We start from the raw sequence: 142,767 nt of genomic DNA, 5'->3' as shown, positions 1-142,767 counted from the left end.
AAGCCCCGCCCCCAGGCTGGCTCCACCCTTCTTCTCTGACCCCTCACCCTTGGATTCTGTTAGTACATTTCTGCGTCAGGTTTGCTAGCCAGCCTCTGATGGGTCCTAGCAGAGGCCTGGGCACAGAATCAGGGCTTAACCAGTTTTCACTGAATAGATCTGACCTGACCCCCCAAGGGAGAAGGTGGTACCCATCAGGAGGGTTTGGATGGCAGCCGTAAGGCCACCGCTACAAGGAGCAGGTCAGACTTCATGCTGCAATGAGATGGGAGGAACAGCTTGGCTTGGCTTCTCTCTGAATTGAGGATTATTTAGGGCTCTCTATGTGCGTGGTGGGGGGTGGCTGCGGGGAGGGGTGTGGTCAGGGGTCTGTGTTCTTGGCTGCTCCAGGATCAGGCAAAGCTCTGTCCCCTCTGCCTGAACCCTCCTCCTCCAGGGCGATGGCTCCCTCACTTCTTTCAAGACATTTTTTTTGTTTTGGCTACACTGGCTCTTCACTGCTGTGACAGCTTTCTCTAGTTGAGGCAGGCAGGGCTCTTCTCTAGTTGAGGTGCACAGAGTTCTCACTTAGGTGGCTTCTCTTGTTGCAAAGCACAGGCTCTAGAGCCTGGGCTCAGTAGTTGTGGCACACGGGCTTAGCTGTGCCACAGCATGTGGAACCTTCCCAGACTAGGGATTGAACCTGCGCCCCCTGCATTGGCAGATGGATTCTTCACCACTGCACCACCAGGGAAGTTTCAGGATTTTCTTTACACTTCACCTTTGGAGAAAACTTCTCTGAAAACCTCTCCTCCAAACTCCAGAACTTTTCTCCCCTTTCCCCATCTTACTTTCTCCAAAGGACTTGTCACTCTGAACATGCCATAGATTTACATACTGACATTGTTTCTTGCCTGTCTCCCCAGCACTAGAATGCAAGCTTCATGGATGCAAAGATACTTGCTTTTTGGTTAATTGCTATGCCAAGCTCAATAAATATTTGTTGCATGAAAGAAACCAACAAATGAATGAACATTACCAGAGGCAGATGACTTGAGGCAGAACAAACATCACCTGTAGGGCACCATTTAAGAAGTGGCAGCCCTGGAATAAGACAGTTTGCATTTCAATAAACTTATTCAATATTTGCCAATTAGCACATCTAGGAGAAAGCTATTTCAACATGTACATTTTGTGTTTCAATGCTTCAGTAGTATTTTTATTTTGAAGTAATAGTGGTGATCTGGGGAACACCATAAACTTTTCAATGCTTAAAGCCTTCAAACCCAGCCTTAAACACTGCAGCTCTCCATCCTGCCAAACTTTATCTATCAAATGGAGCCACCTAGTTAAAACTCAACTCCCATTGACTTGTATATGTGTGCATGCTCAGTCACTCCAGTCATGTCTGACTCTTTGTGACCCCATGGACTGTAGCCCACCAGACTCCTCTGTCCATGGGATGCTACAGGCAAGAATACTGGAGTGCATTGCCATGCCCTCTTCCAAGGAATTTTCCTGACTCAGGGATTGAACCTGTGTCTCCTGCATTGCAGGAAGATTCTTTAACCACCGAGCCACCTGGGAAGCCCCCCATTGACTTTTAACTTTCCTCTAAAATTTAGAGCCTCTATCAGTGCAATCTCAAACTTTCCTTTGAGTAAGTTTTACCTGGCTTGGGTATGGTTTAGTAAAATGCAGATTTCTGGGCCCAGTGGCTCTAGGGTAGAGCCTGGCCACAGACTCTGCTGTGAGAACTATGTCTCATTGCTGTGAAGGATGGATTTAATGTTGGTACCCATCAGGACATGGAGTCAAAAGAAGAAGACTCAAGTACCACACTAGTTAGTAAAAAATCTATAACCTCCAGATATTTCAAGATAAAAAAATCCTGAAGTGATAAAGAGTTCAGGAGGAGATGATGGGAAATTGCCCAAGACAGAGCAGCAAGCAGACCTCTCCTTTGTCTCCTGACAGCACACCATCCTGACCCTGCATCCTACCTGGTTACAAAGTGTTGCTATGTCCAGTGCTGCAGGGGAGACCTACATGCTGAGAAAGACCGTTTATTATTGCCCTGGGAGAAGGTTTTTCCTGTGGCCTATAAGTCTTGGGGCAAAATCATCCCCTTGGAGATAAGCTTGGAGCAAGTAACTGAAGTGAAGTGAAGTGAAGTCACTCAGTCGTGTCCGACTCTTTGCGACCCCATCGACTGTAGCCTACCAGGTTCCTCCATCCATGGGATTTTCCAGGCAAGAATACTGGAGTGGGTTGCCATTTCCTTCTCCAGGAGATCTTCCCGACCCAGGGTCTCCTGCATTGTAGGCAGACGCTTTACCATCTGAACCACTAGGGAAGGTCTAGATATCTGAAAATGTTTAAACATCAAAAATACCTAGTCAGGTCTGGAAATCAAAACAGCTCTTGTGGATAAAAGAATGGGCACCAGAGTCAATTTCTGGCTGTTCCATTCATGACTGTTTGACCTTGGAAAAGTTATTTAGCATTGTGTGCCTCAGTTTACTTCTCTGAAAAATGGAGATGATATCTACCTCATTAAGCTGTTAAAGAGAATCAAAGTTCTGAAGACAGTGCCAGCCTCTGTTCTCTTCATTTGAGATTCTGGAACCACTCTTCTTGGGTCATTCTCTCATGCCATGGTTTTCAGCTCTCACCCTGAATTTCCTCATCTGCCAAAAAGAGATGAGAACAGCCACCTTTGTTGCCTGAGATTTGACCCAGGCATTGCTGAGTAGGTTGGATTCTAGATGCAACATCACACACAATGTGTGTGTGTGTGTGTGTGTGTGTGGCTTTGTTAAATTTTATTCATGTGCATAGACCTGTGTGACCACCACCACAGTCAAGACCCATTACCACAAGCCTCCCTCCCCTACTGTCAAATCCATGGCAACCTGGCTTCTCCATTTCTAGAATTTTGTCATTTCAAGAACGTTACTTAAATGGAATCATACAGTATGTTCTCTTTGGAGACTGACTTTTTTTCCCCACTCAGCCTAATTCCCTTGAGATCCATCCGAGTTGTTACACGTATCAAGAGCTTGCTCTTTTTTATTACTGACCAGTAATTCATAGCATGGATGCTCCACAGTTTGTTTAACCACCCATCCATTGTTGCACATTCGGATTACTTCCAATCATTGCTTATTATGAATAAAGCTTCTATGTACATTCATGTATAGGCTTTTCTGTGAACACTAAGTCTTCATTTCTCTGGGAAAAATGCCCAAGAGTGCAATTGTTGGGTTATATGGGAAACACATACTTAATGTCATAAGAAATGCCGTATTCTTTTTTGAGAGAGTTTGTGTCACTTTATATCCCCATCAGCAATGACCGAATGATCCCAGTCCTCTCATTCTCACCAGCGTTTGGTTTTATCACTATTTTGTTTTTAACTTTTAACCATCCCGATAGATACATAGTGATATCTCATTGTGGTTTTAATTTGCATTTCCCTAACAGCTAATCATGTGAACATCTTTTCACACGACCCTCACTGACTTTTACAGGATCCATCTTCAGAAATTCTTCTCCCTTGGTAAATGAAGATAATAATGACATTAGCACTTAACACACAGATGCTGTGAAAGTTTTCACGAAGCACTTGAAGAGTGATTGGCAGCACATAAGGATTCAAGAAATGTTAGCTGTACTGTTCTTGCAAGAGAGGGGTTAACAGTCTAAGCTAGGATTTCCCTGGTCACTTGCTGCAACTAGAGAAACCCCTCATGCAGCCACAAAGACCTAACACAGCCATAAATAAATAAATAATAATATAAGCTGCAAAGTCAAACAGAACCTTGCCCTACTGTAGCTGAGAATCTCCTCCCTAGTTCTCACTGTATTTCTCTTTAAAATGGGAAGAATAACATTCCTTTCCCTACTGAGTCGCCAAGAAACTCAGATAAAACATGTAAAGCACTTACTACAGTGCCTAGAAAGTACTTAACTGTTTTTCCCTCAAGTATGCAGTCTATCAGGTGGCATAAATGATAAAGAACATGCCTGGCAATGCAGGAGACGTAAGAGATGAGTGTTTGATCCCTGGGTTGGGAAGATCACCTGGAGGAGAGCACAGAAACTCACTCCAGTATTCCTGCCTGAAGAATCCCATGGACATAGGAGCGTGGAGACCTACAGTCCATAGTGTTGCAAAGAGTCAGATATGACAGAAGGGTCTTCGCCCAGCACACACATGCAGTTTATCAGAGGCCTCTATTAAGCCTTGTCTCCCTAACTGACTCTTCATGCTTCTCCCTTCATTGCTTTCCATCCACCAGGGTCACTCTACTGGGACTGGGATGGGGCAATACTGGATACAAACTCTCCCTCTGAGGACTACTGTTCCAGTGGGGGCCCCCACTGCTCCAGAAGAAACAATAGATTTGGCTGGGGAGCTGGGTGAGATCACATTTATCTAAGAAGCTTCCAAATGAAAACTAGCATTTGTACTTATTGCATTTCACCTCCAAATTTGATTACATTCTCTCCTGCTGTAAATCTGCCTTCCCCTCTGCCAACTTATTATTAAAGCCAGGATGGAATTGGTAGAGTGATACGTAAAATTTCCATCTTGGCTTTGACATTCCAGGAAGTTACAAAGCAATTACAGCTGCTGAGCCTCAGGCCCTGATGAATCACAGAGCACAGCAAGGGATGGAAGGGGCCAGAGTGGGGACGCGAGGGAGATAGTGAGCTGGGAATCAAAGGTCAATTAAAATGAAACAGTCAATTTTAATTTGAACGTCTTGCTTATATTCACATCCTCTTCCCATAAATGAGAAAGTAAATGAAGCCTGCTCATTTGTGTGGATGTGCTTTTTTTTTTTTTTTTCGAGAACAATGAAGGTTTTTGAAATGGTTTCAGAGTCTTGAAGATTTGAAATTTGACATGTCCCAGGGAGAAAACATGCAATCTGGTGACCTGCCCAAATGTCAGCAACTGCCTAACAAAGAGCCATCAGCACTAGCCTTAGGACCATGAGGGTCTAACGCCATCAGTTCCAGCTTTGGGAATAAGCACCTCTGTGCTTGGGTCCTGGCTCCACAACTTAATAGCTGTATGAGTTTAGCCAAAGTGTGAGCAACTTCTCTGTGCCCACAGTTCCTCGTCAGTAAAATGAAGACAACAAGGCCTACCCCCACTGTTTATTTTAAAGATTAAGATAAATAGTGTACCCAAGGTGTCAAGCACATTGCCTGTCCAGGTGTTCAATGTTATTTCTTTTCTCTTGATCAGTGGACCAGAAGCCCAACCAAATGACCTTAAATAACAACAGTTTAACTAGATTTTTTTCTTTCTTTCTTTCTATTTTTTGGCCAGGCAACCTGAGGGATCTTAGCTTCCCACCCAGGGATTGAACCCATGCCCCTGGCAGTGGAAGCAAGATGTCTTAAGCACTGGACTGCCAGGTAAGTCCTTAGATCTTAATTTAGTGGTATTAACCTTCCTGATGGGGGCTTAGGTTTCAGGACAATTTTAATTTCCTTCATGTGGGTTTCTTGAACCTGTTTCTCTCCCAAAGGCAAATAGACGGATTCAGCACCACGGACAGCAGAGGTGCTTTTTGCCTGGTTATCACGGAGTTCATTGGCTGGCTGGCACCTTGGCCCCTTCCTGTCAGCTCAGGGCTCAAAGACTTACTGTGAGCTGTTCTGTTGACTTAGTGTTGGCCTGGAGTCTTGTGGTTCTGGCTCTTATCAGTGGGAAATATTTGCTTCCCAGTTCGTATTTCTCTCCTCTAGTTCAAGTCAGGGATTCCTCTAGAAGAAACTCTCAGTCTTTGAAAGGAATTGCTCTGCCTGCAGGTGTGGGTTTCTGGAATGGGAAAGGTGAGACAAAGCTTACTTGGGAGAACTAGGAATGGGAATTACCCTTGATAATCCAGGACAGTGTAGCTTGGGTGGAGAAGTAAGAACTTTTCTCTTTTTTTAGAAAAGCCAAATTGGTATGAATCTGAAAGAAGAGGAAGAGAAACAAATGGGAGCATATACAGCAAATTCAATACCCAGAAGACTCAAGTTCACAACAAATCAAGGTGCAATGCATGGATCAAAGTGGTTCAAGAATAAGAATATGAATAGCTAGTGGGCACCAGAATGCTTTTTCAAAGTGATGCATAGAATATGCAGAATATCCATTTCAAAGGAGCTGGGTCAACAGAAGACAGAGCACCCACTGGGGAGACAAAAACTAGAAATGGAGCACTGCCAACTGGGGGTGAGGAGCAAAGCAGTAGCAGTGATTTATTGTCCTTTTCTATCCCTCCATTGACCTTTCCTAGGATGTAGGGCCTTCCCCAGGGGTGGTTCCTAGAAAAGGTGGTGGTGATGGGAATTGTGAGGGGTTTTCAAGAGGGAGGCAAGAAGGGGGTGTTTCCCCACTCCATTCTCATATTCATCATCATGTCACAAACCATTGCCATGGATAAAGAAGAGCAAAGCTGTGTACCTACGGGAAAATCCCAAATTGTCACAGTACGTACATGGGGAGAGTTCAAGAGCGGCTCCAGCTGAAGAGGGTGAGGTCATGGTGTTAGCCTGAGATTGAAGGGAGAAGAAGGCAGGCAACAATATCCACACATAACACACCTCTGCCTGGCAGCAATCAACACCTGTTAATTCATTTGCAAGGTTTGGTTCCTGAGAACACCTGCTCCTCTGTTCCCCCAGCATCTGATGTTGTCCTTGAAATCAGAATGCCAGCTTCCCAGGGAGGAGAAGAAACACCAACAAACACAGCTGGCAGAAGTCACCCAGCTGGCCTCCTCCCTCGTCCCAGCCCTGTAACTTTGCTGGTGAGGCCAACCCACACACTGCTCCCTCCCTCTGCCCACAGCTAAGACCCACTCTGTAGGAAGTCCTGGCATTCATATGTGCCAAGGAATCCAGCTGCCTTTTACCTGGCCCATGCTCTGAGTGATCAGATGGGGGCTTCAGGCCAGTGGAGGGGAAATCAGAGGGGACCCCTCACCCGGCTCCTGGATCCCTGCCCAGGCCTCTCTGTCTCTGTGCTGCTCCCTGATCTGGATTAGGTCATACTTGAAGAAGGTTTTCTCATTTCTCTCTGTATCAGTGGTTCTTAAAGTGTGACCACACTTTGGCACCTGCAGCATCACCTGGGAGCTATTTGAAATGCAAATCCTACAGCTCCACCCCAGACCACAAACACTGTGGAGACAAGGTCCAGCAATCTGCTTGAGCAAGCCCTCCAGAGGATTCTGCTGCACACTGGCACTTGAGAACCCTTGTCGACAGGCATCAAAAAAAAAACTGCCTCAAATTCAAATGATGTGTGATTGCTCTATTGTTCGCCCCAGTTGGTGGACTCCTGGATTAATTCCAATTTTTTCTGACAACAACAAAAAGTCTGTATCAGACATCCTCTCATATATACATCTTCATGGATTCATGCTAGTATTTCTGTAGGGCACACTCTTAAAAATGGATTTACTAGCATGAAGGATGTATACACATTCAAACACTGTTAGATATGCCAAATGGACTTCTCTATGCACCAATTTGCATTCCCACCACAGAAAATGAAAGGGCACGTGTCCTCCACAGTCTTTCCAGCATCAACTAAGTGTTCTCACTGTTTTCATTTTCTTTTCCAATCTGAGAGGTGAAAATGATATCTTGTTTTGATTTGCATTCCTTTAAGAGTGAAATTGAGCATCTTTTCTTATGTTTATTAGCCATTTTAGCATAGTACTTTTTTGGTTGTCTCTATTTTCAGCAATCATCATGCATGACTTATATAATTAAAGAAAGAAAGAAAAGAAAAATGCTGGCCCCTTCCTTTCTGCAAAGTGCTTTACAGTCCATAAAGGAGCCAGATGGATATTTTAGGGCTGAATGTAGGGTGACCAACTAACTGCAACATTTTGCAGAGGTGGGGATGGAGGTTTCCAGGATATAGGATTTCTAATGCTAAAAATGGGGAAGTCCCAAGCAAACCAGAGTGAGTCAGTCACCTAGTTGGGTGATTTGCTCAGGGCATCATACAGCAAATCAGCAGCCAGCCTTAGGGGAGGCTCCCAGACTCCTGATCCCCAGTCCAGGGCCCCTTCTTGTCTATTTCTGGAGAAGCAGAAATGGACATGGGAGTGCTGGGTGACAGGATTTCTCAGTCTTACCCAACTAGACAGGAACCTGCTTTTGCTCATTTACTTCTTTAAACCCAATGTATATCCCAGAGTCTGACAAAGAGTTAGTAGCTAGTGCTGACTGAAGTCATCATCACAGGGTTGAGAAGGGAGAGACCCAACACCGCAGTACAGTCCAACTCTTGAGTTTCGATGTCGGTTGATTGAATCCATGGGCTTGGAGGGCCTATTGTCTTCATTGAACTAAACCATTTCATATAAGGGACTTGAGTGTCTGCAGATTTTGGTTCCATGGGGGCTCCTAGAATCACTCTTATATGGGTACTGAAGGATGGTTGCATTCTGATCATACTTTAGTATCCATCCAATGATTTTACAAGGAAATGTAGTTGAAAGACCATGGGTGTTGGACAGATTTGAGTTCTAGTCAACCAAGACCAATTACTTACACACTGTATAGCCTTGGAAAACTGTTTTGATCCTCAGTTTTCTCATCTCTACAGTTGAGCCAATTATTCCTGAACCATAGCAGAATGTTAAGGTATAATGAGGACATGGGGAAGAAAAGATGGTAGATTATTTTTGCCTTCAAGGTGAGAAGAACCAGCACCGGAAGCAGCTGGTCCAGTGGCCACAAGAGAAGCAGCAGCATCTTTTCAAGGCTGTGTGCTAAAGGGCCTGGTCAAGAAGTCTATCGGGCCTGAAATATGGTTGTCACTCTCCTCTCCATGGCAAGCTTCCTGGCACAGGGCTGAGGGTGCCCAGAGAAAGTCACGTTTCTTCCTAGAAGGAGTCCTCCCCTTCAAACCATATGGCTGTGGGACTGTGTCTCCCCAGAGAAGACGCACTTTGCAAATGCACACAAAGGCATTGTGTAGGCTGACAGCAGCCCTGATCTGCAGCATGCCTGCTTATTGCGGCCCCTCCTCTTCTCCCACCCTGAACCTGGAGAATAGCTTCCTCTCCTGTGGACCCCAGTGCTGGGTCAGCTAACCCTGATGGGTCATCTGAAGAGCAGTCTTTTGCTCATTATGAATCATAAATCATTTGCAAAAGAGGACACTGCCTAAACACTGACACGAGGTCTCTGTGAATTACTATGTGAGGCAGATGGCTGCCAATTAAGAAGGGACTGGCCATCATAAATTCAGTAGGGCCTCAAATGGGGCTTTGTTTAGTGAGGTTCTGGCTCTAAATCCTGACGCATCTTCACCCTCGCCTGGCCTTGTGTGTTTACAGACACAACAGGATCCCAGCTGTAGATGCTGGGGGACGTCTTTGGGCAACATACCCATCTGCCCAGCAGCCAGCCCCTGCTCAATTAAGAGACGAAGAAAAGATGACTGCTAAATGTTCAGTTTACTTCCATCCCTACAAAGATCCAGCCCAAGGGAGAGGGTAATCTAATATATTCTAAGTGATTTAAACTCATTTAAATTTAAAAAAAGAATTCCGCAGCAATGATGAGCTGCAGAGGAAACAGGGGTTTGATGACTCCACAGAACAAGCCAAAAATGTGGCTCAGAAAAGAGAGGAAACCCACAGCGGTGATCTAAAGTCTGACTGCTCAGCCAGCTAGCTAACCAGTTAAACAGACAGGCAAACCAGGAGATAAGCCTATAACATCCTGTGAAACCAGGATGGATAGACCTTAGTTCTGCTTTTAATGATAAACTTGAATGAATTATCCTGGAGGAGGGAGAGCTACTATCAATTAAACTGAAATAGTAATGCTGATAAAAGAGCTGTGTGATGATAAAAATTAAGCACATTCATTCAGATGCAGCACACACATCTCACACCCTCTGTTCAAGGCACAGGCTCCTCATCCATCACGTCCATGCAGACACGGTGCCTGCATTCACCCTGATGCCAATCAGATGCAAAATTCCTCTCCCTGCCTACACCCCACTCACCCAGAGACCACCCAGGGACAGTGCCTCCACACACAGCAGCCCCGGTGCACACACATTCATTCCTCACCCACCCCAGAGCTGCACCAGGTTCCAGTGGCCAACTCTCCATGCCTAACAAGATGATGGAGATTCTGCATTTCCAGTGGTGTCCCTATCTTTCAGGAAGGTGCCGCCCCTCTGTGGTCCTGTGTGGCCCCTGGTTCAGGTCATAGTTCTGCAAGCACAGCTCTGCTGTTCCTAATGCAATAAGGACCCTGACCACCTGGGGTTCCAGGTCGGGAGTCAGGGAAATTTAGCCCTTGGCTGGGAACCTGTGCCTTCAGACCCTCTCCAGGAGCTCTGAAGTTTGAAATATGCTTGCGGTTATCAGCCTCCCTTGCTACCCTCATGGTGTTTCGGACGTTTGTGAGTGATGAGTCCTTCCACATCTCGCAAGGTTTGATGGCTGTTATCTACTCAAAGTGAAAGTGTTAGTTGCTCAGTCATGTCCAGTTGTTTGCAACTCCATGGACTGTAGCCTGCCAGGCTCCTCTGTCCATGGATTTCTCCTGGCAAGAATCCCAGAGTGAGTAGCCATTACCTTCTCCAGGGGACCAGGGATCCAAACCAGGTCTCCTTCATTGAAGGCAAATTCTTTACCATCTGAGCCACCAGAGAAGCTCCCATCCATCCAAATGACCTTCCCAAATATCTGCAATGTGGACAATCCAAAGATGAGCTGGACAAGGCAGGGGAGTGTCTACAGGAGGCAGACTTCCTATGTTCCACAGAGCCTTACGAGGCGGCACTGCCTTTCAAAGGGTCACAGTCCAGTTCTCAGTTTATTAGGCTGAAATGTTGTCCAGGCTCTGACAGTGAACTGATTTCTCTGAGGTGGATTCATGTGAAACTGAGACTGGAACATGTGCTTTAATTCCAAAGTATTCACTTACAAAGCATTCATTTACTTGGAGAAGGAAATGGCAATCCACTCCAGTATTCTTGTCTGGAAAATCCCATGGATGGAGGAGCCTGGCAGGCTACATACCATCGGGTCGCAAAAAGTCAGACGCAACTAACACACACACGTTCACTTACAATAAGAAAAACAATTATTCACTCAAGCTTAGTGACCTGCATGTTCTTTACTATAGAGGAGGCTGCACGGGAAGCCAAATTGTATTCAAAAGTTTGGGAGACCAGCCTGGTGCTCTGTGATGACCTGGAGGGGTGGGATGGGGAGGGGGAGAGAGGCTCAAGACCGCAGGGATATATGTATAATCATCACATTGTTGTATGGCAGAAACCAACACAACATTGGAAAAATAAAATATAAATAAAGAAACCAAATAAATAAATAAATAAAACTGAACAAAACAGGTTTGACTGACCTCAGATGTGGTGGCCGTGACAAGTTCAGCCAGGACCCAGGGCCTCTGACTTCTCATTTGGCGGCTGGATGCCACCATGGGTTCTCAAGAGAAGGTATGCTCCAGGCCAAAGCACACTTTGCACAGAAAGGCTTTTGGCCCAAATCTAAAGCTTTTGGCCCATTCTGGAAGCAGACAAAAGTCCTCCTCCAATGCAAGCCAGTCTCCTCCCAGACCCCTCCCCCTGTGTTTAATGCTTGATCTTGGGGCTCGTTGAAGACCCAGAGATGGGGCACTCAAGGCCCCCTTCAAGAGATGCACACTGCCCAGCAGAAAGGAGTGTTCCTAACTGACAGACTCCTTCAGGGGCCTTCACCACTCCTCCTGGGTTAGCCCCTGGCCAATGACTGAGCAAGGCAGTGTACTCTGGCCTGCCATTCCTGCCCAACGCAAAACCCTGCTAATGGGCAACTTGTGCTCTGGAGCATCCCATGGGCTGGCAGAAGCCTTACAGGGTCTGCAGTGTGGTCTCACCGCTCCTCTGGCCCATCCTGCCTTCTCCCATTTTCTTTACACAGGAGTTACTCCCAGGAAAAGGTTTTGCTTTTTAGTCCATTTCATCATCATGAGGATCCCAGCCTGCAGCCATGCTCTAGATGAGAGGTCAGCAAACTGTGGCCCGTGGCCCAGCCCTGGCCTGTGGCCTGTTTTGTAAATAAAGTTTTATTGGTACACAGACAAGTCTGCATGTTTACTTACTGTCTCTGGCTGTTTTCACACCACAATGGCTGAGTTGAACGGTTGTAACAGAGACTACAAAGCCTAAAATAGTTCATATTTTGAAATGAAAAAACAACCTCTGCTCTAGATATGACAGTTCTGAGGGCAACCACAGACTAATGCAATGAAAAATGAGGGTCTCTTCCCAAAGCCTAGGCCCATGAGCCTGAGACACCCTCTCTGTACCCATTTTATGTGTGTTTCTCCCTGACTCATAACTGGTCTCAAACAAGACCCTGAAGTAGATAAGGAACTACAAGTACAGAATTCAGAGCCTGAAAGATATTGGAAGATCAAGGAGGATCTGTGTCATCTGACCATGTTCAGACTGGCTCTGTCCACTGGCCACTGCCTTCCTGATGAAGCTACAAAGCCATCCTGCCATGCTATGTGTGTGGGGGGGCTTAAAGGGGCCTACAAGCTTTTGACCATGACTATGAAAATCAGGAGGCAAGGATGTGGTGTAACCTATTACTGTTACCCATCACACCTCTACCACTTTGGGGAACAGTACTCTGATTCTCCTTGGGGAAACCACCTCCCTCCCATTCAAAATCATGTGGCTTCTAGAGATGTCACCTCTGGATCCAAGGATGAACATGGGACCTTAGCCTTGTCAATCTGAATGTTCCATTCCTCTGGACATTGTAACTGAATTGCAGAGCGGGGACAGCCTGGGTTGGGAAGATCCCCTGGAGGAGGGCATGGCAACCCACTCCAGTATTCTTGCCTAGAGAATTCCATGGACAGAGGAGCCTGGTGAGCTATAGTCCACAGGGTCACAAAGAGTTGGACATGACTAAGTAATTACATTGCATTGCACATAGGTCATGCTGGTCTTTGACTAGAATTATTAGGAGAAGAGGTTTCCCTGTTATCATTTCTGAAAGCCTAATACATAACCCTGGCACTTCCAGGAGCCATCTTGTCACTGCTTAAGGAGAGCTTGTCTGAGAGTGATGCCAACATCTAAGAAAGCAGATTCAAGGGTGAGGGGGATGGATTCCTATGGATGTCATTTCAGCACCTGGATTTAGTCATGCAGGAGTCATGCCTGGAGCCAGCCCTGGAGTTCTTGGTTACATAAGCCAACAGGTTCTGCACTTTGCTTAAACTAGTTTGAGTGGGATTTTCTGTCACTTGCAATCCCAAAGACCTGACTTGTGGACTTCCCTGGTGGCAGAGTGGATAGGAATCCATCTGCCAATGCAGGGGACACAGGTTTGATCCTTGATCCACGCAGAATCCACATGCCACAGAGCAACTGAGCCTGTGCCACACAGCTACAGAAGCCCACACGCCCTGGAACCTGTGCTCTGCAAAAAGAGAAGCAGCCGCAATGAGAAGCCTGTGCACCACAGCGAAGAGTAGCCCCCACTTGCTGCAACTACAGAAAGCCTGTGAGAAGCAACGAAGACCCAGTGCAACCAAAGTTAAAGACATAAATATTTTTTAAAAAGACCTGACTTGATTTGTAGTAGGACTACGTCCAGACCATATCCTCCTGATATACTGGGTATTCCAGAAAGGAGACTGGGACTCCTAGAAAAGAGGCTGGAGATGTTCAAAGGATGCAAGGAAGGGGTGACCTGGGTTTGCACCTCTACATCCCCAGAGGCAAGGGCAGGAGTCTTAGTGCAGAGACTCGGATCTCAGAGATGGATAGTATCTTTATCGCAAAGCCCTCTGCTGTGATGGCGGTGCCCTTTGCAGGCATTTTTTCCTGTTATGACAAAGCAGTTCCTTCATGAAACAGTCTGAAGTTATTTCCAAATCCTCCAAGCTGTGTAGCCAGGGGGACTTTATTAGACGTATTTATTCTGTAACCCAGCTTCTCACAAGACATCCAGGGATTTCCTTTAAGCTGCCTCTCTTCCCTTCCAGGAAGAATCCTCATGCTGCTTCTCAGACATTAAAAATAAGACGAGAAAGCCTCTGTCATTCAGATCCAAACCAGCTTAGCTGACTGGCTCCTGCCGGCCCCCCAGCCAGCTGGTGGACACACCCACCTTCCTGTTTGTGTTAAATCCCCTTGCGGCTGAGGGACTTCACCCACCATGGCCAAACCCACTCTTGGATCTTCAAGGCTGAGGAGACAGTTGAAATGCAACAGAAAACGACACTATTTATATTTTCATTTCTATTAGACCTTTATAATGATTTCTTATTGAACTGAAGCTTAAATGGCTCAAGACTGATCGTAATAGAACATTTAATTGTTTGCTTGTCTAACTCTCTCAGTCCTAATTAAATATTGTTTTTCACTGAGCAGCTTACACAGTAGTGTTTTTCTCCCCATCACTGAAGGGAGCACGGGCTCGAGGCAGAATTCAGATGAGCCGGGCTCCCTCCCTGCTCACATCCTATTCATTTTTCCGTCCAACAACAGGAAGCAGAGCCCTCTGGAGGGAAAATCACTGAGTTCTTAGGAAGAGCTTTCGGAGATAATCTCACGCCAGTCCTTGGAGATGACCTGGTTCACATTGCCTTGTAGGGTTTCCTATAGAAAGAGCTGGCTCAGGGTTTTAAAAGCTGGTGTTGGAGCCATTGCTGGCACCTTTCTCCCACAACCCTTCTCAGCAGCGTTACCTTTAGCATCACCAAAACCCAGCCACATCTCATCACCTCTAGGCCATCATCCAGATCTAAGCCACATTCACCTCTTGCCCAGATTACTGCAGAAACCTCTTTCTTGGCCTCTTCTGTTTATCCTAGCCCTGCCACCATCTGTTCCCCCAGAGCAGCTGGAGTCCCTCCATTCCCCCCTCCCCATCCCAGGACCCTGCTGTGGCCCCCAGCTCACACAGAAGAAAGCCAGGGTTCAGACAATGGCCTCCACCCTGCAGCTCCTATTGACTTTGTCTCTAATTCCCCTCTGCTCATTCAGCTCCAGCCTCGCTGACCTCCTAGCTACCTCCTTGGATACTCTTCACGTGCTTCCTCCTCCAGGCTTTTCATTTACCATTCACTCTTCCTGGAATTTGTCTCTCCCTGAAATCTGCAGGCTCACTCCATTATTCCTTCATGTCTTCATCCAAATGTCACCTCTAGTTGGGTGGGGTGGGGGGCTGTGATCATCCCATTTAAAATTCCCACTACCCCACACTCCCTATCCTTCCACTTAGTTTTATTTTTCTCCACAGATTTTACTGCTGACATACCTTTTTAGTTCACTCATTTATTCTGTTTATTGTCTGTCTGCCCTCCTAGAATGTTAACTCCAGGAGGACAAGGATTATTCTCTGCTGTTTTTACTGTTGAATCCCCAGTGCTTACAAAAATGCCCAGCCCTAAGTAGGTGTGAAATATTTTTTGAGTGAATGGAATAAATATATATGAATGAATGAATAATACAATGGCAAGGGTCTACTCTAGGGAGAAATATCAATAACCTCAGATATGCAGATGATACCACTATAATGGCAGAAAGTGAAGAGGAACCAAAGAGCTTCTTGATGAGGGTGAAAGAGGAGAGTGAAAAGGCTAGCTTAAAACTCAACATTCGAAAAACTAAGATTATGGCATTGGTCCCATCACTTCATGGCAAATAGATGGGGAAACAATGGAAACAGTGACAGATTTTCTTTTCTTGGACTCCAAAATCACTGCAGACAGTGACTGCAACCATGAAATTAAAAGATGCTTGCTCCTTGGAAGAAAAGCTATAATAAATCTAGACAGTGTATTAAAAAGCAGAGACATCACTTTTCTGACAAAAGTCCATATAGTCAAAGTGATAGTTTTTCTATGTAGTCATGCTGAGATGTGAGAGTTAGAGCAGAAAGAAGGCTGAGCACCGAAGAATTGATACTTTTGAATTGTGGTGTTGGAGAAGACTCAAGAGTTCCCTGGACTGCAAGGAGATCAAACTAGTCAATCCTAAAGGAAATCAACCCTGAATATTTTTTGGAAGAACTGATGCTGAAGCGGAAACTCCAATATTTTGGCCATCTGATGCAAAGAGCCAACTCATTGGAAAAGACCCTGATGCTGGGAAAGATTGAAGGCAGGAGGAGAAGGAGATGACAGAGGATGAGATGGTTGGATGGCATCAGTGACTCAATGGACATGAGTTTGAGCAAACTCTGGGAGATAGTGAAGCCTGGTGTGATGCAGTCCATGAGTCACAAAAAGTTGGACATGACTTAATGACTGAATAGCAACAACTCTAGGCCAGGAGCCTGGACACATTTGCACTTTGCATCCCAGCATGCTGGGTATCAAAGAAATCTTCCCATGGGAGATGGAGGCGCTAGGGGCATCATCCATTGAACATCTTCAGAGAGAGCTCCAGAGCTTAGAATAAGCCGTAACCTTCCAGCTGTGTTTATTTAATTGGGGGTGCAAAATGGTGAAAGGAGAGGGAGCTTGAACCTGAGTTTAAAGGAGGCTCTGGTTCACAGCATGAGAAGGGACAAGTTGACTTGAGAAGTTACCCAGAGGTATCAGAGGTGAGGATAGCTCAGAGAAAAATGAGGCATTGCTGTGAATACCCATAAAGTCTGTGGGTGCTCTGGGAGCCTGGGGATGACCTTATCTGTTTGAGAACCAGGTCAATCAAGGAAAATTTTCTTGAGGGGAAAAGGGAACGTAGGTGGTATAGCCAGGACCACATTGTTTGTACAGACACATGAGGATCATGGGGTCAGCCCCCAGGTGGCCCATCTCCAGGACCAGAATCTTTGAGACATGTTCTTCAAAGTCTGCTGGAGAGGGCATTCCACTTTATCCCCTATTCACCAGGTATAGGGTTACAAACTTCTTATAAAAGAGTATTTTTTCATGAGACTTCACATTCGAGAACCTCATCCAGTTCAGTCTAATGTTTATTTATTCATCAAATTTTCAAGGTTTGCAAATTTTACATTTTCAACAGTTATGTCAAATGTCCCACTGGAAATGTATCAATTTATACTGTCCTTTTCTCATACCTTACACTGAGTATCTATCACATTTTCATCTGCTTTGAAGGGAGTCAAACTTCCCAGAGATTTGTCTATTTGATTTATCTTTTCGAAGTTCTGGTTCTTGATTTGACTAATCAATTCCTTGACTTTTTGCTTTGTGATTAATGTAGGTTCTTATCTTTATTAATTTCTTCCTCTCACTGATACTTTGCTATTTGCTTTCCAGCTTCTGATTTTGAAATCTTAAGCCAATTATTCTCAATCTTTCAACATTTAAGCATATTTATTTTAGTAATAACATCTTTAGATTATGGATTTTACTGAGAGTAACTTTAGTCAGATTCCCATATGTACTTTTATACAGTCCTCTCACCATCTTAAATGTCTAAATAGTCTGTCTTTTCAGTATTGATTTCCATTTTGACAGAAGTTATTTTTTATTTTGTTTAATTTCTGAATATCATTTATCTTAATCTAGGCATACTCTTGCTATTAATGTGACCAGGAAATATAGTTTGTAAAGTTTTAATTTGGAGATTTGTTGTGGATTTCTTCACCAGATATTTGTATTGTATATCAGTCAGGATAAGTTAGATTAAGCTGCAGTCCAAACACCCCACCTAAGACATCAGTGGTTTAAATATCTTAGGTAAACTGAGAGTTCTCAGCACAGTCATTCAGGGGCCCAGTATGATGGAATCACCATTTTGACATGTACTTCCATGATCACAGAGGCAGAGAAAAGAGCCTGGCTCTTTATTTTTTTAAATTAACTTGAATTTGAGGATAATTACTTTACAACAGTGTGATGGTTTTTGCCATACATCAACATGAACTGGCCACAGGTAGACATGTGTCCCCCCATCCTGCACCCCACTCGCACCTCCCTCCCCACTCTAGCCCTCTGAGTTGCTCCAGACCACCAGCATTGGGTGCCCTCTCCATGCATTGAACTTGCAGTGATCATCTATTTTACACATTCAACACTATTCTCTCAAATCACCCCACTCTTGCCTTCTCCCCCTGAGTCCAGAAGCCTGTTCTTTACATCTGTGTCTCCTTTGCTGCCCCGCATGTAGGATCATCATTACTGTCTTTCTAAATTCCTTATGTATGTGTTAAAATACAATATTTGTCTTTCTCTTTCTGACTTAGTTCACTTATATAATAAAGCCTGGCTCTTTAAACCACTTCTGTGCCCATTTCATCAGCTAAAGAAAACTCAGATTCCTGAGTTCAGCAGAGCATGGATGTCTTTTCTTTTTAAATTTATTTTTTTTTATTGAAGGATAATTGCTTTACAGAATTTTGTTGTTTTCTGTCAAACTTCAACATGAATCAGCCACAGGTATACATATATCCCCTCCCTTATGAACCTCCTTCCCATCTCCCACCCCATCCCACCCCTCTAGGTTGATACAGAGCCCCTGCTTGAGTTTCCTGAGCCATACAGCATATTCCCGTTGGCTATCTATTTTACATATGGAGCATGGATGTCTTATGTTCTAAAGAGAGGAGTAGTGAGTGTTTACGAATAAGCATTCTACCACGTGCATTCAACAGATAGTTATAAAGGACTACGGGGATAACACCTTCTATACATCCTAGATTGTCATAGACATTGGGATCCGGACTGACAACTTTTAGCTCGAGTCCTGCTTCCTTTTCCCATCCATTCTCCGGCCAGAGGTGGCCATGTGACCCAGATATAAGTGGAAGTTGGTGGGGTTCCTGGGGAAGAGTTTGCTTTTCTGATAGTGGTGCTTCCCTGTCTTCTTCCTCCCTCTCTCTGTCTTGACTGCTAATGTGGGAAAGGCCAAAAGAATCCCAGATGCTTGACATGACTGAGCATCTGAACCAAAACCAGCAGCAGCCTACCTTCAGATCTCTCATATGAAGAAAAACTAGATTCAGGTTTGGACAAGCCACTGTGGTTGTTTCTTGTTATCTGCATCTGAGGACATTTTTTGTTTCTTTTTTTTAAATCTTTATTGATTTACTTATTATATTGAAGTATAGCTGTTTTACAATGTTGCATAAGTTTCTGCTGTACAATCAAGTGAATTGGTCATATGCATTCACATGTCCTGCATCTTGGACCTCCCTCCCGCCCCAACCCCAACCCACCCCTCTAGGTCATCACAGAGTACCAAGCTGGCTTCCTTTTGAAAGCATTTCTGATCCACATAATAATTCAGCATATAAACAAAATAGACAATTTCCATCTTCAGTGACTGATAATCCTTTGGAAGTATTCTGTTGTGAGATAATAGAATATGGAAATATATATATATATATATGTATATATGGCTTCCCTGGTAGCTCAGATGGTAAAGAATCTGCCTGCAGTGCAGGAGACCTGGGTTCTATCCCTGGGTCGGAAAGATCCCCTGGAGAAGGAAATAGCAACCCACTCCAGTATTTTTTTTTTTTAATTGGAGGCTAATTACTTTCCAATATTGTGGTGGGTTTTACCATACATTGACATGAATCAGCCACGAGTGTACATGTGTCCTCCGTCCTGAACCCCCCTCCCACCTCCCTCCTCATCCCATCCCTCCAAGTTGTCCCAGTGCACCAGGTTGAATCCCTTAATTTATGCATTGAACTTGGACTGGTCGTCTGTTTCATTCTTGCCTGGGAAATCCCATGGACAGAGGAGCCTGGCAGGCTAAGGTCCATGGGATTGTAAAGAGTTGGACACAACTAAGCAACTAACACACACACACACACACACACTCACACACACACGCACACACACACACACACACATATGTTCTGACCCTGGTTCCTGAACAGAGCTCCTAAAACTCTTGTAGTTTTCAGAATGGTAAGAGCATTTGGAGCATCTTTTGTTCTAATATTTGGTATTTGATCTCAGTTCCTGACCAGAGTTCCTAAATCCCACGAATTCCCTCAGTGATAGCAGTGTCTTTTGTTCTCATGAGGGGACTCTTGGTGTACTCCTGGATGAGGGAGGGGCAAGTCACCAGAAAGACCAAGACCTAATTAGAAGCTTGCAATTTTCAGCCCTACTCCCAATTCTCCAGAGAGGGGAGAGGGGCTGCCAATGAAGTTAATAATTGATCACACCTATGTGAGGAAGCCTCCATTTAAAAAATCCAATAGTATAGGGTTTAGAGAACATCCAGGTTGAACACATCCATGTATTAGGAAGGTGACTCACCCCAACTCCAGTGGGACAGAAGTTTCTGTGCCAGAGTGTTGAAAGCGCAGTAGCAGTAGTAGTATGAGAGTTAAGGATGAAAGACACAAGAGGGGCGACCTTTTCCTGTTTATCTATAGACAGCCAAACACAATGCTGAGTGCTTTCTAAATATGCAAAAGAGTTTATGTGATTCCAAATGTCACAAAATCTTTATCCTTAAAAATATGCTGTGAGGACTTGCCTGGAGGTCCAGTGGTTAAAAATATGCCTGCCAATGCAGGGCACATGGGTTCAATCCCTGCTCTGGAAAGATTCCACATGCCATGGAGCAACTAAGCCTGTGCACCCTAGAGTCTGTGCTCTGCAACAAGAGAAGCCACTGCAGTGAGAAGCCCACAGACCACAACCTGCTCCCTGCAACTAGAGAAAGCCCATGAGCAGCAATGAAGCCAGTGCAGGCAAAAACAAAAATAATAAAAATAGGTAATAAACAAATAAAAATAGGCTGTGAAATAAGATTTGCAAAATGTTGCTGATTGTAGCACAAAGAAACTATTTTTCCTCTCTCTCTCATTTTTTATCAGTTAAAATAGGCTTGGGCTTCCCAAGTGGCTCAGATGGTAAAGAGCCTGCCCAAAGTGCCAGTGACCCACGTTCAATCCCTGAGTCGGGAAGAGCCCCTGAAGAAGGGAATGGCAACCCACTCCAGTGTTCTTGCCTGGAGAGTTCCATGGACAAAGGAACCTGGCGGGCTAAAGTCTATAGGGTTGAAAAGAGTCAACACAACCGACACACACACACATAATAGGCTTAACAACCACACTGACAATTACTTAGACAACTTTAGATTTCACTGTTCTTATTTGCAGTAACAGCTTTGTTGAGATACAATGCATAATTCACCTGTTTAAAGTGTAAGTCAATGGATTTTAGTATGATCACAGAGTTGTGCAGCCATCACCACAATCTATTTTAGGATATTTTCATCACCCAATGAGAAACTCTGTACCCACCAGAAGTGCCTCCTATTTCACCCCAACCTGCCTCCTTCACTCCAGTCCCACCCACAGCCCTAGACAAATACTAATCTGTTTTCTGTCTCTATGGATTTGCTTGTTCTGCACATTTCATATAAATGGAGTGATACATTATGTGGTCTTTTAGACTAGCTTCTTCCACTTAGAGTTCATTCATGTATCAGTACTTCATTTCTTTTTATTCTTAAATATTATTCTATTGTATGAATATACTACATTTTCATTTATTTGTTGGTAGAAGGACATTTGACTTGTTTCCATTTTCTTTGCTGTTATGAATAATGTTGCAATGAATATTCCTATACTTTAAAGACCTGCTTTCAGTTATTCTGGATATATATCTGGGAGTGGAATTGCTGAGTTGTATGTTAACTCAATGTTAACTTTTTGAGAAACTTCCAAGCTGCCCCCTAAAATGGCTGCACTGTTTTACACTCCTAACAAGAGTTATGAGGATTTCAGTTTCTCCATATCATCTCCAACCCTTGTTATTACCTTCTTTTGTATTTTAGCTCTTGGAGGGAGTGTAAGACCTCACTGTGGGTTTGATTTGCATTTCTTTGGCAGCTAATGATACTGACATCTCATATGTTTATTGGTCATATGTGTATCTTCTTTGGGGAACTGTCTATTTAAATTCTTTTCCTACTTTTAAGTTAGGTTGTCTTTGTATTGTTGAGCTTTAAGAGTCTTTTAAATGTATTAGTACAAATTTCTTATAGGGAATATGATTTGCAAAAATTATTTCCCATTCTATAGGTTGTCTTTTCACTTTCTGATAGTGACTTTCAAAGCACAACAATTTTTAAATCTGATGATGCCAATTATCTATTTTTTTCCTTCTGCTTGTGCTTTTGCTGTCAACTTTACAAAGATTTTACATCAACATTTTCTTCAAGAATATAATAGTTTTATCACTTCACTTAATTATTTGGCTGTGCTGGGTCTTAACTGCGGCACACAGGGTCCTCAGTCTTCAGTGCAACATGCAGGGTCTCCTGGTTGCAGTGTGCAGACTTCTTAGTTGCAGCATGCATGTGGGATCTAGTTCCCCGACCAGGGATTGAACCCAGGCTCCCTACATTGGGATTGTGGACTCTTACCCCCTGGACCACCATGGGAAGTCCCTATCACTTAATTTTAGTCTTTGACTCATTTTGAATTAATTTTTGCTTATGGTGTGAGATGGGCTTCCCAGATGACTCCGCAGGAAAGAATCCTCCCTTAATGCGGAAGACACAGGAGACACCACGAGTTCGACCCCTCAGTTGGAAAGATCCCCTGGAGTAGGCCATGGCAACCCACTCCAGTATTCTTGCTTTGGAGACTCCCATGGACAGAGGAGCCTAGTTGGCCACAGTCCATAGGGTTGCACAGAGTCAGACGCTACTGAAGCGACTGAGTATGGGTTGGTTGCTTCTCATACCAACACATATGGTGTGAGATAGAGATTTAACCTCATTCTTTTGCATGTGATATCCAGTTGCCTTTACAGTATTTGTTCTTTGTCTCGCTGGGTTGTCTTCACACTCTTGTTGAAAGTCAGTTGACTTTTATAATATGAGGGTCTATTTCTGGATTTTCAGTTCTATTCTGTTGACCTGGATGTCTGTCCTTATTCAAGTACTATACTGCCTTGACTACCATAGCTTTCTAGTAAGTTTTGAAGTTAGGACATAAAAGTACTCCAACTTCTTTTTTAAGATTTCTTTTGGGTTATTCCACATCCCTTAAATTTCCATATGAATTTTTGTATCAGCTTGTCAACTTCTGCAAAGAAGACAGTTGTGGTTTTGATAGGGATTTCACTGACTCTGTAAATCAATTTGAGAAATATTGCCATCTTAACAATATTGTCTTCCAACCCATGAGTATGGGAGGTCTTTTGATTTATTTAAATCTTCTTTAATTTCTTTCAATAATGTTTTGTAGTTTCAACATACAAACCTTGCATTTCTTAAGTTTATTCCTGAGTATTTTATTTTTTGATGGTGTTGTAAATGGAATTGTTTTCTAACTTCATTTCCAGGTTGTTTATCACTAGTGCACAGAAATACAATTAGTTTTTGTATATTGATCTTATATCTTGCAACCTTAATTTAGTTATTAGTTCTAATTGCTTTTTTAGTGAGCTCCTTCAGAATTTTCTATATATAAGACCATGTTATCTGCAAGTAGAGGTAATCTGACTTGATTGTTTCCAATCTGTGTCTTTTATTTCATTTTCTAGCCTAATTTCCCTGACTAGAACCTCCGGTACAATGTTTAGTAAAAGTGGTGAGAACATATGAGATCAATGATTGTAATAGTATAACTCCAGATATGAGAAGAAGCAACAAGAGGGAATACTTTCCTGGACCATAAGAGGCAAGTCGTCTGGAGGTGGTCTGTAGCCTTTTGGCCCTGTGGATGAGGCCTACCCCAGTAGCAGCACACTGAGTGGTCTATCAGTGAAAGCTTCGCCAGACCTGGGAATAAGCATTCCTAGCACCATGGGATAAAATGCTCATGAAATGCCCCACAAACCATGGTCAGATTTCCTGCTGACTGGAAACTGGACCTTGTCATCTACCTCCACAAGGATTAAATCCTGGCCACTGAAGCTGCCAACCTTCAACATCCCCTGAGAGAAGTTCAGGGTGGAGATCAGGAATGAGGCAGTCTGTGCTCTGGGAAAAACTGGCAGAACAGGTCTTCAAAACGTTAGATATTTTCAGGAGAAAATTTTATGAGCCTCAGTTCTTGCATCTTCTTCTACCTAAAGAAACACTAACATCAATAACGGTGACATCTGCTTTGGCTATTAAGGAGAATATTACAATTAAAAGTCAAAATAAAATTTTTTTAAAAAATGAGAACAGATATCCTTCTTGTTCCCAACCTTAGGAAGAGACAGTCAGTCTTTTTCCACTTAGTATGATGTTAGCTGTGGGTTTTCAATAGATGTTCTTTATCAGGTTAGGACGTTTGCTTCCATTCCTAGCTTGTTAAGTATTTTTATAATGAAGGAGTATTGAATAGTGTCAAATCCCTTTCCTCAGCTACTGAGATAATCATGTGACTTTGTCCTTTATCCTATTCATGTGGTCTTTTAAAATAATTGAGTTTGGGGCCTCCCATTGCAGGGACAGATCCCAGTTAGTCACAGGGTGTAATCATTTTTATATATTGCTAGACTCAGCCTGCTAGGTTTTGTTGCAGATTTTTGCATTCATATTCAGTTTCCTTTTCTTGTGAAAGCCTTACCTTATTGGGGTATCAGCGTAATACTCGTCTCAAAGAATGAGTTGCAAAGTGTTCCCTTCTCTTCAGTTTTTTGGAAGAATTTAGTATCAGTCCTTTAAATGTTTGGTAGAATTCACCAATGAAACCCTCTGGCTCTAAGCTTTTCTTTGTGGGTAATTTTGTTTTGTTTTACTAACTCAATCTCTTTACTTGTTAAAAGTCTATTCAGATATTCTACTATTTCCTGAGTCAGTTCTGGTACTTTATATCTTCCTAAGAATTTGTCCATTTTGTCTAAGTTATCTAATTTGTTGGCTACAGTGTTCAGAGTATTCTATTATAATCTTTTTTATTTCTGTAAGGTCAATAGTTATGCTGCAAAAAGAAGAAGAAGAAAAAAAGAGCTTCTTCTCTCAAATCTCTACTCTATGCCTTTTCTCAATATTTAACGTTTGACATCCAAATGTGGGAGGGTTTTTCTAACACCAAGCAATTCTCCAGTTTTCTGTAGAAACCCACTGGATGCCCTACAGTGCAATAGCCCTGACACTGTCTATTGGGGTTAGCAAATATCCCACAAAGGACTCAGCACCACAGGACTGCACACACGCCCCCACTGTAGACGCCAATTGCAAGTACAGGTTGTTACCTGTGCTTCTGGCCAACTGGCTATAAATCACAGATTCCCATTACACCCTCTCCTTCTGACAATTTGCTAGAATGGCTCACAGAACTCAGCAAACAATTTACTAGATTACCAGTTTATTATAAAAGAACACAACTCAGGACGGCCACATGGAAGAAATGCACAGGGCAAGCTATGTGGGAAGGGGCAAGGGACCTCCATGCCCTCTCCAGCAAGCCACGCTCCCAGAACCTCTGTGTTCACCAACAGGGAAGCTCTCCAAACTCTGTACTTTAAAGATGTTTATGTAGGCATGATTGATTACATCGTTGGCCACTGGTGATTAACACAACTTCCAGCCTGCCCCAAATCCTCTCAGAAAGTTGTGGGGTGGGATTGAAATTTTAAACCCTCTAAACAAGTAGCTGGTTCCCCTGGCAACCAGTTCTTCCCTTCCCCAACCCTTAGGAGGTTTCCCAAAGTTATCACATCATCATAAACTTGGGTGTGATTGAAAGGGGAGTGTTAGGACTAAAAAGACATGACACTCCTTTCATTGTTCTTTCTAATCACTTAGGAAATTCCGAAGGTTTTAAAAGTTCTGTTGTCAGCAACCTGATGAAGACCAAGTACATATTTCTTATTATAAATCACAAAGTCCTCTTTTTCATTCTTGATTTTAATAATTTGAGTCTTGTTTTTTCTTGATCAGTCTAACTAAAGATTTGCCACTTCTGTTGACCTATTCAAAGTACCAACTTTTTGTTTTTTCCTCTATTGTTTTTCTAAGCTTTTTTCTTAATTTCTGCTCTACACATTGTTTCCTTCTGCTTTCTTTGGGTTTAGTGTGTTCTTTTTCCCCATTTCTTTTTTTTTTAATTTTTATTTACTTATTTTTGGTTGCACTGGGTCTTCCTTGCTGCCCATGGGCTTTTTCTCAGGTTTCTCTTGCTGTTGAGTATGAACTCTAGGGCATGTGGGCTTCCGTAGTTGCAGCCCAGCTCTAGAGTACAGACTCAATAGTTAGGGTGCAAGGGTTTAGTTGCCTAGGCACTTGTGGGATTTTTCCCAGACCAGGGATTGAACTTGCCTACCCTGCACTGGCAGGCAGATTCTTAACCACTGGACCACCAGGGAAGTCCCTTTCCCCCACTTCTTAATGTAGAAAGTTATGTTGTTGATTTGAGATATTTCTCTCTTTTTTAAATGTAGGTATTTACAACTATACATTTTTCACTGTTTTAGCTGCTTCCCATAAGTTTTGGCATGTTGTATCTTCTTTTCCTTTCATTTCAAAGTATTTTCTAATTCCCTGTGATTTTTTTCTTTTACACATTGGCTATTGAGGAGCGTGTTTCTAATTTCCACATATTTGTGAATTTGCGAAAAACAGAAATTTTTCCTGTTGCTTTTACTCCATTATATAAAGAGAATAGTCTTTGTATGATTTCGATCCTAGTAAGTTTATTGTGACTTGTTTCATGGTGTATTATATGACCCACTTTGGAGAATGTCGCACTTGTGAACTTGAGACAAATACATATTCTGCTAGTGTTGGATGGAGTGTTTTATAGGTATTTGTTAAGTCTAATTCATTTGTGTTGAAGTCTTCTATTTCCTTGTTGATCTTCTGTTTAGTTCTATCCATCCCCATCCCTGAAAATGGGCTAATGAAGTCTCCAACTATTACTGTTGAATTATTTATTTTTCTCCCAGTTTTGTCCATTTCTGTTTTATGTATTTGGCGGCACCGTTGTTAGGTGAGTATATATACTTGCCATATCTTCCTGATGTATCAATCCTTTCATCATTATCAAATGCCCTACTTTAGTATCTTTTGTTTGTTTAAAAGTCTATTTTTTTCTGGTATTAATATAACCATTCAGCTTTTTTATGGTTGTTATTTGCATTTCTCTTACATCATTTTATTTCCAACCCACTTCTACCTTTGAGTCTAAAGTGTATCTTCTATGAATAGCAGATAGTTATCTCGTTTTTAAATCCAGTCTGACGATTTCTGCCTTTTGTTTAGATTGTTTAACTCATTCACACTTAATGTTATTATGTATATAAGTTGGAACCACTGTTTTCTGAATACCAAATCTTCCTTTTGTTCAGTTCCTCACTTTGAATTTTTTTTCATTTGCTGGAGAGCTGCTTCCAGTAAATTTCTTATGGCTATATGTGGATAATACCTTTTCTGAGTTTTTGAAAAACTGAAAAATTTGTCTTTTATTCTTATGCACAAACAATAGTTTGAAAGGGTATAGAATCCTAGAGTTGCAATCATTTTTCCTCAGAACTCTGTAAACTTTTTGCCATTGCCTTCTAACACTCGCTATTGAAGGGTAACAATCTAATGCATCTTTCTTTCCTCTTTAATCACATTTTAACCTATCGAACTGCTCTTACTACGTTAACACTGAGGATTTATAAAAATCCACAAAATACATCCATGTACAGACTTTTTTCCAATTAATTCTGAGGATAAATCAGGAAACCCTCTTGGCATAAAGATTTAAATATTCAGGTCAAAAAAATAAATAATTTTTAGGTCAAGTAAATTTTCATTTTTTCTTTGATTATTTTTTCTCCTCTGTCTTTCACTATATATTTTTCAAATTCCTTTTACATAAATATCGAATCATTCTATCTAGTTTGATATCTTATTTTGTCTTTCAGGATTGTTGTTTCTTTGTCCTTTTTAACCAAGTGCTAGAGGAGCTTCTTAAATAGAGCTTTTTAATTAATTTAATTGTGCTACTCTATTTTTTCAATCATGTTTTATAGCTCCAAAAATTCCTTTTGCTTCTCTGATACTACCTTTCCCTAGTAGCCTGCTTTTACTTACATCACTGCCGTATCCTCCCCAGTCTCACTGCTGCAATACGGCTTCACGACATGGCACTTGTTTTGAATCCTCAGAGACTCACTCTGATGAACTTTTTCTCGTGTCTAGAGAGCTTTCTCAGAAATAAGGTGAAGACAGTTTAATGCCAGTAGCTGAGGGAGTTTCATTAATAATTCCTCACACTGATGAATTGTGAGACCAAAGGAAAAGGAAATTCTACATTAGACTGTTTGTTTATCTAATTGACCTCAGTTACAGAAACTTGAGATAAATATACCTCTCGTTTATGACATATGACCACCTTCAGGCCATGAAAATCCTTCTTATTTTATTTACGCATATATATAGGTAAATAGAGTGCCTGAAGAACTATGGACAGAGGTTCGTAACATTCTACAGGAGGCAATGACCAAAATCATCCCCAGGAAAAGAAATGCAAGAAGGCAAAGTGGTTGTCTAACAAATAGCTGAGGAAAGAAGACAAGTAAAAAGCAAGAGAGAAAGATATATCCAACCAAATGCAGAGTTCCAGAGAACAGCAAGGAGAAATAAGAAAGCTTTCTTCAATGAACAATGCAAAGAAATAGAGGAAGACAATAGAATGGGAAAGACTAGAGATCTCTCAAGAAAATTGGAGGTATCAAAGGAACATTTCATGCAAGGATGGGCACAATAAAGGACAGTAAAGACCTAACAGAAGCAGAAGACATTAAGAAGAGATGGCAAGATTACACAGAACTATATGAAAAAGGTCTTAATGACCCGGATAACCATGATGGTGTGGTCACTCACCTAGGGCCAGACATCCTGGAGTGTGAAGTCAAGTGGGCCTTAGGAAGCATCACTACAAACAAAGCCAGTGGAGGTGATAGAATTCCAGCTGAGCTATTTCAAATCCTAAAAGATGATGCCTGTAAAGTGCTGTACTCAGTATGTCAGCAAATTTAGAAAACTCAGCAGTGGCCACAGGACTGGAAAATGTCAGTTTTCATCCCAATCCAAAGAAGGGCAGTGCCAAAGAATGTTCAAACTACCAGACAATTGTTCTAATTTCACATGCTAGTGAGGTTATCTTTAAAATCCTTCAAAGTAGGCTTCAGCAGTATCTGAACCAAGAACTTCCAGATGTATAAGTTGAGTTTAGAAAAGGCAGAGGAACCAGAGATCAAATTGTCAACATTCATTGGATCACCATGAAAGCAAGGAATTCCAGAAAAACATCTACTTCTGCTTCATTGACTATGCAAATGCCTTTGACTCTGTGGATTACAACAAACTGTGGAAAATTCTTAAAGAGATGGGACTACTAGACCACCTTATGTGTCTCCTGAGAAACCTGTATATGGGTCAAGAAGCAACAGTTAGAAACTTACAGGGAACAATAGGCTGGATGAAAACTGGGAAAGGAGTATGTCAAGGCTGTATATTGTCACTCTGCTTATTTAACTTATATGCAGAGTACATCATGTGAAACACTGGGCTGGATGAATCATAAGCTGGAATCGAGATTGCCAGTAGAAATATCAATAACCTCAGACATGCAGATGACACCATCTTATGGCAGAAAGTGAAAAGGAACTAACACCTCTTAATGAAGGTGAAAGAGGAGAATGAAAAGCTGGCTTAAAACTCAACATTCAGAAAACTAAGATCATGGCATCTGGTCCCATCACTTCGTGGCAAATAGAAGGGGGAAAAGTGGAAGCAGTGACAGATTTTATTTTCTTGGGCTCCACAATCACTATGGACAATGACTGCAGCCATGAAAATAAAAGATGCTTGTTTTTTGGAAGAAGAGTTATGACAAACATAGACACCATATAAAAAATGAAAGACATCACTTTTCCAACAAAAGTCCATATAATCAAAGGTATGATTTTTCCAGTAGTCATGTATAAATGTGAGAGGTGGACAATAAAGAAGGCTGAGCACTGAAGAATTGATACTTTTGAATTGTGGTGCTGGAGAAATCCCTTGGACTGCAAGGAAATCAAACCAGTTAATGCTAGAGGAAACCAACGCTGAATATCCATTGAAAGGACTGATGCTGAAGCTGAAACTCTAATACTTTGGCCACCTGATGCAAACAGCCAACTTGGTGGAAAAGACCCTGATGCTGGGAAAGATTGAAGGTTAAAGTAGAAGGGGGCGACAGAAGATGAGGTTGTTAGTTACTACCACCAACTCAATGGCCATGAATTTAAGCAAACTCTGGGAGATAGTGGAAGACAAAGAAGCCTGTCATCCTACAGTCTACAAGGTGGCAAAGAGTCAGACACAACTTAGCAACTGGACAGCAACAACAGCAGAGTCTAGCGTACTGCGGCTGACATGTAGAAGGCATTTCATAAACATTTGTTGAAAGAATGATCAAATCTTCAGCAAACACTGGGCAACCACGTGGAATCTATAATGAAAATGGAGGGCTGCAGCGGATCCCGCAGTTCCATCTTTTGACCCCGAGAGCGGGCACAGAGCCTGGCTGTAGATCATCGCTTCCTAACGCTAGTGGGACCAGGGGTCAAGGACTAATGTGCTCCTGCCCTGGCAGGCTTTGGACAACAGACCTAGAATCTGAGTCGGTTGAGAGCAAACACGAAGATGAAACAGGAGCTGAAGGAGTGTGTGTTGCAGTCGTGATAAATGCTGTGTTGGGGTTACTTGGAACTAGAGAGGCATTTGATAGGGACGTTGGAGGAGGGTAGAAGTCAGGGAAGACTTTTCTGGTACTTGAGAAGAGATTAATATGGATCAACTAGGTGACAAAGAGAGGGGGACATCCTATTCTTTCCTTCTTCATTTCTTTTTCTTCTCCCTCCTCTTTCTACTCTTCCAGTCCTTGTCCTAGAATTCTGAGTGTGCCAAAGTTGTGCCAAAGGAAGCCTATGTCAGTTAGGGAACAAAGACCTAACAATGTGATACCTTAAATAAATTAACAGGCTTTTATTTTCACACAATAGTCCGGAGCTGCAGGATTGCACTGCCCACCCCGACGTGTGGCTTCCATGTCTGCTCCCGGGGCCAGCCAGCAGGAAGAGGGAAAGAGAGGAAGAGGAGGGCAACCTACTTCCTTTTAAAAGATGTGACCTAGGGACTCCCCTGGTGGTCCAGTGGTTAAGAATCTGCCTTCCAGTGCAGGAGATGTGGGTCTGATCTCTGGTTGGGGAATTAAGAGCCCACGGCAAAGCCCTAGTGACACAGCAAAGAGCTGGTGCTGGTGCTTAGTTGCTCAGTCATGTCGACTCTTTGCGACTCCATGGACTGTAGCCCGCCAGGCTCCTCTGTCCACAGGGATTCTCCAGGCAAGAATACTGGAGTGGGTTGCCATGCCCTCCTCCAGAGGATCTTCCCAACCCAGGGATCGAAGCCAGGTCTCCAGCATTGTAGGTGGATTCTTTACCAGCTGAGCCACAAGGGAAGCCCAAGAGTACCGGAGTGTGTAGCCTATCCCTTCTCCAGCGGATATTCCCAACCCAGGAACTGAACGAGGGTCTCCTGCATTGCAGGCAGATTCTTTACCAACTGAGCTATAAGTTTACTGTCTGAGCCATCAGGGAAGCCCCATCAAAGACCTAGTGCGGCCAAAAAAAGAAAAAAGATGTGATCTGGACATTGTATATACCACTTCTTCTTACACTCTTTCAGCCAGAAGTTAGTCATGTGACCATACCTCCTTGTAGGGAGGCTGGGAGATGCAGCCTCTGGTAGCATAGAGAAGGGATAATGCAGAACAGTTGCCTGTATCTGTTTAAGATCTGTATCTGGGTTGAGATCATTAACCCAGAGAAATCAATTCACTTCTTCAATGCCTCTTAGCACTTGATTGGGTGTTGACAGAAGTTTTACGGGCCAGAGCAGGGAACCTGGTTGGGCCCTGGCTTGGATGAGGGTCAGATCAGATCAGATCAGTCACTCAGTCGTGTCCAACTCTTTGCAACCCCATGAATTGCAATTAACCCTAACATTGTGTTCACACTCATCTAAATAGATAAGGGAGGCAAAGGGGATTTCTTTTGATCAATTGGCCAAGCAGACAGAAGAGGATGTGTATCTTCCCAAGGCCATTCAGCAGGCCAACAAGCTCCTAACTCCCTCCCCAAAGCTCCAACTGCACAACCTTCCCCACACAGCTCAAGGCCAGGTCACTGAGCTCCAGGGCCTGTCCTCATCCACTCACCTTGGATGAAGATCAGGGAAATCCAGTTGCTAATCCATTTAACACCAAGCACCGTGTTCTTCTACATACTTTACACACATGACATTGAGGCACTAAAAAAAAAAAAAAAGTTAAACAATTTGCCTAGGGCCACAAATTTGGGCCCTAGGGCTTCCCTTGTGGCTCAGCTGGTAAAGAACCCACCTGCAACGCGGGAGACCTGAGTTCAATCCCTGGGTGGGGAAGATCCCCTGGAGAAGGGAAAGGCTACCTGGTTCCAATATTCTGGCCTGGAGAATTCCGTGGACTGTATAGTCCATGGGGTCACAAAGAATTGGATGCAACTGAGCGACGTTCACTCACAAATTTAGGGCATGGTAAAACTGACATCTGAACCCAGGTGGTCTAGCTCCAGAATCCATGATTTTAATCTGTTACATGAGACCACCCCTGCTGCAGAGAGGAGGTGGCCTCTCCGGTCCCTGTGACCTCAGGTCAGAAAGAAGCCAACCTCAGATTCAGAGTGAACAAATATGTGTTGAATGTCTCAACGTGCAGGGAAACTTTGACTCTGCCACTCGTGGAGGTTCTGAAGCAGCAGACACTTAAGCCTTCCCCACTCCCCTCTCTGCCCCTTGCCCACCTGTTTGCCAGGTTCTCCCACACCAGAGCCTCGCCAGAACATCTCTGCCTCATCCTGCCCTCTGACCGCCCACTGCCCACCTTCCTTCTCTTTCTCTAAGCCCAGGATGCTTCGGCCAAGACTAATCAACTGGTCACCCAGCTCTGACCACAGCCACTTCTGTTCCGCTGGGCTGGGAGGAGGGTGAGCACAGACCAGACACACGGTCTGAGCTACTGTGTGAAGGCAGGCTCTCTGGCCTCAGCCCATGGGGAGGGTCTGGCTGCTGAAACCCCATTAGCCCAGACACGCAGGCTTGGGAGAAGGCGGTCAGGGAACACGAGAGCGGTTGTTAAGTAGAAAGCACCACGCGTGTTGCCCCCATTATTCCCTTTCTGCACTGTCACTCTGACAAGCTCTGACACAGGGGCATTAATTTTTCATGCCACTCTGCCACAGACACACAGATTTGTTTGGAGCGATGACAAACGAAATGCAAATGTGGCTGGGAGCCCAGGGCTGAGACGAGGAGACCACGGGTCACACCCTGCTCTGGCCTCACCCACCTGTCCCGTGACACCCGCAGCCGCCACTTTGCATCTGCCACATCCCAGTGGCACCGAGGAGCCAAAGGTGACTGGCAAGGAGAGGGCACACAACACTCTCAGCGGGTAGCAGGCAAGTTGATTAAGAAAAATTCACTCCCTCAATACGGCTTCTGATCGCGTGTTTATCTTCATTTGAACCATCCTGGGTAGATGTGTTTTAATTGCAAGCCACTTCCATTCTTTTTCCAGAAGCAGGCAGGGCATAAATTATAAAATAAATAAATGATTAAGAAACATCTAATTATTGTTATTAGTTTCTTACTTGAAGGTACTTCTAAGCTGCTTCTTATTAAAGTCATTCATCAAGGAGCCACTGTGCCCTTTCTGGAGGCGCTGCTCCCAGGACCAACTCGAGGCTCGCTGCCTCCCGAAACCCATGCTGCTTAATAAACACGGGAATATTGATGGCTGTGAATTCCTCCCTCAGCCTAAACTCCAGCTTGATGGATTGATGCTTCCTCAACATGGCGACTATTTCTCCGGCCATTCATCAGCCCCACCACAAATACAGGTGTCAGCCCAAACAGACGTCAGCCTCTAACTGCCTCCCCCAGAGCAGACGTGGGGAGAAAGCCTGCATTTTCCCACACAGGGACCTCATCCATTTTTCATGTGCTGCAGTCCCTTGACTTATTAAATATTTATAACAATGTCATTATTTACCAAACAAGCTACCAGGCTGTGTCCGAGGTCCCCAGAGCCTGGCTCCTGCGTGTACAGAGCAGGGCTTCCCCCCGCCCCAGCACCCCTTTTTCCTCTGGAGAACCTTCTCAGTAGAGGCCATTGGGTCTGGCAGACAGGTTTCTCTGCCTTCTTGCATGAATGCCTTTGTAGGTTCTCCCCAGGCTTGCCTGGAGGGGACGGAGGGGCTGGAGGTGCGTGACCCTACTGGAGACGGACGGATGAGGAAGCTAAGGCGCTATGAGGAGGGGACTCCCACCGGGCCCCCCTTGCCATTCCGCCATCCTTGCCATGCTGAACTCACCAATCCCCTGATCCACTCCCCATGTCACTCTCTTCTGTCTGGGACCACCGTCCCAAGCTCTAATGCTTCCAGGTCATGGCAGATTATGTCTCCAGCCAAGAGACAAAGAACTCACAGGCTCCACAAGGATTAACTGAGTGCCTGCGGGTGTGGAGTGCTGCCCTAGGTGCCAGGGACAGTGCAGTGTGGCAGACACTGGGCTCTCTTCCCAGCACTCACCACCTCCCCTAAGCTGCTTCTCTGCTGGAGCCCGCCCTCCCACACCTCCCCCCAACACTGGCTGGAAATGGTAGTTAGTCACTTCCTTCGCTTTCCTTGTAGATTGGCCATGGGCAGGTTACCAAGATCCTAGTCAATGGATCCGAGGGGAGGGTTTCAAAAAATGGTGACGGGTGGGGCGGGGGGCAGGGGGGGGCGGATATGAGAAACATTCCCCTCCCTGCACTCTGGTAGAGAAAGGCCCCATCTTTCTCCGCTGGATGTTGTCACTGAAGGCCAAATCTGAGGACCTGCTGAGAATGGCAGAGAGAACAGCCTTGGTCCAGGCTGAGGCACTGAGCCAGCCCTGCACTTTTCTGCTTCTGACCTTCTTATTAAGTGAGGTTTTTACCATGTCTTTTTTTCACCACTAGAGTACCCCCATGGCCTCCCTGGGGGCTCAGTGGTGAAGAATCCACCTGCCAATGCAGGAGATGCGAGTGCCGTCCCTGGTCTGGGAAGATCCCACGTTCTATGGAGCAACTAAACCTGTGTGCCACAACTACTGAGCCTGTGCTCTAGAGACCAGGAGCCGCAACGACTGAAGCCTGCGTGCCCTACAGGCTTGCTCCACAGCAAGAGAAGCCACCGCAGTAAGAAGCCTGTGCGCCACAACCAGAGAGCAGCCCCTGCTCGCTGCAACTGAAAAAAGCCCACACAGCAAAGATCCAGTACAGCCAAAAAATTAAAAAAAAGAAACCTTCCTTACAAAAAAGAAAAAGAATACCTCTGCAATAAAAAAGTTGTTGCAGGCGAGATCCACTGGAGGATGCTGAAATTAGTGGGCCACAGGAGGAGAGACGGGACAGTTGCCTGACCTAACGTTACCTCCTCAAGACATTTATTAAGTCCATAGGGAAAAACAGCACCTTTAGAGTGGAGAAACCCAGAAGACATCACCTTAACCAAATGGCCAATGTTTTAACACCACCAGTAAAAGGACATTATCAGTCACCTTCTCCCTCTGATACGTTGCTTTTGGAATATTCTTGCCAAACAATGAAAAATCTCAATCTGACCATGACAAAGCATGAAACAAATCCAAACTGAGACACATGCTATATAATAACTGGTTAATACTCTTCAAAATTGTTAAGGTTGTGAAAGAGTGAGTGAAAGTTGCTCAGTTGTGTCCGACTCTTTGCAACCCCATTGACTATATAATCCATGGAATTCTCTAGGCCAGAATACTGGAGTAGGTAGCCTTTCCCTTCTCCAGGGGATCTTCCCAACCCAGGGATCGAACCCAGGTCTTCCCACATTGCTGGCAGATTCTTTACCAGCTGAGCCACAAGGGAAGCCCAAGAATACTGGAGTGGGTAGCCTATCCCTTCTCCAGTGGATCTTCCCAACCCAGGAATCAAACCGGGGTCTCCTGCGTTGCAAGCAGATTCTTTACCAACTGCGCTATCAGGGAAGCTCCTTGTGAAAGAGTCAGGTCTGTTAATTTGGAGGAACTAAGGGGACACGTCACTTCAACGTAACATGGGATCTCGGATTGGTTTCTGGAATAGAAAAAAAAGACATTAGTGGAAAAACTGGTAAGATTCAGATAAAGTCTGTAGTTTAGTTGATAACACTAAACCAATATTAATATTGAGTTTTAATAAGTATTTTGGTTCTGCAGTATGCTGACATTAGGGGAAGCTAGGGAGAAATAGCAGCGGCTGCGCTTTACTGGAGCAGCCGTGAAGAGAGACCCCACGTCCAAGGTAAGAGAAACCCAAGTAAGACGGCAGGGCATCAGAGGGCAGACACACTGAAACCATAATCACAGAAAACTAGCCTGCCGGGAGCCAGCACGGGAGTCCCCACCCATGACAAGGCCATGTGGGAGAGTTCTGGTGGGCAAGGCGAGCCAGAATTCGAGGGGTGCCCCTCTGGGCCTGCCTGAGCGTCTACCCCAAAACCAGAGTCTGTTTTACTATTTTACAACTTTCACCAACTCTTCTGACATTAACGGGGGGCTATCCCCGACCACCTTTCTCTGTAAGAAAATCAACTTAAAACTCTAGTTAATAAGTCTCCTGGACATAATAGGAGTGTTTCAATTCAAACCCCTCTGATGACTTTCTAGCTTGCCTGACAGGTTTGTTCAGATTCACAGCCTCCCAACCATGAGAGGCATGAGAAGCTTAAGATATTCTAACAATGCAGAGTTTCTCAGAGAATAGAACTAGTAGAGGATTTCTTTGTTGAGCTAATGCTTGCTGCCAAGTTTCCATATCCTTTACCTACTGTGTCCCTGGGAGTGTATTGATTAATATAGTTGGTGTATAGAAATTAAGTAGTAGCTTTAATGTTTGTAACCTTGGACCCTTGAGTTAATTCTTTTCTTGTTATAGCCCACCACACTTTTGCCCTATAGGAATGCAACTTTGTCTAATGCTTTCGGAGGGTGGCGCCTGACTTTAGAATAATCACCTTTAGAGAAAAATAAGTTTTCTGAAGAAAGGGTCATAAAATGTTAACAGACCTCCTGGCCAGAAGATGATGTAAATCACCTAAAGCTTTTGCATATGGTAAGTTTGCAGAAAGAAAGCCTGGCTTCGATAAGGAGCAAGGACTGCTGACCTTGCATGACTCCATCCCCCCCACCCCACCCCCCGGCCTATTATCCTCTATGCACAACTTAAGGTATAAAAACTACTTTGGAAAGTAAAGTGCGGGCCTTGCTCACCGAAGCTGGGTCTCCCCATGTCGTTCTTTCTCTTTCCTTTTCCTATTCAGGCTGATTCCATGGAGCGCAGGGGCTCTCTGCGTTCACTTTCCTGCCTGGGCTTCTAAGACCCACTCAAGAAGGTGCCTAAGATGGGGCACCTTCCACGATTCGAGAGGGCGCCTGCGGCCTACGTGAACAGAGCAAGTCCCGTGCTGGGGCTTTATTGGCTTTCTGTGTAAACCAAGGAATATCAACCTCTTTTCTTTCCTCTATTTTCTTAACTGCAAAATTCTTTCCTTATCTCTTTATCTATTCTTTCACCGAAGTCGTCCTCCCGAGGGAATCTCTGGATCCAGCAGGGGCTGGACCCTGGCACTACCCAATCAGATCACACGAACCGCTGCTGCTGCTGCTGCTAAGTCACTTCAGTCGTGTCCGACTCTGTGCGACCCCATAGATGGCAGCCCTCTAACTCAATGAAACTAAGCCATGCCGTGTGCGGCCACCCAAGACGGGCAGGTCATGGTGGAGAGGTCTGACAGAATGTGGTCCACTGGAGAAAGGAATGGCAAACCACTTCAGTATTCTTGCCTTGAGAACCCCATGAACAGTATGAAAAGGCAAAATGATAGGATACTTAAAGAGGAACTCCCCAGGTTGGTCTGGGTAAACTCCAGGAGTTGGTGATGGACAGGGAGGCCTGGCGTGCTGCGATTCATGGGGTCACAAAGAGTCGGACACAACTGAGCGACTGAACTGAAAGTGAACTGAGGGAGGAATATATGGGAATCCTCTGAGCTATTTCTGCAACTTTTCTATGAGTCTAAAATTAATTTTTAAGTTTCAAAAAATTAAACCAATGACACTCTCCTAAACTGTGTTTCCAAAAAGTAGCAATTTCCCCACTTCTGGAATTCGCTGTAGTAAAAATTTACTCAGAGATTCCACACAAAAGAGGATTTTATACAGTGTAGAAGGATCCCTCATCTAGTAACTGCATTACTAAATGCAGTTGTATAGGTTGATTGTAAAATTTCCTTAATAATAGTATAGAGTATTGAAGTAATAATGAAAAAAAAGGCAAGTTTTGAAGTAGTGGGGCTATGTTTGTACCCAAGATGTACCACTTAGACTGGTGTGATTGTTAGGTAAGTTATTTACTCTCTCTGCACCTCAGCATACATGCATATAACACTGAACTGCTGCTGCTGCTGCTGCTGCTAAGTGGCTTCAGTCGTGTCCGACTCTGTGCGACCCCATGGATGGCAACCCACCAGGCTCCCCCGTCCCTGGGATTCTCCAGGCAAGAACACTGGAGTGGGTTGCCATTTCCTTCTTAAATGCATGAAAGTGAAAAGTGAAAGTGAAGTCGCTTAGACGTGTCTGACTCTTAGCCACCCCATGGACTGGAGCCTACCAGGCTCCTCCGTTCATGGGATTTTACAGGCAAGAGTACTGGAGTAGGGTGCCATTGCCTTCTCCGAACTAGCACAGTCTAATTTGGTTGTACACTTTGTTCCTTAGAGCTGAAAACATACAAAATAACATAAGTAACACAGCAAAGACAAAGACTCAGCTTTCACGGTGACTATATTCTGCTCAGGAAGACTCATGATAAATTAGTGCCAGTGAAGAAATAAGTAAGAATATGAGAGACTGGGATGTGCTATGAAAATACAATAGGGTAATGAAATAAAGAATGAAAAGAATTAAAGAAATGAATATAGAGGTATTCATTTTAAAAAATGACTGCAGACTTAGCTGACAATGACTCTGCATGTGGGACTCCATTTGGGATAAGAAAGGACTTGCCATATGGACATGCAAGGGAAGAACATTCCTGGCAGAGGAAACAGCCAGTGCCAAGGCCTTGTGGTCAAGACACTCAGGTGGCTTCTATGCCTGCAGTGAAGGAGAGTGGCATAAGACAGGATTGGAGACGTGGACAGATTTATTTAAGAGGCTGATGCAGAAGCTCAGTCAGGAGACTATAGTGACCTGAAGTCAGATGTCATCAGTGGAAAGAAAGGTGGGCAGATTCAGTACATAATTGGGGTTGATTTTGTAGACAGTGATTGCAGCCATGAAATCAAAAGACACGTGCTCCTTGGAAGAAAAGATATGTCAAACCTAGACAGCATATTAAAAAGCAGAGACATCACTTTGCCAACAAAGATTCGCATAGTCAAAGCTAAGGTTTTTCCAGTAGTCATGTACAGATGTGAGTTGAACCATAAAGAAGGCTGAGCACCAAAGAACTGATGCTATTGAACTGTGGTGCTCGAGAAGACTCTTGAGAGTCCTTCAGACAGCAAGGAGATCAAACCAATCAATCCTAAAGGAAATCAACCCTGAATATTCATTGGAAGGACTGATGTTGAAGCTAAAGTTCCAATATTTTGGCTGCGTGATGCAAAGAGCCAATTCATTGGAGAATACCCTAACGCTAGGAAAGACTGAGGAGAGGAGAAGGGGGTGACAGAGGATGAGATGGTTGGATGGCATCACTGACTCAATGGACATGAGTTTGAGCAAACTTTGGGAGATGGTGAAGGACAGGGAAACCTGGCGTGCTGCAGTCCATGGGGTTGCAAAGAGTCGAACACAACTTAGCAACTGAAAACAACCAGGCTTAGACAGGGCTTGCAGATGGATTAGATGTAAAGATAGGGTCTGAGGGGAAAAGCAGACTCAAGGATGGATCCCTGGTTTCTGGACTGATCACCTGGAGTGGATGGTGATGCCATTTACTGAGCCCTAGAAGCAGATGGAAAAATGGGTCAGAAGCAATATTTAAAGAAATAATGCCTGAAAACTTTCCCAAGTCTGATTCATGAAGTGCAGGATAGAAACAAACCAAAAAATAACCCCACACCAGGCCCAACGTGATGAAACTGAAGAAAAACAAAGAGAGGCATCTTCATTTAGAAAATAAATACCCACCTTCAAAGGAACTGACTTATCTATAAAAGCAAAAGACCATGGAATGAAAATGCAAGAAAATAACTTCCAACATAGAATTCTATCCCCACTGAAAATACCCTTCAAAAGCAAAGGCAAAATAAAGACATTTCCAATCACATAAAACACTAAGAGAATGCATCATTAGCATGGGCTTAAAAAAGAAACACAAAAGGAATTCTTCAGGAAGAAGGAAATTGACCAAAGAAGGAACACTGAAATGCAGGAAGGAAAGAAGAGCGATGGACTGTAAATATCTTGGTAAGTCTAAGTGAATACTGGATTCTCGTATCAATTATGATAATGTCAGTGAGGACTTCCTTGGTGGCACAGTGGATGAGAATCCGCCTGCCAATGCAAGGGGCACAGGTTCAATCCCTGGTCTGGGAAGATCCCACATGCCAAGGAGCAACTGAGCTACAACTACTAAGCCTGTGCTCTAGAGCCCGGGTGCCACAACTACTGAGCCTGCCCACTGCAACTAGAGAGGAGCCCCTGCCCCCTGCTACTACAGAAAAGTCCACCCCAAAGCAACAAAGGCCCAGCGCGGCCAAAAATAAATAAATGCAAAAACAGGATAGAAAAATAAAATAATAGTAATGTTAGTTGTATAAGTTATATATACAGCCATCTCTCAGGATCACGGGAGATTGGTTCCAGGACCCCCACCTCCGCCTCGTGAATACCAAAATCCAAGGATGCTCAAGTCCAAGGATGGCATAGTACTGTCAGTCCTCCATATTCACAGGTCCCCCATCTGTGGATTCAACCAATAACGGTGTAGAACCCACAGAAGGGAGGGTTGACTGCATATATATGCTAAATACACATTGAATCTGAATACACAACAAATAGCAAATGGCAGAGAAGGTACAATGGGGTTAAAGTGTTCTAAAACCCTGAAGGGGTAAAAATTACTAGTTTTTCTTACACTCTGAAAAATCAAGAATGCATATTGAAATCACAAGGATAACCACTGAAAGAAGAGCAAAAGAATGAATAACAGAAGTGAAAACTGGAGTTTAAAAAATGGTTGATTGATCTAAAAGAAAGAAGGGGAAAAGAAATACAAAACAGATGGGGTAAAACTAAATACACTAGTGATCATATTAAAAGTAAATAAACCAAGCACACCAATTAAGCCTCCCAACCATCATATAGATACTGTTGGCGACAGCTTACAGGTAAAGAATTCAAGGCACAGAGAACTAAGCTGCCCAAGATTGTCCAGCTAGGAAGTCATGGTACCAGGGTTCACACCTAGCAGCCTGCCCCCGAGGCCTGAGCACGCCACCTCCTCTCTGTTCACCCAACACTGCTTTAGGTCAGCCCTGCCACAGGACTCTACCCAGATGCCTGTAACAAGTTCCTAACCAGGGCTTGCTGGTGCCACATCGTTGCCATGGTGACCATGCTAAGTCACAAAGTAGATCTCATCTCTCCTCCAAATTAAAATCTCTTCCTGGATTCTCATTTACTTCAGGACAAATGCACATGGTCATAAAAGGTCCTTCCAGATGAAGCCTCTGGCAAACTCCCTCCCCCTTCATCCACTGCTTCCTGCTTTCCTGCCCTACATTCCAGGAAGACCAGACTCCTGGGATTTCCAGAAAGCACAAGCAGTTTCCCCAGCCTGGGATGCTCCGATGCAGTTATGCTTCTATGCCTGCTCCTCTGTAGAGGTCCCCTGAAGGTCGGGGTCAGCCCCTCCTCCCCATCCCGAGCCCTTTCTCTGTGCCACGCCCCGTGCTGAATGCTTAGGGCATCTTTCCCATTTAATTCCATGAAGTACCATCACTTTTCATCTTCTAGACAGAAAGCCAAATGCAGAAAGGCTAAGTGGATTATCCAAGCAAATCCACTCCTCCAGTTGGTAAATATTTACTTAGTAACTACTTAGTAGTTACTTACTTGTGCCTGACACTCTCCTAGGTGGTGGGAAAAGAACAGAACAAACAGCCCTGCCCTCCTGTGAGCACACAAACTATTTTAGGTATACACACTGTATCCCACACACAGCTCTAATGGTAAAGAACCCGCCTGCCAACGCAGGAGACGCAGGTTTGATGCTTGGGTGGGGAAGATCCCCTGGAGGGCACGGCAACCCACTCCAGTACTCTTGCCTGGAGAACCCATGTGGACAGAAGAGCCTGGTGGGCTACTGTCTGTAGGGCCATGGAGTCAGACATGACTAGAGCGAGCTGGCACACACACGACTGTATGTTGCATATATAATGTACAGATAGTGGCTGTTGGTACTAAGGGACATGAAGCAAAGTAGGGAGGAGGGAGAGAATGTGAAGCTGGCTGCACTGTTTTAAAAGGTGGCCAGGGCACACCTAGCTAAGAGGCTGACATCTGATGAAAGACATTAGGAGATAAGGGAGTGAGCCGTGGGGCATCGCAAGAGAAAAGGCTTCTGAGCACAATAGCAGGAAGTGGCTGGAGATGGGGTGGGAATGTGGAGGTGCCTTGAGGGAGGAGAAGCAGAAAGTATATGCTGAAATCTTCATTATCTATCCACCAACCTGACCCCGACTAGACAGCGAGTTCCTCGGAGAACGGTCCTATCTCCAGACAGACAGGAGGCGTTGCTAAACAAAGAAAAGTGAAAGTGAAGTCACTCAGTTGTGCCCTACCCTTTGGGACCCCATGGGCTGTAGACTGCCAGGCTCCTCTGTCCATGGGATTTTCCAGGCACGAATACTGGAGTGGTTTGCTGTTTCCTTCTCCAGGGGATCTTCCCGATCCAGGAATCGAACCTGGGTCTCCCACACTGCAGGCATACTCTTTACCATCTGAGCCACCAGGGAAGCTTGGACTTTAATTTTGAATCAGACAATTAAAGGGGCGCTTTCCCCGACACACCCTTTTATGGATCTGGAATCCTGAGGCTGGCGCTGACCACACAGCATCATCGCCCACCCTGTGCCTTCCCTTCCCTGCTCTCTGGAGATGAGGACTCTGACACAACGCCCCTCTGTCCTGAGAACTGGATCTGTACACTGCGGGCCTCTGTGAAACCTTCCTAAACCAAGGAAAGCTACAGGAGAGCCTGCCGGCAGCAGGGAGGCCCAATTCTGACCGCAACACTGGTTTCACTCATGTTGTCTTCCCACTTTCTTAAAGAAAAACTGAGCTGTTTTAAATCCAAACAGCAAGTCAAACTAATGTCAGCCTCCTGCACATGCTAAGAAACGGGGTACCAAGCTGATGGGTTACGCAGCATCAGACAAAAACCTGTCTGGGAGAGGAGAGCTCTGGTCCTCTGTGCGGAAATGTGGGGAGGGGGTGAGAAACACGGCTGAGGCCAGACCAAGTCAGGACTAAGCTGCAGAGGGTTCTAAATGAGTAAGACCCAAACCACCCAGAGGGCACACCTACCAAATAACCCGTCTCAGACAGAGAACAGAGCCACGAAAAGAAAACCCAAGACGTCCACCTGGGAGAATTCAGGAGGTGCCAGGGAAGAAGAAAGGGCATCCTGGGGGCTGAGGGGTGGAGGGTGGCTTCAAGCCACACCCTGTGGAGTGACAGTGACCTGGAATCAGTCATGGGACCCACAGGAATACGTGGGCCAGGGAGAGGGAATTTATCAGGCCTTTGCTTCTTCCAGGAAGACCGACACAGAAGGGAAACATGTGGGGAAGATACTGATCATTCAAATATTTGAAAATCATCTTCCAAATTCTAAGGAGACAGTGATCTTTCAATACTCGCCTTATTATCAAAATGACTACAGCATCTATGTATTTTACAACACGTGAACATTTTCAGACATAAAGACGCCTCTCAAATGATCAGTGTACTACATGGTTACACTCTCCCCTACAACCTAAAGCGCAATCTTACCAGTTAAAATTAGGTTTATGGTGCTGTACTTTAGGTTTTATGGTTCACTCATCCTTGGTTAGGAACAGCCTAACCCTAACCCTAAACCATAATGCTGTGCCATAGGAAAATAAGATCTGTCCTGTGGTCTGTATCCAACAATTGTTAGGAAAAATAATGGCTGGTGGTACTTATCTAAATTGAAACCCCTGTCCACTTACAATGCTCCTCAACTCATATCGAATAAGCATTCCCACATAGGCTATGAACCTGAAGGACAGACTTGTAAAACACCTTTGATAATGGTGATCTCTAGTGCCCCCAAGTGGTCGTAAGTGATGTGACATCCTCAATAGGGAGTCATCCTGAGAGGTGGCAAAATCTTTGCCATCGGGGCATTTTTATCACAACAGGATGGCTGAAAAAGAAGGTATCAAGGGCAAGAGGGTCCAGAAAATATGGTTCCTTTTATACCGCTGTCGCCTCCTATCATAAAATCTTGGTAGAAGAGAGAAAAAATACAAAAGTTTGAAAGCCCACTGGAATTGAGTTAAAATGTGAGTTTTTATCTACTTCCATGGCCCAGGAAAAACTGCCTCTTGAAGGAAACGGCTGCATTTACTCTTGGTTATGAAGATTAAATAAGCATGGATGTGATTTTTTTTTTTTTTGCTTTAAAATGTTACTTACAAAATGTATGTATCCTTCTGTAACTTGTTTTCACTTAATACTACAACTTTAAAGCATTTTGTATACATCAGCATAGTACAAGTACCTGTTTAATTTCCAAAGTTAGTTAACACCAAAAAAAAAAAAAAAGTTAACACCAAAAATATGGAGGTTGGCAAGGGGAGAAAGAGGAATATGGCTTGAAGAGGGCATCATGTAATAAATTTATTATATTTCATTACATTTTTCCACTTTTCTCTTAAATTCCAACTGTATACTATATAATCAACTGCTGTTCCAGAAATAAAACATTTTAAACATAAAAATATAAATTTTGCTTCTTAAAAGTGCATACACTTTGAATAATAAAACATACAAATAAATAACAGAAGTCAGTGACACATCTCATGCACTTGTTCTAAAATAATTTAAAATGTATGATACACTTTGTTTCCAGCCTCAAGGAAAGACATCCTGCCTTCCATATTACTGTACAACTAAAAAAGAAAATCATACACAAATCACTATGAATGGTGCATGACCACCACCAAAGCATTTTGTTATACAGTGATATGACATGCAGCTTTTAAGACAACTATAGAAATTCCACTGTAAAAACTTAAGAGTTCAATCAAGAAACTGCTTTTGTAATGGGGCTTGAATTCAATTTTAACCAGTGGTGAGAGGCACAGTTGGTGAGCAAAACCAAAGGGAACATAAATGCATATTTGAAAGGCCTACAAAGAGAACTTCAGCTCCAGAAACACAGTAACTGCTTCCCCATTTGGTATAATGACACCTCACCATTTAGAATAGCACCTAGGGGATTTCATATTGCATTTTCACCATTACAACAGGTATCACTGCTCAGGGCAGCCTTTCTAAAGGAGCATTTCCAACTTGGGTTTTTACTTCTAACTTATTCCTTGAAATGTTGAAAACCTCCAGTAAACTGTTTTCTTTTTCTGTAGGCAGCATCATGCTTAACAGGAAGAAACCACCTGAGAAGCACAGCAGCTTATTTTGAATATATTCATAGTGCATTCAGCCCACCACAGATTAAAACTAAATTTCATTCGCCTCCATAGGTAACATGTACTGCCAAATTTTTGGATGCATATTCATTTTTTTAGTTACATGAAAAAAATACTGACGGTTACTCACCCACCCACCCCCCAAAAAAACCCAAATAAAATGCTTCACATTCATTAAAAAAAAAAAAAAAATCCTGAAACTACATTCTGGATAGTGAGAGAGTGAGCTAAATATTCCTTAACAGGAAATTGGGCAGCAGCCTCAGGTTTGCTACTGTAACTATTACAGGTGACCATGGTCTATCAGAATCAGGGACAGGTTTTGCAAAGCCACTGGAGGCTTTACTTTAGCATTTTCTAACTCAGAGTGACCGTCCTGCTCCCTGCCAAGGTCTGGCCCTGCTGTGGCCTCCGGCGGAGAGGCTGTGGGAAGGAGGCAAGCCCCACGGGACACCAACTGCTCCAGTGAACTAAAGACCCCCAGCTCCCACCAGACGGGCAAGGGCTGAGGCACACGATGCTCCGAGCTCCTCACATCAGAAAGGCACCCCCCCTTATCTCAAACAGGAGGTTGATCAGTAACTCTTTTTTTTTTTTTCCCTTGTCTCTCCAAAGCAACAGAGGACTCTGAGTCATTTGTGAGTACTTCACACGGCAGTGATTCTCGCCATAGTTCTCAGCAAAGGGAAGGTGTATCACAGTGCTTCTCAATTCTGCAAATTAGAAACACTTCAGAGCTTTAAATATATTGATGGTAGCTCCTGGGACCTGCCACTACACTAATTAGATCAAAAGCTGAGGAGTGGGACTGAGGCATTTTTAAAAGTTCCCCAGACGATTCTAGTGAGTGCTGGGTATCCGAACCTCAGACAAGTTCTTCACAAGAGGTTTGATGGAATTCGGGAGAGTACGTGAGATCTGAAAAAAGCCTCCCGAGTCTGGATCTCCCTTCTCCCTCAACTGGGAAACACCAGTCTTAGACGACTGTGAGCAGCTCTAGAACCTAACCCACGGTGGACGCTACTGTACACCTCACAGCTCAGTCTCATTGTGACCAGTGGTGGGGAAAGCGCCAAAGCTTTCCAGAACAGCTCTAAGTCTCTACAAAAGTGTCTGAAAATTGTTAGCACTGTTAGGAGTCACATTCTTTCCTTGTGACCACGATAGAACCCTAGAAGATATAAAAAATTAAGATCTATAGAAAATGGCAGGTTATTTTTAGAACAAAATACTTTAGGAAAGTCTTCTGGCTAAATACAGTATATAAACCACTGTGTGTTCAACACACCCATTTCCACTCCTGCTTGCAAAATACTTATTTTACACACAATCTTGCCAATGATTAAAAAAAAAAAAAAAAAATCGGCAAAGAGAAACACATGCAAAGCAAAACAAAAAATCACATTCATGCTTTTCAATACTGATTATAGAATTACAAATCCAAAAATAGAGCTCCATAATCTAAGAGATGTCTTTTTTTTTTCAAACTTACACTGAGTGTAAGTAGTCTGTATTTTTTCTTAGTTGTTTGCATAGGTAGTAAGAGCATGCTTTCTGGGTTAGACGGAGGCCATGCAAAATTATTTCCATTACTTGGGGGAAAAAAAATGATTGGTCATGCTCAAAATGCAGATGCAAAAACACTTTGAGAGTTGATCAAAAGTCAGTATGGACTGTTCATTTGAATAAAACCATGGGATTTCCCCCCGAAAATATGGAGTTAGCAATAACATTACCCTTTAAGAAATTGAAGACAGACAGCCTGCACAGTAACAGCTATTTTTTGTGTTTATGTTTATGATATAGGCACTGGTTTGTCCGCAAATTTGTTCTTCTCAATTCCAAGTAATACAAAGTTCAGTGTGCCTCATAGAATACGTTTTATTGAAACTGTGCTTGTGATTTGCATACTATCTCAAAAATCCAACCCGGAAACACTAATAATCTTTGCATCCAATAATTATTATAACCTACACAGGAAAACAGTATCTCCAGCTGCTCAGTAATTTGTCAGAACGAAATTTAACGTCGGATGTCAATCTACTTTTTAAAACACGTTTATTTGAAATAGATGAGCTTTGTTCACAGCTCTTCTGTTCCTTTTTTTATAAAGGCTGCCACTTCTGTTTCCTTTACATTCTGTCCTGTTTTCTTCACGATAGGTTATTTTAGAGGGATGACCATTTTTCTCCCCACCCACCCACAGAAATCCCCACATCCACCTCACACAAATGCAAATGACCGAATTCTAATGAAGAGTGACTTCAGATCGGATTTCCAACCACTAAGTAGTAGAGACAGCACAGTCTGAAACAGAGGATGTGACAGTAAAGTATCTCCAAAGATGAAGAAGGGCACTTTTGGTTTCCAGAACAGAACAGACTTGTTCAAGAGGCCCACAGGCCTCGGCCGATCACCAGGATCCACCTGATCTTTCTGCTTGGAAGGACTGGCACCCCTGGTTCATCAGCTGTGCTCCCAGGGATCCTCAGCTACAGCAAACTCCTGAAGCTCTCAGCTTGCCTTTACAAGCAAAGCAGGCCCTCAATGAATGTTTGCGGAATGAATGATGAAAGGAGGATTACAGAAGAGGTCGCGGCAGCCTCACAGACAATAACAGTATTTTGCTGCACCACAAACACCCCCACACCCATTTCTATTGGTCCAGTGGAGCACTACTTCCTTTCCGTCAGGCTGCTTTTAGCGTGAGAAAATACACAGCAAAGGTGGGAGATGGTCTTGAGGTGCCACGAGCTTAACAGTCTCTTTGTGCTTCCACATTGCATTAGGGGTTTTACAAAGGCAAGGTGTAGGCAGGGCTGTTGGAAGGAATGACAAGGACTCCGTGCACCCGATGTTCACAGGAAAAGAAATCAAGAATAAAGGTTTTAAAACGCAAACAAACACGACAGATGCAGCACTACTGTCGGTGGTTATTTTGTGCCTATCAGGAAATACGGCTGCTCTAATCGGGCCCACCTGGTTGTCAACCAGGAACCCAGGGCTACCATCGTCAGCAGATGATTTTTAACCCCCAAACACATATAAGCTCACTGTGCCAAACATCACTGAGAAGAGAAAAAACAGAACACCAAGTCCCTAACTCCACCAAAGAATTGAACTGAACCAAGTGTAATTTTTCTATAAGATACTTCACACCACAAAGAGCATCTCCAAACTTTTAGGCAAAACATCCTTTTTCTGTGGCTTAAAGGTTGCAACCTAATAACTAAGGATGAAATTTTCATTGCTTACCAAGATGCCTAGACAGTGCCATACTTCCTGATTATTTTTACCATTAAAATCTGAAACAGGAACTAAATTCCATAGACATACAGTTTATAGATATGCAAAGTTTATTTTTAGATCCCATGGAACTTTAATATACTTCATAGATTTGGTTTTTTTTTAATTATAAAGACACTAAACACAACAGAAAATCCATTCTTGGAGAACTCCGGAATAAAAATATTTACCACTGGGAAAATTAAATTACATTCTGTTAATGCTTAACTGTTTATATTCCCCACCTCTCCCCCCAAAAAAGTGTTATTAAAACACTGAGTAGTCCAACTATGATTCTAAGACTGTTTCAGAGCTTCAGATAAAAGATTTCAAATGAGATTTACCTATTAAATAACGATTAGAAGTTCAAATTAGACAAACACTCAATTCCAGATAATGACAACCCCACATCTGGTGCAATCTTTTTAGGAAATCAAAGTGATACTGGAAAACTCACAGTGGCTGAACACTGATGGAGCTGTCAATGTGCTGCTCGAAGCAACAAGATCAAGATGGAAGGCAGTCACAGCCCGGCAGGGGAGAGTGAGGCTGCTCTGGGGAGCCAGACGCCTGCACGGTGAGATGAGGACTCCTGGCAGAGTGGTGGAGTCAGGATCAAGCACAACAGGCTCAGAGTAAGTGGATTTCACAGAGCACTAGCCTAACTCTCACAAGGCCAGATGTGTTGTCTTAAACATGGCAGGGGTCTACAATTCCAGCTTACCCTCAACACACATGGCCTCCAGACTTGCAGGTTAACCTGCTCGTGCTCAAATTAGCAGCAAAATAAAGCAACCTACTAGAAGCATTTCCCTAGAGGTATTCATAGCAAAGAAAGGGGAAAAAAGAAAAACAGGACAGTGCAGAATCCATAGCTATGCATGTGATGTATGTTCTAGTTACTTCACACACGGCAATACTGAAAAGGGAGATTATATAAATGGATCTGTGTACAAGGTGTTCAGGAAGAACCTGAAGAGTCCATGACTTAAAAAAAAAAAGTTAATATGTAAACGCATATAAACTTAGCATGCTATATTTCACAGCAAAGTGACAAATGCTATTCAAAGAGAATCAGAACCATGACTCTCTTCGACATTTTTAAAAAATGGAAAAAAAAAACAAGGCTAAAAATCCCAGAACACCTCCTAAAAGCTTGAAATAATCTATATACATATCTTGCTTATCTGTGAATTTCTTGAGGTTCCCTTTTTCTCTAAACAAGAAATGGAATTTTCACTGACAATGCCAGATGAAGCAGGCTCCATCCTGCTTGTGAGTTTCACTACATCTTCAGCACAAAGAAGAAATAAATGCATTCCTGAAAAACAATCCCAGCAAAGCCTGACAGGCAGACATTATGCACATAACACTGTCACACATCGCTCGAAAATACCATCACTGGCTGCTGGCATCAGGCAACTTCTTTCCTCTCCAAGTTACAAGACGAGGAAACACAGGTGTGCGCTCTTGGGGCAGCATGGAGCTTTCAATTTCTAACATAGGAAAAAAAGCCACACCAGAGAAGGAAATGGCACAGATTTATGCATCCAGTCTAGAATTCATTTCTTTTTTTCCAGGAATTTTCTCTAGTCCATTTCAAAACCGCAGTGACCTTAGTGAGCAAATTTACAAGGGGAAAAAAAAAAAATTTAACTACTAGTGACTGGCTTTCTGGCTATCCGACTTGCCATCTCTTAGAACACATCCCACAGGTCAAGACAGCTTATGGCAACGCACGTCTTTGCAGATAGGAAGGTGGTGAAAGACTTCATTTCTACCTCTAAAAACTCTCTGTGGCAGTAGGAGAAATGACAGCAACCCACAGGCCACCTTCTTTGATCCTTTCACGGATGCGCAACCGTCCTACACTAGCTGAGTATATACCTGAGAAACATTAGTGTTAAAATATTGCCCTTGACAAAGACTGGTAAGATGGGGCCAAAGTGCAGAAAGCGACAGTTTTTCCCTCGGTTTATTTCTCTGTTAAGTGTCACAGTTTATAAGAGTTCCTGGTGCCATGTGACAATCCACAGTTGACGACAAATTCCGCTCAGATGAAACGAGAGTCAAGTAATTCACCCTTCTACAGAGCAGACTAGTGATAGCTTAACTGGCTTCACAGGTTTCAAATCCCTAGTGTCCAATGAAAGAAATACGTACAGTTACTAAAGGGACCATCCAGGGTATCATCTATAATTATTTCAGTTAGCTTGGTGTCAATGCTTTGCCTATGGCTGTTATTTGGTTCAATGGCAGAATAAGGCGACGCTTTTAACAATTTGCAATTGAATTCTCCACATACACACACGCACGCACACACACCACACAAACACACACACACAAACACACACACACACGGCAGGCACATGACCCCCAAAAAATACAAAACAGAAGCATAAAGGGCTTTGGTGGGAGGGAAGGGGTTCTAAATAAATTAACATCTTTACAGATAAAACACTTGGACTGCAGAAGTATCACTGAGGTTTCTGAGAAGGCCGTGCAGAGGTTTGCATGCTAGAAGGTAACTTTTTGGAGGATTTCTCAGCAGACTGCCTGCACCCAGGAGACGAGGGCGCTGCAGAATCGAGCTGGGAAGTCTTGGACTTGCGAGTGGACAGCAGGGAATGTTTACCAGAAGAGGGGTCCTTGGAGGCAAGCGGCTCTTTCCCAACTGCAATGGCATTTGGCTGCTGGGAGCCTGGCGCCTGGGAGCCTTTCTCTGCCTTGTCATCCACCGCGCTCTTACAGACCGACTTGACGGAGCCCCCGCCCGCCTTCTTGGACAGCAAGCTGGTCTTGCCCAGATCCGTCGACCGCCGGGTCTCCTTCTGTCTCAAGGCCGACTTGAAGAAGGACAGCCCCTTGTCCTCGGACTTGCTGTCCCTCTTCAGGCCGGCCCTCACGCTCGTGCTGGGGGAGCGCAGGCTGGCCATGGAGGAGCTCCGCACGTGCCTGCTGTCCGCCCTGCTGTCCCCGGCCCTGGCCTGGCTCACGCGCGGGGAGTTGGGTTTGGAGCTGGAGGTGACGCTGGCCCTGTCGGAAACCAGGCTGTGTCTGGAGCCCTCTCGGCTTAAGCTCCTGTCTGAAGTCCTGCTCTTCCCAGGAGGGAAGGGGCCCCTCGGGGCGGGGCCTGAGGCTTTCTTGGCAGATGTGGAGGAAGCAGTATAAGCGAGGGAAGAAGCCGACTTCTGCTTCTGGAGCGAAGGGGACGACACAGACTCGTGGGACTTGGGGGAGGACTCCTTCTTTGGGGCAGGGGCAGGGGAGGAATGCCGTCCACTGGCCCTGGAGGAAGAATCGGCTTTGCTTCGGGAGCGGGAGGGCTTTACGGACGCTTTCACGGGAACGGGAGAAGAAGGGGAGGTACTGGAAAGAGAGGACTCCTGGCTGGCCAAGGCCGGTCTCCCCTTCCGCAAGCTTCGCTCCGGCTCAGAAGCGCCTTTGGCGCTGGGGGATCTCTTGGTTGTGCTCTCTGGTTTCTTTGCGAGGGAGCCTGGGTGGCTTGGGGATTTCACCTCTTTGACGGGAGAGCTGTCTACAGAATCGCTCTGATCCACATAAGCAATCTGGTTATTGTTATCAAATGGATCAGAGACGGGGGGCAAGTGATCCCCATGTGCTGAGCTTCTGCTCTGTGTGTCCGCCACGCTGGAGTTCAACTTGCGGGTGTCCGACTCGTCTCTGAACACACCTTCCATGACGGCCAGAGGGGCCCGACCCACAGCCTTGTGCTCCCGCCGACTGTGACTGTCGCTCGAGTCCTGGTGGCTGCTGGACAGGTTCCTCAAGCTACCGAAGCAGGAGATGGAGACCTTGTCATCCACGGCCTCCCCGATCTTCTCCAGGGTGGATGCAGAGGTGTGAATTGGAGAGTCCCCTGAGTAGCGGGAAGGGGAACTGGAGCGCATCTGCAGCTTGGCAGACAGGGACCAGGAAGGCCGCATGCAGTTTTCATTGACGGCCAAGGGGCTGGTGACAGACGGTCTGGATGACAAGCTCTGGCGCTGGACACTTCTCACGAACGGACGAGTTGAGAAGCCTCCTGAATGCAGCAAAGAGATTACCGTTAAGCCAAGCCAACAAGATGTGCTAGTAACATCTACAGAACAAAGAAGGCCAGCATCAGGGGATGACGGGAGTGTGACCTTCAGAGCCAGTGTGTCTGGGGTCAGTGAGTCATCACGCGATTTTAACTTTTCTGAGCCTTCACCTATAAAATAGGGGCATTCTAACTTGGGGACCGGCAAAGCACCTTCTTGCTCAACATCAGGGCTCAGCAGACTTTTCCTCTAACGGCCAAGACAGTAAATATTTTAGGCTTCGTGGGGCAGCTGTTCAACTCTGTCACCTTAGTGCAAAAGCAGCCACAGGCAACAAATAAACAAACAGGCATGGCTGTGTTCCAACAAAACTTTTTTTTGTTAACAAATAAAGACAGGGGCCATATTTTGGCCTGTGGGCCATAATTTCCTGACCCTTGTAACTCACAGAGCTACTAGGAGAATGAAATAAAATCTTCAAAGTCCTGTGCCCAGCAAGGTACCTGACGTTGCACACTGCTCAATAAACGTGAGCTACTTCATTTACGGCTTCTTCATCTTACTAAGGACACTGGGGCCCACAGCAGTGAGGTCCGTGCCCATGACCACACAGGTAATTAGAGGCAGAGCCAGCACCAGAACCACAACCCCTTCCCCCAACTCAACATCACAGGCAGGCGGGCTGTGATCGCTGACTGTGAAAGCCATCAGTGGAAGGAACTAGAGACAACACGCTTCTACCCTGAGTGCCTTAAAACTTTCAAGAAAAATATTCATGATTAGAGCAGTAAGTGACTTTGAACTTCCAAAGAAAATATTCTAAATGAAATTCTCCACACACTTGCTACTGGAGCTGTGGTATTAATACAACTCCGTCTGGATGAGACCCTGAGAGACAGGCCCTGGTCCGTGGGCACCACCCAGCACGACTGTATGATGATGACCCTGAAGAGATATCGATTCCCCCGACTCCACTATTTAAACAGACTGGGCGCAAACCATATCTAGGCTCCCTGTTGAAACAACAGTGAGCTCGAAGTTTAAAGGCTTTGCTGAAAACCACCTCCAAATAATAAACAAGCCAAGGGGCACTGCCAGTTTTTCACAAAATGTCAGGAGTGCCAGCCAGGAGCTTGGTGGTTACAGCCCCAGACTCTTACGCTACAGAAGACGACGCAACAGTTGGAAGAAGGGGCAGAGCTGGAGGTGAGACGGAGCTCTCCACGTCAGGCCTTCCTCCCGACTCCTGTTTTCTTCCTGCAGTTTTCGTTCAGGTTTACCATCACCACTAGCAAGCAGCACTTTACTAGAAGCGATGGAAATGCCGCCCACAGACTGACTGAGCCCTGCCGGGGTGAGTCACCGGGCTCATTGTATCCCACAGAGGCTGAGCTCACCCTCTCCCCCTCCCAACGCTCAGGACTCCAGCTGCCTCATCGCCTCCCCCCAGCTTGGGTCCCGGGTGGAGCGGGGGCCTGTGTTGCCACTAGTCCAGCGGGAGCTGAAGGCAAAAACACCAGAGCTCAATTTTTATCAGCTCTGCCAAGCTTGCATACTGTGACTGTTTCCCAAATTCCCCCAAACAGCTTTATGCAAAGGCAATGGCTTCTGTTCTAGCTGCTCCTGCACTCCCCAAGCACACACCACAAGTCCCTCCAGGGAGGCAGTGTGGTGGGAAGGTGAGAAGCCGAGCAAGTCAGGCGCTCCCACACCAGGCCCCGCATAGCAGCTCATCCCCAGGCAGCCTCCCGCAAAACCCTCAGCAAATTGCAAGCTCGCTGAGTCCCCTCATAGCTACTCTGAAGAGTTTAAAAAGCACTCTGATTAAACTGTACCAGTTACTGTACAGTTAAAGCTCTAGCCTCCACGTTTACACTTTAAAAGTGAAAAACGACAGTGGAAGGAAAAAGTCCTGGATCCCAGACGAGAAGCAAAAGGCCCGGTGATATAAAAGGTTACGTGCGATGGTGACCACAGCCTCGCAGGCCCCTCACTGTCACCCACTTTTATGTCCCCCCACTTCCTTCTTGGGACTTGGCTCCTCAACACGAGGAAGCCTGTGCGCGTGTCCACGAGTCACTGTTTCGGAAATCTGTCACCGAAACCCAGACCCACCGTCGTCTTCACTCCTCTCCCCGGTCATCTCCACAGACTCTGACAGCGAGGCCAGGGAGGTGCGTCTGGAGGAAGCCGCAGAGGTCACGCTGGCTTGCTTGCTCCCCGGGAGTCGGCTCACCCAGTGTTCGCACAAGGAGGAACTCGTGGAGCCTGCAGGAAAGGAAGCGGGCACCGAGGTCAGGCCAGAAGCCCGGGGACCTCATTGCCGGGCCAGCGCTAACTCCCAGACCCCACACCATGTCCACTCGAATGCCCCCTGTGAGGATGAAAAAGAGGGCAGACTCCCACTCACGTCTGCAGCTGTAAAATCCAAGTACAGGAATGGACACTTCATAAAGCAAAGTCTTAAGTGCCGGCAACAGAATGAACAGACACAACTGTTCATACCTTCCATCCACCCTATACACGTTTACTGAGCACGACACCCCAGAGAGCGTTCTAAGCACCTGCAGTAATACTCCAGACAGAGAGACGAAAGCAAGCAGCGGTGTACTGTTACTTTCTTGGCCTTTGGTGAAATTTTTAAATCATTTAAACCACAGTATTAATATACAACAAGCAAGCACACATACACAGGGCCACGTGCCGTTCTGTCTTGTCTGTTCCAGGAAGGCCCTTAAATATGAGTTAGGACAATAGAAGCCACTCCTGAGATGGAGAGCGTGCAGCAGCATGACTATCTCGAGGACACCTCAAGGGGGTGTCAGGTCCGAGCACATCTCAGACTCTGGAAAGCACTGCGGGACGGCACTAGAGCCCTGGAGTTCCCACCTTCCGTGAACGAAGAGAGCAGCTACAGACTGAGTGCTGTACTGCGTGGGGCGTGATGCACCAGGGGTCTCTCTGCCTCAGCGATGCTTCCTTTGAGCGGCTTCCGGCTTATCCCTCACAAGCTTCGAGGGGTGCAGGGATGAATAACTGCTCACACACAGCCACGTCCCACAACTCTGTCCTATTCTCTCAACTGCAACGTGGCGCTAAGACGCCTTCTCCCTGTCTGGATTGTGTGTGGCTGCATCAAGTGTGGAGACTGGTTCTTGTGTTTGTTTAACACAACAGAGTAGATCTCCTCAAACTAAACCCAAGCCCTCTAAGATTATTACAGCCTTCAATCCTTCCCCTAACAGAACAGGCCAACCTTACTGGAAAAAAAGAATAATTTGTAATGGTGCTTTACCCTTTGCAAAGGGCTTTAACCCAAGTTCACCTGATCTGCTGGACACAACGACCTCATGAGACAGGTAGCATTATTACACCCATGTTACGGCTGACAAATACGTGGCTTAGATGGGACATGCTCCACGATAATCCGAGCAAGGGGTGGCAAAGTCAAGTCTGGTTCTGCTTCCAAATCACTCGGTCCCTCTACTCTGCGAGCACCTGGTGGTGCTCTTCAGCTCCCTCGATCACTGACTCCACAAGTAAACACACGATCGTGCTCTGAGCTGGGCTCCACTCTACCTCCATGCCAACTCCTGGTATCACAGTTGCTTGCGCATTCCAGCCCCGTTTCCTTGACTGCAACCATTCTGCCTTCCAGATTAAATGCAAATGTGACAATTAACCTGATCCAACCAGCAGAATCAGAGGACCTTCTGGAGAAGTCCTCTGGATCATCAAGCACCACCTTCTGTTCTCAGAAAAACCGCACCTGGAGTGGAATGGCCTTACCCGCCACCGAGCTGTTGGCCGACCACGATGGTATAGCTGTCCGCCTCTGGTAGAAGAGGATGTACGCCATCTGCGTGCAGACCTCATCTTCCGACAGCTGCTGCACGTCACTGTCGTCGAAGCAGTACCAGAGACCGTCCACGGAGTTCTTGCAGAACGCTGCCAAAGAGAGCCCACCAGCCATCAGCACTGGGGTGGCCACCCTGGCCGCTCCGCTCCACCCTCAGACACTGTTTCCTTGCCTCACATAATTCAATAACTTTTTAAGGTCGCAGGTAGTAATGCAGAGAAAGCGTTAAAAAAAAAAAGCCAAATTCCAAATCATACACAGGCAAGATGTTTCATGAAATTCCAACCTATTCCAAATGGATGAAATTCTACTTAATCTTAGAAAATGAGTATTTAGTTAAACCAATGGCTTTCAGACAGAAATGCTTTTGCCCCAGGGGACACGTGGTAATGAATGGAGACCTTTTTGACTGTCACAACTTGGGGGGCGGCAGGGCAGGTAGGATACTAGTGATGAGTCGGGGGTAGAGACCAGGGCTGCTGCTGAACATGCTACCGTGCACAGGACAGCCCCACAATGAAGAGTCACCAGCAAACATGCTAATGTGCCAGGACTGAGCAGCTCTGTTTTAAGGATGCTGTAACATTTTAGTCTTTCGGGAACTAGAAATAATGATATTAATAATAGCAGCAGCTAATACTTGTTTAACACTTGTTATGTATCTCATTTGATCCTATGAAATTTGTTCTATTATTACTCCCATTTTACAGAGGCTCAAAATGATTAACCCGCCTGCCCAAGGCCACACAGCTGATAAAGCAGGGGGCCAAGTTAGTTTCAGAATTATCTAGTCCTTGAGCTTGTTCTTAGACCCCCACCCTACCCTGCCTCCCTCAGAGGCAGCAGAACGGTGCCTCATGGAAGTCCCCCGGCAAACTGAGAACAGGGGCTCGTGAATGCATGCGGCCTTCTCTCCAGATCAAATTCTAAGCCTGAGATAAGAATCAAGAGCGCTGAAGCACCAGCAAGGACAGACAGACACAGCTTACTGTGCTGGGAATCGATCAGGGAGTGTGATGAGCTGGATCCGGAAAGCTGTGTGCGTACCAGTGCTTTCTGACTTACTGGGGTGGGCATAAATGAGTGCTACAATATTTGGCTGAACGCCAGGACGGACTCAGTAGGGCCCCGGGGGCAGGACACATAAGGTCCCCGAGTGGCACCAGGAGTGACAGCCTTGACAGGCCACAACCACTGGGTAAGTGTGGACTCCGAGGAGATGAAAGGGACCCGGCGAGGCAGGGCTACACCAGACAGGTGCCAACAAAGAAGAGCAGGCGAAGAATCTATGACTGCAGGGTAGGAAGGCGTCTGCAGCTGTGGGCTCACTGGAACCAGAGGGGAAAGGCAGATGGAGCTGGTAAAACAGCAACTGTTTGGTCAGCGGCGCGGTCAGGCTTGATGCGCTATGGCCCAGCTGGAGAGGGGATGCGGTTCGGGAGTGGGAGAAGGGGTGGGAGGAAAACGGTACGGAGGAGCGTGCCTGAGAGAAGGTGGCTGAGCAACCGTGTACCAGCTCCAGTCTGCTTCTCCTCGGGATGCTCTGTCCTCAGCCACAGCATGGAAACTCTCAGGGGCTCACCAATGGGTTAATGATGTATTTATAAAATAATTTTGTGTGCTTTTCTTCCCAGCGCTGTTTTCTAAATTGTTTTCTAGACCAGTGCTATGCAAATTGTGTCTCACAGACTGGTGCCAGTCCAAAAGAGAAGCACCAAAACGGGGTAAGCATTTAAAAACATTCATAGTAGTCTGATGTTTTTATTGCGTTTTTGTGTAAGTTCTGGCTCGTGAAGGATTGGAAATTTTGAAAAAGATTTAAGAAATCTTTTAAAAGGTTCTTCATCGCAGATCGTTTAAGCAGCGCTGTTCTAGAATCACTACAAGTCAGGCATACATATACCATGTAACTATAGGCAGAACCAGTGCAAAATAACACATTAAAATAAACATTCCAAGTGAAAGCTCAGAAGTAAGGTATCTTTAACTTAACAATGCTCAAGTACTTAAATGTTCTTATGAGAAAAGCAGTGGTATGGTCTAAGCATGGGAAGTAAAGTAAGTCAAGTCAAGTCGCTCAGTCGTGTCCGACTCTTTGCGACCCCATGGACTATAGCCCACTAGGCTTCTCCGTCCATGGGATTTTCCAGGCAAGAATACTGGAGTGGGTTGCCATTTCCTTCTCCAGGAGGTCTTCCTGACCCAGGGATTGAACCCGGGTCTCCCGCATTGTAGGCAGACGCTTTACCGTCTAAGCATGGGAAAGGGGAAATAAATGCAGAAAATATCTGAGTCACTCCTAGGTACCAGGCCCCAAGAAGCAGACATGAGCACTTTCAGCTCCCTTGCATGGCCACCAGGTTAGAATGAGGTTCTTCACCTAAGGTCACAGAGCTAGGAGATGTGTCTGGCTTCTAGCCCACACTCCTCTAACTAATTGTACTGCCTCCAAGGTAGCTATGGTTTCCAGGCACTTTCCAGTCTGTTCCATAAACAGAGCAACACTGTCCTATTTCCTCAACATTTTCTAGCTAGAAACCACACAACATGCTTGTCCATATTTTCCTGAGAAACAGTCTTCCACATGGAAGATTCTTTACCAAAGCTGAAGCTACACAAACACCAACCAGGGATGCTGGACAAACTATTACTTCACCAGCTAATGAGTGAAATTAAATTCCCTCTAAGTCCCTTTCAATTCTCAGAGTCCCTGAGTATATAACTCTGTGACTTAGTATCAAAGAATGGAGATATGACCAGGAATGCCCCAAGAGGAAAAATCCAACTAGATACACAAAGTGGTTCCCATAGAATATAAATATAAAATATGTAAGATACAAAATCTAGTATTAAAATCTGGCTTTAATAGATTTTTCAGTAGATCCTCTATCTCCTTCTTCTCCTAGAAAGTGCTTCCTAGGGCAAAGTAGAGGCCATCCAAAGCACTCCACTGAGATACACTCCAAGTTCCATCATTCCTTTCACAAGTGACTGCAGCTTGCGGCATCTAAATATTGAAAGAATTTGAACTTAATGGGTTTCAAGAACAAAAGATTGTGTCCAGTCACATTCAAGCTCTTGCCTCCTGGAGGAAGAGCAAGTTAAGAGAGGAAGTGTGCAAGGCCAAGGAGGGGGTCTAGGACCCGACAGGCTCATTCACCGTGTTATGGGGCTAACTGCCAGGGAGGAGTCTCAGAAAGCCTGAAAGACCAACCGGCAGGGCCAACCCTCTTCTACCTCCCCCCACGTTTACGAACCAACAGCACCCTGTTGGGGCCCATGGTGGAAACCACTGAATTGAGGATGCAAGAAAGTCCCAGAGAAGTGTTTCTGCCAAACAGGCTGAGTCGGAAGGACATAGAAACCCGAGTCCTGGCCACCCACACATCAAGTTCCCCCCATACACAGATGTCCAGGCAAGAAGCCCCCAATATACGTGCCTCCCCAGCATGCATGCATGCCCTGAACCCCATCACTCCATTTCTGAGACTCAATCTCAAAGAGATACAGAATTAACACAGAGAAAAGGGGACGATGCACAAAGATGTTCACCAGTGTCATCTTCAAAGGACATGGTTACATATCAGACTAGAGTTTCATCATCAGAATATCCTGCAGTCATTAAAAATAACGTTTACCAAAAGTTAAGTGTCTGCCCCGTGAGAGTAGGTGGCAGGTTACTAATCGCAGCTTCCTCTGACCCTCAAGGAAGGGGGTGCTCTGGCCACTCTCTTCTCCTGGCCCCTGTTCTACCCACAGTCCACACTTCAATCACAGAACCTAATACACACTTCACTCTTTCATATTACGTGTGCCTACGCTGTCCCAACCACTTGTTTACACTCTTGGAAGACAGAGGCTGAGATTTTTTTCATTTCCAACATGTCTCTGATATGTTATGGCCCATGGCAAGCAAGAAACAGAGGAGGTGCTCCATAGCGGTTCACCTGTACAGAGCACATCAGTACAAACCACAACAGTATAAAGTAACGGCCAAAACGTACAGAAAACATTGGAAGTTAACACCACTTATCGAAATGTTGCCTACTTACAATGGGATATTATTCAGCCTTAAAAAAGAAGGACATTTTGACACACAGTACAACATGGGTGACTCTTGAATTCATTACGCTAAGTGAAGTAAGCCAGACACAAAAGGACAAATACTGTATGATTCACTTACACGAGGTACCCAGAGTAATCAGTTTCATAGAAAGAACAGTGGCTGCCAGGGATGGGGGAGGGTTCAACAGGGAGTTACTGCTTAATGGATGCAGGGTTTCAATTTGGGAAGATGAAAGAAACTCGAGATGGACAGTGGTCACGACTGCACGAAGATATGAATGAACTTAATGACACTGAACTGTATGCTTGCTGCTAAGTCACTTCAGTCATGTCCGACTCTGTGCGACCCCATAGACGGCAGCCCACCAGGCTCCCCCGTCCCTGGGATTCTCCAGGCAAGAACACTGGAGTGGGTTGCCATTTCCTTCTCCAATGCAGGAAAGTGAAAAGTGAAAGTAAAGTCGCTCAGTCGAGTCCGACTCTCCTTCTCCAATGCAGGAAAGTAAAAACTGAAAGTGAAGTCACTCAGTCGCGTCCGACTCTTAGCGACCCCATGGACTGCAGCCTACCAGGCTCTGCCGTCCATGGGATTTTCCAGGCAAGAGTACTGGAGTGGGGTGCCATTGCCTTCTCCGGAACCGTATTCTTAAAAATAGTTAAAAAGGAAAATTCTGTTGTGTGTTATTTATCACAGTTTCTAAAAAATTTTTTTTTCTTTTAAAGTTTTTGGCCACGCCACAGAGATGTGGGCTCTTAGTTCCCCAACCAGGGACTGAACTCTCACCCCCTACAGTGGAAGTGCAAAGTCTTGATCTCTGGACTCCAGGGAACTCCCACCACCGTTTTCTGAGTAATAATCTCACGGATTATTTTGGAGCGGTATCCTCATGGGTTGATGGCACTATTCTTTTTGCCTCTTTCTAGTCTCTAAATTTCATGACGAGCACTACTGCTTTGACAAATCAAAAAAATTAATTTGAACACAAAGCAAAAAAAAAAACCCTTACAAGTCACTTTAAAGACACTATTAAAAAAAAGTGGTCCACAACCACTCCAAATCAGGGAGATGCTAGGCCCTGAAGGAAGCAGAGCAGAACCTTAAATGGGGCTGTGCAGGTGAGGTCAAGAAGGCAAGTCCTGGGTGAGCCAAATGAGGCCACCCCTCTGCACAGGCCACCACTCTCCCTGCTCGGGTCAGAGCCTGACCAGATGAGGCCAGGGAACAGAGAGCTGGAAGGTGAAAGCTGCCCTCGTGGTCGGCACACTTCCCGCTGGAAGAGAAAGCAAGGTTCTAAAGCACAGCCACCCTGTCGCAAGCACAACACGTCGGGGGGATCGTCAGCACAGGCGCCCGGCCTCTCGCGCTGCAGACCTGTGTAGTGCCCCCCTTGCATGGTGCCATGATGATTGCACACGGCATACAGGTCATAGATGTAGTCCTCAGGGTCCCTCCCGAGTCCGTAGGGCCGTCTCCATGGAGACCAGTGGGATGGCAGACTCCAGCTGCTCTGGCTTCGCTTAACCACGTGAGGTGTCATGTCCAGGCCGGTCAAAGGGAACTTGACCATGTTCTGAAGTTTCATACGCTTGTCTCCTTCCTGTTGCAAGAAGAAAAACAAGTCCTGATGGCACATTCATGCGAGCAGAGGGTAGGCCAGTTCAGCGTGAAAGGCAGACTCTATTGGCTAAAGTAGGTTTGAGTTTCCTATCTGATGTTTCCAAAGACATACGACACAGGGAACAGGTTAATACAGTTAACTACTGGGGTTGGCCAAAAAGTTCATTCACATTTTCCCGTAAGATGCTATAGACTAACCTGAACGAACTTTCTGGCCAACCCAATACCTGGAGGGTTTTAATATCACCAAAAATGGAACCCACGATTAACTACATGTAAGAGGATAATGAGCTTTCTGGTCCTTACCTAATAAAAGTTTTTAACGTGCAAAATGACAATTTCCGGTGGTTCATCCAGAGGCATGAAAAGGAATGGAGTAACAACATATGTCAAGGGACAGCATGGTGTTGGCACCGAACTCACGGAACAGGGCCTCTTCCCGGCCCTTCCTCCAGGAAGTACATTCAAAGTTAACAGTGACTCAGCTTGCTACATTCACTGAGCTGACAACCTTAGGCAACCTGGAAATCTTGCCATCAGTTGAAAGATATCTACTGAATGTTTCCTGTGTCTATAGTGAAAGTCACTCAGTCATGTCCATGGAATTCTCCAGGCCAGAATATTGGAGTGGGTAGCCTTTCCCTTCTCCAGGGGATCTTCCCAACCCAGGGATCAAACCCAGGTCTTCCACATTGCAGGCGGATTCTTTACCAATTGAGCCATAAGGGAAGCCCTCCTGTGTCTATGGGGGCTTTAAAAAAATGAATCAGGTATAGATAATGCCAATTCTAAGGGAAAAAAAAAAGTTCCTAAGAGAAAGGCAGGCGGTCCTGCAGGATCAGGCTAAAGAACCTGGATCCTGCTCTGTAGTTAAGGGGGAAGCTTGGGGAGGAAGCTTGGGGGAAGTCAAGGGGACGCTCTGAGGCAGGAGATGATGTCATCAGAGCTGCCATGAAGTAGTGCCCAAAATGTGCTCCAGAGGGAAGAGCAGCGTAGGTTACAAAACCAATAAAAAGACACCGCAACTGCAACCTGCTGGGAAGGAGCAGAAAGTTGGAACTGGCAGGATGACAGCAAGAATGGGGAGAAGAGGACACATACAGAAGGAAGTGGGGAGGACAACCAAGCCTAGGTGTTAGAGACAAGAAAGAATAGTCAAAGATGACGCTACAGTTTTGAGCTGGGGCGCTGGAGGCGTGACTATATGTCTTCAAAAGAAACAGAAAGCAAAGGACATCAGTCTGTGTGTGTGGAAAGAGACAGAGGGCTGGGCAAACCCTCAACAGGCCGTCCACCCGCAGACCCCAATGGAGGCGTGCAGCTGGGACACTCAAGGCAAATGCTCACTCCTCACTAGCACAGGGGCTGGACTCCAAACCTCCATGCACTAAGCCCCGCCCCGGCGACCTTGTGTGCGCCCCCAACATCTTCACTTCATCAGCGAATCTTAGACATCTCCCAATCTATCCGGGTCTCTCCACCTCCGCTGCCGCAACTCCAATGCCAGCCATCAGCCGGGCCTGCCCTGGATAAACAGCCTCCTTCAGACCTCCCTGTCTGCATCCTTGTAGCCTCTCTTCAAATCACGCCTTTGGTCATGTTGCTTCAGTGGTTCAGAACCCCACTCTGCCTACCAGGCTTGGATGGCCAGCCACAGCCGGCCTCTTCTACTTCAACTCTCGCCTTTCTCCCTGACCCCCCGGACCTCCAGCCACACTGGCCTCAGCTCTCAGCCCCCTGCCCTGCTCTGCACCTGCTGTGTCCAGGCACTATGTGCGTGCCCCTCCCTCACCTGTTGTAGGCCTCCTGCTGATCTTTCAGATCCACACCTTCTTGCAGCCAGGCTCAGAGACTCCTCCAGCATCTACCTTTCATTTACCTCCCTTACAAGGGGGCCGCCCAGGACAGCTCTAACCTCAGGAACAGACAGCCTTTTTGGGAAAACTGACTCACAAAGCCATACAATGCAAAGCAGATTTTCTTCGTATACATGTATGACTCATCTCCCCAACTGTACAACAGCTCCTTGGAAGCAGGACAACACCCGTTATTAATTTAGGTAGAAACAGAATTCTTCCCGCCCCCAGAAAGGAGCTCAATTTTTTTTTTAATCCCAAGGCACACTTACATGAGCACAACATTTACAAATCTAAAGCAAATCCTCAGGAACAAAGTAAAATATCTGCCGTATGAACTAAAATGGTTGGGATTCAAAGGTCACAGGACACTTGAACTTTGCTTTGGGAAAGAACAAAACAGGGCCCCAAACACAGGGAAAATGTGGGTCTGTAACAACACAAGATCGTGGGCTCTCACGGGGACACCAGAGAACCATCCCCAACAGCCCGCCAGTAGGGGGCGTAAGACACCTGGTCACAGTGCTCTTCCCTGGGCCAGAGGCTCTCCTTACCTGTCGAAATCTCTTCAGATGGATAATCAGCACATCGGGCAGAGTCCAGAGGCTCAATGTAATGCTGCCTTGCTGCAGCTGCTTACAGTGCGGGCACCGCCAGGCGTCGTCAGGGGCGAGCTGGAAACAAGGAGCACGACGCTGTTAGCGCCACTTAAGCAGGACCCCTAGAGGAGAAAGCCTTGTCTCCTCACTTCTGGGCCAAGGCATGGCACAACTCTGAATCCCTCTACAAACTACGTTTAATGGGAGTCAATGGAAAAACACAATCAAAGGGCTACGGGTGGCACCCAAACACTGGCTGAATAGCTGCTGCTGCTGTTGTTGTTCACTCGCTAAGTTGTGTCCGACTCTGTGGCCCCATGGACTGCAGCACGCCAGGGTTCCCTGTCCTTCACCAGCTCCCGGAGTTTGCTCAAACTCAGGTCCATTGAGTCGGTGATGCTATGTAGCCATCTCATCCTCTGTTGCCCTGTTCTCCTTTTACCTTCAATCTTTCCCAGCACCAGGGTCTTTTCCAATGATTTCTGAATAGACTCTCTCAAAAAGGAACGACCAATGAGGTAAATCCTACAGAAAGATGTTAAATGTCACAGAAGCTCGTCATACTCCCAAACTCGTCACCTTTCTGTCAATACAGTTCCCCTTTCTCCTCCTGTATGTCCTACCCCAGCAAATATCACTACCACCTGTTAAGAGCAGAACACAGGGGTCATCCCAAAGCCTCAAATCCTTCCCTCTTTCTCCACTCGTCCATCCAAGATAACACCCCTCTAACATTCCTCACACCTGTCTCCTTCCTTCTCCATCCCCCTCAACCCAGCTTAATTCAAAGTCCTCATTCACTCTTATCCCTTCTTCCTCTAGTCTCTTAATTGTTCTTCCTCCCCCAAACATCAAACTGCTCCAGACAATCCTCCCCCTCCTGCTTACCACCAAGATCTTTCTCAACACCAGTCTGAGGCCTCAAATCCCTGGGTGTCCCATCTGCAGGGAAGGATTTCAGGAAGGGGACATAGAAGTGCTAAGAGGACATGTCTGGTGAGAGAGGTTTTTTAAATTTCATTCTGGATTTCAGAAGATGCCTCAGATCTGGAACCATTAACATGATGAAGTGAGGGCAGCCATGGGAACAGAACAGATAGCCATGCCCTCTGAGACGTCAGAGAAGCCAAGGACAGAACCTGGGGGGATGCATATTTTTAAGGGAAACAAAGATTGAGAAATCACCGAAAGCGGAGGATACAGTCAGAAACTCAGGCAAGTCAGCAGCATTTCTTTCATGCAGACCAAGTTAAGAGTGGCAAGAACAGGCTGGTTATCAGAACCACATCCCATGGAAAGAACTGAATGCAGACTGAGCAAAGGCCACTGAACTGAGCCCAGGAGGGGCCCAAAGAATCCTGGACAGCTGTCAGAAAGCCAAATCAGAGAGATGACGAGGGATCTGGGAGGGAGGAAGGAGAACGCGCTGAAACCACTAATGATCAAGTTGGGCAGAAAAGAAGAGAAAGACTGGCAGGACAGCCTGAAGGGGAAGCAGAGGTCAGGGGATTTCTTTCACGACAGGAAGACCCAGCTCTGTGTGCAGGAAAGATGCGGAGGGACAGGCGTCTGAGTGGCTGGAGCTGAGTGAGAACGCTAAACAGGAGGGACCTATGCTGTCATCTGGCAAGTCCACATCTTGGCAACATGCAAACTGTCCACCTAAGTACATGGCCACCCAGCCCGGCACTCCTGGTAAAGAAGCAGGCTGTTTGTTTTTTCATTTTCAACACATCGTGAACAGATACTCTTTTATAAGATACAGCAAGAACGTCATGACAATGTCCAATAGTTTTGACAGTTTCTACAGCAACGCTCTGTTCCTGTACTGAGCGCATCATAAACTGCCACAAAGCTGCCAGGTCTATGGAGCACAGCTGGAGCACGGCCGGCCTCACGAACTCCTGGCAGGGAAGGCGCTGGCTCAGGAGGCAGCTGCTCCACTTTCAGTCTGTTATAGAGTTCGTCCTCAGATTAAGATGAAATTACTCTCCCTGCAATTTCCAGTCTCTAATTCTGCTTTTTAGTTAAAAGAAGTCCAAATCCTCATCCACAAGATGAAATGGATGAAAATACCTATCAGATCTTCACTTTAGGTCTCCTTTGTCAAAACACATTCAGCCGTGCCAGGATTTCCAGATGCACCATCCACAATCCACACTCTCTGCCTGTGCCCCTCGATGTCAGTCTCTTAACAGTGAACATCCAAGGTGATGAGGAGAGAAGGGCTGTCACCACCTGAGACCTGGACACTGTTTCCAAAGCATCCTTAGGCAGCCAACAGCACTGACATTCGCAAATGCTGTTGACCATCACTACTGAGCTTGCAGACAGCCTGACCCCAAAATTATCACCACACAGCCTAAGTTTGACCTGCTCCTCTTTCCTATCTGAACTGTTATTTCTGGACCCAATGACTGAGCTTCCCAAGGAACACTCACTCATTCATTGCAGGATATATTTATTGAAAGCCTTCTATGGAAGTGCTGGACCCTGCAGTACTTGCTAGGGTTATTTTACGACCAGGACAAAGTCTCTTACCTGCCATGCCCCACCACATCGGCCTCATTTCTGTTTCTCAACCTTTCTTCTACCCCAGGGCCTTAGCTTCTTTATTTACTTGTTTATCCCCACTACACTGTAACAGCCTGAGGGCAAAACTGCTGTCTGTCTTGGTCCCTGCTATAACCCCAGGCCAAGCACAGGACCTGGCACATAGTATGCACTCAACAAACAGGTACTGAATGAACAAATCCTGATTACAAGATCAGTGAGATGTTTTGTAGAATACCAATGTTGTCATCTGGGCTTCCCTGATAGCTCAGTTGGTAAAGAATCCGCCTGCAATGCAGGAGACTTGGTTCGATTCGTTGTCATCTAGTGAAAGTGAAAGTGAAGTTATGTCCAACTCTTTGCGACCCCATGGACTATAACCCACCAGGCTCCTCTGTCCATGGGATTTTCCAGGCAATAGTACTGGAATGGATTGCCATTTCATTCTCCAGGGGATCTTCCCAACCCAGGGATTGAACCCGGGTCTCCCGCATTGTAGACAGATGCTTTACCGTCTGAGCCACCAGGGAAGTCCCCATCTAGTAGATCTGCCCAACTTTAAGCTTTGCTGCTGCTGCTGCTGCTACGTCACTTCAGTCGAATCCGACTCTGTGTGACCCCATGGATGGCCTCCCACCAGGCTCCTCTGTCCCTGGGATTCTCCAGGCAAGAACACTGGAGTGGGTTGCCATTCCCTTCTCCAATGCATGAAAGTGAAAAGTGAAAGTGAAGTCACTCAGTCGTGTCCGACTCTTAGCGACCTCATGGACTGCAGCCTACCAGGCTCCTCCATCCATGGGATGTTCCAGGCAAGAGTACTGGAGTGGGGTGCCATTGCCTTCTCCGACTTTAAGCTTTGAACATCTCCCCCCCCCCCCCGCCAAAAAAGGTAAATAGGATAAGGGGCTACACAGAGCATGTAATCAGTCAGGTTCAATGTCAATCGTTTTATATACGCCTAAGATTAATATGTCTAATGAAAAAATAGTAAAGGAACTATTAACTGAGTGGAGGAGAAAAGGCTTAGTAAGAAGATGAAAACTATTTTCAAACATCTGAAGGATAAACAAGTAGAAGAAAACGAAGACCCGTTCTCAATTGTTCTTAATGACCTGAGAGTTTGCCTGTGCGTTGTAGCAACTGAGGACGTATTTCAAGGTAACATCAGTCACCATCAGAGATATCCAAAGAAGAAATAGTGTCTCTGACAAACGGCAGCTGGACAATCATCTATTTGAAATTAGCAGAAGAACTCAATCATTAGAAAAAAGCTTTAAAGTCCCCTCCAACTCTGAAATTCCATGATTCCCTACATGCAAGAATGAGTAGTAACAATCAGTAGTTGGAATTATGATCCTAAACATCAACTCAAAATCAGATGAACTCTAAGTGCTCTCATCAAGGTTTCTCAAGGTGTCTAAACCTGAAAAGGCTTAAAAACCACACAGCACTGTTGCACGGTGAGCAGCAAGAGTGCTTCAGTTCCTTGGTTCTGACTCTGCTACTGTAATGTCTGTTCTTTTCCTCTACACTGAAAGGGCTATTTATGTATCCTTTTAAAAGTATTGAGAAAGTCAGCACATTATATTAGCTGCATGAAAGGGTATGAATGATCCAGAATATCCCTCCATAAATTTGCTTTATCATGAACTACAGTCGCACCTAACTAAAGATCTCCAAGTTAGTGGTAGTTTTCTACCTGTGTGTTTAATACAGGGTTTTCATCCCAGAATAATAACAGAAGGATTTTTACAAAACTGCAAAGGAAAAGGCACTTTAGCTTTGTCAACGAATCAAAATACACAAAGAGATGGACAGGGAAACACTTACTGACACAGCCAAAACATCTCTATATACTAAGATTCATGCTAAACTTGCTGATGTTTTAACAGAAGCAGCAGTAGATTCCTCTTGGTCGTTAACAAAAAAGATAAACACAGTGACCCCTTCATGGTTGAGATCATGGAGATGAAACATAAACCCGAAACTATGTAAGCTTAACCAGAGGTCTTGTTTTGGACGATGGGACATGCCATCCTGATGTGGAAAAAGAAAAGTAAAAGATGCATATATCCTTATATGCGATGTGCCATTAGAATACAAAAAATCAGAAGTGAATTCTGGCTTTTTAAAAATAAGAGTGCAGGGGAGAGAGAAATTAGTAAAGGCTGAAAGAAAATTCACTAAAGATGGAGTTTTAAAAGTAATAAAACATTACAAAATAAAGAGTGGCTGTGACTTAAAGGGTGTGCTATTGTTAATCAAAAGGGAACTGACTCCTTTGCCTTAAATGCTCTTGCAAAAGAAGGCCGAGTAGCTTTGCACAGAGCTAAGAGCAAGGTGGAAAAGCTGACTCCGGCCTGTGGTGGGGTAGCTCTAAATTCTTTTGATGACCTGAATCCTGACTGTTTGGGACATGCTGAACTTGTCCATGACTACACACTGGGAGAAGACAAGTTCGCCTTTATTGAGAAATGCAACATCTGTGACATTACTGGTCAAAGGACAACATAAGTTCACACTCATGCAAATCAAAGAGGCAATAAAAGATGGCTGGAGGGCTGTTACAAAGGCTGTCGATGATGGCTGTGTCACCCCCAGTGCTGGTGCAGTGGGCGTGGCAATGGCAGATGACAGCCTTGACTGTGTTCAAGTCCAGTGTGTAAGGGGCAGGGCCCAACTTGGGAGTCCAAGTATTGCTGATGAATTGCTCACTATTCACGAGGTTCCTGCTCAGAACTTGGGTTTTGACCTTCAGGAAACACCAGTTTAAGTTCAACCAGAATATTCAGAATCGGGTCAGCTTGTGGGTGCGGACTTGAACGCAGACGAGCCAATGGAAGGCATACGAGATGACCGCTATGTAAAGAATCAGCTTCATCACTCCTGCACTGTAACTGCCACCAACATTCTCCTGGTTGATGAGTTTGTGAGAGCTGAGATGTCTCTTCTAAAAGGAAAGTAGAACTGAAGCTTTCCTTGTATCATCTGAATCATGAAGACTCTACAGAGTGATCCTAAGAACATAGGTATGGAATTTTGATCCAAGCCTCAAATGAAAGGAATTTTCTTTTTTCATATGAAAAAATAAGACAACACTGGCACCTATTCAAATTCTGAAGTTTTGAAATTACAGTGTATTTTAAACTGCTCTGAATTATACACACATACAGCAGGCTATATTTATCCAATGAACAGGATGTTTTGCTTAACTTAGTTATATAAAAATGTTAGATAAGCATATGTTATCTACCTTGCTATTAAATATTCCTGTTGAAAACACACACACAGTCAAGGGTCCCATCCACTATCTCAATTACCGAATCCCTATAACCTGCAAAGCACCAAGCTAAGTGGTCTAAACCATGCTGTTCTACACTGTACAGATTTACATCTATATCTACACTGTCCAAAGCAAGAGCAACCAGCCACAGTGTCTCCTGAGCCCGTGAAATGAATTTTCAATTTTAACTAATTTTAGTAAGTCCTGGCATCTACGTTCTCACTACCAAAAAGTTGAGAACCACTGATCTAGTTACAAAGGAAAATAATTTAATGTCAAAGTTAAAACCAAAAAAAAACTTAATCATTAACCATTAAAAAGGAGGAAAAAAAAGAACTATACAAAGGTTGGTGTCTAGAGCATAGAGCATTTTTTTCCAGAAATTCCAGAAATTTATACTGCTTTTTGTTAAAGTCGTAAAAGGATTAACACTAAGATGCACATCACATGTGCAGAACCTACATAAACGCAAGCACTTCCTGAGGCCTATTCGGGCGTAACCTGTCCTTCTCCAGGGCCATCCCACCCTGGTGCCTCCCTACTGCCCCCATCACCCAACGGACGCTGCCCACCCTTACCCGCTCCTCTTTGGTGTAGAGTTGGAAACACTGGGATAAAGTGCAGGTCTGAGGCTGGTGGTGACGCTCCTTCTGCAGCCGGACGCTCTCTGCATCAGGGATATACTCATCCTCAGTATTTACAAACAAACTGCAACGAGGGGCGGAAGAGCATGTGCCAGGCGGTCAGGCGAAACTGACACAAGAACAAAATTAGCGGCTGCACAGCACGACTCTAACTCAAAACTGAAAAGATCACTATGTAAGAGAGCAAAGGGGCAATCCAACTCTTCTAGGATCCAAAACGTTCTTGAAAAGTTCTCAATCTAAAACATCATTTTCAAGAAATAATTTGCAGTTGGTTTTTCTGGGCCTGGCCACACACTATGCTGATTAATTCATATATTCTTATCCTTTTGTATTAAAGGGCATGCCTTTGGTGTAACTTGCTAGAGTTAATGGGCCTGTAATAATAATCAAAGTAATTTGAATATATACCTTCTGTCTCATTAGCAGTAAATAAATGTTCTAAGATTTGGGGATCCAGACAACAGAATGTATAGGAGAGAAATAATACATTGCTTAAATAAAGGATTAGCAACACACTTGGATAGTTAGCTAAAGAAAAGAGAGGTTTGTGTTTCAGCTAATTTGAAAGCTCAAACGTATGCTATTAAAATAACCATCAAGACAACTGACTATATAAACACGAAGTCAGAAAATACTTACAAATCTTTTGTCTCCTTGTCCCATTCTACTACTAATTTCACATGAGCAGTACCGCCTGGTCCACAAGATTTTAGTGCCCTATAGGATAGAGAAGAGAGTCACACATTACTTTCTAAATAAATGATTTTAATTAAATATTCAAACCGTCTGAAATCAGTGTGATTGCTGAAAATCTTTGTCATTGGTTCCCATCAGAAAAGGTTTTATAACCTCATATTTAATGATATGACTACAACTGGACTGAAAAATCCTTAAATTAAAATATTCAACATGGAAATAAAGATACGGCAAGAAATTTAGTACCACACTATAAGGTTATCCATGTAACTCTTAGAGGGTATGACCTTTCCAATTTTTGTCTAATTTTTCATCAAACCAGAGACTAGACAACAACCTCTTTGAGAACCAAGTCTGCCTCTCTCCACCTCCCTCCATACACCGTGGCTGTCCCGGGACTGTGCCCACACCGATGTAAACTGTGCCTTCCTGCAAGGGACCCCTCAAGTTTTACCTCATTTATTGCCCCTGAGCTCCTTGGCTCCTCAGTCATCTTCTGAAACACTCAGCATTAACAGTCAATATTACTTCTCAAGTACTTTTTATTTTTTGCAATGTTTTAGATCATTATATAATCTATTAACTCTAATTTCTAAAGCCAAACAGTGAATTCCTTTCGAACAGAACTATGTTGTATACTTTTTTGGAATCCTGAAATGCAGGCACTTCAATATTTATTGGAAAAGGCATTATAATAGAGGCAGTACTGTGTTTTATATGTATCCATATATGTGTAGTGTGTCTATGTACACATATGTCTATTATTTTATTAATACAGTAGAGTGTTGCAAGAGGACAGAAGTGTATAGAAAGCACAGAAGTAGCACGGGGAGAGACTAATTCTGGGGGCAAACAGGGGGAGGGGACAGTGTGAAGAGAGGCCAAAGGGAAGGAATTATCAACAGAGAGGTTGCATGTGGAAAGGCGCATGTAAACCCGTGCTGTTACGTTCAATCAACCCTCAGCACTTTGATGCTGCCGAAGGTCTGAGACAGTGGGGAGAAGGATGAGGCCTGACAGAACAGAAGCAGTCAGGGTTGAAACTGTAGAGAAACTGGGCTTATCATTTAAGGATTTCAAGGAGGAAACTGTTATGATTAGAATTCTACTTTGGAAAACTTCAATCATGGTGAATATGCAAGTGTAATTCATCTATCATCCTGAGACTTAGACCAATTTAGTTTCCTAACTTAAGTATTCTAGGTTTTCCTGATTCTAAAAATGATCATAAGACATATCCCACTCAAATATGAATCAAAAGTAAAGTAAGGGTTTACTTTCTAAATGAGCCTGAAGAACCTACCACTCTTCTACGGAAATTACATCAGACATCACTAGAAATTTACACACAAGCATACCTGAAATCCTAGAAGGTAATTTTTTTTTTTTACCTTTCTACTGTCGGGTGGCACAGAGGTTGCTCCTCCTGGGGCAGCAAGTACGTTATTCCCACAACACTGACCACACGCAAACTGAACGGACACACCTGCATCAAACGGCAAAGGCGAGTCAGGTTGGGTTTCTCCTCCAGGGCATGCGATTCACAGGGGCATTTCCCAACCAGGTTAGCGGGAAAGCAAACTGTTCTACAAAACGCTTCTCTGCGATATTCCGTGAGGTTGCCGAGCCACTCTAACACACTTTATATATGACTGACCCAAATGCAATTTACATATCAAATGTTATGCAAGACAAGTAACATGCTGCTTTAGCTTAACATTAAGTTTTCCACAGATACCTTAACAAAGTAGTCAGAATTTTGAAAATATATAGTTTGTCTACAAAATCTCTCTCTCTACAAAAGCGGATCACGTGCTAAACTTTATTAGACAAACGTAAAGGAACACCCGGCAGTTCACAGAAAACCTTGCAAGAGCCAGCTCCCTTCATAAAATGAGGGATAAATTCTCAGTCTGGAAAACCTGAATGTAGATTCTGCTAAGGAGCTTTTCTCCGGGGCTCCCCAACACTCCAGCACAGTGGCTAGTCTTCCCTAAGGTCAAAGGTCTGAACTCCCCATCTCACTGTGGTGACTGTTTCTGCAGGGGGTACACACACGCTGTTCTGGAGTGTCAAAAGGCTTACACACCTGAATGCAAACTGTGGGCCTCAAGAAGTACTTCATCTTCTCCAAGATTTCCTTCTGCAGAAGGTCCCATGCTATTGTCTTCTCTAAGTGCAGCACAAAAGGAAGTCCAAATCTGACATACATAAACAACTGTCATCACCTTAAAAAGTATGACAATTCTCTCAATACTGTAACTCCTTTTTCACGATCTTTTTAAATAGAATCACAACACAATTAGTTTTAGGGCAGTTTTCAAAAGAAAGCAAATAGGAAATTTAACACTCTTAAGTGGATGAAAAGAGTCAGAAGAGAAACTGAGATTTGTAAATGAAATTTAACAACTTATACACCAAAATGCTTCCAAAAAAGTATGGTACCATGATATTAGGTAGTAAGATGACAGAATTAGTGGAGACAGTGAGGAAGGCAGGTGGGTGTGGACGTGTGTCTGGCAAATAACATGGATCAAACGCGTAAGGGGTTAGGTGCCAGAGGAATAGACAGAGAGGGCTGGGAGGTCCAGCAGGGAGGCGGCCATACCCTGGTGGTCTGACGAGGAAGACACTGGCAAGCAAGTGACGCTAAAAGTCAGCTCCAGTCAAGCGGAGAAGCCACGTGGCCCCTGCCAGGTTTCCTATCCCAAGCTGAACTCACAGGTGTTAGAGAATGAGAGATAGAGCTGTGGTTCTCAGCCATGCGTACAGGCTGGTATCAGCAAGGGAACTTTAAAATACAGTGATGCCCATGAGATTCTGCTGTAATCACTCTGGTCTGTGGTTTAAGTACTGAGACTGTTTTAGGGCACCCCCCCCCCAGGTAGTTCTAAGATGCAGCCACGGTGGGGAGCACTGGTCTAGCCTTAACTCTCACCCAAGCCTCAGCCATTGATCTACTTGCTGTTGCCCTGAATGCATCCAATTCACACCCTGAACAGGCAGTCAATTCCCTCAGCCTGGAAAAGCCTTGTCACTCTTAAGCTATTTCCTACTCAACCATATAAGGACTCAGTGGCACCCCGTGGCTGCATTCCCTGAGCTCTGTGGACCAAGCACTGCTGCTGCTGCTGCTGCTAAGTCGCTTCAGTCGTGTCCGACTCTGTGCGACCCCACAGATGGCAGCCCACCAGGCTTCCCCGTCCCTGGGATTCTCCAGGCACTACTGCATTGCAAATACCACCTGCTTATTCTGCCTCCACCAATAGACTGTGTTATCTGATAGCAGGCACTATGACTGACTTATCTTACTAGCCCAAAGAGCCAATGCCTAGAAAACAGTAGATGCTGAATGAATGAATGAACAAATGAATACACAGACTGACCCTGACTTAGGCCAAAGCAGAGGTGCTAATGTCACTGAGAAACCTGCTCCTAACAAGTACCAGTTTACTCACAGTAGTACTCAACAGTAAGCCTACCTGCCTAAAAACAACTGTGATGTGAAATACATTATAAGCATGATGTGTAAATCGGCAGCCATATTGTTCATATGACGATGTCTCTACTTTTAAGAGACCAGCATCATGAAAGGGATTCCATAAGTCCTTTATTTTATATAAATCTGATGAGCTGCCTTTCCTTCTGTCCTTAAACATGCCAAGCTCCTCCTAATCTCAGCATCTTTTCAAAAAAATTTTTATTCCAGTATAGTTAATTAACAATGTTGTGTTTCAGGTGTACAGCAAAATGAATCAGTTTTACATATGCATATATCCACTCGGTTTTGAATCCTTTTCCCACATAGGCTAGAGTATTGAGTAGAACTCTGTGTTACACAGTAGGTCCTTATTAGCTATCTATTTTATAAACATATTGATAGTTGTATGTGTATGTCAATCCCAATCTCCCAATTTATTCCTCCCCTTCCCTTTCAGCCAGTAATACCTGGAGAAAACCCTAATCCAAAAAGATGCATGCACCCCAATATTCATTGCAGCACATCTGCAATAGCCAAGAATGGAAGCAATTTAAATGTCCATGGACTGGATAAAGATGTAGTATATGCATACAATGGAATATTACTCAGCCATAACCTCAGCACCTTTGTACTCAATGTCCCCTCTTCATGGGATCCTTTCCCCAGAGGCTCACATAGCTCACAACTTCTCACTTGGCTTGGCCCAGCTACCGCCTCCTCAGGGAGGCCCTCCCTCACTTTCCTCATTAATGTAGTTTTGCCAGATGGCACCCCACTCCAGTATTCTTGCCTGGAAAATCCCACGGACGGAGGAGCCTGGTGGGCTGCAGTCCATGGGGTGGCTAAGAGTCGGACACGACTGAGCGACTTCACTTTCACGCATTGGAGAAGGAAATGGCAACCCACTCCAGTATTATTGCCTGGAGAATCCCAGGGACGGGGGAGCCTGGTGGGCTGCCGTCTATGGGGTCGCACAGAGTCGGACACGACTGAAGCGACTTAGCAGCAGCAGCCAGACCCCCACCAGTGCATTCTATCATACCAGCATGTTTTAATATCTTCAAAGTAACACTGACTGTCTGAAATTAAATGCTTACTTGTCTTTAGTGGCTCTGTCCTAACTAGGTTGCAAGCACCAAGAGAACACAGATCCTGCTGTACCCCTAGTGTTTAGAATAGTGCCCAACACACAACAAACACTCGCTAATGAACATCATAAATATACAAATCAACACATTTTGCATTTATGTTATTTTCCATTCTTAAATAAGAAACTTATTTCAAAGCAACATTTTAAAAGGTTAATATAAATGCTACTCTAATATTAGAAACACTGTATCCTTCCTCCCTGAAACACATCCATATGTTGTTATTACTCAAGTTACATTACTAGTGTGATAAAGTTACTTTTTAAAAAGACAGTCTAAAACTCCCATAAATCCTTAGAGAGGGAAACAGATTTAACAGAGATTTCTAACTTCCAAATGTCTGACTAAATACAGCTGAATGAATAGTGGTGCCATTTGCCGAGACAGGAAATGATGGGAGGGTCAGGTTTATAGGGAAAGACAATGAGTTCAGCTTGGAACACAAGACTGAGGTGCACATGCCATCCAAGCAGCTTTGTTAAGATTTTTTTTTAAGCTGTAAAGAAAGTAGCTGGATACAGGTCTAGAAGTCTAGAGCTCCAGGAGGATCTTGAGCTGAAAATACAGATAAGAAATGTGCCCCTGAAAACTATGTGAGCTTGAAAGCCATCCTAACTCAGACCTTATCATCCTAAATTTATATTCTCCCCGTGTCAACCCCTCAGATCAGGTCAACTTATACACATGCTCTTCCTAAAATATCAGAATCAAAAATTAAATACTCAAGAGTAAGGATTTTTTAATCCCTACTTTATAAAATATTTGAAAATGTTAGGCTTTTAAAGTCTCAATACTCATTGGAAAGTAAGTTGCTTGTCACCTTTTCCCTTGCTGCCCAGTGCAGGCTCGGTTACAGACTAACAGAACGATCTTGTCGCTTCCTGCTCTTGAGGGGGGCAAGTCCGCTTTCCCCTGCTTTGCTGCGGCTTGTGTAGAAGACAGTCTACAGTGATCCAAGCCAAACTTCAAGTGGTTTAGGTTGTTGTTTAAGTGAATTCCTAAAATAAAACGAAAACTTACTTTATCTCTTCAAATGTCTTTATTATTTCATTATAAAAAATTTACGCATCAGAGAAGTTAAGTTGTCATTACGTTATTTACACTGCAACTGAATGAGGAACAAATGATTGACTTTGAGATTACTCATCCAGCCCTTAAAAAAATTCTTGGCATCCATTATATCATTTAAACTAGCCTTACCTACCTTAAAAACTGAAAATTAAAATGATTCACTCCAGTGAATATTGGTTTTAGAATGGCAAGTCTGCAGGATGACACTCCAGGACAGACTTAAAATGAGTCCATACAACCAGCAACCAAATTTTTTTTAATAAAGACAAGTATATGTGGAACAATCTTCAATATTCCAAAGGTAGTTCCTTTTCTTTGATTTAGACCCAGGCGTCTAAGGCTCACAGCCATTATAGAACTTTAATCAACTAGACTGGATTGACCTACAATAAAGTGAACAAAAATGTATGTTTGACAGGCACAGTGCTGGCCTGTGCAGGTCTTCAAAATCCAGGTCTTCGAACATGCCCCAAGGCAGAGCTATCTGTCAATCAGAGGTGCTAAGGAATTTAGCATCTAGCCAAGGTCTTACACTTAGCTCAATAACTGCTCATTTCCTTAATCCTTTGGAAGGATAGCCTAAGGAAATGATACACCAACTGGAGAAAAGAAGCCCTCCACTGCCACCACACCAAAGAAATAACAGTATTACCAGAAGGAGAATAAAATAAAAGCTGCTTTACACAAAGGTATTCATGGCAAAACTCCAGCAATAAGCTAAATACCCAGCAGTAAGTATTCAACAAATTTATTTTGGTATTAACTATGCATTTGTTGAATCTAGTTAATACCAAAATAAATTCCAAATTAATTAGAGAACATAGAAACTAGAAATAAGGAAGAATTGAATCTTCACCAAGCTAGTAGAGGAAAGAAAACCTTTTAAGCTTAAATACCATAAAGAAATCACAAAAGAGCAGCAGGTTTCACTTCATAACCATTTTAAACTTTGGTATGAGAAAATACTGAATTTGAGACAATTAATGGGCTCATTTCCTAGGTTCTTAGCAGAGGTAAGGTTGGGAAGACCTATTCTGCTAAAAGTGATCAGGATTCCTAATGAGATGAGAGGAAACACTCAGCTGCTGAAAAATCAAGCTCCACATTCAAAGTCTAGGCCCACCATTACCAGCTGTGTGACCTGGGCCCCTGACCTTACCTCTCTAAGTCTCAGCTCCCTCCCCTGTAAAATGGGGAAAAGAACAGCCTCGCAGGTATCAACTACTGATGAGGCCTTTGTAAAGAGCAGAGGCTTACCATATTCGCTAAGTGCTATACTCTTCCAACAAAGGCACTTATATAACCATGGACCTCACCAAATTCACTTATAAAATAGAAACAGTGTTAACCCTAAGCAACTGGGAGATGAAGGGGGATTTGGGGAAAGGCTCTGACCATGTATTAGGAATTATACTCATCTTTCTGGGTACAGAAAGATGAAGCAAAATACAGTCCCAGCTACAAAGAATTTCACAGTGTGGTAGGAAGGACAGAGAAGAAACCAGCATTTCCACACAACACGCTAGTGTCAGAGATTAGCAGAAGCCACACTGGAACACGGAAGAGCAGGAGTCAGTCAGCCAATCTGGGGTTGGGGAAGTGAGGACAGGCTTTCAGCTTTTTACTATAATGCAATTAAAATTAGAAAACAATTAAAAAAAAAAAAAAAAAAAGCATATGCCTGAAAATAAAGAGAGAAAACTGGATCCTAAGCTGGCAGTGGGGAAAGCTGAGCAACCCACAATACAGAATCACCACAGGTTCAGAGACTAAAGGCCCCAGAGACCTGTGGAAGTAGAGCTAAAGAAAAGAGGAACAAGAGAATCGCCAACAGGGGCGCCAAGGCGGCTCAACAGCAAAGAAAAATCTCTTCAACAAATGGTACCGGAGCTACTGAACATTCACACGCAAAAGAATGGCACTTCACACCACACACAAAGATTAACTTCAAAAGAATCTAAGACCTAAATCTAAGAGCTAAAACTTTCTTAGAAGAAAACAGATAAATCTTCATGGTCTTGGCTTTAGTGTTGGATTCTTGGAAACGACATCAAAAGCAAAAGCAACAAAAGAAGGAAAAGAAAAACTAGACTTCATCAAAATTAAGGACTTTTATGCCTCAAAAGATAGTATCAAGGAAGTGAAAAGATAACCCACAGAATGGGAGGAAATATCTGCATCATGTATCTGACAAGGGTCTAGTACCCAGCAAACATAAAGAACACATAACTCAAAAACAAAAAGGTAAGCAAGCCAAGTTTAAAGGAGGGAAAGGTCTTGAATAGACATTTCTCTAAAGAAGAAATGGCCTAAAGCTGCATGAAAAGATGACCAACATCATTTATCATTAGGAAAATGCAAATAAAAAATCACAATGACGTATCACCTCACACTCACCAGGATGGCTAAAATAACAGCTATTGGTAAGAATGTGGAGAAACTGTAACCTTCATATATTGCTGGTGGGAAGGAAAAAATGATGCAGTTTCTACTAAAAACAGTCTGGCAATTTCTCAGAAAGTTAAACACAGAATTATCATATGACCCAGCATTTACACTTCTAGGTATATACCCCCCCAAAAAAAAACTGAAAATAGGTATTCAAATACTTGTACACGAACGGTCACAGCAGCACTACTTCATAACAGACAAAAGGTGGAAATTCAAATGCCCATCGACAGACGAATGGATCAAGGAAATGTGGTATATACACATAACAGAATAATATTCAGTCATAAAAAGAACTGAAGGACTGATATATGCTATAATGGACGAACCTGGAAACATTATGCTAAGTGAAAGAGACAAGTCACAAAAGGCCACGTATTATATGATTCCACTCATATGAACATCTAGACTAAAAAAATCTACAGAGACAGAAAGCAGAATAGTGGCTGCTTAGGACGAGTGGGATGAGGAGATCGGAATGTGTGCTTAGGGGAGACAGAGTAGGTGTTAATGAGAGCTGCAGAAATGAATTTTCAGCAGAGCAAACAGGAGGGAAAGTATAAAAGCATGTGGCATGTTCAAGAAATAAAGAGTAAATCTGGATAGGGTACATGGGAAAGAAGATGGAATATATTAGGTTGGTGCAAACATAATTAAGGGTTTGTAGCATGAATTTGCGAGAAGGCAATGGCAACCCACTCCAGCACTCTTGCCTGGCAGATCCCGTGGACGGAGGAGCCTGGTAGGCTGCAGTCCATGGGGTCGCTAAGAGTCGGGCATGACTGAGCGACTTCACTTTCACTTTTCACTTTCATGCATTGGAGGAGGAAATGGCAACCCACTCCAGTGGGCCTGGTGGGCTGCCGTCTATGGGGTTGCACAGAGTTGGACATGACTGAAGTGACTTAGCAGCAGCAGCAACAGCAGCATGAATTTTAAATCATTATAACTAGGCTCAAACATATCTTTATTAGTCAAAATAGGAACCATTATAATCAACACATTTTGCCAACAAGAAATAAGTTTGTTTATTCTTATAGCATAAAAACTCTTGGAAAGCATTTTCTGCATCCTGTTGGTTGTGGAAGCATTTTCCCTGCAAACAGCTGTTGAGATGCTTGTCGAGTGGTAGCTGGTTGGCGAGAGGTCAAGTGAATGTGGTGGATGAGGCAAAAGTTTGTAGACCAATTCGTTCAACTTTTGAAGCGTTGATTGTGCGAAGTGTGGTCAGTTGTTGCTGTGGAGAAGAACTGGGCCCTTTCTGTTGACCAATACTGGCTGCAGGGATTGTAGTTTTCATCAATTGCTGGGCATACTTCTCAGATGTACTGGTTTCGCCAGGATTCAAAAAGCTCAAGTGGCTCAGATGGGCAGCAGACCACCACACAGTGACCATGACCTTTTTTTGGAGCAAGTTTGGCCTTGGGAAGTGCTTTGGAGCTTCTTCTCAGTCCAACCACTGAGCTGGCTGGTCGTCACCAGCTGTCATTTACAATCCACTTTTCGTCGTAAGTCACAATCTGATCAAGAAATGGCTCGTTATTGCTGTGTAGAATAAGAGAAGACAATACTTCAAAACGATGTTTTTGATTTCCAGGCAGCTCATGAGGTACCCACTTATTGCACTTTTTCACCTTTCCAATTTGCTTCATATGCTCAATGACCATAGAATGGTCAACACTGAGTTCTTCAGCAACTTCTCATGTAGTCGTAAGAAGATCAGCTTTGATGATGGCTCTCAATCGTCACTGTCAACTTCCGATGGCTGACCACTAGGCTCATCTTCTAGGCTCTCATCCTCTTTGCGAAACACCTTGAACCACTACTGCACTATTCATTTGTTAGCAGTTCCTGGGCCAAATGTGCTGTTGGTGTTGCAAATTGTCTCTGCTGCTTTACAACCCATTTTGACCTCAAATAAGAAAATTGCTCAAATTTGCTTTTTGTCTAACATGCTTTCCATAGTCTAAAATAAATATAAAATAAACAGCAAACAAAAAAACACAAAGCAAGAAACACATATTAAAATGATGTATAAAGTAACCACCACATTTATTTAGAATGTATTCCAATTTATCAAATGGCCAATTTCAACAATGCAAAAACTGTGGTTACTGTTGCACCAACCTAATAGTAGAGAGGCTAGAAAAAAAGCAAAGCATTCATCCAAGATATTTAGATTTAAATGCAGACAAAAGGGACCAGGCATTCTTCCAAGGTATTTAGATTTAACTGCAGACAAAGGGGAACCACTGGGACATCAATAAGCATGTAACATGATCAGAACTCTATGTAAGAATAAGCCTGGTAGCACTGTGAAGAAATAATTGAACAGGAGAAAGCCCAGGGGTAAAGAAATTTCTAGAAAAGCCCAGTTGAGACTGGTCTGCACTGTGTCAGCAGCAGTAGAATGAACAGGAAAACTACAGAGTATTTGATCAGTTATGAATTTAAGTCAAAATCCAAGAGAAAAGTGCTTGGGCCAAGCTTGGGTGAGAAGAAGGACAGTGATACTCCACAGAAAAAACACAAGAGGAGCAAGAAAGAAACGCTCAGTGTGAGATGGCCGTGGGGCTCCAAGCAGAGATTCCAGCGGGCCGCTGAAAGTCAGGGTACGCAACCAGAAGATGAGTAGGGGCTAGAGGAGAGTTTAGTTCTAAAAATCACCAGTGCAAAAAACTGGTAAGACTGGGTAGAGCAGCAGCTCTCCAACTCTCACCTGCACCAGAATCACCTGTTAACTGACTGCCGGGCTCTGCCCCCAGCGTCTGTCACTCAGTAGGTCTGGAGGGGCACCTAAGAATTTACATTTCTCATCAGTTCCCAGGTGACACTGATGCCTTGACAACCACTGGAGTAGAGTAAAAAGAACAGAAGCCCTAGGAGCTGAAGAACCTAAGGCCAGGAACAAAGTTCTTTTCAAGAATTACCTTCTTCCAGGGAAATATGTAACCTAAAATGGATACCATCATAAAAAGATATGTTAAGTGTATTTCACCACAATTTCAAAAAATTACACCATCATACAATAAGCTAAAAGAGTAGACAGTTGTTAAACCTGCAAACCCAGGTGGTATTATGGAAACAGATGCTCATTTACCTCTTTGACTGAGAATTCCTTCGGGCCTAAATATTTCTGGAGTCTCAAAGGCAAAAATGCAGTCACTTTCATGGACTGTTTCCAGGTCGTCTGTGTCACAAAAGGAACGATGGAACCCATCATAGTACATTTCTGTTAACACAATCTAAAAACGGGAAAAATGCAAATAGTTGGGTAACTGGAAAGTCAGTAAGAATTGATCTCCTAATCCAGCTGTGAACTTCTCCAGATCAGCAGGCCTGCAGGGGAGTTGAGGGCTTGGAAACATCTCATCACGCCCGGGCGATCTGCCTTTAATAAGAGAATCTTGGAAGCGCAATATCCTCTGTGGTTTTATAACAACAAACTGATTTCAGAGTGCTGGGGCACTAAATCCAGCTTTGGTGAAGAGAGTCAGCGCTTACAAAGTCTAAAGCCCTTGTTTCACAGGGAGAAGAAACTAAAGAGAGATGGAGTGACTTGCCTAAGGTTATACAACTATCCAGCCTCATAGCAATAAGAGTCTACATCTGATTCTGAGATTTTCTACCATTAAATTTTCTTCTTTTCAGATTAAAAAATGTCAAATAACCATGGAGATTTGTACTGGAAAAAAAAGTAAATCGACTCAAATGCCCAACAAAAGGAACTAGTTAACTATACTATAGTTCTACTGGAATTATAAAGTTCTTTCAAAGAATAAGCTACATATATTTGCACTAACATGGAAAGATCTCCTAAGTAAATAGTGAAAGTCAGAAAAGAAAAGTATGAGCACATGGTTCCATTTTCATAAAATAGTAAATAAAGTATATGCACAAGACAAAATATAAATGAATATACAACACAGTATTAAAGTTAATAAGCCTTAGTTCTAAGATCCTAATACAAGGTACTTTCACTTTTACTAACTTTTATTAAGCTTCTGAAATGGCTGACTACTTCATAAAGAAAGAAAAATAAAAGATGGGGAAAAAGACAATGGAGACATGTAGAGACCTCATGACACGCTCAGCAGCCCCGTCCAGTGAAAAAGTACTGGGCCAGGCCTCAAGAGGTTCCAGTTCCGGCCTGCCACCAACCAGCCCCATGACCCTGAACAAGTCACATGGTGTCTCTGGGCCTCCTTCAGATGAGGAGGTTGGACTGGGCTCCTAAGGCCCCCTCTACTATCACAAATATACTAGGAGTCAGTGAGGTGAAAAGGGCTTGGTGGCATAGTCCACAATCCAGGAAAAACAGTCCTCTCGTATTTTTCTTCTAACAATTTTAATGAACACACTGTCTTCCTGCAGGTGAACACACAAGTACACTTCACTTTCTCCAGCAAGCTGAGGTCAAAACAAATCTGTAATTATATCACTCACTTAAACAATGCAAAAAGAGCCAGACAGCACTGGAGGCTTTAAAGATACAACCAGATTAGCCTCAGACACACACCGAAGCCTCCCTCTCTCTCTCTCCCCTCATCTTGAATTTACAACAAAAAGAAAGAATGAACGAGCATTTCAAAGTAAGGAAAATCACGAACATTTTATCAATCTGCGAGGACTTGGCCTATGAAAATATGAAATACTTGCTGCATCAGGGCAACACTGCTGGTGGTATCTGTTTTACTGCAATACTTCCCAGATGAGGTCACAGGAGGCCAAAATACAAAACACCTTCATTATTTACATGATTACATAGCAGCATTCAGAAGTTATCTAGCGAAAAGCCATTCAGCCACTGAATCATCTTTCCTTGGTAAATATTAAATAGGGAATTTTTTACCCCAATAAAACTCTTAACAGTGAATTGAGTAAAAGAGGTATGTAAAAGTATGTCAAGTCACAAACAGGCCAAATTATTCTGGGTCAATACAACTGTGTATCAAATATTCACTCAAAAAAGAAAGGTGGGGGGTTGGAGGGGGTTACAACTTTCCTTTCTCTTATCTAAACAAGGTGAAACACTCTAATCAGAAAATAAACCACACTGACCCCTGTACGTACAGTACTAGCAATAGGCTCATTCTTTTCACCATAATGGGAAGGAATTTTCAAGAACAACTGGCTGGGTTTTCTAAGCCTCTCTGACCTTCAAATACCACAGGATGCTCTTCCTGTGGCCCACATGAGCATCCACAGAATGATTTAAGGTGGTGTTGGTTTAATTAATTATACTCTATAAACAAAGCTGAAAGAAGGTCTTGGTGTAAAGTCACAGCTTTTCCTTTTAAATATATATATACACAATTAAATGAAGAATTAAAAGTTTTTGTGTGTATTTTTCTCCTTTGGATCTTGATGTTTTTATCTTTCCTTTAACAGTAGAAGCAACATAGTTTTAAATTTCTATCCAATCATGTTTGACTGAGAACTGTTAAAAAAAAAAAGTTCCAGAAGAAGAGAAAGCAACATTTTTGTGGCTCGTGTGTCATCGGCCTTAGCAAGCTTATTACCTGATCAGTGGGGATCTTTGTTTCCACGGACACTGCTTCCCGAAGTCTGGCGACAGTCCCAGACAGAGGCACGGCCACGCCAACCCGCATGCAGTGAGAGCATTTCCCCTGATACACTACGGTGACATAGAGAGGCCTGTGCAGATCAAAGTCAGATCTTCTCATTAGTCGCTTACTTCAACTAAAATGAACGAGCAAAACAACTTTGACATAAAATCAACAACACTAAAGCAAACCCACACCTTCAGCTGGACCTATGCAGAACTATCCAGTGATAATCAATAACTCGAGAGAACTGGCTCACAATGGTGGAGGAGATGGACGTGTGCCCACGGACTCCTGTGAGAGCACCAAAGAATGCTTTGGAAAGGGCAGTATTTATAAAACAACCATACAGCGTACCAATACTTGGTCCTGTGCTTTGCGGTTTCTTTAAAACAGCCTAACTCCTAGAAATTTTGAGGAACAGTTCAAATAAAACAGCTAATTTAAAAGTGTAACACAAGGTCTCTAGAGGCTCTAGGAGGCACTCGACAACCTTCTCCAGCTCCCATACTATAGGTGGACGACCAGCTGAACAGAGTACAACCAGACCAACCAAAAAGACTTGCCTGTCCCGTGTACCTGTCGACCCTACTGGCTCAGACTGGCATTTATAAATTTCTGCAAGGCCTTAATAATGCCTGTATTCAATTTATCACTAATGCTATTACTTGTCTAAATACATAAGAAGCCCCAATAGAGGCGGCTACGGAAGAAAAGGAACATATAGGAACACAGTTTTAATTTGATTAACTCTGTTCTTACCTTGTGTGGGGTAGAGGAATTGGCAAAGAAATGCAGAGGAAAGGATCAAAAGTGTTGCTCTGCTTCTGACAATGAGGACACGTCAAAGAAGATCTTCAAAAGTAAGAATGTAAGACACTCCCATTAAGATCACCTCGAACTATATAAGCAGACAACATAAGGGAAATTTAATTTGCTCATACCTGTATTGGGCTTGAAAAAGTTCTTGTACAAAAGTGCTACAGACAGGAAAAGATGGTCCCTCAGGCATCATATCAGTCTCTGATGGTGGCTAAAAAAAAAAATAAAGTACAACTTCACAGACTAGAAGCGCCTGGTCTTGACTGATGATGTCACAAATGTCCCAGACCTCCTTTACCAGATCTGCATCAGATCCAGATGTTTCAGGGAAAGGCATCTGCTCAAGGAACCAGAACACAGCTGCCAGGACGTGGGTCACATGGACTCATGGCCTCACAAGGCTCTCCCAGACACAGCACTTGTCCGTCTCGCCACACCATCCAGGCCCTTGGGCAGTCCTTCCCCCGAGCGCTGCAATCCTCCTCCAGCGCTCAACAGGCTCCCTCCAACCTCATCCAGGGAATAATCTCAACCATTCAAAAGTACCAATTCCTGCCTAAAGGGAATTTGCTCTCTAGCACCTATTAGCTCTGCTGCCTACTTAGGCCTAATCATTCTACTCACATTTTACCTAAGCTTTTCATCCCCTTCCCCGCCACCACAGTTAGTTACTGAGCATCAGGTACCACGTGCAGAGAGCGCTGCAAAAGGCATAAGGATACAAAGAGAGGTAAGACACAGCGCCTGATCTTGGGTGCGTCTCTGTCTGGAGGGAGAGGCAGCCACAAGGGCACAGTCATACGACAGTACAGAATGTTCAGGGACAAAGGACCTTGAATCAGAATAATCTGACAGCTCACCAAAACTAGAAATTTAAAATTTGAGGTACAGAATAGAATTATCAAAAGTTTTTTAAAGCTATGAGAGGAGAACAACACTTTCACTTTATTTCCATTACATAAATCATTTTGTCTGTCATATTAAGACATTAAAAAAAAAACTGATAATGAATCACTGATTTTCAGTAAGAAGATTCTAAGGGTTCAGTTCCGACACTCAAATCTAATCCTAACAGCAGAGACATCCATACATTTCCTCTTTGATTGTGTGGAGATCACATTCCAGTGATCTACAGACTATGTCTCACTGGAATAGAAGGCAAATTTTTGCTTTAAAGACAGTTTACTGAGTTTAATGTCAGTCTAAAGGTATACAGGCACATGTGTCCCCTCTCGTGAGTGTAAGCTCCTTGGAGACAGTGACTCTCATTCCTGACAACTGCCAGCAGCGGTGGTGGTGGCGGCGGCGCAGGGGGAGACAACCTCTAAGTATCCACGAAACTCAGTCAATTTCACAGTATTAACTAAATACAAACTGCTACAACTACTCAGAAGAGGTTTGGAAGAATTTGCACTCATTCCTTCCTCCATTCAGCTCAGCACTCTCTGACTGCCCCGGGGGCGTGCCCTTACCTTCAGAGGAGGCTGGCCACTCTGCTTCACAGCGTGATTGAGGTCTTCGTGAACTCGGTCCAAAAGCCACAGCAGAAACTCCTGGGCATCGTGCTGGGAATTTCCCCGATACTGCAGTGCATTCTTTGACACAATACTCTACACGGGTAGATAAATCAGAATGAATAGTGAGTTTCTGGCTTTAAAGATAAAGCATCCATAATCCCAAAGAGGAATGCAAGATCTCAAGGGTGTTAGTGAGTACTTCCTGTAAAGACAGTAAATATGAAACCAGACACTCATAAAAGCCCCACCTGTGCACCAAAAACTTTTAAATGCACCGACCCAACAATCCTACTTTTAGGAACATGGATCTAAAGGAAACCATCAAAACAGCATGCTAAGACTTTTAATAGAAAAAAAATTCACTTCTAATTCACTAATAGGAAAAAAAAACATGGTTAAAACCTGAACATCTTAAATATAAGAACTGTTACAAATACCAAATCATTGTTAACTTGCAACTAATATGTTATATGCCAATTATAACTTCAATTTTTTAAAAAGTAAAAGAAAAAATGAGAATTGGTAAAAGTATTACAGTGTTGGATGATAAGCCAAAGTATAAAATAAGTCCACATAAGGTAAATGACTGAGTAAATAAGTAGGAAGAGACAAATCTCCCTTAAAGAAGAATTCTAAATAATGTGTCAAGAATCTCTCCTCCAGGAGCTGGACCTTAACCCCCACAACCCCAACCCTACCACCTTGAATATGGACCATGACAGTGACTTGCTTCCAAAGATTCTAGTCTTTGCAAAGAGGAGTAGCCAGTGAAAGGCTGCAGGTAAAGCAGTGAAGTAAAATTAAGATCACGGGCTCTGAAGCATATAGCCTGAATTCAATCTCTGTCCTGCCGCTCACTATTGGTGAGGCCGGGCCTACTTTGCTCCAAAGTAAAAAGGATAATAAATGTTTAGTGTGATGGTTAAGTGTGAATACATGCAAAACATTTCACAAATAAGTGACATATAGTAAGCACTCAAATGTGAGCTATCAGTAACGGATTTGAAAGCAGGGAGAAAGAAGGGGAGACAACTGCACAAAGGAAGCACAGTCAGAAGACAAATGAAGCGACAAGACGAGAATACGGGTCTAAGCTAAGTTTGTGAGGGCAAATTGGAGAGAGATTTCAAAACTGGGGCAGCAGAATTGATAAGACTTGTGACCTAATGAGGGTTTCCCAGGTGGTACAAGTGGTAAAGAACCCGCCTGCCAATGCAGGAGACACAGGAGTCGTGGGCTTTGATCCCTGGGTCAGGAAGATCCCCTGGAGGACAGCACAGCAACCCACTCCAGTATTCTTGCCTGGAGAATCCCATGGAGAGAGGAGCCTGGACAGCTACAGTCCGTAGGGTCACAAAGAGTTGGACACGACTGAAGTGACTTGGCACACACAAGCACGTGACCTAACGAATGTGCAAAATGAGGAAGGAGGCATTAGAGTCATTCACGTGTCTTTATCTGGATGATGGGCCACTGCTGGTTCCCTTCATCATGACAAGATTAAAAAAAAAAAAAAAAGGAATAAGTCTGGAAAAGAGAGTGATGTGTTTAGTGTATATGTGTGTATGTGTATAGTGGATTAGAATCCACTATATCTGAAGTTATCTGGAACCTCCAAATGGACATACCTGGTAAGCAACTGAAAAAAACAGGTCTTGCACTCAATGAAAGAGTCTGTGCTCAGGACAAGGATTTCAGGGTGAAGGGATGAGTGGTCCTTGAAATCATGAATATGACTGACACTGTCCAGACAAGATCATGAGAGATCCATCCGCCAGAGGACAGAATCCAGAGGACTGCTCTATTTAGGAGGTCCTTAAAGATGACCAAGAAAAGGCCATCAAAGATGTGGCAAGAAAATCAAGATAATGAAGTCCCAAGAGTCAAGAGCAGACAGCTAAGGACAGAGTGATCAACAGTGTTAAAAGTTGAAGAATGACAAAGTAAGTCAAAGAACAACTGTCCATTGTATTTTCTAATTAAGATAATGATAACAGATGAAAAGGGATAAATAATTAGGAAGAAGAACCATCACAAACTGATGATCAAATTCAACGTGAGGGACAAAAAGATGATTTATAAAATTCGAATTTAAGGAGGAAAAAATTTAAAGGGACACAAATGAAGAGAATATGGAGGTGTCATGGGCAAAGCTCACTAACTGAATAAAGTGAACAAGGAAGAGGAAGGATCCTGGTAACAAACAAGAATTTGTGTGACCTGAAGGATACCATGCGGACACCACTTCAGAAGCAGGTATAAAAAAGGGGGAGTGGGTGTGGGTAAAGACATCACTGCACTACAGAACTCACCCAGAGGTCTGACACCACCCAGTCACCGAATCTAATTCTTTCTTTCTCAGTCTTCATTTTCCTCAATCCCCCCGTAGCATTTCATATACTTCACATCTTACTCCATTTTGAAATGGTTTGGCTTGTGGCCATAATTATTTTCTCATTTAGCAGAATCAAAACTAGAGTCATTGTGATGGACAGTGGAAGAATGTGATCCACAGAAGAAAGAGACCTCCTAGCAAAGAAACATGAATCAGTTAAAGAAGAAAGAAAGAAAAGGAATCAGCAGCACTAGCAGGTGAGCCTGCAGCTGGCTCAGGCGGGAAGAGAAACCCACGAGTGATGGCGCTACACTGGGTGATACGCAGAGGAAACCCGGACGACACCAGGTTCTTCGCTTCTGACTTCAGTGGATAAAGAAACTGGGAACAGAGGAAGAGAAGTGGGGCTGCGGCACTTTGAACAGGTTAAGTCTGAGGGACTCACAGGATCCCCAGTGAGGAGAGGTCTGGTGCTCAGGGAAAAGATCTGAGCTGGTAAGTTCAATCAGAGCACGTACACTTATCCCGTGAAAGTGTCAGTCACTCAGTCGTGTCCGACTCTTGCAACCCCATGGACTGTAGCCCTCCAGGCTCCTCTGGCCATGGGATTCTCCAGGCAAGAATACTGGAGTGGGTTGTTATTCCCTTCTCCAGGGGGATCTTCCCGACTCAGGGATCGAACCTGGGTCTCCCATGTTGCAGGCATGTTCTTTACCATCTGAGCCACAGGGAAGACATCCTATCCTATGAGCATGAAGAAATAACCCAGGGAACATTTAATGAGAAAAGGTGGGCAGCTGGGACCAAATATTATAGAACGGACAAGTCCCAGAAAAGAAGCCCAAGAAGATGATCAGATGGAGCAGCCAGAAGAGAGTGGCACCACACAAGCTGAGGGAGAAGAAACCCTAAAGGAGATGGAAACGACTCAAACCACCGAAGGAAAGCCAAGTACGACAAACACAGAGGGGGACACTTCAGAACAGCAAATTGAGAGACTGATTCCTGCTCCATTTCAGTGACACAGATCAGAGAGGGTCAAGGAGAAGAAAAGGTAAGGCAACTGAACAGTATCAAGAATACCACTCTTCGTATCCAAGAAGCTTCATTATAAAAGGAAGGAAGAAAGCTGCTCTAGTTCCCCAGAGGGGGCACTTACGGGATGGAGGGACTTAAGTGCTGAGGGAAGAAGCTAACAGAAAGGACATACTTGAAGCAAGGATTCTCCAGGAAGGGGAGAAGGAAGGACTCAGAAAAGAGGCAGAGGAATTGCCTTAAACAGGAGTGGGGAGAGACAGCAGAGGAGGCAAGGATAGTTACGGATTCAGAGACGTTATAGACAGGGCGGCACGGAACGTTGTTTTTGTTTTGTGGAGGAAGCAGAGGCCAACTGCCAAGAGGAACTTGTAGGTTCAGCAGGGATAAAGACAAGCCTCCTGGCATACAGATGAGGCACACAAAATGCTGGCAGCATAACCAGCTTCTGCTCAAGACCCTCTCCTTTATTTACTTCCAAAGTAGAGGAGGGGTAGTTCCCAGCATATGCGTCCTAAGAGACAAATTAGCAGAAATAAAACGCTTCTCTATGTGTCAAAACAGATATTTTATGCACAGTGTCCATCAAATTCAGGGTGGGGACAGCATTCAATTCTTTATCAAGATTGCATGAAACTTGATTTACGCTTCCTGCCATTATCACTTCGACTCATCTAGCACTTCTCCAATCACTGCGTAAAAGGTGCCGTGCTGAAGCTGCTCAGCAAGATTCTTGTTGGGCACGACTCGACAAGCAACAACCCTCTCTAACTACAGCCAAAACTGCTCTAGGGCCAAGCCCATCCTAAATCACTGCATCTCAAATTAAAGGGGATTTTACAGGAAACCTCACTGAACAAACACAACATAAAGGCTCCTTTCCCCCTTCACAGTGGTGACTTCTTCCCACTGCAGAGACCCAAGGGACTGCTGGGACCATTTCACTTCTTCCCCAGACAAACCAAAACACAGAATAATCTAGTAACCATCCTTTGATGTGTGTTACAGAAGAAGAAACACAATAGGGGTCAAGGAGCCTGGGCTCCAGCACGGCTCTGCCCCACACCGCTGGCCATCTCGGGGAACTCACTGAAGCTGACTGCTGGTAACACAATGAAGCAGTTGAGCTGCACCAGCACAGAGACCCTGGCATCTCACATCTTCACCCAAACTCTGCCCCTAGAATACCAGCAAGTGATTTGGTTTTTCTTTGGGGCCTCATCTGACACTGTTTTGGTTTGTCTTTTATCATTTTTTTTCCTAATTAAGTCTTAGTTTATTTGATGTCATAAAATTAATCCTTCTCTAGTTTTGCAGGTTTTTTAAAAGTTGATTATCACTAGAATATGTCATCTGTAAATATTTCTACCATCTGAGAAATCACATAAATTTGCCACTTCTATGACAGAGTATGAACCTTCTTAAAATTAACCTTACACATCTGTGTCTACTTTGCAGAATCTGGGTATGAGGCTGATTTGTAAAAACATTAAACTGGAAACTGCTGCTTTAAATATTTATGTACCACTATAAATAAATCTAACCATCACTCCTATTTTTCATTCTAGATGATCCCTAACATCTAGTTACTAAACAATGAGTAAAAGTCAAAACACATTTTTAGGGCCTTCAAACCTCTTAAAATTTTTCTTCACCCTTCAAATAAAACCTTAAGGTCTAGAACTACAGAGAATGTTTTTTCTCCCTTAAAGGGGGGGGGGGGGGGAATGAGTTGGAAGCATGGCCCAGAAAAGAAAAAGAATGAAGTCTATCCAATTGGAGTTCAAAAAAAAAAAAATTAGACATGAGGTTCTTTCATTCCATATAGCCGTAGGACTGAAGCAGCAGAATCCTGGGCTCCAGGGAAAAGACAGTAACTGGTTTAAGACATCCTTTAACTGACTCCAAAAAGATGACAAAGCAATGGCTATTAGTGACTTCCTTCCATGGGGAATGGATGTGGCAATATCTGACATGAACGATTAGGAGTTGGCTTACTCTTTTGGAGAAAAGGTAGTTTGCCAAAACTCATCAAACCAAATCACCACTCACATTCCTTGGTTCTATGCCAGAAGGAACATAGAATTTACTTTCAGTGATTCTGGAAAAGAACAGAAAAACTTGGGAGGACAATATATTTACATTTTAAGAGAAAGATCTAAAACTGAAACTTGGTTTCTGGGCTGTGCTGGAAAGAACAGAACGATAAGCACTTGTCCTGAGAAAAGTTTCAGCTCTTATATCTGACCTTCTGGACACTTAAGCTGATGAAAAACAAACTAAAAACATAGGGGATGCAATTGGTACAAATTGATGAAAACCGTAAAAGCAGATACGACCCATTAAAAAAACAGTGACAGACAAAGTGTTCCATGCCAGGGTACAGGACACAGCCACACTCAACAGGGCTCTCCGTGACCTTCATCCAGCCCTTCCTCCTTGTGTCTTCACCTGTGGTGGGGAGGTCTATTCACATAACAGCGCAAACGAGGCAGAGAGGCCCTCAGGACTAAGCCAGCCGGGGCAACTACCACCCTTGAAAGAGACTGGACGGCCTCCATGGTCCCTACACCTGGAATGCCCTCCACTCCCACCCCCACAAGGTCTCTCTCTGCTCCCTCTCCTTCCTCAGAAAGATGGAGCTGGGACCCTGTGGAGGAGAGGAGGAAGGAGGCGACGGGAAAGGAGTTTCCTTCTAGGATGGAAAGACAACTCGGGGAGAATTGTAGAGACCACCACATACCACTTGTTCACGTGCTCACGTTTGGCCATAAGGAAGAGTGAGTTATTCTGGTACAGAGCTCCTTGATCCTTCCAGACTGACAGCCAAACAAAGTGTAGCTCAAGCACAGGTGTACCCTATGTCCAAGTTCTCAAGTTCCAAATTTAGAAACGAAAACAGATTTGGACAGCAAGGGATACTTATAGTTACCAGTTTTCAGTATTAAATTAATATATACCAGAACAACTTGGTGGCAGGGACTCACTGATGAAATAAAAATTAGGAAAGGGTTTATTATTCTTTTATAAAAGAAAAAGTTGTAATAGAAGGACTGAGAAATGGCTAGTGCATTTCAAGAAATTATAGCTAAGGCTGGAAGTATGGTCGAGAGCATTAGAGCCAGAATAAAAGAAATAGACCACAAGTGGTTCAGCTAGATGAACAATGAGCAAGATTTTTCAACAGATCATAAAGCTGTATCAATAGAAAACACAGCAGCAAGAGAACACCTTCAAGTATTTAAACACTGGTTGAATATTTCTGGTAGAAATGCAGTAGAAACAGAAAGACTGGATTCTGAATACCTGGGTTTAAGCCCAACTTTTACTTAATGTGTAGTTTTTCTGAGCCTTGACTATCTTTTCTGCAAAACGGGGATGATAATACTTTTTTAAATTTACCATTGTGAGGCTTTCATGAAATCACAAAAGCACTTTAAACTCTAAATACCTATCATCATGTAAGTTTTAAAAGTCAAGAAAAAAGCAAAGAATTAGCCTATGGTATAGTATAATCCTGGAAAATGCCAAAGAAAAAGAGAAGGAAATACCTAAGGCACTGGCTCTTGACCCATGGTGGTACAATAGAATCACCTGGGAAAATTTATTTAACAAATAAAAACCGTAAGTGGCAGCAGCCATAGGATAATGGTGGGGCCTGTTCATCAACAGTTTTGTTTTTCAAATGTGATTTAACAATTCTATTTCTAATGTGAAGCCAAGACTGAGAAAGAGCATGCCATGCTAAAAAAAACACTAAATTTTCAGTCCCAAAAGCATTAAAAACTTACGGGAGGCTCTTCTGTCCTAACTGCATTATATCAATTACTGCATTTTATTCAAAACACCAGGATACATAATCTCGTATCTGTCTCTACCACTAGACTGCTCGGGGATGTCTTATTCAATATTATTTCCTAGAAACCTAGCAAATACAGTATGTGACACAAAGAATAATAACAACAAGTTAATACTAGAGAGCCTTTAATGTATCAGGCTTTGTACTAATTGTTTTATAGGTGTTATTTCCTATAAAAATTAATCCCCAGAAATTCCCTAGGCTGTTAAGTACAATATTAACATCATTATTTACAGACAAAAAACCTTGGGCTCAGTAAAGTAACTTGTCCAATGTTATCACTATTCTCCAACCTCATATGATTAAAGTGAAAGTCGCTCAGTCCTGTCCAACTCTTTGCAACCCCGTGGACTATACAGTCCATGGAATTCTCCAGGCCAGAGTACTGGAGTGGGTAACCTTTCCCTTCTCCAGGGGATCTTCCCAACCCAGGGACTAAACCCAGGTCTCCCACATTGCAAGTGGATTCTTTACTAGCTGAGCCACCAGGGAAGCCCACATATGATTAAAATGGCCTTGAAACATTTTTGCCCATAATTATTTTTTCCAATGAATGGTTTCTTCCCTTATACAACTCAGGATCATGTAGGGTTTACGGTTCTTCATTCTGAGCGCCAGTCTCAATGCAGACAAAACATGTGCTGGAGACTGACCTACAGTTGCACCAAGCCTGAGGCTTCTGGGAGCTTCTTTGCTTTCAAATAAATCTGTATTAATCAGTGTCTGTTTTGTTCTAATTAGCATTTTTTTCCTATGACTGAAATATGGCCCAGAAACAAAAATGCAGTCTATCTAATTGAAATGTTATTATTTAAGGAGTAAGGAGGAATTCGGACTATGTCAGCAGATCAGCTTGCAGCATGTGAAGAAATATGCCCTGCCTGAGAATCCCCGGTTGCTACAGAAAGCAAACCAGAGAGTCGACCATCTGCCCTGGGAGAGCTGCATCTGTCTGTCAATAGCAAATATAAAGGGAAGTGTTCACCTTATAACGCTCAGGCTGGTCTGCTGATGGAGATGATTCTGATGTCGTCATTCCATCCGTCCTAGGACCCTCTAACTGGTCAAGCCGAGCCAACTCCAAAGTCAACTTGGGTCACCAAAATGTGTTTATGCATCCGATCAACTAACTCAAGAAACTCAAGTGTCTTGTTTTTAGTCTCCTTGACATTTTCCTACACAATCTAAGATTCTTCCCAACTATAGTAAAATAGAACTTTTTAAAAAACTTAACAAAAAAAGAAGAAGAACAAGGAAGAGGGAGAATTTTAGCTATCAACACAATCAAAAAAGGAAACACCCAAGCCCTGATGTGACTAAAAGGTCATCATATGGGAAATGCAATAATCTTCAACAGCTAAAATTCAAAACAGGGACTTCCCTAGTGGTAGAGTAGAGGCGAATCCATCTGCCAGTGAAGAGGACACAGGTCTGACCTCTGGTCTGGGAAGATTCCGTATGCTATGGGCAACTAAACCGGGCAAGCCACAACTACTGAGCCCCTGTGCCGACAGCTATGGAAGCTCACGGGCCCTGAGTCCATGCTCCACAGTAAGAGAAGCCACAGCTATGAGAAGCCTGCACACTGCAACTAGAGAGGGGCACCCGCTCAGAACCAGAGAAAGCCCTCTCGCAGCAACAGAGACCCAGCACAACCAAAATAAATCAATGCACTCAAAACAGAAACTGGAAAAGCCATCTAAATATCCAAGAAGTTACTATATATTTCTCCCGCAGAACATTACAAACGTTTCAAAGTTTTAGAAAATACAAAAATGTAAATATATAATAAAATTAAGTGGAAAGAAGATACAAAACTACATGAGTTTGATTTCAAACTCTGAAAAAACATTTTTTAAAGACCTTTTAGCTTTTTATCCTTGTAAATATAAAGGAGCAAGTTTGGAATGATTTTTCCTTTACATATTTCACTGCTTTCCACATTTTCTAAATGAATTTGTTGATAACAATAACCAAGTGGTACACAGGGTGATCTTAGTACACCCTAGTATTTTGGCCAAGGAACCAACTCTCATTCACAGAAAGGGCTGGCAAGAAAAAAAAAAACACACCAACAACAAAACAAACACAGACCTTACATCTAGCTGAGGTTTTGGCCCCAAATCCCTGACAGTCAGGCTGCACTATGCTAAGAATTTTCTTCTTGGCTAGACAGATCTTGGGAGTTTTAAATTAAAGTTTCCTGCCTTATTAATCATAAACCCAAAACCAAAATCAACCTTTGGATCTTACCAGTGGGGGTAAAAGCAACCAGGACCAAGGAAAAATGAGGGAAAGAGAGAGGAAAAAAAAGAATTTATGCCTCCAGCCACCCACCAGGGGCCTTTTTAGGCCTCCCGGCTTGCGGCTTGCCGGGTGGGAGGTGAAAGCTCAGCTCTAGGAAGAGAAAAAAAGAGCAGCAGCCGCAGCTTCCTGATGAAGTGGTGGGAAGACAAGGAGGCAACAGGGGCTTGGCTTACGAACTCAGCGCATGGCCCTGCTCACCTTCACAGAGGCCAGTGATGTTCTCAACCGAGTGTCACTCCCCTTTGGGGTGGAAGTAAAGAGACCTATGGGTTTCCCTAGTGGCTCAGTGGTGAGGAATCCACCTGTCAATGCAGGAGACAGGGGTTCGATCCCTGATCCAGGAAGATCCCCTGGAGAAGGAACTGGCAACCCACTCTAGTATTCTTGCCTGGAAATCCCCATGAACAGAGAAGTATTCTTGAACACTCCAGTATTCTTGCCTGGTATGCCATATGGTTCATGGGGTCACGAGCATCGGATATGACTTAGTGACTGAACAACAACAACAAAGAGACCTACACGTAATTGGAGGTGGAATAGTGTGGGAAAGACAAGAGTGGGGGAGGCACGCGGCCCTGAACTACTCCAAGGCCAAATAAACTTCCTCCATAATCAGTGTGTGTGTTCACTAGCAAAGTATACGTCCTCTTGGTTTTGAATATGTTGGTATTTGATGATAATCAGATCTCAAATGTTTTTCACCAAACAGACAATTTTATAAAGGGATTCAAACTATTCTGGAAATAATCTTGCTTTGAATCAATATTCTGATTGCATTTTGATAACTAAAACATCAATTACTAGTAATCAAGAGATGTTATTCATAAGCAGAGACCCAGTAAATTTCACTATGAATTACACATTCATATTGCCATAAACCTAGAGCACTCCAAATAAATTTTAACTGGCTAAAGAGGCTTTCAAGTCACGGACCTGCCATATCACTCTCCTCCACGCCCAGCACTGTGCACGCCTGACAGCTAAGCCAGGCTGACTAGGAAGCCACACACGGCTGTAGCCTCCAGATCTGGCCAGCCTCCGCGGGTTCCTTCAACCTCACTTCGGGAAGCAGGCAGCACACAACCACCACAGGGGCAGCCTCCAGCTTATTCGGGCTCTGTGCTTTCCCGGGGAAAGTGCTAGAACCTTTCCAGTCTAGACCTGGTCTGACATGCCCCAATTTCAGCCAATGCTAGTCAGTACAGGGAGGCGTCCCCGCCTGCCAATGCAGGAGATGCCAGAGACAAGGGTTGATTCCTGGGTCGAGAAGATTCCCCTGGAGGAGGGCATGGCAACCCACTTCAGTATGCTTTCCTGGAGAATCCCACAGACAGAGGAGCCTGGCAGGCTACAGTGGATGGGGTCGCAGACAGTCAGACGTGACTGAAGGGACTCAGCACACATGCACGCACGCACAGTCGGTACAGGACTCGTTCATCTACCTGTAGAACAGGAAAGCTAACTCAAAGAGTATGTGAAGACACAGAGCAAACAAAAGAAGTCTGTGAAATTCAAACCGGGTAATTCCCTAAATTCTCTCAGTGTCACTCTCATATAGGCGTCCTCCCACTTTAAAGAACAGATGAAGCTGTGTGACCTTCACTATCAATGAAGAAATGCAAATTAAAACAATACAATGCTCTTTCCCACTTATCAACTTCAGGATTTCTTTCCTGCAAAAGTGGGGTACGACAGACATTCTCACACTGCTAATGGCACAACCCTTCCAAAAATGAAGGGACAACATGATTTAAGAACCTTCAACATAGATAATCCCTGACAGGAATTTCACTTCTAAATGTCCTGAAAAAAAAGTGAAAACAAAAATTTATGTTAAAAATACGTTTGCTGCAACCAGAAACAATCCAAAAATAGGTACTAGAACCTTCATCTAAAGAGTTGTTTAAAAAAAATGACTCACATAATACTATATGAAGACAATCACACAGTGCAAAATTATAGTTTGATCTCAATTACGTTAAAACACATAAAAAAGGGGGAAAAAAGTTATATGCTAAACAACTTGTACACATTTTCAATTTTCCTTTTTCAACTGTTACATATTTTCCAAGTTTTCTACAATATTTTAGATATTACACTTACCAGAAGAGAGGTTACTCATAATGAATTCTGGCGAAAGAAACCAGACACAAAAGACTCCCTACTGCAAATAAAAGCCACGTGAGATACCACTTCACACCCACTAAGATAGCTATACTAGAAGACAGACAATAACAAATATTGACGAGGATGTAGAGAAGTTGGAACCCTTACACAAGGGATGGTGGGAATGTAAAATGGTGCAGATGCTGTGGAAACAGTTGGGTAGGTGCTCAAAAAGTTAAACTTGGAGTTGCCATATGACCCTGAAATTTTATTCCCAGGTATACATCCAAGAGAAATGAAAACATATTTCCACACAAAAATTTGTAGTTAAGTATTTGTGTGTGTGTGCACTCAGTCGCTCAGTTTTGTCCAACTCTCTGTAACCCCATGGACTGTAGCCCACCAGGCTCCTCTGTCCATGGGCTTTTCCAGGCAAGAATACTGCAGTACGTTGCCATTTCTTACTTCACGGGATCTTCCTGACCCAGGGGTTGAACTCGAGTCTCTTGTGTCTCCTGCACTGGCAGGTGGATTCTTTACCACAGCCTCATTACTCATTAATAGTCAAAGAGAACAGACAATCTAAATGTCAATCAACAAGTGTCATAAACAGAACATAGTGTATTCATATAATGGAGTATTTTTCAGCCATCATAGCGAATGAAGTTACGATTCATGGTACAACATAACTTTGAAAAGCATCAGGTTAGGTGAGAGAAGTCAAATATAAGGGCCATGTGTTGAATGATTCCATTTCTATGAAATGTTCAGAATAGGAAAACCAGATTAGTGAACATTTAGCACTGGGAGGTTGGGGGCAATGAACAATGACTGCTAATCGATATGGGGTTTCTTTGGGGATAATAAAAATCTCCTCTAAAATTGAGATGCTAGATGCACAACTCAGTGAATATATTCAAAATCACTGAATTCTATCTACACTTTATGGGCAAGTACACAGTATATAAATTATATCTCAGTGAAGTGTCTTTAATAAAAACATATTTTTATTTCACTTATAGTAAAATTCAAAATCAGGCAAAACTAATCAATGATGTTAGAAGCCAGGAAAGTGGTTACCTTTGGGGAAGAGGGAGGGGATAGGTTTTGGGAGGGGCCAAAAACGGGAGCTTCTGGACAGCTAGTGACAACCCATTTCTTGATCTGGTTGATAATATCACTTTCAGTTCAGTCAGTTCAGTCGGGTCCAACTCTTTGTGACCCCATGGACCACAGCACGCCAGGCTTCCCTGTCCATCACCAACTTCCAGAACTTGCTCAAACTCATGTCCATCCAGTCGGTGATGCCATCCAACCATCTCATCCTCTGTCATCCCCTTCTCCTCCTGCCTTCAGTCTTTCCCAGCATCAGGGTCTTGTCAAACGAGTCAGCTGTTCACATCAGGTGGCCAAAGTATAGGAGCTTCAGCTTCAACATTAGTCCTTCCAAAGAATATTCAGGACTGATTTCCTTTAGGATTGACTGGTTTGATCTCCCTGCAGTCCAAGGGACCCTCGAGTCTTCTCCAACACCACAGGTCAAAAGCATCAATTCTTTGGCGCTCAGCTTTATGGTCCAACTCTCACATCCATACATGACTACTGGAAAAACCATAGCTTTGACTAGATGGACCTTGGTCGATAAGGTAATGTGTCTGTTTTTTAATATGCTGTCTAGGTTGGTCATAACTTCTCTTCCAAGGAGTAAGCGTCTTTTAATTTCACGGCTGCAATCACCATCTGCAGTGATTTTGGAGCCTAAGAAAATAAAGTCTCTCACTGTTTCCACTGTTTCCCCATTTAACTGCCATGAAGTGATGGAACCAGATGCCATGATCTTCATTTTTTGTATGCTGAGTTTTAAGCCAGCTTTTTCATTCTCCTCTTTCAGTTTCATCAAGATGCCCTTTAGTTCCTCTTCGCTTTCTGCCATAAGGGTGGTATCATCTGCATATCTGAGGTTATTGACATTTCTCCTGGCAATCTTGATTCCAGCTTGTGCTTCATCCAGCCTGGCATTTCAAAAGATGTACTCTGCATATAAGTTAAATAAGCAAGGTAACAATATACAACCTTGACATCCTCCTTTCCCAATTTGGAACCAGTCCGCTGTTCCACGTCTGGTTCTAACTGTTGTTTCTTGGCCTGCATACAGATTTCTCAGGAGGCAGGTAAGGTGGTCTTGTATTCCCATCTCTTGAAGAATTTTCCAGTTTGTTGTGATCCACATGGTCAAAAGCTTTAGCGTAGTCAATGAAGTAGATGTTTTTCTGGAACTCTTTTGCTTTTTCGATGATCCAATGGATGCTGGCAATTTGATCTCTGGTTCCTCTGCCTTTTCTAGATCCAGTTTGAACATCTGGAAGTTCTCAGTTCACATACTGTTGAATCCTAGCTTGGTGTATTTTCAGCATTACTTTGTTAGTGTGTGAAATAAGGGCAATTGTGTGGTAGTCTGAACATTGTTTGGCATTGCCTTTCTTTGGGATTGGAATGAAAACTGACCTTTTCCAGTCGTGTAGCCACTGCTGAGTTTTCCAAATTTGCTGCCATACTGAGTGCAGCACCATCACAGCATCATCTTTTAGGATTTGAAATAGTTCAGCTGGAATTTCATCACCTCCACTAGCTTTTTCCATAGAGATGCTTCCTAAGGCCCACTTGACTTCGTACTCCAGGATGTCTGGCTCTAGGGCAGTGATCACACCATTGTGGTTATCTGAGTCATTAAGATCTTTTTTGTATAGTTCTTCTATGTATTCTTGCCACCTCTTAATATCTTCTGCTTCTGTTAGGTCCATACCATTTCTGTCTTTCAATATCACTTTAGAATTTAATATTCATTGAGTTGTACACTAATGATGTTATGCATTTTTCCGTATGTATGCCATACTTCACTAAAAAGGTTTTTTTTTTAATGACTTCAAAAAGGAAATACTAAGATTTCTTAATTTAGCCAGATCCCAGGCCCTAATGCAGAATATTTAGTGTTACTTGAGTCCATTCTATTTATCTGGTTAGTTAACTAAAAGCAGATTAGAAACTGCAAGACACAGGAATGAGGAAGGGGAATGTACAGATGCCCAGGATAAAGTAAAACCGGATAAAGCAAGAGAAAACTAAGGAAGGACCGTGACAGAGGATGAGAGAGAGCAAGAAGGAGTATTACCAAAAGCAGAAGAAAGAATTCAAACAATCTAAGCAATTCTGGACCATTTATCAATTCCTGCACAGTCTCACTGTCCCCAAAGATATCTCCATGTTACAGAAGAGTGCAACAGATGAAGTCATAATACTCTAAATCACCAGAGAGTAAACTATGTCCAGGACTCCCTCCCTGAAAAAGTGAGTATGTAAAATATGCTATCAAGCCATTTATCAAAAAGGGAAAACTTAACCTTTTAAAGACTTGATATTTAAATAATTATCCAGGAAATAACCTACATAAAACACTTATTCCCTCAAAAAGTCAGATGAATGGGTTATTACTGTTACTCAAAAAAGATCATAGGGTGACAACAAAATGTTGCAGAATATATCACACAGAGAGAGTCCCTCTGGGGAACAGACACTTCAGCGAATCATCCAGCATTGTTACACTGGAGATTTAAATATCACGCCTTCAAAAACGACCCACAATTCAAGAGGTCAGCACACATCATCAAAGGTGAGCTCAAAACAATCAGAGTCACAAGGCCAGACCCAGAGAAAATTTTATGTGGAACACATTTATTTTTCCTCAGCACTTAACTATAGTGGCCTTTTGAAGAAGTCTCCACATCTTCTTCCTTGTTGTTGTTCAGTCACTCAGTTGTGTCTGACTCTTTGCGACCCCATGGACTACAGCACACCAGGCTTCCCTGTCCTTCACTATCTCCTGGAGTTTGCTCAAACTCATGTCCTTTGAATCAGTGACGCCATCCAACCATCTCATCTTCTGTCATCCCCTTCTCATTATGCCGTCAATCTTTCCCAGCATCCGGGTTTTTTCTACTGAGTTGGCTCCTCACATCAGGTGGCCAAAGTATGCCAGCGGAATGATCAGGGTTGATTTCCTTTAGGATTCACTGATTTGATCTCCTTGCTATCCAAGGGACTCTCAAGAAGTCTTCTCCAGACCACAGTTGGAAAGCATCAACATCTTCTTCCTACCAAGCTCCCTTTCCCATGGAAGCAACAGTTAGAACTGGACATGGAACAACAGACTGGTTCCAAATAGGAAAAGGAGTATGTCAAGGCTGTATATTGTCACCCTGCTTATTTAACTTATATGCAGAGTACATCATGAGAAATGCTGGACTGGAAAAAACACAAGCTGGAATCAAGATTGCCGGGAGAAATATCAATAACCTCAAATATGCAGATAACAACACCCTTATGGCAGAAAGTGAAGAGGAACTAAAAAGCCTCTTGATGAAAGTGAAAATGGAGAGTGAAAAAGCTGGCTTAAAGCTCAACATTCAGAAAATGAAGATCATGGCATCTGGTCCCATCACTTCATGGGAAATAGATGGGGAAACAGTGGAAACAGTGTCAGACTTTATTTTTTGGAGCTCCAAAATCACTGCAGATGGTGACTGCAGCCATGAAATTAAAAGATGCTTACTCCTTGGAAGGAAAGTTATGACCAACCTAGACAGCATATTGAAAAGCAGAGACATTACTTTGCCAACAAAGGTTTGTCTAGTCAAGGCTATGGTTTTTCCAGTGGTCATGTATGGATGCGAGAGTTGGACTGTGAAGACGGCTGAGCGCCAAAGAATTGATGCTTTGGAACTGTGGTGTTGGAGAAGACTCTTGAGAGTCCCTTGACTGCAAGGAGACCCAACCAGTCCATTCTGAAGGAGATCAGCCCTGGGATTTCTTTGGAAGGAATGATGCTAAAGCTGAAACTCCAGTACTTTGGCCACCTCATGTGAAGAGTTGACTCACTGGAAAAGACTCTGATGCTGGGAGGGACTAGGGGCAGGAGGAGAAGGGGACGACAGAGGATGAGATGGCTGGATGGCATCACCGACTCGATGGACTTGAGTCTGAGTGAACTCCGGGAGTTGGTGATGGACAGGGAGGCCTGGCGTGCTGCAATTCAAGGGGTCGCAAAGAGTCGGACATGACTGAGCGACTGAAGTGAACTGAGGCTTGCTTTCACAAGCTGGGTTGGTGGGGTTTTCCTGCTAAAGTGTTTCCATCACTCAGGTGTAAAGGAACCAAAGGTTGTTAAACACCACAGTCTGTGAGACTGATACGATCACATGGCAACAAAAAGGAAAATAAGGAAGCTGAGGCTCAGTGCTTACCCCAACATCTCAACCATACCAGGATTCTGACTAAACTCAAAATCCATGGGTTCATAGATTTTTCTAAAGGAAAGGAGTAGGGACCTCCCTGGCAATCCAGTGGTTAAGACTTCGTGCTTCCAATGCAGGGAGTACAGGTTTGATCCCTGGTTGGAAAACTGAAAAAAAAGAAAGAAGCAGACCTGTACCCTGGCTGCCCTTACCCTCCTCCCAGCACTGACCTCGGACACTGAAGCCGGAGAGAGACGTCAGAAAGCGGGTGGGGCGGTAACTACAGCCTAACCAGCTGCCTGACGTCACAATAAAGGCTCAAAGGGCAGCGACCAACAGGTCTCTAACTCAGCTAACCCTTCCTCCTGCTGGATATGAGATAAAAAGCTGCCAATGCTCCTCGATCTCTCCTGCCTGCAGGGAAATGAGGCTACCCTCCTTCCTTCCTGTCACTATTAAAATCCTGAAATCATTAACTAGTAGCTATTTCCCATGAGCTGTTGCTTTTAAAGGCATTTTCTTTAGCTATCCTACTTTATTATAACTTTCATAAAAGACTCTAAAATGAGGGACAATTACCAAGCTGTCACTGCACTGTCAAAAAGGAACTCTTATTTTAGGGTAACATTAAATAATGTTTCAAGTAAACATATCATTATAATATGCTGGGACCACCTCTAATCAGGAAAAAGGTTCTTTCTACCAATGTGTTCTTATCCAGTTATAGAGAGCTATTGACCTCAAAGAAAAGGCTGAATTTCCTTTCCTACAGTTTAAAAACAGTCCTTTCTCTGCTCCCATTATTGCTCAAAGCAGAGAAGATACAAAAGTGAGTCCCCTGCTCATTCACTCGCTCATGAATATACACATGAAGGACAGCACCTGACACTATGGGAATAACGAGAATTAGAGGATGAAAGGTCTGGAGAAACGCCTGTTTCTTCATCCACAAAACAGAAAAAAAAATATGTATATCCACCTTACACTGTTAGGAGTACACAAAATAACCCGCTATGCAGGGCAACTGCTAAGCACCCATGTTACCTACAAGAAGAAAACAAGATAAAGAAAATCATGTATGTATGTGTGTTAACATTTATTTAAGTCAGAGAGATTATGAATACACATATTTGCTTCTACTAAAACACTGAAAGAATAAATCATAAAATTTACAGAGGAAGAGAATAGAATACAGTCATCAGAAACTAGACTTCTTTGATATTTGGCAAAACTAATACAATATTGTAAAGTTTAAAAATAAAATAAAATTAAAAAAAAAAGAAATGAAAAAAAAAAGAAACTAGACTTCTTTGAACAGATCTTGTTTTGTATATCTGACTCAGGCAAATGAATTTTATTTTTTATATAATTACACAACAAAACTAAATTCTAAAAAACAATTCCTCAAAACCAAAAGCAGAAAGAACAAATGAATGTATATATCACATTGGTGACTAAGTCACACTTGAGAACTATTCCAAGAAACTTTAAAACAAAAATATGACTGCACAGTCCTAGTAGGACATATCCTAGGGACAAAAATTAAACTTTTAAATATTCATCCTGTTTGGTGCTAATATTGAGATTATTGTGATGAGACTATAAATGCATTGTGAGATAATGTAAACAAGAATTTACACTAGGGTTAAGAATACGATTTTCAGCTTAGGAGAAATATAGACATACGATCAATGAGGTTAAATAAAAACCCTGAATTCCTGAATGAAATTCAGTTCAGTTCAGTTCAGTTGCTCAGTCGTGTCTGACTCTTTGCGACCCCATGAATCGCAGCACGCCAGGCCTCCCTGTCCATCACCATCTCCCAGAGTTCACCCAACTCATGTGCACTGAGTCGGTGATGCCATCCAGCCATCTCATCCTCTGTCATCCCCTTCTCCTCCTGCCCCCAATCCCTCCCAGCAGTAGGGTTTTTTCCAGTGAGTCAGCTCTTCACATGAGGTGGCCAAAGTATTGGAGTTTCAGCCTCAGCATCAGTCCTTCCAAAGAAATCCCAGGACTGATCTCCTTTAGAATGGACTGGTTGGATCTCCTTGCAGTCCAAGGGACTCTCAAAGAGCCTTCTACAACACTACACTTCAAAAGCATCAATTCTTTGGCACTCAGCTTTCTTCACAGTCCAACTCCCACATCCATACATGACTACTGGAAAAACCATAGCTTTGACTAGACAGACCTTTGTTGGTAAAATAATATCTCTGCTTTTTAATATGCTATCTAGGTTGGTCATAACTTTCCTTCCAAGGAGTAAACGTCTTTTAATTTCATGGCTGCAGTCACCATCTGCAGTGATTTTGGAGCTCCAAAAAATAGTCTGACACTGTTTCCACTGTTTCCCCATCTATTTCCCATGAAGTGATGGGGCCAGATGCCATGATCTAAGTTTTCTGAATGCTGAGCTTTAAACCAACTTTTTCACTCTCTTCTTTCACTTTTATCAAGAATGAAATTATCAATATGAATTCTTGACTTATAAATCACACGTTTCCTCACTCTGTCTACTGAGACCCAGGAAACCAGGTAGACCCCTATGGCCTCGACTGTGGCCTCTCAGAACCATCTGCTACCAAAAGGAACTAAGTCTCCTTAAAGAAATGACTGATTCCACATCTGGAGCAGGAAACATATAAGATAAGCCTGGAAAATCTTAACTTCCTGTATTTTGGGTTGACATCACAGACTACTAGTATAGTGCCAAAAGGACTCGGTAGGCAACTTATCCCAATGGCCAAAAACAGGACAAGTTGGGCATAATAAGGTTAATAACTGACTCAGTCCAGTTCAGTTGCTCAGCTGTATCCAACTCTTTGTGACCCCCATGGACTGCAGCACTCCAGCTTCCCTATCCATCCACAACTCCTGGAGCTTGCTCAAACTCATGTCCATCGACTCAGTGACGCCATCCAACCATCTCATCCTCTGTCGTCCCCATCTCCTCCTGCCAGTCTTTCCCAGCCTCAGAGTCTTTTCCAATGAGTCAGCCCTTCGCATCAGATGGCCGAAGAATTGATGCTTTCGAACTGTGGTGTTGGAGAAGACTCTTGAGAGTCCCTTGGACTACAAGGAGATCCAACCAGTCCATCCTAAAGGAGATCAGTCCTGGGTGTTCTTTGGAAGGACTGATGCTAAAGCTGAAACTCCAATACTTGGGCCACCTCATCGGAAGTATTGGAGCTTCAGCTTCAATATCAGTCCTTCCAATGAATATTCAGGACTGATCTCCTTTAGGATGGACTAGTTTCATCTCCTTGCCATCCAAGGGACTCTCAAGAGTCTCCAACACCACAGTTCAAAAGCATCAATTCTTCTGGCACTCAGCTTTCTTTATGGTCCAACTCTCACATCTGTACATGACTACTGGAAAAACCATAGCTTTGACTATACACACCTTTCAAACATGTATCTAACTCCACACAGTTACAACAACAACAAAAAACCCACTAATTATTTTGAAAACTAGAAAATAAGGGGGGAAAACCCACCAAATATTTATCTTGTCTTTCTTCTCAAAAGTTACTTTGAAGTAACCAAACCACTGACAAGGGCAAGAGTCTCTACAGAAGTATTCCAGAGACATGTTAAAATTAAAACTGCCATTTTTCAACCCTTAATGAACGAATGGACCAAGGACCAACCATCAGTGACTGCTAACTTTGAGAGGGACACAACCAGATAGGACAGGCTTCCTGATGGAGCTGATAACATAACTGCATGTCTACTGAGCAACATTTTTCTTTTTTCTCTTTTTCTTTTTTATTTTTTTTTGGTTTTGTGAGGCTCAGTTTCTTAAATTCCTGAGAACCAGACAGCTTTGCCTTGCTCTTAAAGTCAAAATTAACATAACACTTTTCAGAAACTAGCTTTACCAGAAAAAAATAAGCCTCTAGATCTAACTACCGTTTTACATGAAAAGCATAGACTATATTTTCACTGAAACTAAAGGAATAAACAAACAAAATCAGACCCTGAGAAGCTGCACAGCAGTGCTCTTCAAAGTGTGGTCCACAGACAGGTGCAGAATTCAAAGTAAGCATTAGAAACTTTATAACAAATTTTTTTATGCGCCTGGTATGCCTTTTTCTTGGAAAATTTTGTACTTCTCTCACCTTGGGCTGGTGAAAAAAAGTTTAAATGCAAAGCTAAGAAACTTATACATTTTGTATACAAAAGAAAAACTAAAGGCAACTTTTGAAAACAGAAATAATGTAATTAAAGATAACCTTAAAGATTAATCTGGCAGCAATAAAAACTGTCAACAGGACAGACTTTAGAAATGGGAAAGGGTAATTTGGGTGTCCACAGACTTGGAATGAGCACCTTCTACTTCTGGAATACTTACAATACTTACTTTACATCTTTTCCTTTAACTTCATAAAAACCACCCAAGACTTGAGTCCTGGCTCTGCTACTTACTAGCACTGAAGCCCTGTATCCTAATGTTTTAAATGGAATAGCAATAAGGGCATTTCCTGACCAGTCCTACGCAGTCTTCTGAAGCGTGAACTGTTTGTTTGTGGACACACTGCTTGCTACCATCCAAGCTCAACAACTGGAGGGAAGAAGCAACAGATGTCGGGTGACTGGCCAGTTCCTCTAGGAACTGCCACAATTCGTGGCATAAAACAATGGTTTCTAAACAGAGAAAGATCACAATCAAACAAAAAAACAAGATATCCCGATGTGCTCCACTGCAAACATTGTTTGTGAAACATAAAAGGTCATTTGAGGAACAGCCAATGAACAACTAATTAGCAGAACAAACAAGAATCATTTTGAAGGAAAAAGCTACAGAGGACAGAACTTTAAATTACTCCGTTTTGAATGGTTTCTTTTCCATGACTATATATAAAAGGTTTTTTTGTGGAAATCATGAGGTCATTGTTTTCCAGTCTTCACTATAGGAAACAGCTGTGGAGAAGGGCACAGAGCTCACTGTCCCATTCAGCAGCCCCGCACTGTGACGAGCGCACAGATGGCCACAGGAAGAATCCACCGAACCACACACCAATAACAAAACAGAAGTGGCAGAGGCAACCGCAACACTCTACACCCCACCAAGGAAGACAGAAAACAGCTAGCTCGGGACAAGCATCTGCAGTATTACATCTGTATCAATTTCAGAGAGATTTCCAATTCAGACCACATCAGCGCCTTTCTACATGGGTCACTGAAAACTTAAGGTGATTCAATTTATGTCCCCGCCTGATAGATGACAGACATTCAACAAATGTAAAACCACCACACGAGACTTCCCAGGGCTCTTATGCTCACTGATGCTAAAGCTGAAACTCCAATACTATGTGAACTGTCTAAAACTGAACTTACCCATCCACCTGCAGAATGGTTTTCCACTGGGCTTTCAGTCTTGAAAAGCACCGTCCTAAGGCGCACTTACAAATCATCCACTTTATCTTCATCTCTCCATCTCTCTACCCTTCATGTTAAGCTGCCAAACACTGTCAACTCTGCTTTAATATGCATTTTTTTTAATATGTTCAAAAGTTAGAGGAAAGGAGCAGGAGACAAGGAATGAGAAATAAACTGAATGCAACCCAGTCTATTATGGGGTATATAACTCTCCCTTACAAGACCACCTGGGCCTCTGGTGAAACCTGTCCAATAATAAAAATACACTGAGATGAGGCAGTTCATTCCGTTTTCAGACAACGTGCTCAAAAAATTCTGTATACTGAGGTATACCACCCCCTTCTCCAATTTCTCCCCTTCTCTCTCAAGGCCTAAAGCCTAAGTGTTAACTCACAGTCCTCAGAGGTCTGGCCCATCTGTGTACAACAGAAATGACCCATCACCGGCACCTCGATGTTTACAGCTGAGGCGGGTCTGCAAGCTGTCCTTCCTTGCTGAGGCACTTTCAGTTCAGATTAACCAAGCACCTCCAAGAGGTGCTGGGCAAGACAGACTCGCTGCCCTAGAGGGTCTCGCAGTGGCGTGGAGGAGACAGACATGAACAGGTTTAGGAAACAGAATCCTCTTGCCTCTGAGAGGAAATTTTTCTACCCTTTTGACAGTTATGCAATATGAGGATTATCTGATCCTTGGAAGAACGTATGACTAAATTCATCCAATTCTGTTATCTTCTGGGGGAACAGGCAGTTCTTTTAATAACTATTTCAATTTCTCCCTCAGTTATCAGTCAGCCAGGTTTTCTTACTGTAACATTATTATTAGTTTGTTTTGTTTAAAGTTGTGGATTTTATCAGTGACAGGCAGACATCCAGCAAAAACGGTTTTTTTCCCCAAATTAACGTAGATACTTTACCCTAAAATTCACACAGGATTAGTTTCTGAAACTTGACAAAAATGATTCAAAAATCTTTCTGGAGAACTTGTAAAGAGCAAGATAACACTTCTTACCCAATAAACTCAGTACTTCTCTGCACTGGTTTTAATCATGTCTATTATTGCAGAACAAAAATAAATGTTCCACAGTGGGAGGGAAAAAAGAATAGCATGAAAAGAACAAGCAACAACAATGCCATGTGGTACCAATAAAAGTACTGATGAAACAGAATACAGAAATCAAAAATAGACCATAAAACTCTAAATACGGAGAAGACTTCTATAAATAAGCAGGGTGATAATAAGGTTGGGGTAACAATACCAGTTAACACTCACTAGCATTGACGACATGTCAGGCCCTCGGCCAAGTTTTTCTCTTGTTTTTTTTTTTTTAAAAATGAGGTAGATATATTCTTATCCACATTTTACAAATGAGGAAACTAAGCCCAGAGTTAAGTGCTCGAGGTCCCGTAGCTAGTAAGTGGTGCAGCCATGACTGAAACACAGGCTCTCTGGCTCCTCAGTCCAGGTTCTCAACCACTCACTACACTATATAAGATGGGAAATCTCAAACCTGAAAATAAATCCCCACTTTCCACATGCACTAAACTAAACCAAACCCCAAACTACTGGAAGAGAAATATTTCAGAACATAATGGAAAAAACAAAAAATAAAATAGAAAAATTATCCTGTATGAAAGCGTAACTTTTCAGCTATATAGTAACAAAAACAATAAGGAAAAAGGACAGGTTCAAAAACATTAAAACCTTCTGTAATATACAAAAGTAACAAAACTAAAAGAGCAATAGACTGAGAGAAGTGTCTGTATCAAATGTCTCAAGGTTTATGAAGGTGTTGCCTTACACACATTACACTATTCTATAAAGAGCTATTATAAAGTTTCCCAAAAGAACCTTCAAAATCCCAAGGGACACCATGACCATCAAGTAGGATTTATTTCTGGAATGAGGGGGGTTCAACATATGAAAATCAGTCAATGTAATACACCACATCAATAGCTCAGTTGGTAAAGAATCCACCTGCAATGCAGGAGACCCCGGTTCAATTCCTGGGTCAGGAAGATCCTCTGGAGAAGGCATAGGCTACCCACTCCAGTATTCTTGGGCTTTCCTTATGGCTCAGCTAATAAAGAATCCGCCTGCAATGTGGGAGACCTGGGTTCGATCCCTGGGTTGGGAAGATCTCCTGGAGAAGGGAAAGGCTACCCACTCCAGTATTCTGGCCTGGAGAATTCCATGGACACTACTGAGCAACTTCACTTCACTTCACTTCAAAATGCCACATCAATAGAATGAAAGAAAACTACCACACAATCATCTCAATTGATTCAGAGACAGCACATGACAAAACTCAACACTCAAACTAAGAAGAAAACTTAATGTGATAAAACCAGTATCTAAAAAGTGCACAGCTAACGTCACACTCAATTGTGAAACACTGAAAGCCTTTCCCCTGAGATGAAGAAACAAGACAAGGATGCCCATTTTCACCACCTCTATTAAATAGAACATTGGAATTTCTAGCCAGAACAACTAGGCAAGAAAGTGGAAGGGGGAATAAATTAAGAGCCTGGGATTGGCAGTTACAAACAGATAAATAACAAGATCCTATTGTATAGCACAGAGAACTATATTCAATATCTTATAGTAAACTATAATGAAAAGGAAATGAAAAAGAACATATATATGTAACAACCACTTTGCTGTACACCAGAAACTAAAGTAAATCAACTAAGCTTTATTTAAAAATATATATATATATAAAAGGTATCCTAACTAGAGAGAAAGATATAAAATTCTGTTTGCAAAGAAAATGATCTTATATGTAGAAAATCCTGAGGATTCACAGAAGACTGAGACAGCTAATAGATGAATTCAGCAAAGTGCAGGATATAATATCAACATTAAAAAAAAATTAGTTCCATTTCTATACACTAGCAATGAACAATCCAAAAAGGAAACTATGAAAACAGTTTCAAGTATATAACAACATCAAAAAGGATAAAATAATTAGGAATAAATTTAACCAAGGATGTGAAAAACTTATACATTGAAAACTGTAAACCTTAAGTGACAAAAATTAAAGACAACACATTTATAAAAGACACTGCAGTTCATGGATTGAAAGAATAGTGTTGCGATACTGATTCTACACAAAGCAACCTACAGACTTCAGTGCAATCCCTATAACAATCCCACTGCCATTTTCTGCAAAAATAAAAGCCTATTCTGAAGTTCATATGGAATCTTCAGGGACTCCAAAGCCAAAACAATCTTGAAAAAGAAGAACAAATCTGAAGGACTCAAACTTCTGATTTCAAAACCTACTACACAGCTGCAGTAAACAAAACAGTGTGCTGAAAAACTGATAGGAAACGAAGACAGATATACAGATGGATGGACAGAGCAGAGAGCCCAGCGATAAACCCTCATCTATACAACTGGTTTTTCACAAGGGCCCCGAGACCATTCAACAAAGAAAAAACAGCAGTCCTTCCAACAATGGTGCTGGGAAAACTAAATGCCCACATACGAAAGAGCCTTACACCGTACACAAAGGTTAGTTCAAAATGCACCAAAGACCTAAACATAAGAGCTAAAACAGGGAAAACTTCATGACATTAAATTTGGCAATGATTACTTGGATATGATGCCAAAAGCAAAGGTAACAAAAGAAAAAACAAAGATGAATTGGACTTCATCACAATTAAAAACTTTGTACACCAAGGGACAGTTATTAAGAGAGTGAAACAACCCACAGAATGGGAGAAAATACTTGCTAATCATATATCATGAGGGATTAACATCCATAATATATAAAGAACTCCTACAACTCAACAATAACAACAATCCAGTTTAAAAATGAGGAAAGTCCTTGGACAGACATTTCTCCAAAGAAGATATACAAATGCCAAGAAGCACTTGATAAGATAATCCAAGTCAATAGTTAAGTCATTAATGACTAATGATCCTTAGTCATTCAGTTCAGTTCAGTTCAGTTCAGTTGCTCAGTCATGTCCGACTCTTTGCAACCCCATGAATCGCAGCACACCAGGCCTCCCTGTCCATCACCAACTCCCGGAGTTCACCCAAACTCAAGTCCATCGAGTTGGTGATGGCATCCAGCCATCTCATCCTCTGTTGTCCCCTTCTCCTCCTGCCCGCAATCCCTCCCAGCAGCAGGGTCTTTTCCAATGAGCCAACTCTTCATGTGAGGTGGACAAAGTATTGGGAGTTTCAGCTTCAGCAGCAGTCTTTCCAATGAACACCCAGGACTGATCTCCTTTAGCATGGACTGGTTGGATCTCCTTGCAGTCCAAGGAACTCTCAGGAGTCTTCTCCAACACCACACTTTAAAAGCATCAATTCTTCGGCGCTCAGCTTTCTTCACAGTCCAATTCTCACATCCATACATGACCACTGTAAAAACCATAGCCTTGACTAGACGGACCTTTGTTGGCAAAGTAAGGTCAGAGACTTACTTTTTAATATGCTGTCTAGGTTAGAGAAGGAAATGGCAACCCACTCCAGTATTCTTGCCTGGAAAATCCCATGGACGGAGGAGCCTGGTGGGCTACAGTCCAAGGGCTCCACTGAGCGACTTCACTTCACTTCAGGTTGGTCATAACTTTCCTTCCAAGGAGTAAGCATCTTTTAATTTCATGGCTGCAGTCACCACCTGCAGTGATTTTGGAGTCCAAAAAAATAAAGTCTGACACTGCTTCCACTGTTTCCCCATCTACTTCCCATGAAGTGATGGGACCGGATGCCATGATCTTCATTTTCTGAATGTTGAGCTTTAAGCCAACCTTTTCACTCTCCTCTTTCACTTTCATCAAGAGGCTTTTTAGTTCCTCTTCACTTTCTGCCATAAGGGTGGTGTCATCTGCATATATGAGGTTACTGATATTTCTCCCAGCAATCCTGGTTCCAGCTTGTGCTTCTTCCAGTCCAGCGTTTCTCATGATGTACTCTGCATGTAAGTTAAATAAGCAGGGTGACAATATACAGCCCTGACGTACTCCTTTTCCTATTTGGAAACAGTTTGTTGTTCCATGTCCAGTTCTAACTGTTGCTTCCTGACCTATATAGGTTTCTCAAGAGGCAGGTCAGGTGGTCTGGTATTCCCATCTCTTACAGAATTTTCCACAGTTTATTGTGGAAAGTCAAAGGCTTTGGCATAGTCAATAAAGCAGAAATAGATGTTTTTCTGGAACTCTCTTGCTTTTTCTATGATCCAGCAGATGTTGGCAATTTGATCTCTGGTTCCTCTGCCTTTTCTAAAATGCGGTTGAACATCAGGAAGTTCACGGTTCATGTATTGCTGAAGCCTGACTTGGAGAATTTTGAGCATTACCTTACTAGCGTGTGAGATGAGTCAACTGTGTGGTAGTTTGAGCATTCTTTGGCATTGCCTTTCTTTGGGATTGGAATGAAAACTGCCCTTTTCCAGTCCTATGGCCACTGCTGAGTTTTCCAAATTTGCTGGCATATTGAGTGCAGCACTTTCACAGCATCATCTTTCAGGATTTGAAATAGCTAACTGGAATTCCATCACCTCCACTAGCTTTGTTCGTAGTGATGCTTTCTAAGGCCCACTTGACTTCACATTCCAGGATGTCTGGCTCTAGGTGAGTGATCACACCACTGTGATTATCTTGATCGTGAAGATCTTTTTTGTACAGTTCTTCTGTGTATTCTTGCCACCTCTTCTTAATATCTTCTGCTTCTGTTAGGTCCATACCATTTCTGTCCTTTATCGAGCCCATCTTTGCATGAAATGTTCCCTTGGTAGCTCTAATTTTCTTGAAGAGATCTCTAGTCTTTCCTGTTCCGTTGTTTTCCTCTATTTCTTTGCATTCATCGCTGAGGAAGGCTTTTTTCTCTCTCCTTGCTATTCTTTGGAACTCTGCATTCAGATGTTTATATCTTTCCTTTTCTCCTTTGCTTTTTGCTTCTCTTCTTTTCTTCTTTTTGCAGCTATTTGTAAGGCCTCCTCAAACAGCTTTTTTGCATTTCTTTTCCATGGGGATGGTCTTGATCCCTGTCTCCTATACAATGTCATGAACCTCCATCCATAGTTCATCAGGTACTCTATCAGATTTAGTCCCTTCAATCTATTTCTCACTTCCACTGTAGTCACAAGGGATTTGATTTAGGTCATAGAGAAATGCAAATAAAAACAACAATTAGGTAACACTTCACACATGCATAACATGGTTATTATTTGAAAAAAAATGGAAAACAGCAAGTGTTGGCAAGGATGTGGAGAAATTGGAACCTTCACGCTTTGCTGGTGGCGATGTACAAAGGTGTGGTCACCGCGGGAAACAGTTTTACAGTTTCTCAAAAAGGGGGTTGAAAACAGTCAGACACAGCTGAGCAACTTTCATTTTCACAGGGCAAATTGCCCAATAAAAGAGGACTGGATGATTAAATTATCACTTAGCAGTATGACACCGTATGTATCATTAAACTTTAAACAGTGTAACGACTACAATTTAGAAACATGGGGAAAAGTTTTATAGATTGCTTGAAAAAAAAAAAAATCATAATCCAAAGCAGCTTGGCCAGAAGCTACGTAAAATGTGTACCATATACGTAGACAAGTACAAAATGTAGACAAGTACAAAAATGTAGACTGATGGCACTTCAAGGCAATGTGTTCAGTAAGTAGAGTGAGAACATGAATGTTATCATCACACTGCCCTGAGTTGAAGTTCAAGTTCTGTCCCCGGGAACATGTAGAGAACCAAACCACATCAAGGTCAGAGATCTAACCTTGCCTAAAGCATTACTCAGTGACCGGCTCCCCACCCATCCACCACCCTACCCTTCTGCTCCAACCACACTAGACCTTGAAATTTTTGGAATAAACCAAGTTGTTTGAGGTTCTAAGTCTTTGAACATGATGGGTTTTCCACCCTGTTTCCAACAGGCCTTTCCCACCTCTCCCTTTATCCACCAAGAGGATTCCTACCAAATCCTTCCAGACTCAGCCCAGGGGGCATGTCTTCAGTCCCCCACCACTCTCAGATTCCCCTTTTAGGTTTACACGGCACTTCTGTATACACCTCTATCACAACACTCATCCAAACCTACTGCAATTGATTCTTTACCCCTGCCTTCCCTTCTAGACCCAGAATTCCCTACAGGCATGGACCATCTCACTCATCCTCGTACAGCCCGGTGCCTCCCAACACAGGACCAGCCCAAGCAATGTGCTCAATAAATCTGCAGGCTTAATGAATTATGTCTACAATACTTCAACCTGAATTTGACTCTTAATGGATATAAACTGATGTTTCTGCAGCTCTGTACAGAGCTGTATTCAGGGCTAAGAGCAGGAAGTCAACCAAAATAAGACAAGCTTCATGACTCAGCTTTCTTGGTTTTCCGCCTATCTCTCTGCCCCTTTAACAAGTCCAACAAGTTCTTCCCTCCTCCTATCCCCTTATTTTTAGTTTCCCCCAAGGGGCTGGCTGTGGGCTTCTGACTACACACTCAATACTCCTGGCTTTAGTTATCACCTCTATGCAGCTGAATTCAAGCTATCAAGATTCCTTCTTAGATATCCCATGACCCCAACCCCACATGTTCAAATTACAGTCATGATCTTCTCTGCCCTCAGTGCCCCTTTTTGGACTGCTCCATCTCTGCCAGCGCTCCCCTTACTGTCTCCATCACCCAGGTCTGACCCTGGTGTTTCCTTTGCCTCTCCATCTCTTAGCTGGTGTTAATCGCTCAGTCGTGTCACACTCTGTATTTTAAAGAAATGCAGCCTGCCAGGCTCCTCTGTCCATGGCATTCTCTAGGCGAGAATACTGGAGAGGGCAGCCAGTCCCTTCTCCAGGGGATCTTCTGGACCCAGGGATCAAACCCAGGTCTCCTGCACTGCAGGTGGATTCTTTACCATTTGAGCCACCAGGGAAGCCCTAATGGAGTCTCCTTAATGATGTCACGACATCCTCCAAAATGTCTCTGGATTCACCCTTTCCTCCACCTCACGTCGCTTCTGTGACTGCCTTCTCCAAACCCTTACCTTCTCCTCCATTGTATTCAATTTTGCTCACCATCAGACCCATTTTTCTGAAACCTCTTTTTCCATCATACCAGAGTCTGCCCAGCTCAAGAAGCCTCCACTGAATCACTGCTGACTACTGCCTCAAGGCTAAATAGTTGTGGCAGGCTTTCATGGCCACACCTAATCTGTCCCCTTTCACCTCCTCAGCCATCTACAGTTAATTCCCCTTGTCATCAAATCAGTGGTTCTCAACCAGGGGCAATTTTGCCCCCCAGGGGACATCTGGCAAAGTCTGGAGACAGTTTAGATTGTCACGACTGGGGTGGGGGCAGGAGAGTACTACCTGCGCCTAGTGGGGAGAGGACCGGTACGCTGCTCAGCATCCTGCAACACCAGGACAGCCCCCACAGCAAAGACTCACCCAGCCAATAATGCCAGGTATGTCAACAGGGCCAAGGCTGGGAAAACCGCTCCAAACCCCAGGCCCCTGCAGCAGAGAGCCCAGGGCCTCCTGACCCCAGACGCTGTGCCTTTACTCAGATTATTCCCCAACAGTCTGAAATGGCATCTCTCTCTCCTTTAATGGACCAAGCTTTATTTATCTTCAAATCCCATTTCTAAGCTACTTCCCACAGTTTTAAATATCACCTACAGACCAGTGAGTCCCAAATCTTTATCTCTAGCCAGCCCCGATCTTCTGAACACCAGACTCCCTTATCCACCTGCCAACTAGACACCTCTCGAGTGTCCTATTTAACCCATCTGAAACTGAACTCCAGAGCTGCTGCTCCTCAAGTAAGTGCACAGCACCAGTAATCACCCTGTTGCTCAAAACAAATGCCAGGGACTTACCCTGACTGCTCCCCTCTGCCTCAGCGCCTTCCCTGGAATCAATCCTTTAGCAAGTCCCGTCGAGTCTACCTCCAGATACATCTCAACTCCACCTGGTTCTCCATCCTATGCCCCACCGGTAGGTAGCTTTACCTTTGCAAAGCCTCCTAACTGGCCTCCCTGCTTCCAGTCTGTGTTAACTATTCGGACTCAGAACGTGATCACTTTACATTTCAAGATCATGCCAGAACTCTGCTTAAAATCTGCAACAGCTCCCCACTGCTCTTAGAATCAAACCTAATCCTTTCCTCTTGCCCTACAAGGGGGTCCTATAGGCCCCACCTCTGCACACCCAGCCCCTTTTCCAGCTTCATCTATCAGATGCCCCACCCAGCTCTCTAAGCCATGAAAAAGGCCTGTCAAGACTTTCAAATGTACCCCCAGCCCTGCCCCTGCAGGGCCTTTTGAATACATTTTAATCTCCCTACCTGGTCATTACTCTCTCTCATACACCTTAGCTTTATCTTCTTAGCTCTAATTATTTTACTTTTGTATTTACTTTTGGTTGTGCTTGGTCTACGCTGCTGTGTGAGAGCTCTCTCTAGCTGCAGTGAGCAGGGGTTGCTCTCTAGATGCACTCACTGGGGTGCCTCTCCTGCTGCAGAGCACAGGCTCTAGAGCACACAGGTTTCTGGACCTGCAGTTCCCAGGCTCCAGAGGAGACTCAACAGACATGGTGCACAGGCATAGTTGCTCCGCTGCACGTAGGATCTTCCTGGAACAGGGATCAAACTTGTATCCTCTGCACTGGCAGGCGGACTCTGAACCACTGAACCACCAGGGAAGTCCTCTAATAAATTTTAAATTTCACATTTACCAGTGTGTGCTGATGAATACATCTGCCTCCTCTGTAACAATAACAGTTTCAGGAAGGAATGGACCATGGGATCTGGCACCGTTTTTTACATTACTACGCTGTTTGGTTTACCCCTATATACCCAATGACTGGGGCTCCCAGGTGGCTCAGTGGTATAGAATCTGCCTGCTAATGCAGGATATGAGGGTTCCATCCCTGGGTCAGAAAGATCCCCTGAAGAAAGAAACAGCAACCCACAACAGTACTCTTGCCTGGATAATCACATGGACAGAGGAGCCTGGCTCCAGTCCATGGAGTCGCAAAGAGTCAGACACAACAGAACATGCACGTGTACCCAATGACTAGCGCAGCATGTGACATGAGTTAGGAGCTCCATACATTCATACATTCGCAGAAGCTTAACAGCCGGCAATGAATGAATGAATCTTCTACTTACACTTCTGCTCACCACGATTTCACCATTCTCTGAACCGCCCCCCGAACTTTACCAGTCAATACAATTTTTTAAAAATTTCCCTATAATACTGGTAAGGTCTCTGATGGCTAGAACTCTGTCCCAGAATCCTCACACTTAATCCTCTATTCCCAACCCCTCCCCTAAACCAGTCCCTTTGTACACAATAACTGCTCAGTAAACATGGTGTAAGTCAGCAAATTCCACAGCTGCCCTGTGTATCTCTGTTCCCCAACTAGTCGTCTTTACGCTTTCCTTGCGCTTTCTCATGAAGCTGCACACATCAGCTGGGCATGTACTGGAGAGAGAGCCACATGCTGAAGAAGCGTGGAGAATAGGCATACCCAGAAAACAAGCCTAACCCACGTGAAAGAAAGTAAGTTTGAAAATTGATGAATAGGGCAGCCACTTGTAAGAGGAAGCATATGTCAGGGGCGAGGCCCTAGCATGTAGCATGGATGGGTCAGTCTTGTCCTGCACAGGCTTTGACTGGGCAGTCTGGAGAGGGCCATCATCGGTGTAAACGCACGTTTCCTCTGTCTCAGCAACACCACAGCCAAGACTTACTCCTTAGAAAGGGAGACTAGATCCATGGTGAAGGACTGGCTAGACTGGCTAAAAACTATACAACCAAAACACATGAGTGGGCTTCCATTGTGTGTGCCAGCCATGAAGTCATGTCCGGCTCTTTTCAACCCCATGGACCCGCTACAGCGGGCCAGGCTCCTCTGTCCGTGGAATTCTCCAGGCAAGAACACTGGAGTGGATTGCTGTGCCCTCCTCCAGGGGATCTTCCTGACCCAGGGATTGAACTCAGGTCTCCCGCACTGCAGGCAGATTTTTTACCATCTGAGCCACCAGGGCATCTATACAACTGTTAAAAAGAATAACAAGGACCTGGATGTTATTAACAAAAAACAATAAAAGCTATGCTATCTGTGATATAATTTCAAGTCCAGGATAGGGACATAGAGGAAAGTAAGCTGCAGGACTCTATGGGGACTGCGAGCCCATCCACCAGAAGATGTGTCTGTTATATGCATTTAAATGGTCTGAGAGGCCAATTTTTTAAGGAAGACTTCCAAAAGTACCGAAGCCTCAGGAGCAAGAGCACATGCATACAGCTAGCTGCAGCTGACCTTATTTTCACTACGATTTGGCACTGCAAGCTTAGAGGGAAAAAATGCTACATGTTTCAGCACGTCCACCCGGCCTGTTGGTACATTTTACGTTGAGACCTGTTGTTTCAGTGGCTGTGCTGATAAAGAGACACAGAACCAGAGCTCCGACCGGCATGGGGGGTGGCGGGTGGTGACAAACTCGCAGTCAGAACTCTCCCCCAGCCTCTAGCCAGCAGGTGAGCCTCAGTCTCTTCACCCAGAAAGGCTGAGGATCCCTCACACCTCACCCGCGTCTTCTTCCAAGTCTACAATTTGATGACAATCTCAGTGCCTTTCTCCTTCAAAGCTTTGGAATTCATAAACAGAGGTGACCGCGTTTGAAAGACAAGGAAACAGGCCAGGAAGAGACAGTCTTTCTATTTAATACTGACATAAATCGGAAGGTGATCAACATAATTTCATTTTGTTTCCTACTTTTCAAATCAAATTGGGGGACACCCTGAAGTCAGATTACTTCTTAGGAACCACTGTGAGATGTCAAGGTACTAAACCACTCCATACAACCAGGAAAACTTTCACCATAGGTCTGTACGTAAAATCAGAGCTCCCTAGTATAAGTCTGTGACAAAGTAAGTTGTGAATCTGAGCCAGTGAAGCCTGATGGCTAGCTTGTCTGCCACTACTCGTTTATACACATACACTCCATTTGTAACCATTTATACACATATACTCCCTTTGTAACCCAAGAACTCTCACTAATAAATAAGCACCACCAGGCACCAAAGTTCAAGGGGAAAAATGTAGGAGAGAAAATTTGATTCATCAATTACTTTTTGTTTTACAGCAGATTTGGAAGGAGTCCCCCATAGTTCTTTTATCAGTAGATCACTCTGTTCCAGTTGTTCTTTGGAAGCACAATTTGAAAACTGCTGCTATAAAACCTATCTTTGTTACTTGAAAGATGACCATCCGCCTTTCACTTACTGCAAAAGGGCAGTGAGTACTAGAAATCAGAGAGCATCTGTACAAACCTGGAACACCCAAGTGAGCATCCTATGAAAGTTAGGACAATACACTTATTTTCTCTTAGAACACTGAGCACTCAAGTTTCAAAATGATTTACTTACCCTCACAGTTTTACTAAGAAGACAGTGATCCAAGGATCCTGCCAGTAAAGTCTAACTTTTACTCTAGAGCTGCAGCAAACAGAGAAGAAAAAGTAACAAGACAACATTAAAGGCTGGGAAAGGAAGGAAAACTTGCACTAAGGAAATTCAAAATACTTCTCCAACAGTTTCTTAACCTCAGCACTATTAACATGTGGGGCTGGATAATCCTTTTTGAGGGATACTGTCCTACATGTTGTATGATGTGTGTGTTTGTGTGTGCTCATTCATGTCTAACTTTTTGCCATCCCATGGACTGTAGCCCAGGAGAAGGCAATGGCACCCCACTCCAGTACTCTTGCCTGGAGAATCCCATGGATGGAGGAGCCTGGAAGGCTGAAGTCCATGGGGTCGCTGAGGGTGGGACACAACTGAGCGACTTCACTTTCACTTTTCACTTTCATGAATTGGAAAAGGAAATGGCAACCCACTCCAGTGTTCTTGCCTGGAGAACCCCAGGGACGGGGGAGCCTGATGGGCTGCCGTCTCTGGGGTCGCACAGAGTCGGACACGACTGACGTGACTTAGCAGCAGCAGCAGCAGGACTGTAGTCTGCCAGACTCCTCTATCCACATAATTTTTCAAGCAAGAATACTGGAGTGGTCGCTGCTTCCTACTCCAGGGGCTCCTTCTGACCCATGGATTGAACCTGTGTCTCTTGTGTCTCCTGCACTGGCAGGTGGATTCTTTACCACTGTGCCACCTGGGAAACCCATGTTGTATGACAGCCCCAAACCTGGAATCACCCCATTAGTTGCCAGCAGCAGCCCCACCCCAGCTGTGACACCCAAGTATGGGTCTCCAGACATCACCAAATGTCCCCAGGACTGGGGGGACAGGGGAGGCAGAAGTGCCCTGGCTGAGAACCACTACTGTAAGAGCAGGAGAAAAATGTCTGCGCAAAAAGAGAAAAAGATATAAGTGGCTGCTAGAGAAGTTTCTTAAAGCTTACCAAGATTGGACCACTCAACTTCTTTCATTCTGGAAAATGAAAATCCAACCTTAACAACCATCCAGCTTACCCAAAACCAAAAATCTGTTTTCCTGGCAAGCTCCTAAGGCTGAAATCAATGTAGTTAGACTCCTAATTGAAAATCTTACAACAAAATTGTTAGTAACTTGAAATCGTAAGTCAACAAAAATACATTCAAAGACATATTAAGCATTTTTTTTTGCGCTCGCAAGGCAAATTATCTCAAGATGGTAAATTGTTTTTTATCTCCTCTGTCAACTGGTAGTGGCTGCCTGGAGCCCAGAATTCAGCAGGATTCTGAATGTGAGTTCGAGAGAAACGAATCGGCCTCAAATAGCGATGTCTGCCACCAACAGGTGAGGGGGGCGTGGTGACTGGTATGTCAGCATCCACTGGCTTCCTGTTCCACGGTCTTTGTTTTTCACAGGTGCAGAGTCTTCCGCAAGTGAGAGTGCCTGGCATGAGGCAGGTGAGGCACTTTGGTAGGCCGCCTAAGAGAAAACCCCCTCCTTTACTCCTCTCTTCTATTAAGCCAGGAAAATCACATTCCACCTTCCTGCCTCCATGGCAGCCAGGGGCAGTCAAGCAACATGATTATAGTTAATGAGATGTCAGCAGAAGCCTGTGGAGGGGGCTTCTGGAGGAACTTTTATTTCCCTAATGACTTCCTGCCTTGCCTGGGTAGAATGCCCTGAGGTGACAAACATTAAGGAAAAACAGCCAGTAAGAACAACAGAATGGAAACACAGAAGCAGTCTGGGTTCTAAGTGGGCCCATAAAGTCACTGCACCACCTGAGAACCACCTAGCTCTAGACTTCACAGGTGAGCTAATTCAGCATCTTTATTGCGTAAGGCAAGGGCTTCCCTGGTAGCTCAATTGGTTAAGAATCCACCTGCAATGCAGGAGACCCTGGTTCGATTTCTAGGTCGGGAAGATCCCCTGGAGAAGGGATAGGCTAACCACTCCAGTATTCTTGGGCTTGCCTGGTGACTCAGACGGTCAAGAATTCGCCTGTAATGCGGGAGACCTGGGTTCAATCCCTGGGTTGGGAAGATACCCTAGACGTGGGTATGGCAACCCACTCTAGTATTCTTGTCTGGAGAATCCCCATGGACACATGAGTTTGTGCAAGCTCCGGGAGGTGCTGATAGACAAGGAAGCCTGGCAGGCTGTAGTCCATGGGGTAGCAAAGAGCCAGATACAACTGAGCAACTAAGCACAGCACACACTGCTTAAGGAACCCTCATTGGGGTTCGCTCTTTCTAGGCTAAACGCATTCCTAACTCACTGAATAAACCTTCAAAAGACGGAGGAGAATGAATGCATGCAAAGTGAAATCTACTACGGGCTCAGAAGATTACATTTTTTTAAAATAGGGTCTCTAAGAATCTGTTCAACTTTGCCAAAGCATACTTTTCCAGAATTATTGACCCATTTCTGTGATCGCTTCTTAATGGATAAAAAAGTGAACACAACCTCTTAAAAAGCAATGAAAATGTTCACATACAAAAACGCTGTATAAGTTGATTTTCACATTTTGGAATAGAAAACCAAATTTAAGACACTGGGCCATGACCTTGCAAAGTTGGCAACTGCTGTGGCTACTTTCAGGCACATGCAAAAAGAAAAAGACTGATAGTAGCTGGTGGGCTGGCGTTCCCTCCTATTTTCTTATTTTGAGATCTCTGACATGAATCTCTTTTTTTTCCAGTCCCTATCCCTGTCAAGTATTTCCATTCAAATTTCCAAGATCAAATAGCGACCACTTTTTTTAAGTAAAACAGGGTAGAGAAACATAAATAAAATGTAAGTAAAATGTATTAAAAGAGGAGGAGAGTGTTGTTCCAAAGCAAGAAAGTAGGTCCTCAACCAAGAGCTGATTCCTTAGATAGCGGACCCTTTTATATTTTAATCAAATCATTTGCTTAAATAGATGTATTTTAGAAAGAAACTTCATAGCACCAACGGAAAGCCAGTACCATCTGCCATAAATAGAAGACAAATGTAAAACAAATCCAATGAAAACATATTCAATTCTAGCTACTGTTGCCTACTCAAGTCTTTAAACTGGAAGCTTGTTCTGTTATTTAAAAAAAAAAAAAAAGGATGGGGGAGTGAGCAAGAACTGTTAAAGACGTGCTATCACCAAGCTGAGACTTTCTCTTTGGCATGATCAAAAAAGAAAGAGAACAGAAAAGGAATTAACTTTCTTACTGTGTGCTTTCCTTCTATTTACATCCGTTTCTCACCTGAATCCCAAATCATCCCAACAATCCCAAATCATCTTTCCCTTTTGCTTAGAATAAGAATCCATTTCCTATTACAGCCTAAATGATCCTACACCATCTGGCCCCAGCCCTCCACTCACTCTGCTCTCGGGTCTCACGCACCCAAAAGATCCAAGGGCCACATCGAGCCCACTGCCTGTTTCTGTACAGCCCACGAGCGAAGAATAGTTTGTAGAGATGAATATTTGCAATCAATTTGATGACAGGGAACATTAATTTTGAACTCCAATTAAGCTAATCATTGTCCTCTCCGGGAAAAAAAAAAAAAAGTCCCATTCTTTTCCTTGGTAGAGCTGTATCACAAAATACTGTATTCAATTATCATGTTTTTTTTATTTTAGGCAGTTAAAAAAAAAAAGAGTAGAAATGGGTTTTCTGTTGTTATATAAGTAACTACCTCCTATCCCTGATTTTGCATTTTGACCAGCAGAGCCTAAAACACTTGCTATGCAGCCCTTTACAGAAAGAGTGCGCCCATCCCAGAGCTACCCTCTCGATCAAGTGCACCAAGTTCTTTCCCATCTCAGGACGTCCGCACTTTCCTTACTCCTGGGAACGGCTCTCCCCGGAGCTCCTCAAGGAGGGCTCTCCCTGTGGTTACTCAAGTCTCAGAAAGTCACTTCCTCCTAGAAGTCGCCCTAATCCTTTCCCCTTCCCATGTAATGTACCCCGCCAGCACATGAGTCACATCGCCAGCTTGTACCTCCTTCAAACCACTATCTGACATTACCTCGTTAACTTATTAATAATAAAACTTTTTAATAATAAAAATAATAATGGCAGCACTCATAGTACTACACACAATGGAAACACTTTACGTACCAGGTTGAACCCTATAAAACTGCCAATCTGTAAGACAGAACGGTCAACAATGGGTAACTTCATAGGGTTCAACCCAACAAACCAACTTGTAAGCAGCTCACAACCCAACATACCAACTTGTAAGCCGCTCACGACCATCTATGAAGTAGGTACCAGAGCAGAAAACTGTGGCCCAGAGAGGCTGAGAAACCTGCCCGAGGTCAACCGCTTGAAAGTGGCAAAACAAGGATCTATCTGAACCCAAGCTCAACATTCCCATCCCCAAGAATATAAATTCCCAGGAAACCGGACGGTCTTGCCCATTGTTCCATCCTTCCCCTGGGCCCACCGCACGCAGCAAGCCCTTAAATGCGCGATGAATCAATGAGTGAACGGCTCTCCTTGCAATCCACACCATATGCCCGGACTCGCGCCCACCCCTCTTTCTTTAGGCACCCAGATCATCAGTCCTTCGGCCGCGACGGAAGCGGGGAAGGAAGCCCTGGGCGGGCGGCTGCCCAAGGGCTCACCTTGAAGTCGCGGCTGTGCTGCGGGGTGTACTCCAAGGTCCAGAGGGCCCGCACCAGGTGCGCCAGCTGCTCGGTGACCTCGCCCTGGCCCTGCTCGCCGCGGCCCGCGGGCTGCTCGGGGTCAGGCGAGGGCTCGGGCCGCCCCGCCCGGTACTGGCCGAGCGCCAGGTACTCGGCGAAGAGCTCCGTGTTGCTGAGACACTGCAGCGTGGCGTTCATGAAGCACGTGTTGCCGTGGTTCCGGAGCCCCGCCACCCCGGGCACCGGCTCCGCGGCGCAGGCGGGCGGAGCGGGCGAGGCGGGAGGCGGCGGGCACGGCGGCGGCGGCGTGGGCGCGGCGGCCGGCCCGGGCGGGAAGCAGCTGCGGAGGCCACCGCGGTCCGGGGCGGCGCCCTCTGAGCTAAGGTGCGAGAGCGTGGACAGCGTCTTGAGGACGCGGCTCATGAAGCTGCCCACCGAGCGCGCCGACGAGGGCGAGGAGGGCGCGGCCGGCCCGGGGCCCCCGGCGCCGCCGCTGCCGCCCGCGCGGCCGCTCCGGAACAGCCGCTTGCTGAAGGAGCGCTTCTCCTTCCCGCCCGCCGCCGCCGCCGGCGGCCCGGGCCCGGGCGCCGTTACCTTGGACATGGCGGTGGCCGCCGACGCTCATCACCGCGCCCGCCCGCCCGGCCCGCGGCCCCGCCACGGCCGCCGCCGCATCCCGCCGCGCCGCGCCTCACCGGGCCGGGGGACTCGATGCCCCACACACCTCAGAGCGCCGCCGAGCAAGCCAGCGAGCCAGCTAGCCAGCCGCGGCCGGCGGGGCGGGCGGGTGCGCGCGAGATCCGCCCAGCTGGGCCGCTCACGTGACCCGCCTCCAGCGCTGCCCGCCCTGCGCTGAAGCCGCTGCGGCCGCCATGTTGACTGAGGGAACGGAGCTGCCTCCTCAGTCAAATGCAATGACTGGCGGCTCCGGGCGCGGTCCTTCTGCATGAAGCCCGAGAGAGGCCATGTCTAGTGTGGGCAAGGTCCAGGCGCCGCCGGGGAGCGCTCGGCTCGCTCAGCGTGGTGGACCCTCGGGGCGGGTCTCGGTCTTGGCTGCTGTGATGGTGAAGGCCTTGGGAAAGTGGATGGATGAGAATGCCGCTTCTTAACTAGATCCTGAAAGAGCTGATGGACATGGTCCTGGCGGATCCTGGGCAAGCCAGCCCCGCCCGGCTCCCGAGGGACCCCGACCGTCTGCATGCCCCTCGAACGCCATCGCAGAGCCTAACACCTTTCGGCAGGCATGTCTTACGGCGCCACTTACCTTTCTTCCCAGACCCCGTTGAGCTCTATATGCCAGGCACCGTGCTAGACACTGGGAGTACGACCTGTGAAGCTAACACGGTTTCTGCTTGCTCTCTTATTAGTGGGTGCTGAGAGTAGCTGCTGTTACAAGCATTGTGCTAAGCAGTGCAGTATCTCCTTCAATCTTCCATTCAGTTGCTTTGAGATTGTTGTTGTTGTTCAGTCAGTAAGTCGTGCCTGACTCTATGTGACCCCATGAACTGCAAAAGGGACCAGACTTCCCTGTCCTTCATTATCTCCCGGAGTTGCTCAAATTCATGTCCATTGGTTGGATGGTGTTGCCATCCAACCATCTCATCCTCTGTTGTCCCCTTTGAGTTTGGTAGAGTCTTAACCCATTTCAAACCCAAGTATGTTCCAAAGCCCCTAGACTTGACCTCTAAACAAAAGGTCACAGACACAAATATCAGAAGGGCATATCAGTGAGTAAAGAATTTTGGCGTTTCAATCATCATATTGACCATTACTACTTTAAGTGACTTAACTCAGTGTTGGAGAGAATATAAGAAACGGTGGGGACACTGGCAAATTGCAAATCAACATCCTTCTAAAGGGGTGACTGCCACTCACCTCCAGCCAGTTGTTTCCATGCAGAAATGAGGGCTCAGATCATATGATTCTTTAAAGGAAGGTGAAAAGTCTACTTTTAAAATTTAAAAAAAAAAAAGCAGAGTCATTACTTTGCCAACAAAGGACCATCTAGTCAAAGCTATGATTTTTCTAGTAGTCATGTATGGATGTGAGAGTTGGACTATAAAGAAAGCTGAGCACCAAGGAATTGATGCTTTAGAACTGTGGTGTTGGAGAAGACGCTTGAGAGTCCCTTGGACAGCAAGGAAATCAAACCTGTCAATCCTAAAGGAAATCAGTCCTAAGCATTCATTGGAAGGACTGATGCTGAACTCCAATCCTTTGGCCACCTGATGCAAAGAACTGACTCACTGGAAAAGACCCTGATGCTGGGAAAGATTGAAGGCAGGAGGCGACAGGGACGACAGAGGATGAGATGGTTGGATGACATCACTGACTTGATGGAGGTGGGTTTGAGCAAGCTCCAGGAGTCAGTGATAGACAGGGAAGCCTGGCGTGCTGCAGTTCTTGTGGTCCCAAAGAGTCAGACACGACTGAGTGACTGAACTGAATAATAGTGCTATGAATAATCATACACAGGTTTTTGTGTGAACACTTGTTTTCATTTCTCTGGGATAATATCCAGGAATGCATTTGCTGGATCACATAATAAGTGTATATTTAGCTTTTTTTCCAGAGTGACTGTACCCTTTTACCTGCCCACCAGCAATATATGAGAACAAGTTTCTCCACATTCTTGCCTGTATTTGGTACCGTCACTGTTTTTCCTTTTAACTGTTGTAATAGGTGTGTATCTCATTGTCCTCCTACCTGGTACTGCTGAATATCTTTTCAGGTGCCTATTTGCCATCCTGGGTGAAATGTTTCCATGTGTCTTGTCCATTTTCTATGTAGATTGTTTTTTTACTTAAAAAATATATATATATATAAAGGAAAAAAACAATGCAAAAAAAAAAGTACATCTTTGTGATGCCCAGTACACTGGTTTATGACCTCTGTAGATTCTCCTCTTTGCTAACTCTTCGCCCGAGTCCTGGTTACTGCAGAAGGGAGAAATCAGGAAAAGGAGAGCCTGTCCCCTTCGTAAAACCTAAATCCCACCTTACACCATGTTTTGGAGTAAATGGCTTTTGCCTCTGACCTCCCACTAGTATTAAGCAGGACTCTTATAGTGACACTCAGTGGGTTCTTCGCACTAGTCCCCCTAGTCCCCAAATCACCTCCATTCCCACTGCATCTTGAGCTCATCTGGACATCAGGAAGAAAGCAGTCTGATCCTTCATACTAAAGTGTGAACACAATAGCCCTCAAACCAGGGAGGGACCAAAAATGAGGGGGGAAGTAGCTTGTGGTGGAATTTCAAGCAGTTTGACAGCATTGTATCACAATATTCGGCCAGTATGTTGAAGGTTTGTTTGCTTGCTTGCTTGTTTCTAGTATATGGGAGTGGTCTTGGTGTTTTGGTCTCTGTAGATGTCAATCTAACTTGGAAGTTAGGTTACTTCCCTATGCTGCTGCTTTGGTTTTTTATTTTAAAGTACATCTCCATTTTGAACTCACGTGCATAGCACAAATCACACTTGCTCAAAATTTGCAAAAGACTGTCAGCTTTTAAGGCAGGGACTAGCTCTGTTTTATTGACCATAGATAACCCAGCACTGACCATGGTTCTAATAAATGTTTGGTTGAATGAATAAACTGCTTTAGAATGAAACTGAGCATAGCAACAGCTTTTCATCCCTCACATCTTATGCCCTGAGCCCAGCTCTAATTTCAGCCACAGCTATAAACTGTGTAAGTCATTGCCATGTGACAGCACACACACACACATACACACACACACACACACACACACCCCCCAACCACCACACTTCAGACACCTGCTGTTCCTTTGTTTGTCTGCTTGAGAGGTCTCCCTAAAGCCAGGGAACTCGCAAGGTGGAGTTGAATTAATAAGCCTTCTTCCCCTGAGCAGGGGCAACCTTCAACCAGTGGGAACTACCTGCTGGTGGGAAAACACCCCCGCCTCCTGTCCTCTGAATGGGCAGCTGTGGGGTGCATCCAACAGAGTTCTTCAGAGTCTCCAGCAAGATTGAGCCCAATTGTCCTCCATATTAGCTGGTTCCGTGAGGCTCCCTTTTCTGGATTTGTTTACTTCCCCGTCTCGCTCTTCCTAATCTCACAGTCCTGCTTCCGGAATCAGCTCCCAAACAGACTATTTGCACCCAGGTCTTTGTCTCAGGCTCTAATCTAAGGGGAACCCAAACTGAGACACTGAGCTACTTTAAATAGAGCTGGAGAATTCATACCCAAGACAGCTCCGGAATTGGTCCAGACTGGATTGCTGCAAACAACCATTGGCCTTCTCCACCAATGAACTTTGTCCACGTGACTGTCCTGAGAGTTGCTTTCCGGAACATCATTCCTTCCTTTACTGCCATGCATGCCTAGCAGACTGTGAGTACTAACGAGTTCTTTTTTTCAGTGTATAAAACGGAGAGTAGTCAAAGACCAGAGGAAGTGTACCACCTGCCCCCCTTCTTTATACTGCATTCTTGGGCAAAATGCGACACTTTGCCTGGGCCCTCCTTTTGGTTCTCCTTGCTTGTCCGACCACTTGGAATCCCATGGCTGTCATGTGCTTTGAAGAAATTAGGGAACCATAGCACCTCCTTTGGAGAAGGCAGTGACACCCCACTCCAGTACTCTTGCCTGGAAAATCCCATGGATAGAGGAGCCTGATAGGCTGCACCCCATGGGGTCGCTAAGAATCAGACACGACTGAGCGACTTCACTTTCACTTTTCACTTTCACGCATTGGAGAGGGAAATGGCAACCCACTCCAGTGTTCTTGCCTGGAGAATCCCAGGGACGGGGGAGCCTGGTGGGCTGCTGTCTATGGGATCGCAGAGTTGGACACGACTGAAGCGACTTAGCAGCAGCAGCAGCAGCGGCTCTATAGTCTACAAAAGATCTGGTGGTGGCAGTGCCTGGAATGGTGGCGGTGAGTGTCCAGCTGACTGCTCTAGTGGCAAGTTCTTACTGGAATCTGCCTCCCTGCATTTCTGCCCAAGCCTGTTTCTCCAGTTCTGTTGATTCTGTAAGCTAAGCTGATAGGCTTCCTATAAATTTCTTCCTTGCTGAAACTAACCATTATCAGCTTCCATTGTTTGCAACCAAAAAATGAGTAGTTGCGCCTTTTTATCAGCAATTTGTATTTTTGCTGCTGTGATTTACCTGGATGCATTTTTTGCCTATTTTTCTTTGGTGTTTTAATAAATAGTCATTAGTGAAAGCCCTTTGTATATGAGTTATTCCTTAGTCTATGCAATTTCGTTTGGTTATTTATCTTTTACCATCTTTGCAGTGTTTTTATATCAAATAGTGAGTTTAAATTACCTTATCTAAGTTAGATTGATCAGTTATTGCTCTAAAGATGTCTAAGTTTTTTACATGCTTAGGAACACTAAAATCAAAAGATTACTCATCTGTGTTTTCATTTAGTACTTTACGGTTTCTATTTTTTTCCTTTTTCTTAGTTTTAATGTTGGCTCCATCTGGAATTTATTTTTGTATAAGAAATGAGGTAAGGATCTTGCCTTTTCTCCCACCCACATGGCTAGCCAGTTGTCCAAGTACCATTTTTTTTTTTATGATCTTTGAAATATCACTTTTTATCACATGTCAAACTCCACATACATGTAGGGTTTTAAAAAAATTCTCTTCTCAGGACATCCTTAGTGGTCCAGTGGCTAAGCCTCCATGCTCCCAATGCAGGTTCAATTCCCAGTCAGGGAACTAGATCTCACATGCCTCACTAAGCATTTGCCTGCTGCAACTAAAAAAAAAATCTCACATACCATGACGGAGACCCAGTGCATTTAAATTTTTAAAATTCTCTTCTTGTTGAGGTGTCTTTATATTCCATGATAATATAGATACAGAATGTATTGAAATATTTGGTAGGGTAATATCTCCTAGTATTTTATTGTTTGTTCACTTATTCTCTCAAATGAATGTAATTATTTGGGGGGTTAATTTATATAGGTTAATTTAGAGGGAAATTGACATTATCATAATATTTATCATCTTTCCTGAGAATAAAATATATCTTTTAGAAGCTAGACAAGGGCTCTCAGAGTACTAGTTTCCTTCCATAGGTTTGCATAACATTAAGAAGTTTGTACCTGTTTGTTGCTATTATGAATAGGATATTTTTGTGCCATTATATTTTCTGCTTTTCATCTCTAGGGAAAAATTATTTTTGTAACCATCCATCTTGATGTACTTTAGTTGTTTCTGATAATTTTCAACTGATTCTCTTGGGCTTTTCAGGAATTCATATCAGTGCATGAAATAATAACCTGGCCTCTTCCTTTAAAATATTTGTACCTCATCTTTTCCTTTCTCTTGTCTAATTGCCCTTCTAGAACTCTGTTAAGTAATAGCAATGAGAGTGGGAAAGCCTGCATTGTTCCTGACATTATGCTTCACCATTAAGCATGATGCTTGCTTTTGGTTTGAGATATATATTATTTATTGCATTAAAGTGGTATCCATTTATTTCTACTTCAGAAAAAGTTATTATCAGAAATGGGTCTTGAAGCTTACCAAATGCCTCTGGGCATCCACAGAAATGAGCATATGCTGTTTTTACCTTTGACCTGTATACCCATCAAAAGTTCTTAGTAGCAAACAATACAAACTACTTTCAGCTAACTTAAAAAAGAGGGGCTTCCCTGGTAGCTCAGTTGGTAAAGAATCTGCCTGCAATGCAGGAGACCCTGGTTCAATTCCTGGGTCAGGAAGATCTGCTGGAGAAGGGATAGGCTACCCACTCCAGTATTCTTGGGCTTTCCTGGTGGCTCAGCTGGGAAAGATCAGATCATATCAGTCACTCAGTCGTGTCCAACTCTTTGCGACCCCATGAACCGCAGCACGCCAGGCCTCCCTGTCCATCACCAACTCCCAGAGTTCACTCAGACTCACGTCCATCGAGTCAGTGATGCCATCCAGCCATCTCATCCTCTGTTGTCCCCTTCTCCTCTTGCCCCCAATCCCTCCCAGCATCAGAGTCTTTTCCAATGAGTCAACTCTTCGCATGAGGTGGCCAAAGTACTGGAGTTTCAGCTTTAGCATCATTCCTTCCAAAGAAATCCCAGGGCTGGTGAAAATGAGTATACTACCCAAAGCAATTTATAGATTCAATGCAATCCCTATCAAGCTACCAACAGTATTCTTCACAGAGCTAGAACAAATAATTTCACAATTTGTATGGAAATACAAAAAACCTCGAATAACCAAAGCGATCTTGAGAAAGAAGAATGGAACTGGAGGAATCAACCTACCTGACTTCAGGCTCTACTAGAAAGCCACAGTTATCAAGACAGTATGGTACTGGCACAAAGACAGAAATATAGATCAATGGAACAAAATAGAAAGCCCAGAGATAAATCCACGCACATATGGACCCCTTATCTTTGACAAAGGAGGCAAGAATATACAATGGATTAAAGACAATCTCTTTAACAAGTGGTGCTGGGAAATCTGGTCAACCACTTGTAAAAGAATGAAACTAGAACACTTTCTAACACCATACACAAAAATAAACTCAAAATGGATTAAAGATCTAAATGTAAGACCAGAAACTATAAAACTCCTAGAGGAGAATGTAGGCAAAACACTCTTCGACATACATCACAGCAGGATCCTCTATGACCCACCTCCCAGAATATTGGAAATAAAAGCAAAAATAAACAAATGGGACCTAATTAATCTTAAAAGCTTCTGCACATCAAAAGAAACTATTAGCAAGGTGAAAAGACAGCCTTCAGAATGGGAGAAAATAATAGCAAATGAAGCAACTGACAAACAACTAATCTCAAAAATATACAAGCAACTCCTACAGCTCAACTCCAGAAAAATAAATGACCCAATCAAAAAATGGGCCAAAGAACTAAATAGACATTTCTCCAAAGAAGACATACAGATGGCTAACAAACACATGAAAAGATGCTCAACATCACTCATTATCAGAGAAATGCAAATCAAAACCACTATGAGGTACCATTTCACACCAGTCAGAATGGCTGCGATCCAAAAGTCTACAAGCAATAAATGCTGGAGAGGGTGTGGAGAAAAGGGAACACTCTTACACTGTTGGTGGGAATGCAAACTAGTACAGCCACTATGGAGAACAGTGTGGAGATTCCTTAAAAAACTGGAGATAGAACTGCCTTATGATCCAGCAATCCCACTGCTGGGCGTACACACTGAGGAAACCAGAAGGGAAAGAGACACGTGTACCCCAGTGTTCATCGCAGCACTGTTTATAATAGCCAGGACATGGAAGCAACCTAGATGTCCATCAGCAGATGAATGGATAAGAAAGCTGTGGTACATATACACAATGGAGTCTTACTCAGCCATTAAAAAGAATGCATTTGAATCAGTTCTAATGAGGTGGATGAAACTGGAGCCTATTATACAGAGTGAAGTAAGCCAGAAAGAAAAACACCAATACAGTATACTAACGCATATATATGGAATTTAGAAAGATGGTAACAATAACCCTGTGTACGAGACAGCAAAAGAGATACTGATGTATACAACAGTCTTATGGACTCTGTGGGAGAGGGAGAGGGTGGGAAGATTTGGGAGAATGGCATTGAAACGTGTAAAATATCATGTATGAAATGAGTTGCCAGTCCAGGTTCGATGCACGATACTGGATGCTTGGGGCTAGTGCACTGGGACGACCCAGAGGAATGGTATGGGGAGGGAGGAGGGAGGAGGGTTCAGGATGGGGAACACGTGTATACCTGTGGCGGATTCATTTTGATATTTGGCAAAACTAATACAATTATGTAAAGTTTAAAAATAAAATAAAATGTAAAAAAAAAAAAAAAAGGAAATCCCAGGGCTGATCTCCTTCAGAATGGATTGGTTGGATCTCCAAGGGACTCTCAGGAGTCTTCTCCAACACCACAGTTCAAAAGCATCGATTCTTCGGCACTCAGCCTTCTTCACAGTCCAACTCTCACATCCATAATGACCACAGGAAAAACCATAGCCTTGACTAGACGAACCTTTGTTGGCAAAGTAATGTCTCTGCTTTTCAATATGCTATCTAGGTTGGTCATAACTTTCCTTCCAAGGAGCAAGCGTCTTTTAATTTCATGGCTGCAGTCACCATGTGCAGTGATTTTGGAGCCCAGAAAAATAAAGTCTGACACTGTTTCCACTGTTTCCCCATCTATTTCCCATGAAGTTATGGGATCGGATGCGTCTCCTGAATTGGCAGGTGGATTCTTTACTCTCTGAGCCACCTGGGAAGTCCTGGTTCTGCTATACCAGATACAAACAATCCTGAATAATTTCTGATTGTCTTGAACTTTTGCTATCATATCTTGAAAATTCTAAGCCTGAAGTGAAAGTATCCATTTGGCTGGGTTAAATCCTACGTCTGATTACTAGCTCCTGGAAATTAGGAAGAGGACCGTATCTTCCTACAGCTTCCATAGTGGGATAAAGAGCTGCCTTCTGTTCATCTTGAGATTTCCTCCAAAAGGAGGACTACTCAAATCTAGGCAGCAGAAGTGACAGATGTCCACTGTAACCTACTCATGGTATGTCTTGCTGACAGCATTAAATATCTTGCTTTATCTACCTGCTACTATTTTACATAGAATTTTAAATCTATTTTTGTAAGAAAGCCAGCCTGCAGTCTGTGTATGTGTGTGTGTGGACTATCCTGGTCAGGTTTCACCTTTACCAGCTTAAAAAAAAAAAAAAAAACAACCACGAAGCAGCTTTACTTTCCTTAGGCTCTGAAACAATTTAAATGATGTGTTTGTTTTCAAAGGTTTTAAGAATTCTCCCATTTACTCTCTGGATCTAGTAGGGTGGAGAGTTCTTTGAAATAGTTTTTAGTTTCCATCCATTAATATTGCTCTGTGTAGATGAATGGATAAAGAAGATGTAATGCATATATACTCACCCACTAAAAAAGAGCAAAATAATGCATTTGCAGCAACATGGAGACAGCCAGATATTATCATACTAAGGGAAGTAAGAAAGAGAAAGACAAATACCGTATGATATCACTTACAAGTGGAATCTAAAATATAATACAAATAAACCCATCTATTAAACAGAAACAGAATCACAGACATTGAGTTACAGACTGATGGTTGCTAAGGGTGAGGGGGTTGGGGAAGGATGGAGTGAGATATTGGAATTAGCAGATGTAAGCTTTTATATATAGAATGGATAAACAACAAGATCTTACTGTAAAGCACAAAGGAATATATTCAATATCTATAATAAACCATTTGAAAAGAAATATTTTGAAAAGAATGTATATATCCATATAATTGAATGAGTTTGCTGTACAGCAGTAATTAACACAGCATTGTAAATCAACTATACTTCAACAAAAATATTGGTCTGTCTAAATTTTCTTCTCTTGAATAATTAATTTTAGTCATTTTATTTTGCTAGAAAATCACACTTGTTTTCCAATTTCCTAGCATAGTCTTACAAGGATTATCTTAAGAGTCTTTTTTTTTTTTTTTTTTTTGGCTCAGAACCATGGAACCTCCATTTGTGACTCTCTTATCACTGGTGTGTGGCAATGGCCTCCACTGCCCCAGTCCTTCTTTGCCCGGACAGTCGCTAAGCTCCAGGGTTGTGGCAGGCACTATTAGTGCCCCACCCAGATGCACAGGATGCTTTGGCCCTTTCTGTGTGCCAGTCCCCCCACCTGTGTGCTCTGCCCTGAATGGCTGCACCTGGGACTCTCTTCTGACCTCTGCCTTCGGGTTACTGTCCCTGCCCCATCTGCATGCATAGAGAGAGGACGTGCCTGGAGCCAGGATGGCCCTTAGCCAGTGACTGTTGAGTGCAGCAGTATGGAAGCCAGCTTTTCTGCCTTCAGCATCATGAATTCTGAGACATAACTTACATCCAAAGTTACCTGCAGGATTAGGATGAAAGTGCCCGTTCCAGGTTGTTTTTTTTAAGTCACTAAGTCCAACATTTTTGCGACCCCATGGACCATAGCACACAAGGCTCCTTTGTCCATTTGGCTTTCCCAGGCAACAATACAGGAGTGGGTTGTCATTTCCTCCTCCAGGAGATCTTCCCAACTCAGGGATCCAACCTGAGTCTCCTGCATTGGTAGGTGGATTCTTTACTACTGAGCCACCAAGGAAACCCACCCTTTCTGAGACCATGCTCCAAATCCCATCTTTGCTCCATGTCTTCCTTTTCCATGACCTGATCCCTCATACCTTATGAGTTTCTTGTAAGAGCCCTTCCTCAAAAACTTAGACGTGAGTTCTCATCTCTGGTCTGGTTCTGGGGAACTGGCTTAAAGCAAAGATAATTTGACTTATTCCCTGCCTTTAAAGACTGACATACCATCCAATAAATTATACGATAACACCTGGACATTGTCATGGACATACCTGTGACAGCAGAGAGGAAGTTAGTAATTCAATTGGGAGGAGAAAGTAAAACACAGCACACAGAAAGTGTTAGGCAATCTGGGTTGTTTGTTGTTGTTGTTGTTGTTTTTGTCACACCCACAGCATGTGGGGGCTTAGTTACCCAATGAGGGATTCAACTTGCACCCCCTGCATTGGAAGCATGGAGCCATAACCACTGGACTGCCAGGGAAGTTCCGCAAACCTGGGTTTTTAAGGATGAATAGGAATTGGACAGATAGGAAATACAGTGTGAAGATGGGGTGTTACAAGCAGAGATAAAAGTAGCCAAAAACTTACCATTACAAGCAACACCTGGCTCCTATGCTTTAGGAATTCAGAATGTAGTGAATGAAGTCGGGAAGCCAAACAGGTCACAGAGAAAATGCTGAGGAGGGTGTGGTGAAAAGGATTCCTACTGTTGTTGAGAATGTAAATTGGTACAGCCACTATGGAGAACAGTAAGCAGATTCCTTAAAAAACTAAAAATAGAGCTATCATATGACCCAGCAATCCCATTCCTAGACATAGATCTGGGGAAATCAATAATTTGAAGGATGCATTCATCCTGATTATTCATTGCAGCAGTACTTACAATAGCCAGGACATAGAAGTAACCTAAATGTCTATTGGCATAGAAATGGATAAAGAAGCTGTGGTATATATGTGATACGTGGTGTATATATATAATGGAATATTACTCAGCCATAAAAACAAATAATGCCATTTGCAGAGACACAGATAGATGTAAAGATTGTCATACAGAGTGATGTATTAGATTGATGCATTGCTATGAACAAAGCTAGTGGAAGTGATGGAATTCCAGCTGAGCTATTTAAAATCCTAAAAGATGATGCTCTTAAAGTGCTGCACTCAATATGTTAGCAAATCTGGAAAATTCAGCAATGGCCACAAGACTGGAAAAGGTCAGTTCTCATTTCAATCCTAAGAAGGTCAATACCAAAGAATATTCAAATTACCATACAATTACGTTCATTTGACATGCTAGCTAGGTAATGCTCAAAAATCCCTCAACCTAGACTTCAACAGTACATGAACTGAGAACTTCCAAATGTACAAGTTGGATTTAGAAAAGGCAGAGGAACCAGAGATCAAATTGCCAACATCTGCTGGATCATCAGAGAAGGCAATGGCAACCCACTCCAGTACTCTTGCTTGGAAAAATCCCATGGACCAAGGAGCCTGGTAGGCTGCAGTCCATGGGCTCGCTAAGAGTCAGACACGACTGAGCGACTTCCCTTTCACTTTTCACTGTCACACATTGGAGAAGGAAATGGCAACCCACTCCAGTGTTCTTGCCTGGCAAATCCCAGGGATGGTGGAGCCTGGTGGGCTGTCATCTATGGGGTCGCACGGAGTCAGACATGACTGAAGTGACTTAGCAGCAGCAGCAGCTGGATCATAGAAAAAGCAAGAAAATTCCAGAAAAACATCTGCTTCATTGACTATGCTAAAGTCTTTGTGTGGATCACAACAAACTGTGGAAAAATCTTAAAGAGATGGGAACATCAGACCACCTTACCTGCATCCTGATAAATGTGCATGCAGGTCAAGAAGCAACAGTTAGAACCAGACATGGAACAATGGACTGCTTCAAAATTAGGAAAGGAGTATGTCAAGACTGTATATCATCACTCTGTTTCTTTAACTTATATGCAGAGTACGCTATGTGAAATTCCAGGCTGGTTGAAGCACAAGCTGGAATCAAGATTGCCAGGAGAAATATCAATAACCTCAGATATACAGATGATACCACTCTAATGGCAGAAAGTAAGGAGGAACGAAAGAGCCTCTTGATAAAGGTGAAAGAGGAGAGTTAAAAAGTTGGCTTAAAAGTCAACATTCAAAAAATTAATATCATGGCATCCAGTCCCATCACTTCATGGCAAATAAATGGGGGAAAAAATGAAAACAGAGGCAGATTTTATTTTCTTGGGCTCCAAAATCACTGCAGATGGTGACTGCAGCCATGAAATCAAAAGATGCTTGCTCCTTGAAAGGAAAACTGTGACAAACCTAGATAGTGTATGAAAGAGCAGAGACATCATTTTGTCAACAAAGGTCTGTAGAGTCAAAGTGATGGTTTTTCCAATAGTCATGTATAGATGTGAAAACTGGATGATGAAGAAGGCTGAGCACCAAAGAATTGATGCTTTTGAATTGTGGTGCTGCAGAAGACGCTAGAGAGTCCCTTGGACTGCAAGGAGATCAAACCAGTCAATCCTAAAGGAAATCAACCCTGAATATTCATTGCAAGCACTGATGCTGAAGCTGAAGCTCCAGCTTTGGTCACCTAGGTGAAGAGTCAACTCATTAGAAAAGACCATGATGCTGGGAAAGATTGAGGGCAGGAGGAGAAGGCGGTAACAGAGGATGAGTTGATTGCATGGCATCATCGACTCAATGGACATGAGTTTGAGCAAACTCCAGGAGATAGTGAGAGACAGGAAAGCCTGGCGTGCTGCAGTCCATGGGGTTGCAAAGAGTCTGACTCGACTCAGCGACTGAACAACAACAACAAACATAATTACAGTTTTCGACAGGGAATTTTAAATCATTGTAACTAGGCTCAAGCACATCTTTATTAATTAAAAAAGGTCATGGTCACACGTGTAATGACACAAAGGCATGAAAAGTCTTCATGTGTCAAGGAAATGCAAGTTCAAGGTAGCTCTACCGACTCAGAAATACATGATAAGAAAGTATGTTCCTGTTACTCATTTCCTTTTGAAAGGAAAAGTCTCCCCATGGTACTAGTACATTTTGTAAACCCCTCCACCACTTGCTAATCTCTTTCTTTCTCTCCCTTTTGAAACAAGTTCAGAGCCTTCAGCAGGCAGCACAGTTCGGGTAGTTTGTGGTTCTTATTCCACACGCTCTTTGAGAACCTTGCAATTCCCCATCAAGGGTAGAATCTACGTCCCCTCCCTTTCGAAACCTGATGACTTTTGTGACAGCCTTGACTAAGAGAGTTCAGCAGAAGTGAAACTATGGGACTCTGAGGCCATATCATAAAAGCTATATACCTTCCTCTTGTCTCTCTCTCTCTCTCAGAATGCTCACCCTGGGAACCCAGCCACCATGCTGTGAGGAAGCCCAAGCCACACTGGCAGGGTCACATGGAAAGTGATCATGCCTGAGACCCTGAGCCCTGGGCCTTGCTGAACTCCAGCTGGCAGCCAGCACCAATTTGCCAGCCACGTAAGTGAGCACTCAGAAAAGGGTCCCCCACCCTTCTGTCCTTCCACCCATTGAGACACATGGAACAAAGACAAGTCTTACCTGCCAAGCCCTGCCCAGACTACAGATTCACAAGCAAAATAAATTGTTATGTGGTTTTAATCCATTAAGTTGTGGGGTGATTTGTTATGATTGGATAACTGAACACCTGTCTAGATAGATTTCAATTGCATCATTTTGTTTTCCTCCATTTGTTTTTACATTCACTTTCTGTTTGTGGCAACACTAATTTTCTACTTGCTGCAATGATATGAGGTTTTCTTTTTAAGCGCATGTACTTCTTGAGTGTGGGCTAGACTTAATGACTTGCTTCCAAAGAACAAAATGTGGGAAAGGGAAAATAGTAAATTTGTGATGGAGAGACCCGGCAGACACTTCCTAAACCAAGTGATGAAGGTTAACACCACTCAGATAAGTCATGTTCATATCAATTAATGCTTTGTATTACTCA

General features: G+C 43.8%; 1 protein-coding gene, 3 long non-coding RNA genes and 1 pseudogene across 8 annotated transcripts in view; 2 read left to right on the top strand and 3 right to left on the bottom strand.

The window, feature by feature from the left end:
- The window catches only part of LOC147345267 (uncharacterized), a 5,396-nt gene extending 4,217 nt beyond the window's left edge, over positions 1 to 1,179 (bottom strand). The window contains exon 1 of the long non-coding RNA XR_015155026.1: positions 1,019 to 1,179. This is a non-coding gene — a long non-coding RNA (uncharacterized LOC147345267). The remainder of the gene's footprint in view (positions 1 to 1,018) is intronic.
- A 1,353-nt stretch (positions 1,180 to 2,532) lies between these two features.
- On the bottom strand, positions 2,533 to 6,565 carry LOC147345265 (uncharacterized). Its single transcript, XR_015155023.1, has 3 exons — positions 6,489 to 6,565; positions 5,648 to 5,821; positions 2,533 to 2,669 (listed from the first exon to the last, which is right to left on the bottom strand). It is a non-coding gene; the product is annotated as an uncharacterized LOC147345265 (long non-coding RNA).
- Positions 5,316 to 6,544, top strand: LOC147345266 (uncharacterized). Of its 2 annotated transcripts, none has more exons than XR_015155025.1 (2): positions 5,316 to 5,415; positions 5,939 to 6,544. It is a non-coding gene; the product is annotated as an uncharacterized LOC147345266 (long non-coding RNA). The 2 variants fall into 2 exon arrangements; XR_015155024.1 differs by lacking the exon at positions 5,316 to 5,415 and adding an exon at positions 5,730 to 5,835 and having other exon boundaries at positions 5,939 to 6,090.
- A 40,039-nt stretch (positions 6,566 to 46,604) lies between the features above and the next one.
- Positions 46,605 to 128,420, bottom strand: USP31 (ubiquitin specific peptidase 31). Of its 4 annotated transcripts, none has more exons than XM_086375326.1 (16): positions 127,651 to 128,420; positions 88,270 to 88,407; positions 86,920 to 87,008; positions 86,738 to 86,830; positions 85,931 to 86,066; positions 83,509 to 83,653; positions 77,710 to 77,887; positions 74,350 to 74,461; positions 73,652 to 73,746; positions 72,204 to 72,281; positions 71,496 to 71,625; positions 65,037 to 65,156; positions 62,381 to 62,606; positions 56,874 to 57,032; positions 55,200 to 55,352; positions 46,605 to 53,086 (listed from the first exon to the last, which is right to left on the bottom strand). In XM_086375326.1, exons 1-16 carry the CDS (start codon positions 128,272 to 128,274, stop codon positions 51,519 to 51,521), a joined length of 4,044 nt encoding a protein of 1,347 aa, XP_086231452.1. In that variant the 5' UTR covers positions 128,275 to 128,420; the 3' UTR covers positions 46,605 to 51,518. The 4 variants fall into 4 exon arrangements, 3 of the variants coding, with proteins under 3 accessions (XP_086231452.1, XP_086231453.1, XP_086231454.1); XM_086375327.1 differs by lacking the exon at positions 127,651 to 128,420 and adding an exon at positions 111,024 to 111,267; XR_015154635.1 differs by having other exon boundaries at positions 47,618 to 53,086; positions 62,431 to 62,606.
- Positions 66,472 to 70,599, top strand: LOC147345264 (T-complex protein 1 subunit zeta-like; annotated as a pseudogene).
- Positions 128,421 to 142,767: the final 14,347 nt, after the last annotated feature.

The sequence above is a fragment of the Bos grunniens genome, chromosome 25, assembly GCF_055505025.1.
Source record: "Bos grunniens cultivar Pamir isolate PY7600 chromosome 25, Bosgru_T2T1.0, whole genome shotgun sequence".
Lineage (NCBI taxonomy): Eukaryota > Metazoa > Chordata > Mammalia > Artiodactyla > Bovidae > Bos > Bos grunniens.
This window is presented reverse-complemented; position numbering and strand designations above follow the sequence as displayed.

Excerpts from the sequence above, each read along its gene's own strand:
- USP31 (XM_086375326.1), bottom strand. The coding sequence starts at position 128,274 with ATGTCCAAGGTAACGGCGCCCGGGCCCGGGCCGCCGGCGGCGGCGGCG. Across the intron at positions 88,408-127,650 it reads AGCACAGCCGCGACTTCAAG|AGTATTGTGTCAAAGAATGC; the intron begins GTGAGCCCTTGG and ends CTACCCGTGTAG. Across the intron at positions 86,067-86,737 it reads ATTCCTCTACCCCACACAAG|GCCTCTCTATGTCACCGTAG; the intron begins GTAAGAACAGAG and ends TGATCTGCACAG.